Here is a 139374-nt window from a genome sequence, read left to right as displayed (position 1 = left end):
AACACACATGCACATAGCCACACACACTACCCCAAACACATACGCACACAGACACACGCACATAGAAACACTCGCACACTCTCGCACACACACAAATGCACAACATTTAGAACCAAGATGGCCGCTAGGTGAATGGGGCCCATTTAACCCCATTTAAACCACTGCAGAGGGAGAGCGAGGTGGTTACAGTGAGGCTTGGTCGCCCCACCGAGGACCGCCACACAGCGTGGCATGCTACTGTCACATGCCAGGGTTCTCCACAGTGTGATGGGCTGTGACAGCGCCGTTAACTTTGACCCCCTCCGACTGTCACATCGCATCCTCCCCGCCCACCGGGCGTGACGGCTCCTGACTTGACAGCGAGGGGTGAAGGAGGAGGAGGGGGTTAGTCTGCATGGCAACAGTTCAACACGAGGAACCACGCTGTGTCCGCGGGTGGAGCCCACCATGTCCAGGGGTACCAGGAGTAATTCAAATGTTATTACCAAAACTAAATTAATATTTGTTTGATATTTTTTCTATTTTTTTCTATCAAACTATGGAGATTAAGTCTTGGGATATAAAAAACGAATTGCGAAAGTCAAAAGTAAAGACGTGCTGGTAGTCAGCACGCCAGATCATCATAAATCATCCAGCCCTCCAGCAGCTGTGAGGAGCGCGTTGTCAAGGACTGCTGCAGCAGGCCTTGACTGGGGGGGGCATTGAACAACAACTCTGTGATTGAATACAGCAATATGTACAAGGCTGTGTTGTGATATGTAGCCTATATATATATATATATATATATATATATATATATATATATATATATAGATATGTAATCAACTCTAAAATGGTACATTACTCATATCTTTTCGAGGTACAGTAGCTTGTCATAGGGACCGCAGCTTATCATAGAGCTGTGTTTATTCACACACAGCATAGTCTAGCAGGGGCTAGGTTGTTTGACCCCCAGCCTCAAGGTTCCCGGTTTGAATCCCAACATCCACAGCTAACCTATAAAGGGCATCCTTGGGGAAGATGCCTAGCCCCGACGCGCTTCAAAAATATCAACAAAACGAACCATCTGCACAAACAGCGCAAAAGACTGGGTGGATGTGGATGAACCTCACCTCTGCTCCACTGTCCCACACAGAGCTGGGCGAGATCCGCAACGTGACCACGGCCAACCCCACCCTGGAGCTGGACGGGCTGGAGAAGTACACCAACTACAGCATCCAGGTGCTGGCCTTCACCAGGGCGGGCGACGGCGTGCGCAGCGAGCAGATCTACACACGCACCAAGGAGGATGGTAGGTCCAAGGCTAGTCGGTCCGACAGTCAAGTCGATCCAGTGTGGCAAAGTCGAAATAAACGAGGCAGCGTTGTTTAGTGGGACCCAGCGCCAATCCCTAGACCTGATCCCCGAAACTGCAGCATACCTCTGGGCCTTTTTGAGTAAGATGCTCACTGTGTACTCGCCGACTGCCACTTATCGTAATTCAATGTAAGACACTTTTAAAAGCATTCAAAATTACTATATCGTAGTACAATATAGCTCATAGTAGCTGCTACTGTTTTTGGAACTGGCTCATATCCCGTATCAGAAATGATTACAAGATAACTAACAACACATGCACATAAAAGACAACTTTTTCTAGTTGAGAATACATGCTTGGCTGTTTACTTTTTTCACTTAATGTACGAGGCAGAAAACCCCTGATCCTCAATCCCTGCTGCTCATAGTCCCAGAGGTTCTCGGCCCCAGGTTCTAAACTGTGGTTCAATCTCCCGGCTCCTCCCAGTTCCTGGACCCCCGGCCGGCGTGAAGGCCGCTGCAGCGTCCAACTCGGTGGTCTTCGTGTCCTGGCTGCCCCCCCTGAAGGTCAACGGCATCATCAGGAAGTACACCGTCTTCTGCTCCAACCCACATCCTACGGTAGGGACCACTGAACAAGACCTCTAGAACCACAAATGGAGCCTAGCTTCAACTGTATTTACATCTAGAACTACAAATAATGAGCCTAGCTTCAACTGTATTACTATCTATTACTACAAAAGGAGCCTAACTTCTACTGCATTTAAATCTAGAAATACAAAGGAGACAGTTCCAGCTGTACCCACTCAATGAAGGCAGTTAATTCCCCTTGTGGTGGCATTTGAAAGTAAACACAGAATAAAAGAAAAAAGTATTTTATTTTACTACACACACATGAATGTGATGAAAACGAGTGCAGTGTCATTCTTTTTTTTTTTCATATTTATTTTAATACTAATTACATTTAGTAGATTGTTTTGGGATTACAATCAATCTCTTTTATTTTATCCTCAGAATAAAATGCACTTCACAATATTTTTCTCTTAAAATCTATTAAAATTCAGATTCAGATTCTTTCTCTGATTTCATCATTTGGTTGACCTCAGTTTGGTGATCACGTTACAAAGTCCTCCCTCCCCCCTCCTCCCTCCTCCCTCCTCGCAGGTGAGCAGTGAGTTCGAGGCCGCGCCCGACATCTTCTTCTACCGCATCCCCAACCTGTCCAGGAACCGGCAGTACAGCATCTGGGTGGTGGCGGTGACGGCCGCGGGCCGCGGGAACGCCAGCGACATCATCACCGTCAAGCCAATGGCAGAGGGTAGGTGGAGAGTCCCGGGAAGCCAGTTAACCCGAGATCAGGCAGGGTTGTGTGGTGGCGAAGTACCTGGAAAGGTTACGGATTTATGCAGGCTATCTTGTTGTAGCTGTTTTTTTTAAAGCCATGTTTTGAGTAGGTCGCTTTGGGTTTAAGTGTCTCCCAAATGGCTGGGCACCGATCATGCAGGTGTTTTCAAACTGGTGCCACCACAGACCTAGCCGTTATCGTCAAAAGTGAACCGGTATTGCTAAGCTGGGGAATAAATGTGTTTATGCCACCTATCTGTAAACTGTGGCAGAGAGCTGAAAATAGAGAGATGGTAATTAGATAAGACCTGCTTGGAACTCATCTCGTTTCACATCTTATCTCAATCCAACACATGTCGTTTCAGAGCACTTTTTTTCGACATGTAGGGTTTTCGGTCCATCATGTGAAAATGGTGAATTATTTACAGCCCCTGTATATTTTAAGCATACCGACGTCATCGGTAATAATTGTGGGATAAAGTCAACGTCAAGATTTTTCTGCAAGAAGGTTTCACAAATGCCTACTAGATTTCCCATAATCCCCAGATACACCAAGGAGATCCCATAGGTGTACAGGTACAGGCACAGGGAATGAAAACCAAACAGGTCACGGGAACGTCAGACAAATGTTAATAAGCCGCCATTTTGACCCTGTCGGCTCTTCACGCGCTCGCTAGGTGCAGATAAGCTGATGGTTAGCGATGATAGCGCCCCCTTCACCACCCCCTCCTCCACCCCCACCACCCCCACCCCGCTCTCCTGGCACCCAGAGATGCGACCCGGAGTCGCTATCTGGACGTCTTTGGCTTCCTGTCTTGTAGTGTGGGTGATGAACGACCTCTCCCCCCCCCGATCCCCCCCCCCCCCCCCACATTACTCCCAGTTCCCCGTTCTGCTCAGAAGAGGAGAGCCAGGAGGATGACTCCTCACACACCCCCTCACCGACCCACATCGATGACCCCTAACCCACCCCTAACCTTGCTATTACTGCAGCAAGACAGAAGATATTCATAATGAATATTCTATTTTCGTCTTTTTCTTTATCATCCATTTATTGCGATGTAGTATTTATTCATTCAGGATACAATCCTCCCTTGCACTTAATTTACCCAGCGTGATTGTATTGGTGGAACATTATAAAGGTAGCAGAGATGTTGAAACAGCTGCAATTGATCGTCACTCGGGCGCCGGCTCTGACCACGTCGACTGTTGTCTGTTTGGGTGCAGCGCCGGCCAGGATCCTGACCTTCAACCGCACGGTGACCACCCCCTGGATGAGGGACATCGTGCTGCCCTGCAAGGCCGTGGGAGACCCCGCCCCCACCATCAAGTGGCTGAAGGACAAGTGAGTAGCCCAGACCCTCAGAGCCTCAGATCAGACGGGGGACGGACGGGCAGACGCCACCTCACTTTTAACTTCATGTTTTAACTTCAATTAATGTTGTAATTAATGTTCAATTAACGTCCATCCAAGGCTTGCCCTTTCGAGTATGTCCCCGTGTTTTCAATTTCCGACCAATCCTGTTTCGTGTTCCAGCAATGGAACCCCAGCGCCTGTTGTGATTGACAGCCGACGCAGCGTCCACGGCAACGGCAGCCTGGTCATACGCACGGTGAAAGCCGAGGATTCTGGGAACTACACCTGCGTGGCCAGTAACAGCTTTGGGCCGGACAAGATCATCCTGAACCTGCAGGTCCAAGGTAAGTCTGAGGAACCGGGTCTCTGTTGTTGCGGCTCTCTGATGATCACGTTGAGGTGGCGTGTGACAGTTTGGTCTGCTTTGCTTGCTTATCCCCCGCCTCCAGTTCCACCTGACCAGCCCCGCCTCACCGTGACCAAGACCACCACCACGTCCATCACCCTCTCCTGGATCCCAGGGGACAACGGAGGCAGCTCCATCAGAGGTCAGGCAGAAAGACCACAGCCGATGTTCTGTTTTCCTTCTAAAGCTGCTGCTGTGTGTGTGTGTGTGTGTGTGTGTGTGTGTGTGTGTGTGTGTGTGTGTGTGTGTGTGTGTGTGTGTGTGTGTGTGTGTGTGTGTGTGTGTGTGTGTGTGTGTGTGTGTGTGTGTGTGTGTGTGTGTGCATGCCTGTACAATATTGCATGTGTGTCAAATTTCTTTAAATAATTGTCCGTCCAGAGATTAGGAACATTCCCCTGTCTAAGGGACTCTACCTTTTATAAAATGATCGTCAGCACATTCCAAACATTTATCACAAAAAATTACATTTTAGAAATTTAGACTTTAAAAAATCTCAAATGACACCAATTGCCGATGTGACCATGGGCATTACAGCTTGATAGATGGCAGAACCCTCACCGTGTGTGTGTGTGGTTTCCCCCCGTGGTCCCAGGCTACATCCTCCAGTACTCGGAGGACAACAGTGAGCAGTGGGGGAACTACGCCATCAGCCCCAGCGAGCGGGCCTACCGCCTGGAGACCCTCAAGTGCGGCACCTGGTACAAGTTCACCCTCACCGCCCAGAATGCAGTGGGGCCAGGGCGCATCAGTGAGATCATCGAGGCCAAGACCCACGGGAAAGGTAAACATCAGCACCTCGGCCATTTTGGACACGCTTGAACACTTTTGTTGTTGTTCTGTTGTGTTGTTGGATGTACTGACCTGGGCTGCGGTCATTACAGAGGTATTCCAGGCTGGAAAACAGCCTTCATATCATTTCTTTCATCATTTCATTTCTTTCTTAACAGTCCCACCTTATAATATTTGTTCATCATTATTCTGCTTTCTCTGGGACTCTTGTCACACACGCTAACTCAAAGTCTTGCGTTGGATATCTCCTAACTTGGTAATACATGGTCAAGAAGAGCAGCCATTAACCCCCTCTCTCTCTCACCCTCTCTCTCTCTCACCCCCCCCCAGAGCCCCAGTACTCCAAGGAGCAGGAGCTGTTCACCAGCATCAACGCCACGCGCGTGCGCCTCAACCTGAACGGCTGGAACAACGGAGGCTGCCCCATCAGCTCCTTCACGCTGGAGTACCGGGCGGTGGACTCGCCCACCTGGACCACGGCGCAGCGCACCTCGCTCACCAAGAGCTACATCCTGTACGACCTGCAGGAGGCCACCTGGTACGAGCTGCAGATGAAGGTGCACAACAGCGCCGGCTACGCCGAGAAGAGGGTCAAGTTCGCCACGCTGAGCTACGACGGCAGTGAGTCCCCCTCGCCCATTCTCTCGGATGTTGAAGTTAGACTCTCGATGGTGATGTCAGGGAGAAGAGAATCGCTGAACTCTGCGGGTTCTCCGATAGATTTGTATCACAAAGCGGCACTTGCGTTGGACCGGTTTCGCCTGCGGACCATCTATGATAAGATGTACTTTAATAATCCCAGACGGGGAATTCCGGTTATGGTAAAGGACATACAGAAGAGTAAAGGCCCTCGGGGACCTTTCAGTTTCTATTAAAGAAAGCTTCTGTTCTTTAATGTTCTTTAATATATATTCATAACGCCGTCCTCTAATGCATTGTTCAGTGTGTAAAAGCGTAGGACTCCCGTGACGCGGTCTCCCTCTGCCCAGGCACCATCGCTCCGCTGGTGAAGGCGCCCAACGTGAGTGCGGGCGTGGCCAGCAGTGGCGACGGGCTGAAGATGATGGTGACCATTTCCTGCGTGCTGGTGGGCATCGTCTTCATCTTCATCGGCCTGCTGGTGCTCCGGCGGCGGAGGAGGGAGCAGAGGCTCAAGAGACTGCGAGGTGAGAACCCGAAGGCCACGGTGGTCGTCGAGGGTGACCCCGGTCGTCATGGTGATTGTGGTGGTCACGGCCGCGGTTGTCAATCGTGGTGATCCCGGTACTCATGGGGATTGACGCTGTGAAGGTTGTCCGGGGTGATGGTGGTGGTCACGGTTGTCATGGTGATTGTGGTTGTTAAGATGGTCGTCACGGTAATCACGGCTGTCACGTTTATCCCAGGGACTTTTATTTAGCTGCACATCGCTTTGTGAAGTCACGTGTTCTGCTTGTTTGCTTTTTCATTCTAGATGCAAAAAGTCTGGCCGAAATGCTGATGAGGTAAGATCCCTGTGCAAAGTCAATTCAGACAATGTTGGAATAAACTCTACTGCAACCATATCTATACATCTGCAGCCATGCATGTACATGTTTCTGCCTCGACGGCGTCCAGTATCTCAAACCCCCCCCTCCTCTGTGCTCCCCCAGTAAAAACACACGTCCCGCCGAGCCAATCAACAAGCAGCAGCAGACCCTGCGAATGCACATCGACATCCCCAGAGCCCAGCTCCTCATCGAGGAGAGGGACACCATGGAGACCGTTGGTCAGTGTCCGCCTCGCTTCCTTTATTCAAACTGAATCTATGTGTCACTTGAGAACACACTCTGTTGGCGGTACCTGCTCACGCCTCTCTCTCTCTCTCTCTCTCCTCTCTGTCCCTCCTCTCTCTCTCTCTCCTCTCTGTCCCTCCTCTCTGTCCCTCCTCTCTCTCTCTCTCCTCTCTGTCCCTCCTCTGTCCCTCCTCTCTCTTCCCTCTGTCCCTCCTCTCTCTCCCTCTTCTCTGTCCCTCCTCTCTCTCCCTCCTCTCTCCCTCGCCTCTGTCCCTCCTCTCTCTCTTCCCTCTGTCCCTCCTCTCTCTCCCTCCTCTCTCTCTTCCCTCTGTCCCTCCTCTCTCTCTTCCCTCTGTCCCTCCTCTCTCTCTTCCCTCTGTCCCTCCTCTCTCTCTTCCCTCTGTCCGTCCTCTCTCTCTTCCCTCTGTCCGTCCTCTCTCTCTTCCCTCTGTCCCTCCTCTCTCCCTCCTCTCTGTCCCTGCTGTGTCCCCACAGACGACCGCTCCACGGTGCTGCTCACAGACAACGACTTCGGGGAGACCCAGAAGCAGAAGTCGTCCACCGTCACCCACACGGTCCACTACCAGTCCCTGTCCCAGGCCACAGGGCCGCTGGTGGATGTGTCTGATGCCAGACCAGGCACCAGTAAGTCCAGTACGGACGTTTCTACTTTACTCCTTCGTTTTTTAAACACAACCCCTGGCAGTTTTTAGAACTTGCTGACCCTTTTCAGAACCTTTATTTACAACGTAACCTATATTTCCTGCTATTTTAATCTGTATCTCTCTTACATTTACATTTAGGGCAGACGCTTTTATGCAAAGCGACTTACAATAAGTACATTTATACTCTCTGTTAATGTACGACATACCAAGCACAACAAAGCTCAAACAACTACATTAAATAGCACATGAGATGCTAATGCTGCACCAACAAGGGTTCAAGGATCATGGGTCACGGGTCAGCTTTGTTTCAGCGAGCAGATGAGTCCGCAGATGATAAAAAACCTTGACGATCACATATACACAGACACAGACACAGACACAGACACATACACAAACACAAACACAAACACAAACACAAACACGTACATGTCACAGCAACATGATATGAATGAATATGACTATATATATATGTTTTCTGTTGCATATCCAGGGTCCAAAATTAACACCTGCCACCAGCCAATGGCAGATAGATTTGACCATTTGGCAGGTAAACAAAAATTCAGGGTTACATGTCAAAACAATTTGCGTGGCCGCAAAAATCGGTCCACTCTGGCGGGTGAAACCACATAAGTGTTAAAGTGAAACTCTGGACACACCTCTCACTCCCCCCCCCCACCCCTTAGACCCCACCGCCCGGCGCACCGCCAAGCCCGGGCCCGCCGCCCGCAACCGCTACGCCAGCCAGTGGACGCTGAACCGGCCCCACCCGCCCGTCTCCGCCCACACCCTCAGCACCGACTGGAGGCTGCCCACCCCCAGGGTGGCGGGCTCCGTGGACAAGGAGAGCGACAGCTACAGCGTCAGCCCCTCCCAGGACACAGGTAAGGGGGGGCGGGGAGGCTGGGGGGACGGGGGGACGGGGGCTGGATGCTGGAGCCTGGACACGGGTGGGGAGCGTGTGCATGGGGGAGGAGGGTGCAGGTGTTGCAAGGCTTGTCTCTGGTCCTTGGATTGGGTTGGATTAGATTGTATTCACTGTGAGATTAGATTGGAATATATTAAATTAGGGTATATAACAGAATATTGTATTTTATTGTGTTGCATTATATTGTACTATATCATGTTATATTTCTTTAGAGTAGATCAGACTGGTTTCTACTAGTTTGATTGCTTGCGATTTGATTATATTAGATACAATTAAATTATACTTAATTGATTGGATTCTACTATATTAGATTACATTGTATTCTATTAGATAGATTGTATTCAATTGTATTCTATGTAATTACATTTCATTAGATTGGATAAAATTTTAATCTTTCTGAACATATTACATTAGATTAGCTACGATTAGATCATATTTGATCATATTCCATTTGATTCAACCCTGCATTACGTAGGAGCTTGAAACAGAAAGCAGGAAACTAAGTTCCATCCTCCCCCCGTCCTAAAACTTAACAGTTTACTATTCTAACTACTAGTCTAACCACTAGTCTAACCACTAGTCTAACCACTAGTATAACCACTAGTCTAACCACGAGTCTAACTACTTCTGCTTCTTGACTGACACACGTGACATGACACACTCGACTCACTCCCACTAACCCTCACCCCCCCTCACCCTCTCTCCCCCACACCCCGCCCCGCCTCCCCCCCTCAGACCGCGCCCGCAGCAGCATGGTGTCCACGGAGAGCGCGTCCTCCACGTACGAGGAGCTGGCGCGCGCCTACGAGCACGCCAAGATGGAGGAGCAGCTGCGGCACGCCAAGTTCACCATCACCGAGTGCTTCATCTCGGACACGTCCTCGGAGCAGATGACGGCGGGCACCAACGACTACACGGACAGCCTCACCTCCAGCACGCCGTCCGAGTCGGGCATCTGCCGCTTCACCGCCTCGCCGCCCAAGCCCCAGGACGTCAGCCGCGTCATGAACATGGCGGCGCCCAAGGCCCACAGACCGGGTGAGGCTGACACCCCTCCCCAGTCCGCATTCCCCCGTTCCCTGGTCCTTTAAAGGCCACCATACACCGCCCCCACCTAGTGCTGCTGTTAACGATGGATTCATAATGAATTCATGGCTCGTTCCTAATCGCAGACCACCAGTGATGATGACGCCGACACTAAAACCGCAACCTTAGTCTGAGGCTCTAACCCTGAGCAATCTCATGTTTGGCATTCAGAAGGGCCGGGGGTTTGGATTGTTTTCAGGGAAATAATCGATTTATTTTGTGGGGTTTTATGTTTGACACTTTTAAGGGTTGGATGAGAGATGGGTTTAACATGTTAATTCACACGGTTCACCTCAAACAGCTGGGAGATTGCAATAGAACGTAAAACATTCAGTGTACATGTGTGAGCAACTGAAAACAGCATTCTGGAAACAGCAGAAGAAGGTACGGCCTAGGATCATATGTTTGTAATCATATTAATTCTGACATCTCCGGGAGAGCCCTGTGTGTTTGTTTGTTTTTTGTGTGTACACGACTATGCGTGTAAGCGTGTTTGTGCCGTGTAGTGTACAGTACATGTCTATTTAATAAAAAAATAAAATAACTTTGATATATCTTTATATTCGGTTATAACTTTAAATGTAGTTATCCCAAAACACGCCCAATTTTCCAGTCGGAAGGTAAAGTAAGCTAATTTGCGTTGGTTATCAGTTCATTCCCTGTCCACTAACCTCCATCCCCTCCCCTGTCCACTAGGTGGCGAGCTGGTGCACTTGCCGCCGTATCTGCGCATGGACTTCTTGCTAAACCGCGGCATGACCTGTTCGGGGTCGTCCAGGGCCACGTCGAGCGGCGAGGGCTCGGCCATGGGCCAGGCGTGCCTGGAGCCCCAGAAGAGCCGCTCGCTGAAGAGGCCCTCCCGCATGGCTCCTCCCACGCCATCGGAGCCGCCGCCGCCGCCGCGGGCTAGCAGCAGGGACCCAGTGGCCCAGTGGCAGCCCGGCGCGGCCGCCACGCTCCCCCACAGGGAGGGCTCGGAGCTGGCCCAGGCCGCCAAGCTCAGCACCTCGCAGGAGTCCCTGCTGGATTCGCGGGGACACCTCAAACAGAGCAACAACCCCTACGCAAAGTCCTACACGCTGGTATAACAGGAGGGGCCGGGGGTTGGGAGTTGGGGAGGTCGGGAGGGCGGGGTTAGGGGGTGAAGGGCGGAGCCAAGGGTGGGGTGGGGGCGTGGCTCTGCACTCTACGCCTGAAAACACTGGACTTTACACTCAAGTGCAGTAAAGTGACTTTTCACCACGCAGGTCCTGTATATATATATGGCCCTCTTCCTCTTCCAGGGGGAGGAGGGATCACTTTTACTAATCTCCTTTTTATTTATTTTTTAGAGCTTTCGTTTTTCGTCTTTCGTTTGTTTTCTTTTTCACTTGAGGGAATTCACTCACGGGAAAACTGACTCCCAAGGGGAGCCCTGCCAAACTAATTGAGTAAACGAGGGGGCGTTATTTATTCTAACTGTTAATTCTTAATAATTAAACAGTGATTAGTCATTGTTAGTTGTCGGCTAGTAATGATTATCAATTATTGATTACCAAATGATTGGTTATTATGACCATTGCTTCGATGTTTTCATAAAAAACAACGGACGTGGTTGATTTTTTTTATTCTTATTATTTTTCTGGAGTGGAAGATGACGATTTGGGAGTAATTTTTTTCCTATGGAATACCTTTTTGAAACACTGAATGAAAGTTGAGAGAACTCTTGGAATGAAAGCAATTGACACCAGTCCAAGCTGCTCTCAAATTGTTACTTTTTTTGAAGAAAAAAAAAATCTATTTCCTATGGATGCATGGGGACTGACCAATTAAAAGACAAAGAGGATTACGACCACGGCTGGGCCAATCCCAGTCGAGCATTTTGTCACACTATGAAATGATCCAATGTGAAGATTTATTATTCTTATTACTATAAATATAAATATATATATATAAAAAGAGAAATCACTTTTATTTGTGGATATTACAGGGAATAATTGATTTGGTTAATAAAGTCCTTAGTCATGTTTGCACATATCTCGTTTTGATTAGGAAATGGAGTCTCTGTTGATCTCTCTCTGTCTCTCTCTCTCTCTCTCTTTGTGTCCCATTCTCCGATGGTGCAATATGAAGAAAAGGAAAAAAAAATATGGAAATATGGAAAAAAGTTATATGGAAAAATTATTTGCTCTATGCTGTACTGTATTGATGAGAAGATAAAAAAAATGAAGAGGTATGTTGTGCGTGTACACACACGGGGCGGGGTGCACTCCGGGCTCTGTATTCAGGTGTCGTGCGTTGAGTTTGTTGCCCAAGGGCAGGGGCAGTGAGCGATGATGACGCTGAGGGCTGACAACAAGGGAGGGTTCGGAGCCGAAAGAGCCTGCATTCCCCGAGACCCCCCCCCCATATCTAGAGCGTGTCCAGATAGAGCCCCCCTACCCCCGCCTGACACCCCCTCCGCTCCCCCAACCCTCCCTAGCTCTCTCCCCCAGTAGTAGGGCATGTCCAGATAGAGACCCCCCACCCTACCAGCCCCCCCCCCCCCTGACTCCCCCTCTGCTCCACCCACCCTCCCTAGCCCCCTCCCCAAGTTCCCCCGTTCCCTCAGTGCACTAGGTAGAGTCCACGTGGCTCTCATTCCTTCTTAGTAGATCTACTGTTGCTGTGAGCGGCAATGCTGCTCTACAGGGAAATAAATAAAACGTGAGACAATCCAACAGAAGCCCCTCCCCCTCCCGCCACCGTTCAAACCAAACCTAAAGTCTAATGGGAGATACCGAAAAAAAAGTGGATATTAAAAAAAGCTGTTTTAGTTTTTATTTTCTCTTATTTTGTTTCGTCTATACCCTGGCCTTTTTATTTTTTGTTCTTTGTGTTTTCTGTTTCTGTTTGGAGTTAGTCCTGATGGGAGACTTTAATCTAAAATGCTGTGAGGTCACTTCTGTCAGTTTCTATGATTACTTCTTCTAAGATTAACTGTCTTCATTATGATTCTACATTTTAACAAAAAAAAATGTCACTTTTTATTTTTAACATGAGTGTTCACTATGGTGGCACTGGAATAAAGAGAAACTAACACACAGTTCGAAAATTTGATTAATAAAATGGCTGTTCCCCAAAAAAAATGTCCTCCACAGTTTGACGTGAATGTGATGAATGCTGGTGGTCTGTTGTCGACAGCCATGTTCTGACCTTGTATGGAAATTTAGAGGTTACTGGTGAGTTAGACATTGATCAATAATTGTAAATATCAAACATAAAAACACCTGACTTTATTTACTTCATATTTACATAAGAATTGGTTAAATGTAATTTGTAGTCAATTTAAGAAAGGGTATCAGTGATTGGTGATTCAGGTTTACTGACTGTCACCTTTACCACCGATATTTATTCTGTCCACAAGAGGGCAATGTTGCTGTTGGACACAATTATTTGGAACGAAATTCTTCTTTCTGAATCTTATCTTGAATTCGATTTCTGCTTCAGGTCCCATAATAAGTAATTAAGATAAAATAATATATACAGATAACCTTTGTTTTACAGAAGTCACGGTATTTAGCCTATTCAGTGTTAGTGTAGTGAGGTTTCTTTCTGCGATCGGGGTACTCATAGAAGGTCACGAACTTGAATTTTGCCCGTGGTGATTGTTGCTTACATTAAGTATAGGACACAACATACACAATTCAAGATGAGCAACTGAAAAAGTGACTTTTTGTAATAGGCCTACTGATGTGATTTTCCGTTGCACACGAAACCGCCCAATTCAATTCTGGCCACATTTCTTTAAATCCATGAGTGCATAGACATGTGGATTAAGAAGTAGGCTAAAACAAACATCGGTAACCTAACATCACAGATCTATTTGGTGCATGCATTGTTTGACAAACGCTGCGTCTAATAGGTTATTGCCCTGGAAATCGGTTATTAATTTAGGCCTGTATATCTAGGCTACATCTGCCGACTATAGCAAATCCTGAAGCATCTAAACAAACATTACACAAAGTGCGACGTGATGTAGACGGTGCTTTAGTCTCCTGGGGGTGGAATCTAGCCAATCGCTGGATAGTGAAACATTAAATATCACCGAAGACAGTGTTTCCTCACGTCGTGGTTGGTGGGGGTCTGATTTACAGATCGAGTCATGCCGTCCTGAATGCTACATTCATCCTAACCAAGAGATGCAGTTCGCCTCGCTTCCACTAGGGGTCCACAAAGGGCAGGATGCAGTTTGCTGTATGTCACTATATAGAATATATCTGAATCTATCTCGACTCGGGATTTTTCATGAGCAAACATTCAATTACTTTTTTGAATACATTTGCATTTTTCTATGCTTGAGAATGGCTGTCACTTATATTTCTTCAAAGATCCTCCTTCTATAATGTCACACAGCTGTGCAATATCATCACAAAGGTAATAGGTAGAATGCCATTAAAATCGGATTACTTATTCAATTCTTGATGTGTTTTTTAAAATTATTTATTAGTTGTTTTGTTAACAGCCACACTGTAATCTGCAGACTGGGAGATTGTTATTATATGAACGTGAACTGAACAAAGTTAAATTCTGATTACAATTATAACATTCATGAACAATAAATCAAAAATGAAAAAGGCAACACAGTCATGAACGGCTGATGTCATTACAGAATATGCCGATGCATTGGTTCGCCAACAGTGAGATTTCCCGGGAGATTGCTTAGTTGGTGGTGAACTGGGGTCAAACACAGCTTGTACTCAACAGGATTGTTTTGACCCCACTCAGTGGAAAATGTCATCATCAATCCCCAATGCAATCCTGACATGATGCTAACTAGAAGCTAACTGGAGAGCACGGTGTTTGGTATTACGTGTGTGGCTATATATTCATCCCGAGCGTGATGGACATCATCGGAATTTCTTCCTCATGGCTTAATAAACACTCAATTTGACATAAATAATATATATATTTGAATTTTAATTACTGCTACCACTGGGTTTTATCAAAGAATTTGAATAAAAAAAATGAAATGGCACAATTTACAAACGGAATAAACATATCTATCTCTAGGTGCATATATTGAATAATCTATCGTCACTGTACACAGCAATCCATTTAATGTAACTACAAATATAATTGCACAGACATGCGGTGGCCAAAGACGTCACCCAACCAACACCCCCCCCCCCCCCCCCCCCCCCAGTTTATGACGGTGCAAGTTTGATTGACATGCAAGATGAGGACTACAGGTGGAGCTGCTGTAGAGCCACGCCCATCAGGTGGTACCGGGAGGCGGGGCCAGGTCGCGGCCGCAGACAGACCCTTTACGACTTCACGTCCTGCTTCTTCTTCTGGAACTTCCTGAACTGCGACTGGATGGCCACGGCGGCCTTCTCTGTCTCTGGATCGCGCATATCGATGTCAAAGTCCTCCGCCGGCACATCCTTCTGCTCACCTGAACGGGAGAGGTGAGAGGGGTCACTGAGTGAGGGAGGTCCACCGCCTCCTGTCCAGGCTCCATGTACGCTTGGGTTTTAATACAGAGAGCCGAGACAGTGTTCTCAAGTCGAAACAAGGAAACGCTATATCAGTGAATGTGTGCCAATTTATCTTTTAATGTAGTGCTGAGAACAGCACTCCATATTTTTGCCTTCAAATACTCTTTTTTTTAAATGCATGAGTAAGCCTCATGCATTTCTTGAGCTTTGTTGGATTGAAGCACTGTACGTCTGCCTGGGAGTAGAAATGGATTTTTAAAATATGTAAGTGGAGGGTTGAATTACGATAAAAAACCTTTGTTAATCCATGAAAGGAACTTCAGGAACATAAACAATTCACCCTTTAGTGTCGGTTGGGACCACTCCAAATAGTGCTGTTATGAGCAAGTTTGTACTTTGTGATCCACATTGTGCATCACAAAGTATGTGGCAAGCAATGTAGCATTTAAAATGATGTTCTTATCATGCAAAAAGCTGAACAAATGAATACCCCCTCTGTCCTTCAATGTGCATCATGTCATGCTATTTCCCTGATGTGAAGCCGTGCAAGCTTTGTTAAACACAGTGAAGTGAACAGTTGGTGACATTGCAAAATTCATTATTTTTGGTGCAGAAACCCCAAGGGGAGACATTTGGAAGGAAGGCTGTGTCAAAGTACATGGATTAAAACAAAAGTATGTGCTTCTCCGTGTGCAGATGTGCTTTAGTTACTGTAAAGCAGGAAGCAGAAAGGCCCCAAACAAACCACTTACATTTAGCCTGAACCTTCTTCGGAGGACCTTGGGAAAAAGGTGAGTGATAAGGCGAGATGTAACTTTAATCAATACAAAATGCCACGCAGAAAACATCAACACAAAAGTCCTTCAATTTGGTTTAAAGTCTAATTATCTCCTGTGTGTGTGTGTGTGTGTGTGTGTGTGTGTGTGTGTGTGTGTGTGTGTGTGTGTGTGTGTGTTGTGTGTGTGTGTTTGTGTGTGTGTGTGTGTGTGTGGTGTGTGTGTGTGTGTGTGTGTGTGTGAGTATGAGCGTGTGCGTGTGTGTGTCTGAGAGAGAGTGGTCCTCATCACAAACTTTAATCTGACTAAGTGCCCCATCTAAAGACGTTACACAAACACCCCTCTACACACAAGGCAATCAAACACAGTTCCATGGTCAATTACTTCCATTGACAGAAATGTGTTAGTGAGAATTGTTATTTTTGCAAAGGATGCAAATTTACACTCTAAAAAAAATATAGTGCTGCTGGCCCACTATCAATCTATCAGCCATTTGCAGCGGAGGATGAGATGCGGGTTATGATTAGGATGTGGTCGTATTTCGGTTGAACCTGAATGTTAGTGTCAGTTAGGTATACCATACCTTGTCCAGATGCTGGCTTGCTGTTGCCAGACATAGGTGCAGATCCTTGTCTCTGCAAAGGGGGCAGAAGATGGGTAGAATATTTTAAGAAATTGTATGGAAATGAGCACGTATTTACCAGTTTTTCCAAAGAACAACTATGCTAAATCTAATTTATGGCTGATGTGTCGAGATGTCTATCACAACCCATTCACGTGACTTCCTCTGACATAAAAATTGGATATAAAGGCTTGAACCGTGTCTTTCTGAAAAGATAGCAAGAAAACTTGCTTTTGCTGCGCTTTCTTTGTAGTGACTCCAATTTCGTAGTCGTACGCCTTGGGTTTTCTCAGATCCCCTGAACGTCGCCTTGGATTAAGGCGTCTGACTGAATGCAAATGTACCGAATCAGCATCCCACTGAGACACAGCACATTTTATGTTCTTTTTTTTTTTTTTTACAAATGAGGAGCCCTAGTTAATTGATGCGCAGTCCTAATATACATAATGCAGTATATCTAAAGAGAAAGAATATAGAGGCCAGTACAGCCACGTTCTGTCTCTGATTTTGTGGTCTTGAAACAAAACCCTTAATATTTTCTCAAATGTGTTTGTTTTTGCACTGCACCACACCGCTGATCTGCTGTCAACGTTACCCGTCAAAGGAAGCCCTCCTAAATACTTGTGTGCTACCTCGATGCTTCGGAAACCAGTAAACTCTAGGTGGGTCTCGTTTACAAAATGAAATGATGTGTTATTCCCTTCAAACATTATATATTCACTGCAGAAGTTGAACATTTGAAAAGCAATTACTATTTATGATGCTGCACTGACACGCGACAGACGCATTCATTTTTAATTTCACTTTAGGTATTCCTTCATCGATACGGTAGAAGGGAATTATAAAATAACGTTATTCATAGACATGCAATGCGTATTTATTGTATTTGCTTTGTTAACCAAGTTTATATCTTCTGCAGGGAATAGCCCTTCCGTCTTTATCTCTAGTCTAACATGAATTATTAAACACAGGCTGTTGTTGACATTCCCAAATGTCAGGGCAATGGGAAGAAAAAAATACATAAACCCTTACTTTATATTACTTGTTATTTCCGCAGCAACAAAGAGAGGTCCAATAACTAGGATTAAACAGAACTAGAAAAAAAAGCATGCGCAGTGGAGCCATCTGTTTCTCTGTTTGCATGGGGAAAGCAACAGGGGAAGCTGCAACTGGGGTTCACAAAACACCATGCTGGCTCTCATCTGCTTGCAGTGTCCCTGTAGCTGTCAGTTGACCAGGGGGGGGGGAGGGAACTGCTACACACACAAGACACCTCCACCAACTGTCAACACAGCAGTGGGAATCCCCTGTGATTGCCATGATATCAGCCAGGTGCCCTTTTGCACAGAGAGAAAATAATGCCAACATGGGTGTGGTTAATGCAACAAAATAAACTATAACAAACACCACTTCTAAAGCAGGCTGTATTTGCTCATTCTTTGGGTGCTTTCATTGAGGCTGACCCACACTGCAATGCTGCGTGCATATATTTCTTTGCCTTTATTTCAGTTCCCAGTGCCTCTAAATCTTTGAGTTCCCCTTTCTGCTCTCCCCCTCCTCTCTCATCCCTCCGTCTTCCAGCAGAATGTATGATACACCGTGCAGCTGGGTCACAGCCTTAAGACCCACAGGGAGAGATGCACGCAAGCTAATCCAACTTCAAAGAGATAGGGACGTTCCTTCATATTATCACACATTTGAGGTATAAAGATTTGGAAAGTTTAATTTACCCGTGCATACCAGTGCGGTTAATAATAATAATAAAAACATCCCATTTGCACGTTCAAGTGTGGGAGCCACGTTATGTGTACTGTTTCGCTACAACTGAATAATATATTGTTGAACTGACAATCCTACAATCTACATCATTGCAAGCAGATATGATGGCAGTCTACAGGCAATTTCCTTGCCTTTTTCCCCCTCTTTCTCCCGTCGATCTGTCTGTCTGTCTGGAGGTCTTTCTGTCTGTGTCTCGCTGTCTTTCTCTCTATCTGTTGGCGTGCCTGTCTGGCTGTTGGGTGGAACATCTGTATGCATGTCTGTCTCTCTGTCGGTTGGCTTGTCTGGTTTGAATTCTGCCTGGATACGGCCTGAGGATCTTACATAACTATAATTAAATACATTGAGGCCGTCTATTTTACAAGCCCTAATTCCCCCTTTCAGCTGCGCTTTCATCTCTTTCACCAAGTAATTTGTACTAGCAATGAAGGAACAATCAGTGGAGGTAGAAGCAGTGGTGGTGGTGATGATGCGGTGGGGTTTTATGGAAAGCCATAAGTGATTTTCAAGTGTGAGATGTTAGTCACGACTCGCACAGCCTGCTTTGATGGGCTTATGGCTGCTAGCCGTTATTTCCAGCCACTTACATTCTTCGACAATACTGCAAACTATCTACCTCAAAGTATTTAACAGCCTCATATTTTTTCCCAACTCTTTGAGGTTATAACATTAGATTTGGATCTGCGGTTAAATGCTGTTAAAGGTGACATATTATACCACCAGGTGTGTGTATGATTAGCCGTTACAAGCAAACAACGGCTCAGTTTTTTCTAAATCTGCCTCTTCTGACATCACAAGTGGGCGTGTCCACTTAGATGTGTGCTGATAGATCAGTCTACCAGCCTATCCAGTGGACTGTAGCAAACGTTGCTCATCTATCCGTCATACATATAGTTGGACACGCCCACTTGTGATTTCAGAAGAGGGAGATTTTCTAAACGGCTTGTAATGGTTAATCACTCTCACACCTGGTGGTGTAATATGTCACCTTTAAAGAACAGGAGAAGGTGCGGAAAGGCAGCCATGTTCCCTGACATCCAGACCTAAGGTATTGACAGTGGCGTTGGAAGATAATTCCTGATTTGCCTGAAGTGAATCAGTACGCGGTCCGACATCCTGTAGTGCGTTGTAGTTGTAGTACTGCCTCCGTCTGCCTGACCATCCGTCCGTCTTTCCCCGTTTGGCTCCTTGACAAGATTCAACCCTCACGATCTCTGGATCACTTTAGGAGTGTCACCAGGCTTTTAGGACCTTCCCGTATCTCACGACCAGTGGCTGTAATGTCGTCGATGATCAGAATTTGTTGTGTACGGAGCATCTTCCCAATATACTGGATTTATTTATTATACTATAGTGAGCGATATTCCATCTGGCAATGCTGCCAATTATTGTTGTAAAAGAAATAACAAATGTGTGATTTTTTGTTTCCATCATATATTGGTTCAAACAATACTTATCAGACTTGCTCTTTATTCACACATCTGACGTTTTTCTGGTGTGAATTACATAAGTCTCTCAATCCAAATCCCGGCTATATACTCACAAAGGTTAGAGGAGGTATATTATACATATTATTATCTTATTGTTATTATATTTTCTTGAATTTCAGTTGTTTCTGTAATTGGCTGCCATAACTCTATATACCAAATAGTTATTGAGCATCTGTTCTGAAAATGCATGTGGAAGCAAAGCAACACAACTACTATGAATGATCTTTACAAAACTAAATCAAACGGGTTCTTTTTTTTTCTCTGGATCTAATTTGCAGATTGTTTCTGCATCAGCATGTGGAGAATCAGCGGCCGTGGGCTGGGGGCCAGAAGCGCCAACTCAGCATCGCCCATAAAGAATGAGGGAACTCATAGTCAGGGATACATTAAAGAAGTGCTTCAATGCAGCGAAAGTATCGATCCTGCATGCTGGCAAGTATACCCCCGACTGAGCTGTGTGCAAATGGGCTGCATGCGTTTTCATTTTTGGCAAATAGACCATTCATCCTTTTTAGTTTCTAGCCTCATATTTGTGTTTTGTGTAGGATTGGGCGGGCCATATCTTAAACTTAGTAACACATTGCAAGTTTTATTAAGCTTTTTTATTTTACCTTTATTTGTATGTTGCCTCTAAGTCACTGATGCAATGCAACACGACAGCCCCTTACTTGTCTAGCAGCAGGATATCCGAAAGTTAGTTGACCAAGTCTAACCAACTGTGCGTGCACAATATCTATCTATTTATCTATCTAACAAATATGCAATTGGGTTGAACGTTCCTATCCACATTAATGCCAAACTCCGGCTCTGGTCGGCCCCCACCCCTGTACAACCAAGGCTATGACATGGCTGCCTCTAAAAGACACGGCTGCCTCCATTGGGCATGTCTGTCATGACTTATTTACGTCCACTAGTGATGGGTAGAAAAGTACTAAATGTCGTTTGTCAGGGATGACAGGGTTCAGACCAGAGGAGGTGCACCAAATAAGCTGCTATGAGGAGGAGGATGGCGTCGTAGCATCCAGTTTGTTTGTGCCAAATTCTGTGTTAATTGCATCGCCACATTTCCAAACAGGCAGCATAATGTTTGCTTAGTCCCAAATTCCCAATCCTGTAGATGTGTATAATCCTCCACCTCATGCAAATGATGTTGGTAATTATGCTGTATGATTATTATGCTCTACCACAGAGTAATGATGTTGGTCTGAAGGACATGACATTAAAACCCAAAACTTAGGTTTGATGAACAGCAAATATATTTGTTTACTCTTTTTATAAGCTGTCCTAGGTTGTTTAAATACAGAAATAGACAGTGTTGGTGACTACATGATTAATATGTAAAAACTATTAATGTTTGTCTAACTGAGTTTGTCAAATACTCTTGTTTTCCAACGGAGGAGAAATGTAAAATAAATAAATAATCATCCCAGGTTGAGTCTAGCAGCTGTGGTTATTTTGGCGGGGTGGGGATGGATCTATACTCTCTCACTTACTATTAAGAATTTACCAAGAGGAGAGATAAAGTAGGTCAGACGAGGCTCGTCCCAGCATGTGGCAAGCCCTTGGAGGCCGTCATACATCAGTACTACAGCAGAAACATCGAACACGCTATCTGCCATAACCAGCTAGATTGAAAGACAACATGCAACTAGAATACCTAATCAGCTTATTATCCCTGAACGGGTAACACATTGGTGTTTGTTCGTTCAAATCAATCAATAGGAGAAAGTTATTCCTTTTTTAAATTAAATCTAAGCAATATTAAACCGTAAATTTGACATTTATAGGGCCTCTGACCATTTCAAAACATCCTAAAAATTATATTAGACTCACTGTTATACATAGCATAATTTTACAAATGATAACAAATAAACTGTAAATGTGTATACATTTCTCCAAAGCCTCCTGGTAACAATTGTTGGGTATCTTCCCCTTTAATACACTCTAAGTTTCTTTAGTATTGTCATGTTAGACAGCAATACATGGATGTTGAGTGTTGGGATATCCTGCTGTTGCTGTTGAAGCAGCACTAATGATAAAGCAGCGTGGCGTTCTCACAGATCTTTAACCTTTTCTGAGAAGCCTGGCTGTCGCAGCAGCATATATACAGTATACAGTATGCGCTATAATGGATGGGATGGATTTACTCGCTCTCTCTCGCACTAAAAGCACTGGTGCTGCGGTGCAAAGTATAATCAATCCAACACTGTCGCAATAATATTGTTTTGTACAGCCTGCCCAACCAAAGTCTAAAGGCTGTCTTTTTTTTTTGGTTTTGTTCGTTTATTTGTCTCGTATGTCTTGCCTTTGTTTTCTGAGATTCTCAGGCCAAAGTTCCCTCTTTCAGCTGCGCTTTCATCTCTTTCAGCAAGTCATTCATCCTAGCAATGAAGGAACGATGAGGAGAGGTGCTGGTATTGGTGGTGGTGATGATGAGGTGGTGTTTTATACATGAAAAGCCTGAAGTGAATTTCAAGTATGAGATGTTATTTGTCTTAAAACATTCAGTCCTCTCAATTAAATACAAAATCTGTCTCGATGATTCATCTACTTTTATTATATTAAGAACAGGCATAGTAAAAAGAGGCTTTTTGCAAAATAAATATATTTGTCAGTTGAAGTGTATGCTAATCACACCGTTGTTTGATGGCCATCCCATTTGTTAGGTTTGAGTGCATTAAAAAATGAAGTCCAATATAGACTGTGTATTTGAGTAAAGTGGGGTTTCTTTCTACTACTTCGAGCCATGTCTATAAGTACCCTTCAAACAAGTCAGTGTGGAAAACATCATAATAAATCGTGCAAGCTTTATGGTATCATAATGTAAATGTTATGTCAGGTTTTTCCACCTAATTTTCAGTAAAAATGCTTTTACTTTGGAGTTCAGATCCTCTCATTAAGACTTTAGATATTCTACACATTAATGTTTGCCTTCTCCAATCACAGACTGCCGGAGTTGGGATTTAGCCAGGTTACACAGAGTTTAGATGGATTACAGATTATTTCTGTGTAATCTCTGCTCTATGTGAAGGCGATTAGGGTCAGTGACCATAGCTCACAACAACAACGTAAACATTAAAAATGGTAGATTATATTTGTAAGGATGTTGCAATGTAAAAACACATTTGAGCTTTTTGAAAGAAACTATTCATTTGGTTGTCAAAGTTAATTCTTTATGAGATGTATCGACCGACAAAATGATTCATAATCCCAAAGCTCTATCTGCTATACCACTTGCGTCAAATCCATCCATTGTGGGTACAAACACAGTCCTCACTACAGATGGCCTCGGTGGAGACCAGCTATGTCTGCAGCATTGGGCACTTTGGGCCAGAATCGAGGCAAGGAGAGGATTTAGCCAGGGGCATGTAGTACAGGGATAGGGTTGAGTGGAGGAAGATGGGAGGTGAGAGGAAAAGCGAGGGAACGGGGATGGAGGTGAAGAGTTGTTTTGCATTGATTCTCATTTAATTATTCATCGCTGGTCCCATCCTCCCCTCTCAGCGCTGCTTCTTTATGGGCATATAAATCCATCACTGGCACCAGGAGTGCTGCTGGATCTCCGGAGGCAAGGGGTTTTCCTTGGCGTAATGTCTTATTTATAACGCGGCTGGGAGGAGCGCTTCAGCGCGTATTAAGCAAGCCTGTGCTGCAGATTTACGGCCACTGCAGGCACAACTTTAGTCTTTACCAGATGACAGAACGCCGAGCTAAAGCGGGCCGAATGCTTAACGTTTTCTAGTCGATGAACAGCGTTGACGTGTGTTTCGCTTTAACACATTTTTGGGATGCGCCCCTGGCGTGGCTCAGCCAGTGCAGCTGTGGAAAAGTGTAGTGATGGGACTACCAAAGCTTCTCCATCTGGCAATGCATGCTGTTTGCCTCTCTAACTCTCCATCTATCTTCCCCTGCCTGTCTGTCTCTCTCCCTGTCTGTCTCACTCTTTCTCTCTGTCTCCCTTTCTCTATCTTTCTCTCTTCCTGTCTCTCTCCCACTCTCTCCCTCTCTATCTGTCTCTCTCTCTCCCTTTCTCTCTCTCTCTCTCTCTCTCTCTCTCTCTCTCTCTCTCTCTCTCTCTCTCTCTCTCTCTCTCTCTCTCTCTCTCTCTCTCTCTATCTTTCTCTCTTCCTATCTCTCTCCATCTCTCTCCCTCTCTATCTGTCTCTCTCTCTCTCTCCCTTTCTCTCTCTCTCTCTCTCTCTCTCTCTCTCTCTCTCTCTCTCTCTTTCTCTCTTCTCCTCTCTCTCTCTCTCTCTCTCTCTCTCTGTCTCTCTCTGTCTACCTCTCTGTCTCTGTCTCCCTCTGTCTACCTCTCTGTCACTCAATATCTCCCTCTATCCTTTTGTCACTCCCCCTACCTCCCCCATTCTTTCACTCACTCTCTTCCTCTACCTCCCTTTATCTTACACTCATATTCTTAATCATCCTACTTCAATATAACTCTCTATCTATCTACTTATCTACATATATATACACCTATATCTATATCTATATCATATCAAAGTATTTATCATAGTATTTATGGGCCAAAGGGTTTGTCATTGTAATTCAGAGCATTGTTATTGAGTTTATAGTGATTAATTGTACCCGACTTCAACCACCACCACCAACCACCAAAAAATTATCAAATAATTAAATATAGCCCAAACCTGTCCCTATGTACCTGTCTTAAGAAGCCCTGCTTGTGCTTGGGGTCTTATCTCGGGTCTCCAAATGCTCTTATTGTTTCCATTACGAAGACGATAGGATCTTAAGGTTTGAGGCTCACCCGTTTTTCAAGCCCAATGTGAAAATGTTCCATTCTCTAGGTCAGCGGCTACCCTTAAATAATTCAGTAACTATAGGATTTGCTCTTTCACGAGTGCAAGCTTGATCACAGATAGGAGGATGGCTCTAGTACGGCCACTGGGAGGATGGGAGACGCTCTCAACAACAGGATGCGAGTTAAAATACGGATTATTCTCTGTGATTTGTTGGGTGCATCTTATCTTCTGTGATTAAGAGGGCCAATGGAAGTCTGTATTGTGTGCCTCCTCATGGATTGAGAAATAGTTCAAATGATGTGAAGCTAGGAATTATTTTGATATCATAATATATACTTCATGCTAGTTGCATAATCATTATATATAACATGATAAGCTTTAAAATACATAATAGGCAAACGTGCATAATAAATAGCTACTTGGCTATTCAGAGTTGCAACTTATTGCAAAAATAATTTAACAACTAATAATACAACATTTACTGTCATTCACTTCTTGCTTCAGAGTTGTTGCATGGAATGAGCAATGTGCAGGACAATTACTGTCGTTAAACCTTAACACTTTTCTATCAAGTTTCATTTGTCGCATAGACTGTAATTCTGTTACCGCTTATAGTTTGGTCGGGAAAGAAACCCTTTTATATCTGCAATAACGTTTTAGTTGAATCATCATCTTCACGTCAATTAAACGTGTAAGCTACCACTAAATTACCGCGTACATACTGTAAGACGCATCCGTGTCGTTTATTTTACGCACTTAATTTTAAAGGAATGGATAACACTCTCGAGTTGAGACTTATCACGTCTATATGCGCATCTCATATGACATACAAAAAAAGGTTTGTATTCAAACAACACGAAATAGCACCTACCTCACTCATGGTTAGGGATCGGTATTTTTGTGGAGCGCGTACGGCGTTTCCAGTGTCTTTACGCGTGAGGCAGTCGAGTGAAAGTAGTCCTGGGGGCTCGTGGCTGGTGTACTGTGCTGGAGGTTTTATAGGCGGGTTGAGCAGAGGCAAAGCATCTTGTCAGCATTTGCAATAAACCAATGGGGGCTGTTTACCCAAATGTGATTCGAACCTCTATTTTATCTTTTATCTATCTTAGATGGGTCTTAGAGGCAATATCATCTATACTACAATATAATGCATATCAGCTATTATCAAAATGTATTTAGGAGCATGGTCTTATAGTGTGGTAGTTTTGTTTCTAATTCCAGAAATAGGTGTACCAGGTTTCTTCATTTGAATGACGTGTTCGATGGGGATGTCAGAATACTATGAATTGCACAAGCAATCATTTTTGGTAATATGAATGAAAAACAGGCTCACAGTCTCAAAATAACTGTGTGTGTGTGTGTGTGTGCGTGTGTGTGTGTGTGCGTGTGTGCGTGTGTGCGTGTGTGCGTGTGTGCGTGTGTGCGTGCGTGGTGTGTGTGTCTGCGTGTGTGTGTGTGTCTGCGTGTGTGTGTGTGTGTGTGGTGTGTGTGTGTGTGGTGTGTGTGTGTGTGTGTGTGTGTGTGTGTGTGTGTGTGTGTGTGTGTGTGTGTGTGAACATTCATCACCGACTACCTCAACGTATTCTCTATCAATCACGGTTTAATCAGAGGACCCCACCTCGCTGCGGGGCCCGATGCCACTCAGGGAGTCCACTCCAAGGGCCAGAACCCTTATCTTTCATTGATCACCACTGGCTTCCAGCATGGATTCTATTGGACGGTGTACTGCCACAGAATACATTAAGTCCAGGGCCCTTTGAATACCAGCATGAGTATCCATCTGTAATCACTGCTGAGGAAACAAACTGCACGCAATGCGCATCATTTATTAATAACGTTCTCTAAATGGTTGAAACGGTATAGGGCCTCTGTCTTTTTTAGGTTTTAAGTTGTTCAATCTCTATCTCAGTGATATATATATAAAAGTGTGTTTCATTTGTTTATTTTCCAAACTTGATCCACATCTCTCATACACCCTTCAGTAGTTTTTGTGTCCTCATTGCCATTTTGCTCACACATTTTAATTGGAGATGCATTTGCATAAAGAGCTCTTAATGACTCATTAGTCCGTTTAAACTCGCAGAAGGGATGATGTCCACGCGATGTGAGATGAATAAATGTCATCGTTTGCGCTGTGCGATGGCTCGGTGATTTACGAGCGCTGCCTGGGCACTGCCATGTTGAATCTGTATTCTAACTGCTCCTCAGGCGCCTGAGCAGAATCACAAGCAAGACATTACTCATTGGTTGGTGGTACCCAGCTTTAAAACTCCACACCTGCCGATGGTATAAATACTTAATGTGTTTTTACCTTCTGTGACTATTTGAGCGACCCAAGGCTTGTTTGTTCAAGATTTATTCCGATTTATTCCTAAATATATCTTTAAAGCTTTGTGGAAATAGTGGTGAAATCCATCTCCCCGATTGCAATATTGAAATCACTTAAGTTTTGGCAGGACAACAACCTAACCCGATGAGTGATATTTAACTTTTATTCAATCATAACTGTTAACAGTTCTCTCCTGTACAAATCAATATGACGATGCTGCTCGGTTCTTCTGCATCTGTACTGCAGAAGCCGAATGCACTATGGGGACACATTACGGACTTTAACCTAAAACTCAACAGCTATGGCTCTTGCAGTTCTCGCCCCCTCTTTAAATTGAGACATAAATTACTGGATGAGTCAAGGCTGGGCTCATCCAACTTGGGACCTTGATATAAAAAGCAGGATGCGTGGTCTGGGAAGATTGTACTAGAGATGAGTCCAAACGAGTACCTGACTCTTTTCACCACATGCACTCATCCAATATCCTCCTAATCATTGACTAAAGGTGCTGAAAACCCAACAGGATACGATTTGCTTTGTTGTTCCCAGATGTTGGTATAGGGGATTGTTCATTTCATATTTGTTTTTTCCTGCACACATTCTCTTTTCCCCTACATTGGCCGTGAATTTGTTGCTCACACTGCAGTATGTGAATTGGAACATGGACAAAATACATTCATTCTAAAAATAAATTATATTTATAATGTATGGGATAATGTTATTTTAAGAGCTTGATAAACACAGATGGCACATTAAAATTGCATTCATCAAAATATTCCACTACGGACATTTTAATGAGAAGATATGAAAGGCTTTTATTCTACATTTTTTCTGATGAATTATTACCAATTCACAGGATTGATTGTAAATGTAAACAAAATGTTTTGTTTTCTGCTGATTGATAATGGCAATAAACATTTTACAGCCCATTCCTTTGATTTGTTAAATGGTCATAATCTTAGTCACACATTTGCATTTGCCTAGACTAGTACAGCAAGTGTTGTGTAGCACAGTTTTTCTGTGCACCATCTCAAGATGTGTGTTGTCAATCTATTTAAAGCAGCGCATTTCGGTTTGCTATTTTTGAAAATGACCTGACAGAAAAACAGTACACTCCCCATTATGAAAAGGGCTGTCAGCGGGCACAGAACAGTGCTTCTCAGTAACGATGCATCCTGGGATCTTAATGTTGTGTACACACCTACAGCCCATAAGAGAGGTGCATAGACTCTGTGGGGCTCTCATAGGCATTGGGATTCTGCTCGTGCCCCTACCTACACCCCCCCCCCCCCCCCTTGAAGCGCCTTGCCAACTACCAGCCAGACGAACCATCCCCAATCCCTTCAGCACCCAAGTCAATTTGATGATTAAAGGCTGCTTTGATGGGATTAATTTGGTGGGCATCCATTATGTCACGGTGAAAGTGCTTACACGGTCAACCTGAGAGGCAGGATAAGGTGAGAGGGGGCCGCATTACAATTGCATTATATTATGACTTATCAATAGCCATCCCCTGCAGCGCCGTTTATTATTTTTTATTGCTTTCTTTCATTAACTCCTTCAGCCGTTCCCTGCTTAAGTTAATTACCTATATCTCACAGGGCCAGGGAGGAGGGCATTACAGCCCTTGTTTTAAATCCACTCCTTGTTCCCTTGCATGTTTTTCAGAGCTATCTAAAAGGAGATGGATGAAGTACGTCCTGAGAGCTGAAAGCGAAACAGAAACCTTGAGCAGGGATTTGCATGTGGCCCAAATGAGAATTAATTTCTAGTTAGTTTGCCTATACTAAAATTTGCACTTTCTGAAAGCTGACTGTGGTGCAAAAAGAGGGTGGCTGAAACGGGCCTGCCCGATTTTCCCATAGAGTAGAAAACAATCATATGAACGAATGGCTAAGAGCTGAAGATTGAATGATTCAGATGCAAGGCGCCCCCACCCCCCTCTCTTCCTTCATGTCAAGCTGATGCAGCAGAGCTCTGTCATTCGTCACTTTCATGATGAGGACAATGGCACGCACGGGTATCTCAAGCGCTACCGCTTGAGATGTCGCCAAGGAACCATAGAGAGATCCTGGTAGCTCTCCCCCTCCTTAATAATCGAACGTGAGGCTGCGTGTATCATCAGCGATGCTACATCTGCTGCCAGTGTCCACAGACTCAACTTATTTATTTTGTGTGTAACTTTAAGTACTGCGAGAAATGTCCTGAATTATTACTGAAAGCTTGCGGCCTCAATGGTGCCCAGAGCCAGGAAAGCTATTAAAAAATGTATATGGGCAACTTAATTAGCTACTTCATCTTTCCTTTTAAATCAAACGTCATTTCAGATGAAGTTAAAGCCTTGCTAGTGAGGAGGGAGCATAACACATGAGTGGTTGCCACACAATATTGTTTTTACATCGCAGCTGTGAATCTAGCATGTTGAGAGTGGGAAGGGGAGATTGCGCATCCTACACTGAAGGTCAGCTCAGTTAGGTTGAGGCTCGCAGCAGTTCCAGCTACAGAGGTCATTCAAGGTGGCTCAGTGCAGTAGATCCTCATTGGTCACACTGAGGTACGTATGTAAAGACTGTTGTGCCATTCAATTGTAGTTAGTAATGATAATAAGAATAAGAATAATAACAGATGTAGCCAGTAATAGCAAATTACGCTTTTCTGGGGATGAGAAAATGCCGTGGAATTCACCGCCAGTGGTCCGGCTATCAGTCTTTTCAGACTTTGACATTGTCAACATGGGAAGCGGGATGCATTTTACTATGTATGGATGTTTTACGTATCCATCTCTGTCAAGTAGGTAATGTATGTTGCTGTCCATTAGATATGTCACAAGACGGATGAATGTAGAATGTGTCTTTTTTCACCAGGCTCGCTGAACTCATGCCACATATGGCGCTATATATAGACGATATATCACATATACAGCGATGTGTTTGTCTATGATGTGTATGTGTTTGCGTGTGTGTGTGTGTGTCTATGTGTGTGTGTTTGTAATTAAATTATTCTGTTCTTCATACAATGGGTGCCGACAGCCTACTGTTCTTTCAACTGATTTGTTTGGTCTCTCTTCCAAAACGTGCATTACACCAAGCATACCACCAACCACCTTTGTATCATGCATGCATACTTCACACAATGAAGAGTTGGCCCGAGGCTATGCTGACCTAAACACACCAAAGCCAGGAGACATCCTGTGCTAACCAGTTAATTATTGAGTCATTCAATGTTCTCTCACGCAATTCATGTTAACTCTCACGCCTCATCCTTTTCATCCCTCCATGAGCACTGTAGCTTCCAGAAGGTCCTGGCTGTTTGTTCGCATTGCAGTGGAGCTACTCTATGGCCTGTACCCTCTGAAGGGGTCAGCCCACCAGACACAGTCTACATGTTCCTATAGGCTCAATTTCAGTCATAAGTCCAGCTTTTATCGTTTTAACCAGAAGTTAAAGGAATACTCAAAATCTTGAATCTCATAAACCGCCCTGTGTCCACTTGTGTGTATTGTTTTTTATACTTTTAGTTCTTCTGATTTTGGTTGTTCTTTGTGATCTCAGCTTGCATTTGGCTTTGATGAAAGTGTCAGCTGAATCACTAACTACTATAGTTAACTACTATAAGTCTATATAACTAGTAGAGTCTTGCATTCTTGCCCCTCATGAATTGCCTACTGTCTAGGGTTATTAAGTAATGTAGGAGAAGTGAAAAAAGAATTCACTCATTTATTAATCATCTAGATATGAAACACTAAGTGTGGCTCAACTTCTGTATTAAAAGTGTCATTAATTCAACACTGTTTGTTGGGAGTGTTTCAAGAGAGAATATGTTAAATGGCAAATATGTTAATGCTTTACCATTAACATTTATTAATGTATTCATCGATTAAGTTTATAAATTAACCTCATCTGAATCCGTCTATTAAAACAGGGATCATTAACCCACCAACGATTGGCTATATAAACTGGAAGCAGCATACAGAGGAACCATAATGTGTAACGCGCTTGATTTCGTCACACGATGCGTGGCTAACGTCATACAAAGCTCAAAATGGGACAAGACTGGAGACAGAATCATTAATTGCATTTTAATTAAAAAGGTTCTGGTTGTGTCTTGACACATGGCAGGCACATTTTAGGAGGCTTACCGTTGAGCAGTATAAACATAATTTCAGCAGAGCAACCCATAAATATATATATTAAAGCTTAAAATATGTCAATCTCGAGGCATTGAGATTCACAAATGTATCCTTATCTACCAGAAAATACAAAATACAATATATAATTTACATGCATGGAGGTAAACTGTGTTTTTTCTCTAGCACCTTGATCACATTTGTGTTTTACATCACAGTGATGGTCCGGTATCACAACTCTGACTGTCTTTTTTTACTTTTGGAGAGAAACATGGTGGCACGTGTAGAGACAGCATCAATATAAAACGCTTAAGTTGAACATCTTCAGACGTGGGTGAGGTGTCTGTGTTTTCGATACTCCATGACATTTTCGCCACCGGGGAAGTCATTGGCTCCGTTCCGGGCTGGGTTATCAACCGGAGGAATCTATAAGTAAAAGTAAAATAAAAAAGGTTGATGTGGATGGATCTCTTTTCCCATATTACATTCCATGTTGTACATTTTTAGCAGACCGTCTGTTTTGGAACCAACCAATGGATTAAATGCAAATGATGTTCTTTAAAATAGAGTGGATAAGTACTACACATACTCATTCCCTATTGTGAATATTTTGTATAGTACAGTTTTATGACAGTAGGAACCGAGGCAAGCACAAAATAAACCTCATGACAATTTGTTATGAGCAATAACAATGTGTAAATAATTCATAGTTTTTTCCCCCCTCCATTGGCCGATGGCATAGCAAGTGTATACTTAGTGTTTAATTTAATGTTTCAATAATATGTTGCAAATAGGGACACATAATTAATATATGTGTCAACGTACAATCCCAACCACACATATCTGCAAATGGAATAGTCATAGTGTAATGCAAACAGCTGTTGCTAACATGCTGTCGACAGTACTATTTATGTTTTCTTGGAAATAACTTTGTTGATTTTGTTACCTGATAAATGCGGGGGTCGTCGTTCTGACTTAGATCCCTTTCAACACTTGGAGTCATGCCTGCAAAAGAGGGGAGAGGAGAGTGTTACAGAATGTGTGTGTGTGTGTGTGTGTGTGTGTGTGTGTGTGTGTGTGTGTGTGTGTGTGTGTGTGTGTGTGTGTGTGTGTGTGTGTGTGTGTGTGTGTGTGTGTGTGTGTGTGTGTGTGTGTGTGTGTGTGTGTGTGTGTGTGTGTGTGTGTGTGTGTGTGTGTGTGTGTGTGTGTGTGTGTGTGTGTGTGTGTGTGCGTGCGTGCGTGCGTGCGTGCGTGCGCGCGCGCGCGTGTGTGTGTGTGTGTGTGTGAGTGAGTGGTGCTCTCCATGGATCGGATACATGCTTTAGTACACACAGACACAGGAACTGTTATTTTCTTCAGGTGTAAACGTTAAATATTTGATGTGTTTGTGTGCATGCATGCGTACGTGCGTGCGTGCGAGCAGGCCCTTGGTCTGTACTTGTTCGATCATCCATTGCAAATCCCAGGTTAATGGTTCCATTTCGGGGGCGTGCTGCAACAGCTCGACCCTGCAGCCTTCCTTCCCTGAGAGCATAGTCAATGGTCACGTAGATTTCAATCATAGAAATGGCATTTCAACAAAAAAGAATTGCCAGTAGCTTCACCTTACCTTAATTCCTTTTCTGAAAAAAGCGTAAATAGATAAAGAACAAGAATTAGAAAAATACATAAAATCAAATGTAATCAATTCAAGTATTATTATTAATGGTAAGGGGCTTGGTTGGCGCTGGATTATCTGATGAGTTATGAAATTTTCCTCCTTAAAATATATTCTATAATTAGTAAAAATATAATTTTTACTAATTTACTAAGAAACAACAAGAATATTGAGCAGATTTTTGCAGATGCCATAGTTGTAGTCCCACTTTATAGTCATTGATTACCTTTTTCCTTCTTCCGTCTGATGCAGAAGAAAATCAGTATGATGAGCAACACCAGTAGTGCAGCGATTGAAAAGGACAAAACCACAGCAATGAGGACGGTCCAGTCGGTTGGCGTAGGGACTGTTAACAAAGGTTACACACACACACACACACACACACACACACACACACACACACACACACACACACACACACACACACACACACACACAAACCTTTGAGCTTATTTTGTTATAATACTACAATCTGTAATATGTAGCGTATTTCAATCAAAATTTATATATGGTTGGATATAGCCCTGGGGGCTTGATTGGGTTCAAACAGAAGTGATGGTTGCAGTGTGTGTGTTTGCATGTGTGTTTGTGTGTGTGCATGCTTGCGTGTGTGTCTGTGAATTTGTGTGTAGAATGCTCTTCAAATGTGTCCCTATTAGAATGAAAGAGTTAGATTCTAGGTAACCCGCCTAGCCCACAATGTAATAATAAAATGGAATGGTTTGGCTCATGCAACTGATGAGGGGGAGTGTAAAATAACTACTAAAGGCCCACTAGTGTGTGTCTATGACACTTGTATGGAAAGTGTCCATTTCAGAGTTCAGCTACATGTCATTGAGGAGCAGGTGCGTAGGCACCATGCCTACAGGTAAACTGTGTGTACATTTGGGGGATCAAACCCAGAGCCTTTCGGCTGGGAGTGGAGTACCCTAGTCACCGCACCCTCCTGACCTTCTACCCCCCCCCGGTTCCCCCACTTTATCACAATAGATTGAAGCACTGATAAGACAGAGAAGCCATAAATCCAATTTCCTGTCATTTCTGTTGTTCAGTGTCAAAAACCCGTAGACAATGCAATTAAAACAGATGCAAACAAATGCAATTGTTTTAATTGCATTGATTATTTTTGTCTGTATTGCTTTGAGATTCCTGAAGCATGAAGTGCAGTCCAATTTTTTTTTGTATTATTAAAAGAAGGAAAGCAAGTAACTCACCAACCGACAGGTAGACGGTTTGCAGGCCGGTGGCTGCCGAGAGGAACGCCCGGCACTGCACCGTTGCGTCCCGGACCGCCTTCATTGTGAGTACGCTGGTGCCGTTGAAGGTTGACCCCTGTTCCTGGAAGGTGGTGTTGTAGAGGCTGGTGCTGGCCGGCTGACCGTCCAGCAGCCAGCTCACCTCAGGAGCGGGGAACCAGCCGGACAGCTCGCACCGGAACTCCGCCTGTTGGTCCTGGTTCACCGTCTGGTTCCCGGACGAAATTGTTATTGTGCCTCGCTCTGGGAGGGAGAGAGAGAGAGAGAGAGAGAGAGAGAGAGAGAGAGAGAGAGAGAGAGAGAGAGAGAGAGAGAGAGAGAGAGAGAGAGAGAGAGACAGAGACAGAGAGAGAGAGACAGAGAGAGAGAGAGAGAGAGAGAGAGAGAGAGAGAGAGAGAGAGAGAGAGAGAGAGAGAGAGAGAGAGAGAGAGAGAGAGACAGAGAGAGACAGAGAGAGAGAGAGAGAGAGAGAGAGAGAGAGAGAGAGAGAGAGAGAGAGAGAGAGAGACAGAGAGACAGACAGACAGACAGACAGACAGACAGACAGACAGACAGACAGACAGACGGACAGACGGACAGACGGACAGACGGACAGAGAGACAGACAGACAGACAGACAGACAGACAGACAGACAGACAGACAGTCAGTCGTCTTCAAGGTAATTGTCATCGAGAGGGGTCAGGTCATTGGCATACAATACTCTGGGGTCCACAAACTTAGAAATGTTCAAAGATCGATACATGATTGATTGGCTAAATCAACCAATCATCCTCCACATCCATCAGCTCCACAAGTTAAGCAATCACCATTATCTGAACACCACCCAAGCTAAAGGGTAAAAACCTGTCCTAATGCTGCATATATTTAATACAACATTGATAGATATACAATGTATTCATCATACATAACATATATCCAATGCATTATTTATGTTCCCATCAATGTATTGCTGCACTGATGACTTTAAGTTGCTGGTGTCATTATATGTTTCAGGAACATCGTTAGGAAAACAACCAATCAGAGACGGCCGTTTTAATGGAAGTGCTACACTCAAGGTAAAGTGTCATCAAACCAAGATCCAACTAATAATAATAACAACCATGATAACACATCCCAGAAGGTTTAAAACCACCACAGGCTTGCCAGACTTGGATGAGCCAGGATAACCTCACCGACCAATAAAAAGAGTAAAGACCTGCAAAACTCTGACTGAGCGAACATCTTCATCAACATCTGACTTAGCAAGAAGGATATGTCAGCCGCCCATCAATAAAGAAAATGGCATCGTTTTAATTTGAGACATAACGTCCCTCATGTAGAATATGCAACATTTTGAGAGCTGCTTCAAGAAAAAGGCCTCACACATTCCCCATGTCGAAGAAGCAGGTGCATACATGATCAAGCACTGCAGTACATGCATTTGTTTCCTTCAGGCACCGCTTACTCTCCTCTATGCTATCATGGAGCCTCACACTACACATCCCTACACATCCCCTGTCACGCCCCGCTGACATGTTTTGTTGCCACTGAAATAGGAAATGTAGCACAGATGTAACATCCATCCCTGCAGAGCAAGGGATGGATGTTTCTCGATCCGTCCTTTGGGAGCGACCCGTGTCTGATTTAAGTACCCCCTGAAAGGTTGATGTCTCAGCGCGTTCTCGAGCTCCTCCTTCAACAGAGCTGATTCAGATAGAATGCTAGTCAGCCGTTTACCACTAAACACACCACACTGAAAGTCAATCAATGTCGACAACATCCACTCAACTCACAGTCCCTCACAGTCAACGTGTCATCTGCATGACATCAGCATGAACCGTTAAATGCAACATAACCTGGCTGGCACTAATGCAACCAAGAAAAGTGTTAATAATAAATAATACAAAATAAATAATAATAAATAATAATAATAATAATAATAATAATAATAATAATAATAATAATAATAATAATAATAATAATAATAATAATTAAAAATTAAAAATAGCAAAGCGAAACTATTTGTGTTCTTATTATAATTGAATAAGAAAAATATTGATATGTTGTGGTTGTTTTGTTGTTGTTGTTGTTGTCGTGTTGTTGTCGTTGTTGGTGGTGGTGGTACCTTGCACCTGAAGCGTTGCTGTCTTGGACCCAATGCGGCCCTGGATGGTGCAGACCACCGGGCCGCTGTCGCTCTTCTGGACGTCAACAATGCTAAACTCCCAGGCGCCCCCTGCGCTGCCGGTGGAGATGTTGCGCGCTACGTAACGCGGCAAGGACTCTATGACGCCGTCGGTGCTGAGGATGGTCAACACCAGCAGTTTGCCGACGTCCCAGGTCATGACCTTCCATTCGGCGGTCACGTTGGCTTTAAAGCTCACGTTGGAGCCCCGCAGTACGGCCGCGCTCAGAGGGTCCAGGGAAAGCTGCGCCCCCACTGTGAGAAAAAAACAGCAACCAAGCCATTGCATTACTATTCAATATTCAGTCATTCAGTCATTCCTTCTCATGCAAAGCGTCTGAACGTTGTTGCTCCGAACGAGAGAATGTTTTCTCATACATTAATGAGAAAATATGGCTAGGCTTATCTTGCTCAAGGAGACCCATAGGCTGCACACATCAATGTTTGAAGACAGAACCCTCCAGCTAAGAGGGTTTGACAACCCTGTCAAAAGTTTGACAATGACTGTCAAAAGGAATTTAATCTGCAACATTTTCTGCGTAATTGGTCTGCCTAAATCAAATCCTGCACCAATTAATATTTGCTTATAAACAACCCCTTTAAAGTTGACATTAGGGTGCACAGGATAAATATATTGGGCATGGGGGCCGGTAGAGGCTAGGATGTAGGCTGACCCCCAGTCGATGGGCAATGGGTTTGATCCCCAATGTCAACAGCCTACTTGCAGGTTTCCGTGACAAATATACCCCAACCCACCTTCCTCCTTATCTGAATTGACTGAAACTCTGGATTAAGGCATCTCATGAACAGTTGACAGCACCAGCTGTAAATAGCTAAACAATGATACCTTTTGTACCAATATGAGGTCAACCTGTTTGGTTAAAGGTATTTCAAATATGTACTGTGTTATGTAACATCTATCATTAGAAATCATAGACAGTACAGAGACACACTGTAGTAAGTAATTATTACTGATGGCATACATATAGTTCACCTCAATTGTCTGTTTCGGTGGTAAATCTTTTAGTTTGAAAAGGGTGAATTGGCCATTGTTACTTCTCGACTAAGATTGACAGTCGAACCATCATCAATCTGGTTTCAGGCTTGGCCTGAACATGAAAAGAATGTTCTTTACTTTTCTTTCAGTTCGGTGAACCTTTGCTAAAGGCCCCCTTTTCTTTACAACTAGTCCAGAAGCAAACACACACACACACACACACACACACACACACACACACACACACACACACACACACACACACACACACACACACACACACACACACACACACACACACACACACACACACACACACACAAACAATTTATACTTATTAACCTCCCTTTCCATTATTCTCTTCAACTTATCATCAGCATTAAAAGCACTTAATACATATGTATGCTGACCTCCAGATCCAAACAGCAGGAGAAAGGCGAGCATGTATTTGTACATAGCGTCCATTTTGAGTCATGCAGTGCTTCAGATTCTGAAATACAAAGCAAAAACACTCCACAAATTTCTTATTTTATACAGACCATGATAAAAAAATCAGTTACGCGCATGCCCATAGCCAGCTATGAGGTCATTGTCTAGAGATAAAACCAAAACGAAGTACAACTGTATACAAAATCAGCGGCTGAGAACTTCTCAGAGATTAGTAAATGATTAATTTAATCGCTTAATAATTCATGAGACCCCTATTTTTCAAACCTGGCTACGGCCCTGGTTATGCATTGTGAAGGAAACTCACATTTAATGACAGATTCAAGCATTAATACTATACTGATTCCCATTACATCAACTCTGTGATGCAACAAGAATGGGGCCTTTTTCAGATGTCAGATGTCAATATGAAGCAAAAATATGAAGCAAAGGAATAAGGAAACATGATATCAATACAAAATACTTACGCACAGATTCAGTTTTTATCTAATGGATGGAAGTAACTATGACATAATGCATCTTATAATAACTACCATCGTTATTTTCTATTGTAACTACCACATTTTTTCTCAATGCCTCATGATTCCTAGCCAGACCTACCTTAGAAGTCCTTTATGAAACAAACCTGTCATGAAACAAACACCACTAAGCACACCTAGTAAACCTCATTGTCTGCCATCCCCACCCATACTTTGAAACCAGTTCTGCCGTCAGTTGTGTGTTTCCCTGGTTCGATTTTGATGATTAACGGTGAAAACGGCAGCAAGTTCAAAGCGGGAAAAAAGCTAACTTTCATCTGCTGTATAATTAAGCTTTCTCAGTCCAAGTTTGTTTCGATTGAGCACGGGGCTCATTTCCAACATGGGCTGTTGGATTCCTTGATCCCGAGCTTCAACACATCATTCATCCCATTATGTATAAATGACAGCCTCGTATTAAGTCAACGGTTCTCCTCAAACCACTTATTATATTTAAAGAAAATAAGGACATAAAATACTCTATACCACATGCACAAGCACAGACAATCAGCCCCCTAGTAATTGACCCACTTTCACTCACCTCAGGACAGACCTCTCCGTGGGATCGCGACATCGATCATGACTTCGCTTCCTGAAACACTTGCTGGGCTGAAGGGACTTAACCCTGCCCTCACACACGCACGCAGCGAACAAAGTCCTTCCCTGCAGCTCTATTATGACTTGTATCTGCTTTGCATACCTGGGAGTCACCTGGTTGACGTAGCACCGCAGTGGTTGGCTGACTAATTTAAGTGTGTGTGTGTGTGTGTGTGTGTGTGTGTGTGTGTGTGTGTGTGTGTGTGTGTGTGTGTGTGTGTGTGTGTGTGTGTGTGTGTGTGTGTGTGTGTGTGTGTGTGTGTGTGTGTGTGTGTGTGTGTGTGTGTGTGTGTGTGTGTGTGTGTGTGTGTGTGTGTGTGTGTGTGTGGAGGGAGGGCTTACCCATCTTCAGAGAGGGTTCATAAATATTTGGCCTGTTCAGCCCTTTGAGAATGTAATGGTGATTAAGGGCTATACAAATAAAATGGAATTTAATGACGACCTCTTTTCTTTTCATATTTGGTCACACACAAATACTACTTATTATTATTTATTTATTTCAAAATATAAATATTTTATTTATTATGATTATTAGATGGAAACGGTTGTAGACTGTAACTTTCAAATGTATATCAATATATGTCATTGCTATAGTAAGCAAAGGATATGTGTTATAACACATAGCCTACATATATTTTAACTGACAAATGAAAAACAGGATCATTTTGTATTGTAAACTTACTGTATCCCTCCCTGATTACTCATATATTTTGGTTAGATTAAATACCTTAGCCTCGACCACACCTACATACAAAAATAAAATGTATTTGAAGGATGATAAATTGACCGACAGGGGGTGTTGTTGGATCATACTGCCTTTCATTTACGTCGTTTAAACCGGAATAATCCTAAACTTAAAGTCATCCAAAAACTTTAGACAAAGAAAGCGTTTCAAACAAATAGACAATAGATCTTTAAGTAATCAACATTTTTTGTCATCGTTTACGTCACGTTTCTGATTATATCACTGTGTAATCTCTTACCGGGATGCTCCAAATGTGCGTTGTAGGCGAGAGAGAGGGCGGGACTTTCCGTTCTATTGTTTTCGCAGCGAGAGAGGGGGAGGGACTTTTGATATAGGGACATTTGCCACCCGTTGGACAGAAAGGCGCTAGGGAGTCAGGTGACAAATTATAAATGTCAACAAAGTACATACATGGATGAGGTCGTGGTAGATGAATAGGTCAAATAAGAGACTTTCACCCTGGGAACCAGTGTTTTTAACCCGTGTTATTTTTAGGTTAGGATGAGCCAGAACGCCCTGAAGGCAATGGTGTCCCATTTGCTCCAAATGTACGTTATGCCCAGGGAGTGGGCGGGACTTTCCGTGACATTAGTTTAGCGTCGAGAGAGGGATATCTGTTTCCGTAATATGTTTCGGACATTACTTTATCTCAGTTAAGAAAATGTTTACTCCTCAGACTGTGTAAATCTCAGTATGTAAGATTCCGGAAGTTGTGTTGCAGTAGACCGGGGTAACGCTACATTTCTGGACCCCCTCTCAGCCTCGTATCAGACTCATGCTCCCGGCTTGAAAAGGCATTTGGTCAGGAGCTATGACAGACTATGACTTTTGGTAGAGGAGGTGGCTAATGAATGAATCACCTCTGCGTCAAAGTCAAACAGCAAATTGATAAGCCTGTGATAAAAACAGTTGTTTTTGTCTAGCGGTGTAGAGATAACGGTTGTGGAACAATAGTTCACAACCTCGAGCAGATCTCTCAGTCAACTATTATCATTGAGGATTGTAGTTAGGCATTTTTACCACTAGAGGACTCTAGAGGATTATCGTACACACAAATGGTAAAGCGCCATAAATGTTCTCATCCACGGTGCTTTCACCTTGGACGGGAAATACATAATAAAGAGATCATGTTGCTCAATGCCTTTATACGTAGGAGTACGAAGATACGTACGTTTCTATGTAAAGCGATGACGCTTTGCATTGAAACAACAGTATTTTCTGTGGTTTCTTCTGGTACATTCATTAACCTTGAATTTTCATTAGTTAATTAGCATTATTATATATAATTAGCATAAGGGTTAGGGTGTGCTTATGTTGTAAGCATGGCATTCGGCCTAAGCCCAAATAACAGCTGTGCTAATATTCTGCACAGATCTCCCTCTCTTGTGATGTTGCAAGGCTACACATTAGTTAACTGTTAATTAACTGTTGATAATGCTCATTACGTCATTAACAAATGGTAGTTATTGGTTAATGAATTTACCAAAATTGTAAAGTGTTCCCTAACATCTAAACATACGACTACAGATGGACAGGCAACACTAAGGAGAACTGGCCAAATCTCTTTTTTTGTTATGAGAGCAGGGGCCGACAATTGCGGCCGGGATGTTTTAACCCAGTCCAGACACAGCTGGTATTATGCAGGGAGCAGAAAGTAAGCTTCCATGAAACACAGGAAACACATCAGGGGTGATTGGGCCAGCCATGGAACCCCTCAAGTCTGTCCTGGAGCAGTGGGGTGTCCGACATGTGATCCTGGAGATCATAAGTCAAGGCCTAATGTTTATGGCTTGTTACATTTTCCTGACTTGGTAGCCGAAACCATCCGGTTGTTTCTCACCGCAGCTAGGTTTCACTATATTGTCTCTCCATAGCAGAGACAAGACAGTGAGTGTTTCCACCTCCACGGACCGATGTTGTGACCTTGAGGAAGACCTATGTTGTTAAGAACGTGATGTTCAAGACGCAAGCGTTTTCTTTCTTTTCAGATTGTTACATCGTCCCTTTGTTCTTAGCCATTATTTAAGTTAAGCATTAAAGAGTTAAGATTTAACACGACGTAGCAGATGTTTCCGTAAGCTCTGTGTTAATATCACTGATTTCAAGTGTACGTGCTGTTGCAACATGTTTCTTCCTGTTAGCTCACGCTGAGGCAAAACACTTACATCATGTCCCAAAACACTTGGTCATTAGTTATTATAATGCTTAAGAAGCATCCACAAACTGGTGACTCTGAAAACAAGTTCTACATTTCATGTTGACCAAAACAATTTTCCAAGTCTCAAAGTCTAACCCGACACCTGCAAATCTAAACAGAGACTTAACATAAAAAATAACCCTAACTCCATTCATAATGGAGGGCATAAACCTTTCTAAGACCATTCTTAATGCGTCGGTGTGTTGTGCATCCTATGAATCATAGGAAGTGTCCTGCTGGTGCCCCCGCCCCCTCTCCTTCACCCAGCTATAGAGTAATCTGGCTTACTTGCCACCCCAGATGGGAAGGCCACCGTCCACTCCTGAGTAAAAAATCCACTTAACTATGCCGAGTGCCATGACCTGGTCAGTGGTTCCACATCGGGTTTGCATATCGTTTCATCTACCCCACTTTTCTCTCCTGAAGTGAGAAGGGACAAATAAGTTGCAGAGCGTGTGTGGAGGTCCACTGCATAGAGGTGGACTCTCCCTCTCCCAGAGCCCAGCCTCTACTGTACGAATGCACGGAAGAGGCTGAGACTGCTCTCCCTCCAACCTTGTGTCACACATTCCTGTCGGCCCCAGTCCCACCCTTCCCATCCATGGGCTTCTGTGTGTGTTCGCCTGTAGAACTCACTCATAAATTGGAGAGGCAAACATTTGTTTTGTAGGCAGCTCAACCTGTCCAACGAGTACCGCAGGGTCACTCGCTGAAGGGGAATTAGCATTAACGTCCAAGTGGCTTTGTTCATGGCTAATACTCATCACAGCTGTGCACACACCTCCCACCTGTTGTTGGACAGCAAGACCAACCAACACACTGTGACACTTGCGAGAGAGAGAGAGAGAGAGAGAGAGAGAGAGAGAGAGAGAGAGAGAGAGAGAGAGAGAGAGAGAGAGAGAGAGAGAGAGAGAGAGAGATTTCATCAATGGAGGATTTATCTAAGGTCACCTTTACTTTCATCCTTCTGGTCCTCCTCTAAGGATTAGGAGGTCTCTATTTCAGTAGGCCTACTCACCGATCAAATGGTTAATTTCATTGCAAATATAAATATTTTGTGCTTCCAAAAAGATATAGCAAGGCCTATGTATGCACTTTATGCAAGTTGGTAGGAAATAATTTACCATTGAGATATCCTTAAACGTTTAGACGTCCTTAAAGATTGTGAGATAGGAAGTGGGAGAGGGGGTTCGCTTGCTTCCCCTCATATGGCGGCATGTCGTTATGAGAGGTCTGCCATTTTCTCTTCTTATCTTTTCTCCTTAACCTCCTTTCCATACCTGATGAAGACAGGATCAAATATGGACCCACTAAAACAACAATAACCACCTTTCCCTTTGATCAGAATCTGTAATGCCACGGGATCTTTGCTTAGTAATTAGGTCTACTTTGTAACGAGGTTGCAAGTATTGGTTACTATTATTGCCCAACTTTCATGATGCGGCCATTCACAGAGATTCCACAAGGAGGCTGGTTTGATATAAGATATTTAGTTTAATTGTTCTGTTACGTTTGGCGTAGCCGTAGCAAAAACAAAGGAGATCCTGCCTTCGTAACCCTTCTGCAAACACGGCGATTACTATATGGTAGAATACAGAAGTCATCGAAGATCGCGGATAGTATTCAGCGGACCTGTGAAATGTAACCGTACTTCCCCACGTTATTTTTTCGGAATAGTATATATGGTAACATTAGGCGAGATACATAATGCATAAGACGGGAGCAAATTTAACCGGGAGCATTTCATATTAGAAGGGTTTTTTAGTAAGAATGGCTGCGACACGAGAAATGACTCGGATATCGGCAGGCGTGTTCCCGTCTGCTCAAGGACATGCCCCTTGCCATCGGGGAACTAACGTCGCCATACTTCATCAGGAGCTCTGCCACGATTCGTATTAAATAAATCGACAGAAAGACTGTTTAATTGTTGTCTAAATGATTGAATGATCCTTTAAGAGCAAGTAATTGATGTAAACACTATGTGCAAAGGAGAAGAGCGGGTCCAAGACCTAATATACGGATAATATGTCGCCATTTCCCCCAGCTTGTGTAGGCTTTAAAGCTCTGGCTTGACGAGCACACGCCCCTCTTAAGGGCTGATGCCAATATACGTAATGCTAAGGTAATCTTTTGTAAAATGATGATTATAATAAAATGATGAAAGACTGAAGCCTTTTATTGCATTTATTTTTGGAGGGAAAACCCAGGCAACTCAGTATTTTAGATTCCTAAAGTCGAAGCGCCAAAGTCTGTTTTCTAATTTCTAACAGCCACCCATTTTGACTTGGCGGCATATGATGGAGGAAAGACAAATAACCTACATATTTTTGATTGGCATTGAAATTTGCCCACACAGGTAATGGCTAAGATTTGAAATCGTGTTGTTGACGACCGTTTAAGCCAATCAATTGCCACCAGGGGCGGGGAGTGTCCTGTCCATCAGGTCGGCTCTGTAATGATTTGAATAGGGAGGGAGGGGGAGAATCCAATCCGGTTTGAGCTAGTTTTTGTTCCAATGGAACATTATCGTCTCGCTTCGCTGTAATAGACCTTAGTTAGAATCCTAAACAGTATTTCCTACTCTATCTTCGGCTGTATCTAAATACATTTCGCCGCTTTTTCCCGCTCCAAACCACAACAAATCAACCATGCCGAAAAGGAGGATGAAAGTGAGTAAAATTATATTTTCTTTCATGCATGCACTGAATAACATTTATGAACAGTTTCTCAAATTGCGTTTAACTGTTTGCCTGGTGTTGTGCATGAATCCATTCGTGTGCATTGTTTTCTACTGCGAGAATGGCAACGTCTTGGCGCTTGCAGCAAGTAGTTTTGAACGTATCCACTGGTTTGGTTTTTAAAGTGGCAGGATCGAGTTTTATATTTCCGTGCAGTGATTAAATCTGTTGAAATGTTTCTTAAGGTTCAGCTGTATTTATTTGGGTTCAACATCATGATTGCAACGAGCATATTTCAATGGGGAAAAAACATTTCCCCCCCAATGCCAGAGTTTTTTTCTTTGTCGTTTGGTCGTAAATGTGCAGAGAAAGTTAAGACGTATCGACCGTTGCATTTTTATCTGTTGTTTCCGCCATTCTGAAGTTTACTGGTGAAAATTTGATCGAAAGCGTGATTAAGATCGTACTGAGATACGGTAACGTCGGGCTATGAATCATGGCATTTCGGAAGATTGCCATGGCTTATTCGAACTGGCCATGTCTCTTTATGTCTTCCCGCTTAGAAAGAGACGCCCTCGGACGATATTCCTACTTCCGTAATGCCACACTTAGAAATAAACAATGAGACGCAATTATTTCGCAATCGTGATTAAATGCACGTTTCTCATAGCATTGGTGGAATGTGTTTATTATAGCATTCGCCGTCTTCCTTATTGTCTTCTCGATTTATTCTTGGCTCATGCCTGCCAGTTGCAGGTTATGCAATGGCGATCGTTCAACATCACAGCGCCACTCTTGTTGCTGGGGGTTGTCGTGTTTTCTGCTATCCATTCGGGGGCATCTCGGAGTTTACAATTTCAAATGGATGGCGGGAACATGTATTATTCTAGCTGACTCGGTGGGGGTGGGGGCGGACTGTGGATGTTTGGAGATCCTCGTAATGCCAGCGAATGGGCCGCAAGGAGGCGTGGTAGACGCTTGCCACGCCTCATTCAATGTTACAATGCTCTTCTAAATAACCACGGACACATTATTTCATTAATGGATAATTTGATTAAATGACTTCGATGCATATTGGAGTTAACCCAAATGCGTTTACGCCCATTGCTAATACTCTTATTCTCTTTACAGAATGATGAAGCTGAAGCCGGTGATTCGGTAAGTTTCATTTCGTTGTGTTGGTTGGTTGTTTTATTTTTGTCAAATTTCACATATTTTTGTGTATCCCCTCCAGGGGGAGCTATACTCACCATTTTTATTTCAAATCTATTTGTTTCTCTGTAGGCCAGGAGGACGTCGTCAAGACTAAAGGACGTGAGTACAAATCTCTGTACCCAATTATTTATATATGCTGCTCTATATTCGTCTTGAAGTGAAAGGTAACCTTGTATTTATTTATTTTAGAGAGCTGCCCCAGCACCCGTTGTAACAGCAGAGCCCAAGCAAAAGATAAAGGTAAGATCTTCACCGGACATCTCAATTCATTGTATTTCATATCAACAACCAAACCGCATTTGCTATGAGTTTCCCTGAACCAACCGGTTCCATATCGTCACCATGTTGTTTTAACTACCTGCAGAAGGCCCCCGCCAAGCCCAAAAAGGCCAAGGAGGTGGAGAAGCCCAAGCCAGAGGAGGAAGCAGAGGCCCCCGCGGAAAATGGCGAGGCCAAGGATGAGGTGAGGCCCAGAGGTCACATAGCTGTGGCGCTAACGCTAGGTGTTCACCAAACGACCACAATGGAACTCTAAAATTAGAGACGTTTTCACTATAAATGTGATAGTGACAATGCGACCATTCTGCCATGTTGGGCGTTGACGCTGATATTCATCCCTTTCCTTTTTCGGTCCAGGCTCCATCTACAGACGAGGACAAAAAGAAGGAAGATGCAGAGTAGCGGTTCGCCGTCACCGGACTTGTTTGACCCAGCGCTCCCTGTTCCTCCTTTTATTTCTTTTCTTGTACAATTCAGGGGAATATTTTTACCAACTATTTTCTAAATACTGTTTTTTTTAGTAGTGTGATTTGTAGAAACGGGTGGGAAGGGGGGGGAGGGGAGAGACACAAGCTTTTCAGTTGTTGTTTTTTTTAGATGACGAGAATACAAGTTTCAAGATCAACATCCACAAATTGGACGCCGTGGGATGACTTGTACAAATAATTTGACACCATTGGTTTTCTTTGGGTGGGATGGGATGGGGGGTTAGTTGTGTGGGGCAAGTTACCGTCTGAAAAACGTATATAATTTCCAGGGTGAGCTTAATTGTTAACTCGGGAGCGCTTACCTGAGTGGATAACATTCCATTAGATGCTTTTTTTAATGGTCAGTATACTGTAAGTATCGAGGGCAGTAGGGCTGATACTCACAGCAGGGCAACACGCTTCGTGTCAATATTGTTTTATGAGGAGAAAATACAGTGTTTTAGGGCGTTTCTAAGCTTTTTATCCCTATTCCTTATCTCTTGTACACGTGCAGTTTTCTTAACCCATCCGTACAATGGACCCCCCTCCACCCCAATAAAACCCTTACTTTTACCGAGGACTTCTCAGAGTAGTTAAGCTAATGAGGTACATGCTCATGGCCAATAATGGCTTCGTTAATGCCGAGAAACAAAAGTACACTCTTGAGCGGTTTAATGCATACCAGCACTAGCGATATTAATGTGGGTTTTTAGGTATCTGTATCATGGATATGCGAACGTTTTCTTTAATTTCTTGTTTATAGATGTATCTTCTGTGTGATTGTTATAAATAAACAAAAAAAATGTCGTCAGTCTATGCTTTTTTGCAATCCATTGCGGAAAATTAAATGCAAACTAGAGTAAATGGACTATATAAAGGTGTGCAATTGTATGTTTTTATTTTACATTGCATTTTATACCTGTCCCATTTTTATGTGTTGTGAGTGAAATGAATGCATTACAATGGAAAATTGGTTATGATAGACCATGGTAGCGAAATCATTTTGAAATTGCTTAAGAGCACAATGTTTCCGCATGGCTGACGTGAATATATAGCGCTTCTTGACATTCCAAATCATCCATCTACTAAATTGTTACAAAGGAAGGGTCAAAACATAGATTCTGTTGACTTTTGTTTTTAATACAATACGGTGCTGTACAAAAATAACTTATTTTCAGATTTCTTTTTTAAAGAATGAATGACATGTGTATGTATGGAGTGTCTTATACTCAAACATCCATCAACCCATGTATGTAGATGTTATAAAAAAAAGTTAAGTCTCCAGTAAACATTCTGTAACTTCAAGAAAATGTATCACTGAAAGCGTACTAAGCAATGAATGGCATACATTCAGTGAATTAAGTCCACCAAATAAGCTTCTGTTTGGTGTTTACATCTTTTTTTTTTAATAAAGTGATCAAACAACCAGCAACTGGTACAACAGTGGAACCTGCAGTTGCTATATTGGTTATAAATTGTAAGTTGTTTCACGTGGCTATTGCAACTGTTATTTAACATCTAGAACTGAATAGTTTGTCAACATAATGAATACAAGGTCTGTTGATACAAAGATAAGATCTGAAATGGTTTCTTGGGATGAGTCGTCCAAAGATACAGTGGTTGGTTCTTCCGGATTAGTTTTGCAGTCAGCAGTCCAAGCTTCTGCTTTCAGAGTGGGGAGTCGAAAACATTGCACCCAGGAAAAATATCAGTCCATTTTCTCTGCAATCCGTCCCATTTTGGTACGCATGTTGCGCATAAGGAAGAAACAGACAGTGGCTGCGGCCATCGCCACCTCAGCTACCCAGAAGGCCATGTCCCAGCTGTGATTTTTGGCAATGGTACTGAACGGGAGTCCGGCCACAAAAGCACCAACTGTGGAACAAAGCAAATGTAGAATATATTAGTAGAATTAACTATAACTGGGAAGTCTTCATCATAAACTGAGTGTTCGGCCCCTGGCTGAAAACCACCCCAATGTCCCCAAACTACCGTTGAGCATCCTTGAGCAACAAGCCCAGGCCCTACCTGCTCGTCGTGAATTGCCGTCATCAGCATGCCATGTACCGTAATTCACCTTTAGTTAAAGGCTCCCCGGGATGATTGGTGAAATAGGACGGCTTACCGTTAGCCATTAGAGCTACCACAGCATGGGACGTTCCACAGAAGTTTGACGGAGCACTCTCACTGGCTATTACGCCGAAGAGAGCTATTGGTCCATAAGAAGAGAATCCGAACAAAGCACCCAGGAACAGGATCCATATCTGTTAGGGATTCAATCAATTACAACAAAGGGGTCAATTGTCGCTCATAATTTCCAAGATAAGTATACTGGTGGTTAACTGTACTGTACTGTACTTTTAACCAGGGGAGCTCACAAGCATACCTCCTTCTCCGACAGGCCAATCAAAACTGAGATAGGGTGAAGGGCTTGGAGCCAAAGAGGGGCCTCCTGAAAAACAACACCAAACACTTGCGGTCATTCATTGACCCCCCACGAATAATGGTGATGGGGATTTTAACGTAAATCTGATGGTATGAATTGGAGTGCTGAAATTACTGTACCTCAGGGACCTCGGCTGTGACGGTGACCCTAAAGAGGTACATGGACACGAACATGCCAGACATCATGCAGAGGAGCAGGCCATGGCGGGGGTTTCCGTGGGTGCCCAGACCTTGCTGTCAGGCAGGGCGAGATGGAATTAAAATTTGAGGAAAGTTGAGATTGTGCAGGAGAAGACATTTCTCAATTATCGCAGTTCCTATTTGCACCGAAGACACAGTTAATACAGAGTGTGAGTGAAGATAAGAGACAGGTACTAAGCAGTCCCCCCAGATGGGGAAGTACTGCCATGACTTGACAAGGTTCATGATGTCAATCAAATTAAGTGCAAACATTTATAGTGATGCATGATATCCAACCGAATGCCACGCTTTGAATTACCCGAAAATGTGTAAGCCATTTAAAAGTTTGAAGGCCAATTTGTAGGGACGAGGCGGAGCTCCAATTGATTCGTTGGTAGAACCCTTTAGGATCTAGTGCTGTGTGCGATACAGAGACTAACAGCCGTCTGTGTGGACGGTCGGCCAAGCCCTGTACGGTACACTCACCCGGGCCACGGCTCGGTCAGAGAGGAGCCCCGAAGCCAGGCTGCCAACGAAGCCCCCAACCTCAAGGGCACTCATGTAGGAACTGCCTGTTGGCAAACCAGTCAACAGTCTCAGAGACGTAGAGAACCAACACCCGGCCAGCCTACACAAACACCAGTAAGAAGCTTTTCCTATTTTAATGTTTTAACCGGCACATATTCTTACTTTAACGATAAAGATAATGATATTTCAAATTGTACCGATGTTTAGCTATTTTATAGAGTCTATGTTACATTTCTTTGAGTAGCTCGAAAAGAAAATTGTCAATATAGAATATAGAAAAATAAACGAAACAACGATAAGAACGAAAGAACAAACACACTGATTAAAATATAAATAACGGCGTGACCAATAAGATATGAGCTAAAATAACTGACCCATGAGCACTGATTGGCCCTTCTCCTGTATGAGGAACAGCTGTCCCCAGTCTGTGGCAGCCGTCTTCACCCCAAACACCACCATGTAGCCCAGGGACAGCACCCACAGGAATGGGGACGTCAGGAACTCCCGCAGTGTGCTTTCGTTGTTTCCTTTTCAAAATGGAGAACAGAAAGAATTATGGTGACGACCGGCAACGCATGTCATACCCCACTTATACGTTGTTTTATTAAACAGTGAAATGCAATAATCTGAAGAAATAGATTGTGTAAGCTATAGTAAGCTAACGATAGGTCAACTGTTACCCAATTCATACGTTTTTCCAAATTACCAATGACACAGCAACTGTCTCCATGTTATGAAGTTAGATATTGCATAGTAAAATGAGCGCAATGGCCTTCCTCGTATCCCTACCTCCCTTCGCTCCCTTTTTCTTCGCTGCTTCGACGGCGGGCAGGCCCACATCTGTGGGCTCATTCTTGACGAACACGATGCACACGAGCGAGAAGGCGGCGCAGACGACGCCGGAGGCAGACAGTATGGTCCTCCAGTCGTAGTACTGCAGCAGCACGGTGGCCATGAGCGGGCCCAGGCTGCCGGCCAGGTTCATGCTGCAGGACAGCACCGCCCAATACGTACCGAACTGGGACGGCTCAAACCACTGGGACGCAAACCACACATGGAGAGGGGTTGGTTGTTATGGCAATTTTTTGTTGGGGCAATTTTTTTTGTGGCAACCCTTTGTTAGAAAAAAAAATGGTTTACAACCAAGTTTTGTTAGGTGGCAGTAAGGCTACAGTAATCAGATATCATTATTTTTCATTTGGCATGTGCGTTTATCCAAAGCGACTTAGAATGAATTCAGATACAGGGTAGGGGTTGGGACATCCTAGCAACCCTTTTTAAAGCAATCTTATGATCTTTTTATATATACACATTGAATTGTAATTCACTCAATAAAATGTTTATAATAGTTGGACCCTTAAGAATAACAAAGTCGGTAGATTAATATTGACTCCAAACTCAAGTGTTCAGGTCACCATTAGGAGAATTGCAACACATTAGGTCATTAGGAGACGTTTATGAGGCACCTAGTGTGCTTGTGGTCAGGTTTATGGTGGTGACTTTATGCTGAGTTGGTTGCATGCCTGAGAATAGTGTCGATATAATTCTGGCCTTTGACAACCCTCTGGCACCAGTAACGTGAGACTACTCTGAGCTTGGCATTCAGGCTGCTGACCACACGCTGGTTGAATCACCTGCTATGGGTGGCTGACCCTGGCCTGATTATCATCCTGAATATCTATTGCGTTTCATTGCATAATGCAGTCTGAAGTTTCTTCCGTCTAAGTTTTTTTTTTTTTTTCATCGGAGACTGGGCCCGGGGTCGCTTCAACCCAACTGAACACCAAGAAGATAACGATTGCGCAAGTAACATTTTTCTCCGTTTTTGATTTCAGAACCAATATTTCAGTTTGTTTTTTAAAACATCCTCAACAGCAAAATCCGAACCCTTCGCTTCTAGACGAGCCGTGTTGTCATTATGGTGACACGGATTCCATCAGCAAATGTTCTTCAAGTCCTGCCTACAAGATGCTGGTTATCCGAGCTGATGTGACCTGAAGATAGCTCAAGCAAATGACACCATACTCTGAATTGCAGACATTTTATTCAAAGGGGGTAGGGATTCAGGTGCTGGAACCAGGCAAGCTTGACCTCAAATGATGGGGGCCACGGTGGCTAGATAGACTCAACGATTGCTACCATCTGCCACAGAGAGGGAAACTTTTGATTTAAGTTGTTCTGGCTGAAGATGCTATAACCAGAAGTGTCCTCCTGTAATCTGATCCTCATTGCTTGTAGGCTACACTCTGGCCCACAGGTCACATGCCAAGGCCTATTTTTGTTCCCCCAAACTTAAACTTTAACGCTTTGACAGCCTCTCTAGGGGCCCCCTGCAAGGTGTAGTGCTAGAGAAGGACGATTAGAAATATGTGTCACTAGAGTAAAAAGACTAAATGTAGCTTTTTGAAAATTAACACCATGACATATGCTAGCTTGATATTTATTTTTACACCACATAGAGCCACACATTTGTTTAAGTATATTATGTAAAGTATCAAGACAATAGACTTCAAAACAATTCCAAAAGCAAATAAAAAAGTTACACTAGAAAATGTCTACCTATACACCTATACACAGCCACTATTATATCAGTGTTTGTTAATCCATTGCGACCATAAAATGACATTGTACTGGGAAAAATCAATGCATTTTGTTTTGCCATCCATGCCCATCATCTGCTCTGGACCTCCTCCAGGCCAAAAAGTTGTCTCAGGACAGTCCTACCACCTGTCTGAGAACAGGGGGTAGGATTCTCCCCTCCCATTTTTGAACCGTATCCAAAACCAACTGATGGAATGTGTACCCTTCCTCCGACACCTAAGACAATGCCAACACATAGTAGTGGAGTATCATAAACAACATACGCATGTGTGTAGCACATTTCCTCTGACTGATGACGGCTGCAGACGGTTAGAGATCTCTCAGTCTTTTCCCTTTACTCCTTGTCCTTTTGGGCTGAACCAGGCCAGGCACGTTCTCACACTGGAAGTGTCTACACAGAGACAGTGTTGCTCTACGAACTCGGGGGAAGATAGCGTAGTGGTTAAGGTGTTTGACTCCCAGCCCAAAGTTACTGGGTTCGATCCCCCATATCTGCATGCCTGCATGCAATCATCCTAGTGCATGATGCGCATAATGCTAACCCCACTCTGCACATGCATCTGAATTCAAAGTGTGACTTTGGATAAAAACGTCTGCTAAAGGACTTAATAAATAATAAGTGCTAATGGCGCTAGAGGGGCACTTTTCTTTAGCCAGCTGATTTTGCTCATCTTGCGTGTTGTTGAATATAACCAGAGTTTTCTGAGGCCTACCTTGCGGAGGACCTTCCCACAGGGGGGCCAGCCACAGCCCTGTCCCAGGCCATTGATGAACCACAGCAGGGAGAACATGGCCACTGTGGAGGACCAGGAGAACACCACATTGATGCCCCCCACCACAAAGAGGCCAATGGAGAAGAGCCAGCGGGCACTGATCCGGTCCGACAGGACGCCACTGATGAACTTACTGATGGCGTAGGCCATTGTCTGGCTGCTAGTGATCAGGCCTGCACGTGCACAGACACACAAAGAAAACATGAACCATGTAACACCATAGCCAATTGGATGCATGATCTCAGATATCAACCTAAAATCATATTGAGAAACAACAAGGAAATAAGCACTGACGAACCTTAACATACCACAATTTTTTTTTTGTTATTTTAAGAAGAAGAAAAACAACAACGTCATACCCAGGTCATCCTTGTCAAGTTCGATTTCCTCCATCACAGAAGGCATGACAAAGGAAAAGGTCTTCCTGTTGAAGAAGTATAGCGAGTATCCAATAAACATGCAGATAAAGATAGTGACTCTGTAGTAGCCATATCCAGTGGCCCCCATGATTCCAGTTGTATTGCTTGTTTAGGTTTAGAGAAAAGCTGGTACTGCCACTGTGTACCAGAACAATTATTAAAATCCCCTCCTCAGTTCAGTGTGGGACTCGAGTCCGTCGGCATCTGCAAGGGGAGGCAGGGAGAGAAAGGGAGAGGGAGAGAAAGGGAGAGGGAGAGAAAGGGAGAGGGAGAGAGTGAGTGAGAGAGAGAAATGAGTGCAACACACTGTTCTTGACTCTGTCAAGTGTAGAAGTCCTTGACTTTATCAACAGTGTGACAAACTGCGTTTAGTAGAACAGGTCGAGTAGATTGGTCGACAGTGAAGGGTTTAATTATCACCCGAGTGAAACATCCAAAGTTAGAAAGATTGAATTAAATTTGATCTGGACTTTACTTGCTTTAACTAAATGTGTGTTACCCAAGCCTCTTTGATTGGCTTTTAATTTATCTGGCTGTCTGATCAACTGAATAATGTGGCAGTTAAACATCTTAAATTAACCACTAAAAAAGTACAGACTACGTTTCTAGAGAAAACAACACAGATTTGGCCTACCCGATAACGAAGCATAATTACGAAGTTTCTTAGATGCACATCTATGTAAACATCTCCATTCACTGCATACAGTAACTCATCATGTGTTCCACGTATGACGAAGTGATTTGTGGGCGCTGCGCCAGTTTGCGACTTTTCAAGGATACACTTTAGTACACCAATAACACCTACAGATCGGAGGCATATCCGACCCCTAAACTAGGCCTACATCGATACATACATTTGCAACATGTCTATAACTACCACTGATATGAATCGTTACAAGTCCTGTAGCCTAAGCTCGTACCTTTCATTCAAATCTCTACTGCTGCAGTTCTGTGGCGCTATTTCCCATTCGTCTGTGGCGACGCGGCTTTGCGTGTGATCGTCACGCCGTAGGCCTACACCATTGTGACCTCAGCACGTTGTTAAACGCTTCAACCTAAGGGCTCACATATTTTATTGTTTCTCTCTGATACTTTAAGTACATTTGAAAACACATGGGTAGGCTAATAAACGTGCTCAGTGAGCAATTTGTCAACCTTTCTGGATTGCGTCAGTATAAACCCAATTGTTTTATTGTTCCCCGTTTATTTGGTGGTAGCTTTACAGGGTTATGTAGGCATACAAATCTTGGTATCGGTTTGTATTATCCATCTCAATTCAGGGTTTATTTCGAAGGAACTCGGTTGGCTTTAAACGTTAACGGGTGTTGCACTTACATGTGCGTCCTATCGGATTTTTGGCAGCAGTAGGTCGAGATCAATTATTTTATAAATAGCCTTACACATCAAGGATTTTTTTAATGTTTCAATAACCAAGTGGTTTATAAAGTTGACCGTTTGTGTGGTTATTCTGATTTGTTTTGATGTGTAAACGTATTACGTCCTAATATCGCCAAGAGATGGCACTAAAGGAACGCAATCTTTATCTCTACCTCAAGCTTAAGCAAGACTACAGCGCCATCCGATGGAAAGTCATCTATTGCGCACGCACATATTTCTGATTCCCTCAAACTATTGGGATTTCGTCCAAATCGTAAAAAATCTCACCATCCATTTCGGAAGCATAGGAATTGTATTGCTAATAATGGAGTTTTTGTCAATGTTTAGCATTTAATCGTGAAGTTATTTGTACATTATACATTGTCGACGTGTTTGAAACTGCCATAGCGTTTCTCATGCGAGACTTGGCAAAACAACACTTTCATTTGCCTAGGTCACGGTCAATTAACGTTTGATTGGGATTTTACATTCTACACTCTGTCGATGCATGCAATAAAACAATTATATGATGCATTCTTATGTATAAGCCCTTTAGACAAAATGCATACTGTACTGTCCAGCATGTTTTCCAAACCAGTGACACTATTTAATTAAAGATTTGATTAAAATAATTGAATTCATGTGTCCCCAGTGTCTGCAATCTACCAGTAGCCATCCCTGGACAATGTGTACTGCATATCTACTCTATTCACTTTGGATAAAAGCATCTGGCATCTGAATAGAGAGCCTAATTTAGATTCAGGACTCTCTCTCAGAAACACCACAATACGACTGTGAGGGGATATTTATGTCGGGAAGGGTCTAGTGTGACACCAAAGCCTGACAGGGAGTGGTCTACTGCGCCACATAGGCAGGGAAGGGTCTCGTGGCCCACCAAGGTCTCACAGGGAAGGGTCTAGTGGGCTACCAAGTTCTCACAGGGAAGGCTCTAGAGGGCCATTAAGGCCTCAAAGGGAACAGTCTAGAGGGCCACTAAGGCAGAGAAGGGTAGGGGGTGAATGAAGAGTAGACCTGAAGTTGATGATGGTAGGCCGATCTGGCCTTGAAGATATCGGGCTAGAAGACCGACAAGCCCCCATTATGTTACAGTCGGCCTAGGGGAACCGGTCAGCAACAAGGATGATGTCCCTTCCCTTATCTGCCTCCCACGAATGCAGACATACTAATGGATGCTGAACCCAGAGGACAAAGCAGTCATTTATACGACTGAAATGAAACAAACTGGAACTGAACGATTGTTGCTGAGTAGGGAGAGTGAAGCTACCAACTAGCCAGCCAATCACAAGGAGGGACATTAATACCAACCCTGATAACTTACAACGACGACCAAGGGTTAAAACCACTTGGGTAAAACAGGGATATGCTTTTCCCCCAAAGGTGAATAGGTTTTTAAAAATTGCTTATGGCCAGTAGGCAATTTTAACAATGCATTATTTATCAAATGAACAGGCAGTGCACTCATTTATTGTGTCCAGAGAGCAGTGTTTTATCAATATTGCAGAGACTTTAACTCATGTACCTTTATTTGCATTATGCACCATTGGCTAAAAACTCCCTGTTCCATAAAATATAGCAAATTAAATTTTGATGGATGATTTTTTCTTCATTGCTATTGTACTGATAATGATGAAAGCTTATTTGTTTGTGATATAAGAAACATAGTCAAAATGATGATGCTTTATTTTTCTATTATATCTGCAGACAAATCTCCAAAAAATTCAAGCTAAATGGAATTTAATACAGTAACCTCTTATTCTAACAATATAAAATATAGCTGGGCTGCCTAAAGTAACTAGCAGATGAATGGGCAGTTAAAATGGGGGATGTGCTTAATCAAAATGTGTGTGTGTGTGTGTGTGTGTGTGTGTGTGTGTGTGTGTGTGTGTGTGTGTGTGTGTGTGTGTGTGTGTGTGTGTGTGTGTGTGTGTGTGTGTGTGTGTGTGTGTGTGTGTGTGTGTGCGTGTGCATGCGTGTGCGTGTGCGTGTGTGTGTGTGTGTGTGTGTGTGTGTGTGTGTATGCCATTATTATATCTATATGTCATAGTTGTATCTCATTCTTACCTCAATCTTCTCTGTTCAACCCCTCCATCCCCTGCATAACTCTGCACCCTCAAATAATACAACAGACAAAAGGGTGCGGCAACCATGACTCCGCCCACCAAGAAAACTTCCCACTCTGACAGTTTATTCATTCTCTTTACTCTCACACCCCAGTGGGGATGGTGGCAGAGTGAGGCAGAATAAAATGAACGCTGTATCCAGTAAATGCATCAGAAATGCATCAGAATATGTATATATATATATATTATATATATATATATATAATATATATATATAGATATACGGTAGATATATTGTTAACCCTGCCTCCGGTCCGGAGACATAGCAGATGATTAAAGTTCCTTCTGATTCAGCCCTGTTCTAAGTATCTATGTAACTTATCTCTACGTTTCTTTTGAATGGAGTAGACTGCCCTCTGGGGTGGAATATATATTTCCTGTTGGAACCAACTTCACCTGTGGGCATGCAGCACTATGATCACAATTCCAGAAAAAAAATATATTTCCCATCCCCTTTTCTCCCCAAACAGGGAATAGAGTGAGGGCACAGTGTGTCAATAATCTGTGGGATGGTTGTAATCTCAGCTGTTTGGCTTCCTTACCCAAGGTGTGCTAACGTATCACACTCTGATAGGGCCAGAGAATGCCGATGGGGATTGAAGAAGCACAAATACTCAAATACAACACAGCAAATACAGTAAATATGCTAATGGCCTACACGAACTCGGAAAGCCCTCTGAGAATTCCCAGGTCTAAAAATAACGTTCTTGTTGATATATTATGATCATGTCTTTAATTGAATGGCGGCATGGGGAAGCAAGGGCCAGCCTCTGGTCTCTTCAGCTATTCCACTCAGGTGCATGGACAGCTGCCAAATTGTGGAATCACGGAATCACCTCCAGCATACAGGGATGAACGATCACATCAGCAAGTCGACCACTCCCATTAACCATATGTAGCCAAGCATTCACTCAAAGGTTGTAAGGATTCAAGAAGGCCAACACTGTACCATGGATTATTAAAATAACATTCAGGGTTGCCATGATGACCTCCAAAATGTTCTAACTATAGGAACACTATCTCCTTAACATATCATGACGCATGGCTGTTTCTTTGAACATTTGGATGGTTGCGATTCGGTTGCGCGGCTAATGTCAATGTGGATACAAACAAAGGCAGGTTCACATCATTATTTCACCATAAACCCCTAATAAAAACAAAAATGATGGTTGCTTTATAACCTACTGCGGAAGCAACGGGCGTCATATCTCTGTAGATCTTCTGGAAACTACAGGGACACAATAATATGGGAGGGGCCCTAGGCCAAGTTTCGTTGCTTGTAGCAACAGAAGGGAGGGAGGACTAGACGGGTCTGTTAACCTGACTCATCTAATACACAGAGGTTCCCTGTGTAAGCTGTCGGATCAATATTATCATTATTCATTAATTACCCAGCCATCATGATTTATAAGAGTCTCTCTCTCTCTCTCTCTCTCTCTCTCTCTCTCTCTCTCTCTCTCTCTCTCTCTCTCTCTCTCTCTCTCTCTCTCTCTCTCTCTCTCTCTCTCTCTCTCTCTCTCTCTCTCTCTCTCTCTCTCTCTCTCTCTCTCTCTCTCTCTTTCTCTCTCTCTCTCTCTCTGTGTCTACCATGGGTGTAGTATTAGAACATAGAAGAAAGACTCCATTGGTCGTGACTCGTGTCTCTTTATTAAAGCCACAGTGTCGTTGTGGTGTGTTATTGTGATGTGTGGGGGTATGGACGATTAGTTGAGGAAACATGTTCGACCAACGTCGAACATGTGGTGTTGGACCTCTATGCATCCTCATGTCAGATGGTCCCTGATATTTGTACATCAAACACACCCACACCCATAACAAATGCTGATGCCTGATCTCTAGGAACTCTGCGAACATAGATGTTTTGGCAGATTATTTCATTGAAAGTGTAATAGCCAAGGCCTGAAGATTGAAGATCCTCTTGAATTTGTGAATGACCTTTTTGCCTCCAACAGCTGATTACTACACAGAAGAACAGGGAGTACTCCAGTTGAAACAGAAGTTTAAATTATGGACCATAGAGGACTGGGGGTGGGGGGGTGTTCCCAGAAAGGCTGAACCCCTTGTTCTTTTCCCACATGCTGTTTGACACAAGCGCCCCATATTGTCCCTGTTTTGCTCAACAGTAGAGGATCTGGTGGTAACAATTATGTGTAGGGCGGAGGTTTTTATGGCACAAATTACGGCCCTTGATACCCATAGCAGAACATGTGTAATGAGCAAATCTCCAATCCTCTCACTCTGGTATCCTAAAGGAATGAGATTTTTCGTTAAAAACCTCACATCGTCATCAACCCTCACCCACCAACGCACCCCACCCAACACCAACATGGCTGATCATGAATAATAAACCATTGGCCATTTGGTCGGTGAATAATTTAGGCCTCGACATACAAATTACATCGGCCGAAAAAAATAGATAAGGGCGCAATTACGAACGAAAGCAATTTTTTTAAAGGCGGAAAGCAATACCTGAAGGTGTAGTTCTAAGCCATAATCACATGCATGGATACTGATAAGAGGCCCGGTGCAATTATTTTCGCAATTAAATAACTGTTTTGTCTTGCAAAGCATTGATTTATTTTACTCCAGTAGGTGCTTGAATCCTGCACGTTCACATGTATTCCGTAGGAATCCAATCATTGTTTGTGGGAGGTTTAATGTGAAATTATGAGTACTTTCAGCTCATAGGCTAAATGCTTTAATCAGGAGAGACAAGTATTTAAAATTAACAATAAATACTAGGCTAGCGATTAGACAAGAGATTAGATCAAATTATTCTTTATGGGGGACGATGGATCCATGAAGTATGTCGGGTATGAGTTCCCCCTGATGCCTACGCGCTGCAGGTGGCGGCGGACTATGGATGGAGTGCTTCGGCCCTAGGGGATGTTATGTCTTTTGCCGTAGACAGGCGGAGCCTAGTTCCGGAGGTGAAGGGGATGGCGGAGGGTTGCAACGAGTCACTGACAACAACAGACAAGCGACGAACACGATTGAGAGACGTTTATATACGTTTATATATACTTAGATACAATTTTAATCTTGTGAATACATGAGTTCCTGATTGGTTTAGAGTTGAAGGGGAGCGGCCTGCAATGACAGACGGGATATTAGAACCGAACATGGATCGATGATAAACAAAGGGGAACGTAATTCCGTTGAGAAAATGATAACATTTTCTCATCTACTGGGCAGCCGTTTGCATTTGTTGAGCTGTCAAACCTTAAATTGTCTTTCTTCTGCAGCATTTTGTGTTGAGCCCAGCTGAACCTGTTTGGGTGGAGTGCATGTCAGAATATCTTTGTCAGATATGTGCAGGTTTTTGTGTAGGCCTACTCTTTTTACTTTTCATGTGTTTGTGTGAATGTGCTTGAAATCATGTTATCATGCTAATTTAAGTAAGTATTGTATTATGTATTTCCACATTCAGCAGAATACTGATGGAGAAGTCTACTCTATTTATTTGCTTGGGTAAAAAACTATTGAGTATATGTTTTGGTGATAGTTGATAGATTTACCCAGGCCAAGCTATTCTATGTTCTTTCACCACTTCATTGCCACTTCCTGTTGTCTTGTTCTTTCCCGTCTGCCGTTCATGTTCACCTTAATGTCTACCCTGTTAGTTCTCTCAGGTTTCCCATGGTAACAGCCCATGGGTTCTAGGTGTGCGATGCTAGGTGTGTGAGGATTGCTATTTTTGGTGGAAGAACTTCATTTGTATGCTGAATCACTTTTTGTGCTCCTTTGTGTATAGGGCCCCTCAACTTATTTGTGCAGGCGTACAAGCTCACACAACCTCTGCTTAAATGCGTCCATCTCTAATAAACCAAAACAACAGCAGCAGAAGAATATAGTAGTAGTAGAAACAGCATGCGATACGGCAGCTGAAATCCTCCAGTCACATTCATATTTTGAGCGCGCAGTTCGCCACGGAGCTTCAACCTTTCAGACACTGCTCGGAGTCTAACTGACGAATCCACACCGACCACACGCTTGTATAGGCAATTCCAGGACGGAATGGTGTGTGTGTGTGTGTGTGTGTGTGTGTGTGTGTGTGTGTGTGTGTGTGTGTGTGTGTGTGTGTGTGTGTGTGTGTGTGTGTGTGTGTGTGTGTGTGTGTGTGTGTGTGTGTGTGTGTGTGTGTGTGTAAGCGGGACGCAGCGTCGGTGGGCATTTGGTGACATGTTGTGAAGAAAGTGAAGGACCTTTTGTCTCTCTTCGCTTACGGGGTTTATTTACAATCGAGTGGGGGGGATTTATAGGAGTGGGAGGGATGCTACGACGCAAATCCAGGTATGTAGCCTAATCTTTGCTTTCTCGGCCAATTTTTTCTTCATTCCGCTATTCCATATTTCTTGGATAATGGAATGCGTGCGAAATTGGGGGTGTTTGAGACCCCTCGATCGGTATAGCCTACGTTTGCTGTGACTAAATGGCGATAGAGCTGCTGTGCATAAAGTGAAAAGTTATTCAGCAAAACGAGCGTGCGTGTATCCGTGCGTTTCCTGAGAGAGAGATTTGAGACTTAGGCTATTGTTATTAACTATGTAGTTCTTCATTTGTGTGGAGTGGTGAGTGTTTCGCCGAAAAATTAAATTTCCTCATTGAGATTCGTGATTTTCCCATTTCACTGCATGATCAGGTAGGCTCCGGTTCACTTTGTTAGATTGTTGTTTGGTGATCGAATTTGATATCGACCCGTCATGGGCTTAGAAACGAATGGTGTTCTTCATTTCTGCGGCGCTGTCCAGAGCCCTGAAACCAAGCAGGGGAAATCGATGCAGAAGTTTCTGAACTAAATCTTATATGTTGCGTATTGAGTCTGTGTATGCCTTCAAACACTGGATCACTAGGTAGCAAGGTAATTTGAAATGGTTCATAATTGACCTAGGCTCTCTCCAACTCTCTTTCTCTCTCGCTCTCTTGCTCACTCTCGCTCTCTCTCGCTCTCTAAACGTCTGCTACATTTGATAGATTCTTCATCATTCTTTAATTTGTGGAAATAGTAGTTTTTGTAGGTGAATCTAGAACACATTGCTGGCTCATTCACTTTTAAAAATTCTCCTTAAATTTTTTGAGAGGAGTAACATATCCAAAAGCATAAGATGCACGACAGATAATACTGACAGACAGTGGATAATGTTGTCTTGGTTTTCAATGACAATCAGTTTTAACATCTGATCAACTTAGTGGATGTTAAAAAAATTATGTTTCTCATTGAAAGAGAAAGATTTCCACCCAGCCTATGATACATTTTGATACAATTATCAATATTCTGCACATTTACACAGCATATTTTGAGCTTCTGTGTTTTGAATTTCTTGTATTTTTTTAGTAAATCAAATCAATTTTTAATGACGTTGATAGGACTACCACTGATACTGTTAAAATCACAACAGCTAATAATAATAATCATCATGTCCCTAGCTTATGAATCTGTTAAATATTTGGATGGGGCATTTTTCAAAAATGTTGTTGACAAGAATGAGCCTTTCTTCCTGGTAGAATGTGATGAATACTCCCAACTCAGTTCTTGGAATTCACACTGTTGGAGGCAAAGTCACACCTTCTTCTACTGACAACTCTCTTTTGAAGTCAGTAGAGGAAGCAAAAGTGGGAATAGAAAGACAATGAAACAAAACATATAAAATATTAATTAAAGTTGAAAGAAAAGAAAAAATATGGAGGACTATGTATAAATAAATATGTACATGAATTAACACAATTGACTATAAAAAGGATATTGGCCATATTTCATGTAAAGTTTGGGAGACACTGCATGTTAAATGTGGCTGTCGTGGTCGCTAAGCAGACAAGGGATAAGAAATGTAGTCAGAAAAGGGGAAGACAGAATGGTAAGAATGTGGACAGTAAAGATCTTTAGCTTGCAATGAAGAATCAGTAAGTGAATTATACCCATACACATAGGTTGACAATTGAAATAATCAGATTATTCTTCAAATGCTATGATTTCAGTCACTGAATGAATGAAGAGGCTGGAAAGTGTTGTGTAAGCCTACTTAGGCTAGTTTGTGTGACAGCTATAGCTCTGGATGAGTAACAATTCAGCAATATCACACGAGAGAGAGTGCTGGTGTACCGAATATCAGCACGGCTGTGATTCGGTCAAAGGTACGAGGCCGTATACTGCATGCCGAAGATAATCACAGCCGTGCTGATATTCAGTACAACAGCAAGACTTCGAGTGTGGTATTGCTTTTATACAAAGTTCTACAAGCACAGTAATAAGCAACAACAGATTATGATTTGTTTGTTAATTTCATGATTTATTTGGCTCCGCCAACAAAAATAGATCCGCAACTGGAATGGGACTGAACTGTTACCAAGCAACACATAAACACAGTAGCTACCTTGTAACGCCTCTCCAAACCTACCACCCCCTTTACTTGAGGATGTTTTTCAATAGAAAACAATGTGTCGTAAATTTCCTGTATACGTCTATTTGGCTGAGTGGAAACACTGATACTGCCCGAGAGGTGTGCCTGTAGGGGTCATGTTCCAACACAGCAAGTATAAATAGCAGTTGGCTGAGTGGGAGGAAAGGTGGGATGACCAAGTATTATTGATGCTTTATCAGCGTTGACAACGAGGTTGACTGATTCAGGTATTCACCTCCACGTGCCTCAGTTTAGGCTCCAATACACCATACACCACGCAAATTAAACATTTATGTCATCATTTAAAAAACACAGAGGCAAACATGCATGCACACGCACACGCGCACACACACACACACACACACACACACACACACACACACACACACACACACACACACACACACACACACACACACACAGACACACACATACAAACACACACATGCAAACACATGCACACATGAAAACATGCAAATGCACACACGCACATACACACACACACACACACACCTTTATAACTGTGTTTTTGAGGGTCGGTGTGTTACTGCAATGTGAAATATGATGAAGAACAATTGCATGACTATGTTATGGAGGCAGTTGAGTTACAGAGACATGCACTACCGCTCAAACAATGTCTAGCTGTGAGTTTGCTGAATGGAAAGGTGTAGGCATTAAGCTTGTATACCGTTGCCAGGCTCACAAACACTATCCCCAATGAGAAACATGCTGTTCTTGTTTGCTGACTGTTATTGGGTGGTATGAAATAATTCATGTCATCCTCGATCCTGCTATCATTGTCATGTCGTAAAACTCTTTCTTATTCATAAAGTCTTTCTCATGGTGAATGAGAAATGAGAAAACAATCAGAGGCTTTTCTTTGAGATGCATGTCCAGCACATCATGTGGTCACTTTTTATCGGTATGCAAGAATAAAGCATAATCCAGAAAACGATCTGCACACTTTACTTGTGATAATCCCCCTCAGATAATTCCCCATCCATATGTTGAATGTAATTCCTCCTTGGGTCCAAACTTTAAGCTCCCATGAAACCAAGTCTTATTTATAACCGTGTGTGTGTGTGTGTGTGTGTGTGTGTGTGTGTGTGTGTGTGTGTGTGTGTGTGTGTGTGTGTGTGTGTGTGTGTGTGTGTGTGTGTGTGTGTGTGTGTGTGTGTGTGTGTGTGTGTGTGTGTGTGTGTGTGTGTGTGTGTGTGTGTGTGTGCGTGCATGCATGCATGTGTGCGGATTAGGCGTTTGAAGATCTACCTTTTGCTTGAGCCTGTGGCACGGCCCTGTCGAGGAGACTCCCTCACGTTAGGCACCTGCTCTTAGCCCATGCACCACGCTGGCCGCTCAGCAGAGCAGCCTACATGCTCCACTGAGGCATCCCTCTTGCTAGATTGGGTAATTTATTTCTGTGTATAATAGAATAGGTACAGCCAGGGAAACGCAGCCACACCGGCCGATCTTTTGGCCGATCAATTTCACCAAATCCCGCTCGAAGGGATTCCACAAATATGTTATGTCTGTGTTGCGACGTTAACAAAACAAAAAAAAGAATTATGCAATCTATTAAATTGTCCGGAATCCCCCAGCTATGGTGCTCCGTCTCGCTCCCCTCTTGCCCCGTCAGCTGTGACAATCCCAGCCTTTGTTTTGCCGATGAGAAGCCACATTCTTCCGAGGGTTTGACCTCCTGTGTGCGTCTCTCACCACAGGGCCGGCAGTGAGGACGCGACCCGACCCATGGGATTGGTTAGCGGATACGGCCGCTAGACACTTGGACCACACTGTTTGTCACCCGATTGCTCCGGCGCTGATCTGAGGGCAAGAAACAACCGTTTTTAATGGAAGTGTTTTTTTAACCAGCGTGATGGATGTAGCTGGATAGCGATAACCGGGGAACCACCACATTTGGCCACATTTGGGATCCTACTCTGTGGCAAAAGGGCATCTTTTTATTTGTGAATCAGTGAGTATGACTTCTTGGATGCGTTGTTTCTGGTGTTTGTTGGAGCTCATCCGTTGGACAGCAAATCCTTATCATCCTTATATTGAGTGTTTCGAATGTTTTTTGAATGATTTTTCTCCCTCCATGCAATTCATGGGAATTCCTGCGGCTGTCAAGGAAGAAAATGAACTATAAACAACTTCAGAATACCTTCAGCCTGAGAAGCACTCAATAATTGGGTCTCAGAAGTATTTCAATTGTTACAATTCCAACATAGGGGAGTCATTAAGATAGACATAACCTCTAGGAAGTGAGTATCGAGAAGGAAACTTAACTCCACACATAAGGCTTCAAGTTGTCAAGATCTCTGGTAGTTTTGTTTATTTGAACAAAAAACCTGAGGGCACTGAAGTATACAACAGTGTTTGGAGCATAATAACACACCAACGTGGAACTGTGATGCTTTGTGACTTGGCCTGAGACTGAAAAGGTGACACTTTGAAAATGTGAAAAACCGAATTGTAAAGAGAATCCTACAGGAATAGATTGCCCAATGTTATCAACAGTTATGTAGTGTTGATGTGAAAGTGTTGATGAAAGACACACAGTAATTAAAGAAAAAAACACTTTTACCTGATGGCACACCGTACATAATGGTCCCCCAAAGGTGTTATCCATCAAATACAAGCCAACATCTGATTTCGTTCCATGCATGTGTGTTCCCCGAACCCAAGTCCATTTGTTTAAATTGTGTTAATGCAGACAACATTATAATTGATTTGACACTTGGAATATTTCTCAGGAAACTCAGATCCGATATAGCATATAATATTGATTCATGCAGCTGGTATTTGTAATCAAGGGGAGAACAAACACTAAACAAAATAAGGATAATGACAGAACACAGACAATACCATAATCATACTGCAATATCAAACACCTTTCATAAGACTTTCTGTAGAAAAAGGATTTTCAAATGAGAGACTATAAGGACCAAGCATATTCTTATTCTGGGCCCTATTTATAGTGTGCATTAAGCTGAAGTGGCCCAAAACTACGTTCCTCACACACAACTGAAGGTACCTGCGGCTGATGTTTTAATGGAGTGCTTATAGCCTGCGGTACATTAGAATACAAGTCACAAGGTGTCTCAGTGATAGCCCATTAGATCAGGGAACCAGACTTCCTTGGCCATGAGAGCAACAATACTATTCTATACTGCCCCCTATTTTGTTGGAGTGTGGAGGACTGACTCTAGCCTTTATCTCTTGACCATTCTAACAGTAACCACTGTCCAAACCAAAACAAACTTGCTTCAGCCAGCCGTGAGATGGTGACCAATCGAGACTTTGTGACTCTGTTGCTGATCGCCCTGCCCTGGTCGCTCCTCATCTGGCACCTAAGCAACGGCAACCATACGGACCTCTACTGGAAAGGAACGCCGGGTAAATATCACCCCTCTTTATCCTTGAGCCAGCTGCTTTCACCCAAAGCCTCTCATCATTAACTGAGACCCTTTAAAGAAGGGTTATGGCCCTTGGGTGATGAAACCCCGGTGCCTGGAGGCTGGGAGGGGGACCACCCTAGCTACGACTCTAGTTATGAAAGTTATCAATATATAAAGGAGCATGTTCTATACAGATCCCCAATGAGGGAGTTTTTCTATAACTAAGAAATGCATAACGTATGGAGCCTAAATGTCCTGAAGCTAAAAAAGAGTATCTGGAGCAAATACCAGAACACGAATATGAATCAGATCGGCGTAATTTAGTGTTGGCTGCTACTACTGCCCTACTTTTGCTTTGCGGAAGTCTGCACGAGGGTCTACCAAACAGTGGATGGTCCATTGCTTTATATTCTATTTCATGTTACACAATATATGATGCATCTTGCAGCTTGAACTGCTCTCGCTTTATTTGATTGATCAATATTTAATATCTACAATACAATGGCTCTAGCATGCAATGTGCAAGGAAAGCGCCCACACTTTTAGCCAAGCAATAGGTGGGCCTCAAATGAAGACGGGTATGCACGTTTTCCCGCTAACAAGGTTTAGCTCCTTCATCACATTTGTTTGGCATTGGAATCATGGTTTTGTAAAGCCTCATAGCATAATTACCAAAGTCATATTTTAAGGTTCATCATTTATTTAGCGTAAAATATGCTAGATGACTTAGGCAGATAGTGAAAATGGAATGCAGAAAGCATTCTGATTGGCTTAGGATATAGCCAATGCGGCACAGTGAATCAGCAATGAAGGAGAGTAGAGTAGGGTAAGATATAACACTTTGGCCGAAACATGACTGCCCCCTCGGTGTCCTGAATGCCCACCCCCCCCCCCCCCTTCCCCACAGACAGAAGGAACGGCAGCCGCCCTGCCTCGGGGGACCCCTCCTCCCCCAGGGAGGGCTGTGCTCCGTGGGGGAGGGCGGCGGCGGGGGCGGGCGGCGGCATCGTGGAGGCAGTGCGCACCGAGTACGTCTACAGCCGGCCCCCGCCCTGGTCTGCCGCGCTGGCGCCCCTCTACGTGATCACCGCCACCTTCCAGCGGGCGGTGCAGAAGGCGGAGCTGACGCGGATGGCCAACACCTTCCTCCACGTGGCCAACCTGCACTGGGTCGTGATCGAGGACGCCCGCAACACCACCGCGCTGGTGCGCCGCCTGCTGAAGGCCACGGGCCTCAACTACACCCACCTCCACCTGGAGACGCCCAGGGTCCTGAGGACGACTGGGTCCTACCCGCGGGGGGGCATCCAGAAGAACTTGGGGCTGCGCTGGCTGCGCCTGACCATGGGCGAGGCGCCCCCCGGGGTGGTGTACTTTGCGGACGATGACAACGTGTACAGCCTGCAGCTGTTTGAGGAGGTGACGACAGACATGCTTTTTTTCCCCGAGGAGGGGGGGGGCGGGGGTCTTTGAGATGATAACCTAGAGAATTGAAATGTTACACTGAATTGTGTCGATTCTCTTTTGATCTCCAATTTATTCTAAATCTGCCTTTTTGTTCCAACAAATAGTCTGATTTTCATGGATAGGAGTGTGAACATGGCCCCGGTTGAATAGCTACTTATTTGAAATGCATGTAGAACAAACATGGACTTTAGAATCGTTAATTGCTACGGGTCAGGTTAGCAGTAAGTGCTCGTCTGCCTTTTTCCATTCCGCACAATTTGGTATTGCGTGTACGGGTGACCCCAAGCACATGATGGTTCTTCCTCCCTGCTCTCTCGCTCTATCCCCACGCCGCCCAGATGCGCTCCACCACGATGGTGTCGGTGTGGCCCGTGGGCTTCATCGCAGGCCGGAAATACGAGTCGCCCAAGATCAACGCCCAGGGCAAGGTGTGCGGCTGGGTGACGGGGTTCGCACCGAATCGGCCGTTCGCCATCGACATGGCTGGCTTCGCCATTAACCTGAAGCTCCTCATCCGAAAGTCTGAGGTCGTCTTCAAGCTGCGCGACGTCAAGTCGGGTTACCAGGAGACCAACCTGCTCAGTGCGCTGGTTTCCCTCAGCGACCTGGAGCCCAAGGCGGATAACTGCACCAAGGTAAGCCCAGGGAAGGGTCCCCCCCTTCTCTGGGGGGCTGGGTTGGAAACAAGGACATTGGAGTGAAGGATGTCAATGATTTATGCGTCACCAATCGGTGTCATCCGCCGGAGATTAGAAGCTGTTGAAATTGTGTGTTTAGTCGAATTGTCTGTCACTCGCAGGCTTAGCCTCCTAGACTATTTTCAAATATATGCTCCCATGTTTCTTGAATGGGGCCGTGTTTCAACATTGTCATGGTTTATCGATTGTGTGAAGTCATCCTCTCTCTGCTCGGATGTGCGAGTGCATAGCCCATGTGTGTGCATGAGACATCTTTGAAGACTTTTAAAGAAAATATATAACGTCATGTGTCCTCATCCATCTCATGTGCTCTCCTCCCTGTGTTGAAACCAGGTGCTGGTGTGGCATACCAGGACAGAGAGGCCCACACTGGTGAATGAGGGCCAGCGAGGTTTCTCAAATCCCGAGGTTGAAGTATGACGACATGTACCGGGCAACCCAGGTAACCACACTGATATGGTGCATTTCCACAGGCGGTACGCTTTGGCCCGGCACGCCTTGGCTCAGTAGTGAAGGTGCGGTATAGCCCAACTCAGTTACGGCTTGCGTTTCCACCGCCGACAGTACCCTGCGATTAAGCCGTATGTCGATTGCCGCGGCAGCTATGTAAGCATTGTGGCCTCATAGCATCCTGACACAGTGTAGCCTGCTAATAAATCCAAGGAAAAAGAAGAACGTGACACAATGAACAAAGAGCAACAATGTAGGATGTCGAAGAAGGACATCAAACTTTTGAGTGACATTTTCTTCAATCGACGAAGCTTTCGCTGTTTTTACCCTTGCGGGTATTGTGTTTGTTTGTTATTATCCCCATTGCACGGAAGAGACGGTTCTGTCGACTAATTAACGGACGGCGTGTGTAGCTCGAACATGCCGGCATCCTTTCAGGCGTCTTAGTACCCCAACGGAGGATTACTGCGAGACGAGTACGGCTCAATACGGCTCAGTCCGGATCATGCCCACTTTTGCACGCGAACCATGCCACACCTTTGCATACAGAACCGACCCGCACCCTCCGGTGGAAATGCCCCAAGATAGTCTTATTCTTGTCCTGATTCTTATCCTAGCTAGCTTTGTTGAATACAGTGAATGGGGTAAACCTAGCGATTGTAAGTGCTTGGCACTTGGTTCTATGAACATCTTTACTGTACCGACAATGATATATTGTTTCTCTTTCTTCTGACAAATGTACTTATAGTAAGTCGCTTCGGATAACAGCGTCTGCTAAACGCCCTAAATGTTAATGTAAAATCATGTTACGTGCGTTGAAAAGTTTAAATAATAATAATAATTTAATGATAATAACCTTTCATCGCTTGTTACATTTTATTATATTTTAAGCATTGAGACAAAGGGACACCACACCATCAGTCTGGAAGGCGTGAAGAGGGGGTTCAGCCACACCATAAAGAGCTCTCTCAGCGACCTACAGCAGCAGCCCGGGCCCCTGCTCGGCAGAACATAGGGGCCCTTTTTGTTGTCGCGGCTCCTAACTAGTTGTTTGGGGCACAGGGCGGCCATGCAGGGAAGTAATTGGGCCCTTGTCTTGTGACAAGGCAGCAGCAAATGACAATCAGAGACATGATGGAGGGCATTTCTGCAATATTCCTGTTTTTTATGTTATGGGGTATATGGATTTGTGTGTGTAACTGAATGTTAACTGTAGTTTGATAGTAGATGGAGATGGATAGATTGTGTGTATATGCAGACTTTGTGCTGCTTTGTCATCTGCGTTCTCTCGAACGCTTAAGGGAGATTATAAAGGCTAATCCAATCACACACACACTAGTGGTTTGGTAATGTCGGGAGATGGAGTATAGGTATCCATATTTGGACAGTTGATTGGGTTTGATTGACATGTTGCAATATCTTGCGAGCCGAGGGAAATCAATTCATATTGTCTTTACATGTTCCAGCACAGTTTAGAGAGAGGTGTGTTTCAAAGGTTCCTCACAAAGAAACCTACCTTACCTGCCATGTCCTTCCAAAGTATGAATGGGACTTTTTCTCCAGTATGGATTGGATTTGGATGTGGTGCTGGTTCGTTTTGTGTTTCTTTTCCTTCCACTATTTATATGATCGTCTGCCTAAGGGTTTCCTCCATCGGTCATTGAGTTCATTGAGGTTACTTAATACTATTCCAAACTTTTGTAACTACTGCTGTTGTTCTGACAGCACTTGGGTCAACATAAGTCAGGGTATTTTCATTTTTTCAGAGAAATGTGCCAACTTTGCCTTTCTTTTAGAGACTTTGTAGTTGTTATGTGCAGTACTGTGCAGTATATTCACAAATGACGATGGTAACACTTTACATACATTAATTAACCATTAATTAACATTTGTTAGTGCAGTAATACGCCTTAGTGAATAGCATTAGCATAGGCGTTAGTGTTTACAAGTGATTATGAGGAGGGGGCTAGGGTTAGCCCTAGCCATATTAAATAATGTATCAATTGACACCATCAGTAAACGATGACCCCATTAGTTGATTACTAGACCATTACTTTACTGTTAGTTAATGCTTATAACTGCATTATCTTATGTTTATTAAATGAACATATGTTGTTAATGTTCCCAATGGATGTGTCTCATGCTGATCATGTTTTAGCATTCCAGGAGGCATTCCACAGACCGATGGTGAAGCATTTATTTGGTTATTTTTGGTCCATGTTTAAAAGGGCTGGCATAACAAAGAGGTACGGTTATACATGTTATAAAAATCCCTCTCAATGTAAACCTGTGTCTAAAATCTTTTTATTTTATATTAAATGGGCATTTGATTACCTATATATGCGAATGTCTAAGCAAATACCCTAGTCTGTATGGTCATTTCATCGTCCAGTAATGGTAGGCAGGGACAAAACCAAAAACGTTCAAACATACAAATAAATAATGTGGCAACACATTCACTTGATGTCGGCGGTCATGCCCAGGTCGTGCGTATCTTCCAGCTGGATCTTGTAGTCTGCTTCTTGCTCCTCGAATGCGATGATCTTCAAACACAGTAAACAACACCTCAGAGAGGGAGAGGGAGAGAGGGAGAGGGAGAGGGAGAGGGAGAGAGAGAGAGAGAGAGAGAGAGAGAGAGAGAGAGAGAGAGAGAGAGAGAGAGAGAGAGAGAGAGAGAGAGAGAGAGAGAGAGAGAGAGAGAGAGAGCGCAAAAACAAGACCAAGTGGACAAAATGATTGCGACTGATTTATATTTCAGACCTGATTCATTCCACTGTTGAGAAAGGATCCCGGCAGATAGAGGGCCTGCTGGGGCCCACTGGACCAGTAGCGGCCAAGGTTCAGCCCGTTAATAAACACAACTCCTCTGCCCCATCCCTGCGGTTTCATAAAAGAAAAAGGCAAGAAAAATGGACTTGTGCTCAACAAAACACATAATTACGTTGCCAACGTTTCTGGGGAAAACAACATGAACAGAAGGCGTCAAAGCCAGTGTATCATCACTTTGGCATTCACTCACAGGAAGCTTCACAAATGTGTCACTGGGGTAGCCGTAGGCAAACAGCGCTCCCATGAGAAAGGCAGGGTAGAGGGGTACCTCGGGCCGAGCTTTCCACGGCGCCCGGTAAAGACTAGGACAAAGCATCTGTCACTGTTTTATGCACACAGAAATCCTTTGACGAAGTATTTTTACATTTTTTGCCGTTCGCATATAGGAAGTATTATCTCAACAAACCTATCGATGAAGCTGGGTTTCATATCAAGGCTGTAGATCGTGAAATCTCGCAGAGGCGTTCCGTTTAATAAAACGTCTCCCACCAAGCCTGCAACAAAGCATAATGAATGAACACGAGCGTGCAGGCGACGGATGCGCGTTCAACGAGGGAGTGGTTTGATGGGAGGAAAGGCGGTGGAGTGGAACTACAACCTTTGCGTTGCTTGTCAAGGTCTTTGCCACGGTGTACCCGGCCACAGTTCTCCACCAAAAGGCTCAAAGTCCGCTTTCCCTTTTGGGGGTGAAATGATTTTTTGTTTGGTTTTTGGTCAGTGAGTCACCAGTCACGATACATCAGCCCACCCAGGCAGGCAATGTTAATCAAGAATGGCAGAGTGTTGATAGATAGATAGCCTACCTCGCCATCAGGGACTGCCATCTCTAGAGTGTTGCGCTTAAAAAACCCAATATACCTTCTGTCCACAAAGACCTGAAGAAGAAAAAACACATTTATTAAGGCAGACTGAAAATGAAACGAAATACAGTCAAGCTATTGTTAATATGGGATAAGTCTGTCAAGCACATCACTCTAACAAGCATTTAAGTTTGATAAAAAAGTTGAATCCAAACTAATTTTTCATTTGTTGTTGAAGACCACTCAATAAACAAACTGTCAATAATTCATATTAAAGGCAATGCTGTATGCATCTGTGTGTGTTAATGTTTTTATCTGCGTGCGTGCATGTGGATGTGTGAGTGTGTGTGTGCATGGGTGTGTGTGCGTGCACCAACGTTTGTTTTTGTGAATGTGTCTGTAGTGTGTGTGAGTGTGTGTCCATGCATTTGTCTATGGTGTGTTGGTGTGTGTGTGTGTGTGAGTTTGCACAAGTGTGTGCATGTGCATGTGTGTTAGGATTTGTGCACATGCGTGTGCATGCGATGGTGCATGTGTATGCGTGAGCATAAAGAACGTGTCTTGTAAAGGGATTCCATGGTAACCAGACTATAGCATTCCATGGCGGCTGTTGAAAGGTCACTCACCAGGGCACGGTCGCGAACATTGTCCCCAGACTTCAGTAAGCCCCCGCTAGTGATGGTTGTCTCATACAGTGTGTATCCTTGCGACTGGCCGTTTTTATTATTCACTGGTAGGTTCTCCATATTGACCGGTGTGGCGGATTTAAACGGCTAAGATAGGGAAATTATATTTTAGTCCGATTTTAAGTTTGCTCCAAATACGATTTGTCATAAAAAATAGATCCCAGCAAATCTACAGACACATATGTAAATACATAGGTCTACATACACAGACACACACACGCGCGCGCGTGCGCACACACACACACACACACACACACACACACACACACACACACACACACACACACACACACACACACACACACACACACACACACACACACACACACACACACACACACACACACACAATAACTTTGCACTTACTTCTTCAGTGAAGCTCAGAGCATCCCACAGGGACAGGTGGTTATACATGATAGCTGGCTCATAGGGCTCTCTATAACGCAGTGCAGGCATATCAGGCACAGACTCATCACCCATAAATAAAGATACAAACAGGTAATCAGGCAACGACGTCTTCAACTGTTTCTGTGTAGTAATCAGGTCGTAAAACAATTATAATACATAGACACAAGACACAAAATAAGAGTCATGGTGTGCATATGAAGTGTTTTGTTGTAGCTTTGTTCTGACTCACTGTTGTATCGACTGAAAAGATCTCTAAGAAGATGGTACTTCGGTGTGTACTCTCCTGCCTCAGACAAGGGAGCGTCATAATCTGGAAGACACCAAAATAAAGAAGTGGTCAAACAATTACCCTGCACTGCCATCTAGTTCACACGATGAATAGTGCGGCTTTGAAATAAAGGCAAATATGCTTTCTATAGGACATAAGACGGACAGAAGCAGACATTATGCAAATGGTTTAAGGCTAAGGCAAAATATCACATAGCAACCAACCATAGCTTGGAACTATTGCTTTGTATGAAGGGATTCCAAGTGCACCACTCATAAAGCCAAAACTGGTGCCTCCGTGGAACATGTAGAGATTGATGGACATTCCTCTTCTCAGAATCTCCCTCACAGTGGACACCATGTCTACAACAAAACAAAGGTCAGGTTATGATGCAACTCATCTTTGGCCCTCGCTGCCACCAGCCAGGAGCGCTGGAGGCAGTTAATGTTTTTATTCATGTAAAAAAAAACATTAGTTTAAATGTGTTTACTCTGATATTCCATTTCATAGTAAACGTAACCTTAGCCCAATAGTGCTGCCTTTTCTGAATCAAATCAGTAGCACCTTTCAAAGATGTCCGTCACAAAGGTCCTTCTTACCTTCGGGAGCAAGCACATGGTGAAGATCACCCCAGGCGTCGGCCATGCCGCTCCAGATGTCCGTTACCATGGCGGGGCTGTTGGGCTAACACACAGCACAACGGAGGAGCTATACAGTGATCACTTCTACAGTGATCCCCACACTATGGCAGGACTCCGGGCGTCGGACAATCAGTACTGATACCTGGACAGAGTTCAGCTCCTGCATGTCCTTCGTACGGAGCTTCCAAAGCTTCATCGTTCTGATGGCTGCCAGAGAAGGGTTATACATTACGGTCTGTATGTGTGTGTGTGTTTGTGCGTGTGTGCGTCCTAGTGTGTGTGTGTGTGTGTGTGTTTGTGCGTCCTAGTGTGTGTGTGTGTGTGTGTGCGTCCTGCTGTGTGTGTGTGTGTCTGCCTGTTTGTGTTATTTACATTTAATTGTTTAATGTAATTGTGTGCGAAGGTGCATGATTCCATGTATGTGTATGTGTGCTTGAGTAAGCGTCTTTGTGTGTGTATTTGTGTGTGTGCTTGAATTGATGTGTATGCCTGTGTCCTTGAGTGTATAATTTAAATGAACATCTAATTGTTTAATGTCATTTTGTGCGAACGTGCATGATACCATTTATGTGTATGTGTGCTAGAGAATGGGTCTGTGTGTGTGTGTGTGCTTGAATCTATGCCTGTGTGTCCTTGAGTGTGTAACTTAAAATTAGCTGTAATTTTTTGTGTGTGCCTGCGTTAGTGCCTCCATGTGTGCCTGCGTGACTACATGACTCTGTGCATGTGTATGCTTGCTTGAACTTTACCCATGTGTAATATGTGTACAATGAATGTCTTAGTGAAGTATACCTCCATTAACACCGCCTGCCTTCAGTCCATTGGAAAGGTCTGATGTGAGCAGCATTTCACTGACACCCCTGGACGTCAAGGCCTTTGAGAAAACAATACAGTCACACAACACACCCGCATTGCCTGTACCTATGTGTGAGGTCACATGGCTCGCTACCTCCTTGATGAAAGCCATATAGCGGTTGTCCTTGGCATAGGACCCATAGCTATCGTCCAACTGTACTGCAATAATTGGGCCTCCCTTCTTGAACTGAAATCAAAACCGTAACAGGCGGTTATGCAAAAGAAAATCCAAAACAACCACATATTTCTGTGAAGCTTGTTGCCTGCAGTGACCTGAAGTGGAACTATTTTTGGGATGAGCTTATCAAAGAAGACGTTGACGGCGTCCGTGAAGCCCGGGTATGTTGTCCTCAGCCGCATGTTCTCATCTTGAAGAAGCCAGCTGCATACAAATTTAGTGTAAGGCAATCAATCTCTAACGCAGAACAATGTGCACTTTGTGCGGCTGGGTCAATTGGCTTCTGTGTGTGCAAATTTCTAAAGTTTATAAAGTTGATAGCTTCATTAATATTTTTTTCCGCAAAAATTTTTCAGGAAATTGCTGATTCGTTAACCGATTTATTTCGTTTTTATTGTTCACCAGTTGATTATCGTGTACACAGAGTAGATAGCACCACATGTTTTCCACACTCGCTGAAAGATGAGTCATAGTATGTATCACAATAGATATTAGAACCTGAAGAAGCTATAGAAACTATAGAGGTTGTATATGAAAACATTAGACCAACCTTGGAAGTCCGCCCAGGTCCAGCTCAGCAGAGATATAAGGCCCTGGTCGCAGGATTACCCAGAGTCCCAGCTCAGCCACTAGACTGATGTAAGACCTGCCATCAAGACCACAGAACACTATCAGAGAAAGAGTTCAAACTCAATGAATACCAAAGAGAGAGATAGAAGGAGAGAGGGCACACATTCCCACTCCGGAAATGTATTAATTGTGACATCCCAAACACAAGTAACCAAACACATTATCCCTGTCATCTGGGACCATCTAGGGGGGAACAAAAACAAGTTATCGAAAGACCCCTTCTCTAATTGGCTGAAATTGTGTGTCATGTGATGTCATTTGCCATACAAACACTTACATCAGCACTAATAATAGTTTTTATATTCAACTTTAAGATGCATATAGGGCATTGGCCACACAGCCGCATATCTCCAGGGTTGGAAGTCTGAAAGCCTGGGCACTGAGTTTGCGGCCACAACACTAGCTGATACAGCATCCCTTGGCTGCTCCTTACTCTCCAATAGCGCTAATTGCCCTGCTACGCGTTGCTGTTGTTGTGGAAATGCTGCATCGGTTGTCAGGTGGCTTCGTCCCCTACCTGGTCTCCCCTGGGCCCGGCGGCTTACGGGCGGTAATGGTGAGGACGATGATGATATGAACGTGACACCAGACGCAATGTGGGGCATTCCCCAAACACACCAGAGCTATTGATAACTCAGCACCCTAATGGCTGTAAGGTAAGTCTGGGGTGAGCTGGATGGCTGGATGGCTCACAGATTCCATGCAACTTGGAGCTTGTGTGAGGGTCGATTGTGCGGACAGACAGACAAACAAGGAACAGATTTCGGCGCTCACTCTAAGTCCAGCTGAGTCTGAAAGTTGAAGACGTCTCTCTCCGGCTGATGCAGACTCCACGGCACATATCTGCAGGGATTCAAACCAACACAGCCCAGAATCCCCCCCCCCCCCGCTCTATGTTAGTATGCTAGTACTCATTCCATCAAGCGACCCCAGATCCCCCTGTGAATATGACAGCCACACAAAGAGGTTGTTTACAGATGTCTGCCTTACGTGGTGATGGTGTTGATGCCACAGGCCTTGGCCTTCATCAGACGGTCCCTCCAGTACGCGCTGGGGACCCGGAAGTAGTGCACGGACCCCCCTAGGATGCGGAAGGGCTCCCCGGCTAGGGTGAACTGAGAGTTGTTGGCGTGCAGGCCCAGTTTCCTGCTCAACCTCCTCCCCCCCACTGGTGTCCTGGAGAAGAATTGGGGCATTTGTGTCTCGTTGCGTTATCCGCCCATTATGCTTTTGTGTTTTGAATAGGGCACTGATGACATGAGCGAAAGGAATTTGCATGGGACAAGTAAAAGGACAAGAATCTTGTCTAAACAAGTAAATGGGCAGTATGCGTATTTACAACAAGGCATAGGACAAGGCATATGCAAAAAGATTTCAAAAAATGCAAATGAGTGTAAAAAAAAAGAAATCAAGTCTTAACAATCAACTTGATTTATCTTCTTTATGCTTTTTTTTATTTGGAATGCCTACAGTTTTTCCAATGCAAAGACAGTACCATAGAAAAAACAGCAAAACAGCAAAACCAGTCTCATGAAAAAGTTTAGCAGCATAATGTTGTAGTAATGTAGCAAATAAGATGCAACCCTCGTTGTTCGTGTAATATGTACTCACCCTAAATATCGGTACATGATGAATCCAAAGATGCTCAAACAGATAAAAGCATATTTCCTTTTGTGGGAATTTCTTATTCTCAAAACAACCATTGATAAACTTTAAGATGCTTTCCAATAAACGTCCGCTGAAATAAATTTAGTTGGGAAAGCAACAGACCCAGGAACAGAGATGGAGAGAGTGTGTTGTCTGTGTGAGGTATGTGTGTGGGTAAGAGAAAGAGAGGGAAAGAGAGAGAGTACAAGTTGTGAAGAGAGAGAGAGAGAGAGAGAGAGAGAGAGAGAGAGAGAGAGAGAGAGAGAGAGAGAGAGAGAGAGAGAGAGAGAGAGAGAGAGAGGGTTGGGGGTGGGGGGAGGGAGTTATGTCTATGTTGAGGGCTTTTCAATGTGTTTAGGGCCTCATAAACATTGTAAGATACCCTCAATATAGTTTATTTTATAGTATTATATTGTTACATTAATACAACTGTATATGAACATATTTGTATATTAATACAATCAAATATGATTTATATATTATATTATTTTATAACCTTAGCTTCCTTGTAATAAATGACCGGGGTAGCTAAGGTTATATATGAACTCCAACCAGATCGACTTAACCAATTAAATGTTAACTCAATATGATAGTAGGCTATTTACTGTCCATCCATACGGGTCTGAAAAACCTACATTTACTACACTTCCCATGGTACTTTGAGGTCGGAGCTTGCGCAATACCCACGGGCCTGGCACCCAGCGTTTGTTTGGTTTTGTTTTTGTCACTTACTGGGTTGAAAAACACGAATTGCTGAAGTTCATATACGTTGAGCTTGTCGCATGAGGTAAGTTCAGATCATCATTACACGTACTCATGTTCTTTGACATCACTCGCGTGTTAAGAGTGTTGTCTTTACGAAAAAACATCAGTCGCGAAGCATAATGCACACATAACGTAAGGCGTAGCTGACAGTGAACAAAACATAAGGAGTCATGCAGTCTTAACATCCTGAGAGCCCAGATAACACGATCTCTGGCATTATGGTGCAGGAAACAACAACAAAATGTGCTTATGCGTCTTTGTAGGCCGAAAGGAGCCGTCTAACGTTACATTTGAGCTACCATCTAAGCTATGTGGTTGAGCTCACTAACCAAGCACCAGCCAGCTAATGTTACAGATTTAAGGAGCCATTGCCTAACGCGTATGGACGATTCTAAGAAGATCAGGGTCGAATATGCTCCTGATTATGTACATAATGTTTGGGTATTAGTTCAAACATGTAGACTTCATGCAACCACCCTTTTGTAAAACAAATGGTCGTCTGCTAAATGTGGTCTGAAATAAATCTCAAATTGTGTGTTAGATTGTATTTCTGCTTTACTGTAATGTAGTCTATTGGACAATGTAGTTATGGATCATTACGCAGCACAAAGTGATCTGACGTAACGATCCATAAGCTCTTACAGCATTCCGTATTATAAATATATAGCCCTATGTCATCAAAATAAAACGCGAAGAAACAACATCGGCCAGGTCTGGTCCACGACGCAAACCCAGATATTAACGTTAGTAAAATTATCATTGTTTTGACATGGACTGTTTACTCGACATGTATTTCAAAAAAGAATTCCCAGAGACAGGAGGGAGGCAGTCTACATTGTTCTGTCTTACATCCGACTATCGGGGGGATACTAGTAATTATTCAGTAATATACTTGTTCAGTAAAATGTATTTGGTATAGGCTATGGTACAAAACTACCACTACTACAAAAACACTGAATATGGGTTTAAAAACAGGATTATAAATAAACAGTCTCACAGACACTACAGAGACCATATTGACAGCTGACAGGCATATCATAAATAAGGGGAAATTCTGTTTAATGATAACTTGTGATTACTCATACTATTAAACATTAAAACCTGCTGTTGTGTGGCCTCGCCCCAATTTTCCTCTGTTGTCCCAGGTTACTGGGAAAGCTCCTCCCTGCCATGAGAACTGACCACCAGGTCGCAAACCCCCCCTCCTTTAGCAGTTGATGGATCTGCAGCTGGTCCAGAGATGACAGACAGCGCCCGGGCCTTCCTCCGCAATGTTGCGACGGTAAGCTGGTCAACATACTCCTCCTCATCATCACGATCATCATCATTACCATCATGCTAAACACATACGCTTCACATGTTCCTCCTCAACTATTGTGAAATGTTTATACGAATTCTTAATTTAACCAAAATTAAAGTAAAATACTACTCGGTTCCCCTGAACAGTTTGATAAGATGACAGATTATAAACACTATATGAATGATCTTGTCATATTCCACATTGTGGTGTGAAGACAAACATATCTATCTATTAATAATTAGTTGCATTATTGCAAGTCATTTGGCAAATATTTTCTCTCCCTAGTGGTAATGATAATTGGTTCAATTTAACATCAGCATTATATATTGAAGAAGGCCTTGCTGTTGTCTCCCTTCCTAAAGATCCCATTTCAGAAATAAAGTAATGATATGGATTCTCATATGGCTTTTATTTCCGTATCTGCACAACTTTAATTGTGTAACTAACAACCTGCATACACATGCGCTTATTTTCCCCTAGGGAATCAAGGACTCCATTTTGGGGATTGGAACCATCTCAAAGCTGGACGCTCGCATCCAGCAGAAGAGGGAGGAGCAGAGAAGGAGGAGGGCCAGCGGGGCCCTGGCACAGAGACGGGCACAGAGCGAGGAGCGCAAACCTGACAAGTAGGTCCCGGCCTCCAAGTGAAATCACACACCCCACCCTTCTTCTCTTGGGTGACCCTCCATAAAAGGTGATGGTCTTGACTGATGGTGACGGATTGTTAACTCATATTCCCCTTTCCACTTCTCTGCTTCCAGTGAACCCAAGTTAGCCAGTAGGATTTTTCAATGCTGTGCCTGGAATGGAGGTGTATTCTGGGTAATTACGAGTGTATACCTAATACCAATCGCGTGTCTCTTTATTCTTTAAGCAAACATGATGAGATATTTTTTAACATGATGACCTCATCTACATTTCTGACTGAACCAATCAAATCCCCCTTGATTCAATCATACTAGTTCTTAAAATAAAAAAAAGTATGATGTACAATTACTTTAGCTCCAAGAATAATACTAAGCAGTCTTTGTTTCCAATACAATTCTAATAGTCTTTAAACCTATCCTCCTCAGCTCAGTCTGTTTCTCTTCTATCGGCTGTTCATCCCGCTGCTGCAGATGATTACAGCCCGAATCATCGGTATGTACCCCTACCAATAGCAACTCCAAACACAGCCTATGCACGACTAGGTGTTGTGTTTTGCAACAGTATGTACAAACAGAATTACCAGATGGCTTACGCCACACCTTTGATAATCATCCCATTGACTTTATCTTCCTACACACCAGTGGTTAAAACTACTACCTGACATCCAGAGCTTATGTCTACATTGGACCATGTGTCCCCCTCAGGTGACCCGTCCCTCCACGGCAGTGTGTGGTCCTGGCTAGAGTTTATCCTCACCTCCGTCTTCAGCGCCCTCTGGGTGCTCCCCCTGTTTGTGCTCAGCAAGATCGTCAACGCCATCTGGTTCCAGGTGAGGCCTCACAAGGACTAGGCCCTAAATCACAATGCTTGTTGTCGTCCCGGTAGTTTATCAATGAAGTAGGGCCGATGGATCTACTCAAGTATCTCCCTCGAGTATATGCTCGGGTAGGGTTTCCCTTCGTCTTAAGAATCCCTGTTGAGTCTAAAGCTAGGTTGGCTGGATCACAACCCAAGAAAGTATCTTGGATATTGATTAGGTGTCGGATTACCATCGGCCATAAAATAACGATACAAGAGAGCTTCACACAGTGGTCAAAATAAGAGACTTTATGTGCAAACAACTGAAAAATTCTTTGACCCTTTGAGGGGGATTTTGGTCAATCGCTGTCCTGTTTTTTTTTTTAGGACATAGCTGACCTGGCGTTTGAGGTGTCCGGCAGAAAGGCCCAGTCGTTTCCCAGCGTCAGCAAGATCATCGCAGACATGCTGTTTAACCTCCTGCTTCAGGCTCTATTCCTCATCCAGGTACACACCTTGTACCTTTTACAGGGTCAAAGCGGCTTCAAGGTTGCTTGCCGTAACCAACTCATGTATTTGCCAAAAACTGCAATAAATGGGCATTATGTAAGCTGAACTAGTGTTGTGACACTCAGTGTTTATGTGACACTCAAGGTTGAAATTGAAAGAAATATCATGACTTGACACTTTCCTGGTGTTGGCTAACCTTCAATGTATTGTCTGTTAGCTAAACTTAAAGTAAGTAATTTTACTTTTCTGATAAACTTGACGAGTCTGATTTGTTTTATTGGATTTACAGTATGTCTTCAGCATATGTAGCACATGCAATTGTGGAAATGGCAAAACCACCTCTGGCCAATCAACGTTGGTATAACCTTGCACTATGCTACCTAACGAGATTGTTTCCCCATCAGTGTAATGGGGATTGAAGGTGCTCTGTGTAACTCTGTGTAACTGTGTGCTTGACGGCGTGCCGCACCAGGGTATGGTGGTCAGCCTCTTCCCCATCGATGCCATCGGACAGATGGTCAGCCTGCTGCACATGTCCCTGCTGTACTCCCTCTACTGCTTCGAGTACCGCTGGTTCAACCACGGTGGGACACCGCGTCCGTTCCTACACGCATACATCACCAACGATTTACTCTTCCACGCTTTCTTTCTAACATTGCTACGGTTTGTAACTTGTACGGTTTTCAGGCGTTGAGATGCACCAGCGGCTGTCCAACATCGAGAGGAACTGGCCCTACTACTTTGGCTTCGGGTTGCCCATGGCTCTTCTGACCGCTCTGCCCTCTTCCTATATAATCAGGTATTCCACACTCTTGTCCCAGATGTCTTTTGGAATAAAAATATCTGCAGTCCTTTAATCACACATATATTTCCATATGGTCTCCAATCAGTCGCTCCAGTTTTCATTACATAAATGATTTTTCTTGAGTGTTTTAAATCTTGGTTTTCGTGTTTTGGATTGCAGCGGCTGCCTGTTCTCTATCCTCTTCCCTCTGTTCATCATCAGCGCTAATGAGGCCCAGACGCCCACAAAGCTATAGTGAGTATACAGTGTTTCCCACAGAAATTTTGGAGACTATGGGGGGGGGGGGGGGGAAGGGGGCTGGTATGGGGCGATTGTTGATTGTTGACGGGGTACGGGGGGTATGGAGCGATTGTTGACCGGGGGGGGGGGGTATGGAGCGATTGTTGACGGGGGGGGGGGGGGGGGGTATGGAGCGATTGTTGACGGGGGGGGGGGGGTATGGAGCGATTGTTGACGGGGGGGGGGGGGGGGGGGGGGTGTGTATGTCTTCAAACTTCGCCTGAGCAAAAAAAAAGAAAATTTTTTTTTTTTTTTTTTTTTTAATAATAATAATTCATGTGCACGCAGAGACTATGGCGGCCGAAATTAGACTATGGCGGGCCGCCATAGTCTCGTCAATGTGTGGGAAACACTGGTATAGATAGAGGTGTGTGTGTGTGTGTGTGTGTGTGTGTGTGTGTGTGTGTGTGTGTGTGTGTGTGTGTGTGTGTGTGTGTGTGTGTGTGTGTGTGTGTGTGTGTGTGTGTGTGTGTGTGTGTGTGTGTGCTTGTGTGTCGGCGTGTGTCGGCGTGTGCGTGTGTGTCAGCTATGATGATAAATCATTCAAAAAGAGCCCATGTAGCTTGCCCAGCATCGTCCCGTCTCTAACCCACGCGACCGTGTCTCCTCCTGGGTCTCCCACAGCCACTTCCAGCTGCGCCTCTTCTCCCTGGTGGTGATGATCAGCAACAAGCTCTTCCACAAGACCGTCCACCTGCAGACCTCGCTCACGCCCTCCCCCTCCGTCGAGAGGCTGCCATCGCCCCACACATCGCCCGCGCGCCACAAACCGCCGCCCGCCAGCCACTGAAGGATGGTCACTCGGAGGACGGGACCCGGAGGACAGTCCCCGGAGGACGGGCCCCGGAGGACAGGCCCCGGAGGACGGGCCCCGGAAGACGGGCCCCGGACGAGGCTCGGCAGCTGAGGCGTGGGGACAAGAGGAAAAGGATTCTGGGAGATGGATTTGTATTTGGGCTGAGGGTGGTGGTGAGGATGCTGACATTTGATTAAGGACAATGGGTCTACGATTTAATTTTTGTAATTTTTTTTTACTAATCTGCGGCCCTTTTTAATGTGGATTTGGCATGCCCATCACTTTTCTTTTTTTTAACAAGACTGGATAATCGAACTGACTTGCCTGTGCCTCTCACTTAAATCCCATTTTAATTATTTATTCATTTTCCGGTTATGTGCCATTTTGAATGTCCCTCTGTTAATTACCTACAGCACAAGATTTTATCCATGGTGTTCAGAAAAGGTTAAAGAAATGGAGTGATGTACCCTGAAAGAGGGAGTCTTTGTGTTCTCTTTTAAGGGACATGTTTGCCTGTAAAGAAAGTAAGCACACTTGTAGTTGAGCTTCATTAGTAGAGATGGAAGAACTTCAACAGATGTCAAATGCAAAGTAGCAGGAGAACAGTGTCTATGATTCCTTCAGAGTAGCAATGCTTTGGGGTCCAGTGGAGCACCTTTCTATGGTATTTTTATTATTAAGTGCTTTGTTTTTAGCTGAATTTATTTTAAAACCGCAAGGATGCTGGCAAAATGTCAGTAAAAAAAACCTTGTATGCCCCGAAAAATTAGATTTGTTAATTGCATAAAGTAGATTGTGTTGATTTGTACCTCATTCTTCATCCCAAAGTACCATTTCACTCCCCTCTGGGCACCGCGATTCAGGGATGATATGACCTGTATGAGATGATAATGATGTTTCCGTCTTTCCTAGGTAGTTTAAGTAAAACGACTCTACTGGAGTCAGACGACACTGCCAAACTTTTTATTCATGTTTATTTTTATTTTTTTCCATTTATCGAAGTTGATAAAACAACTGAGGGGAGTAGTGGAGTTAGCTTCTATTCAAGGATCAGGAGGAGACTTTACTAGTCCATGCAGACAGACCATGGGCCTCTGGTTGCTAGTGCTGCCGATGATGACTGTGTGTTATGAAGGTGTAACTTGAAATCCACAATAAGTCAATCACCATAACTGACTATAATTGTAAGGGATTTGGAGGTGGCCATCTTTTGGAAGAGGTGACATACAAGTGATGGATGGCGTTTGTGGAGACTGATATTTGTCAGTGAGGTTTTGTAAAAGTAACATGTCTAATTTCAATAAAATTGGTCAGTATTCTACAATTGCTGTTTCCCTTATTACACGTCGTATTTTTAAATTCTCGGAATATAATATTTAGAGGATCAATGTTTGCTTTAATAAAAAAACATATAAAATAGCCAGTTAAACAATTCAGAGTGGCTTATTTTTTTGCAGTAGTGGTGGCCTTTTTACTTTATTACAGTTAGTTCAAAAAGGTCAAAATCGGATACTTAAACTAATTCAATGTGTGATCGTGTTCGCCGCCTGGAGGACAACAACCTTCTCCTGAAGACTGCTTAAAAGAAAAGGACCGGCTGGAGTCAAAATGCTAAGGACACGTCACTAGACTACAGCATCAAGTTTTCCGCCCAGGTTCCGTTTCTACAGCACAGGAACGACCGCGGATAAACGAATCACAGACGTGCGAGTTTGCACTTTAAGGAGCCGCAGCCAATAAACACACTCATGTAGTTGGTGGAGGCGGGATTATTGTACACCGAGGTTGTGTGTGAAACGTGAATGAGATACTGGAGTGGAGAGGAGTGGGTGAGTGAACATACAATTTCAAACCACCTTATTGAATGAATTCAATATTCTACAAATATTTCTTGGCATCCTATTTCTGTAGACGGACTTGCTGTTTTGATAGCAATAAAAGCGGAAAAGAGCATCGCTTTCCTTTTCAGTGCACATCAGCTAGCTAGCTTGCCTTGCTAGTCGTATAGTTATAGCATGCATTCATTTATTGATTGAAATTATCATTGATATGAACCCATCCGTTTGGTAGAAGACACAGACTATTAATCTAAAATATCAGCAGAAGCTAAATACTCGTAATGTGCACATATATAATGTTGTAACTACAGATGCAACGGATCTTTGTTGGTTTGTTCTTTGGTCAAATATTTTTAGGGGTTAGTGAGACGAAACTTTAAATAGTGAGCTCATCTGATATTTTTGGGAATATCTTTCTCTATTTTGGATTCTATTATCTTATTGTGTGTGCGATGCAGATGTGGAATTCCTGCAGAAAAGTCAATATGAGCTTGGCCGCTTCCTGGTTCCAGACGCCACATCAACCTATGCGTGGCCTTATCTGGTTGGGCTGGACATAAAGCGTTGGGAAAAATATGCTCGCATTGATTTATTTAATATATCTCAACTTTTAAAAAGTGCTGTATTGGACAGAGAATCTAGACCCTTTTCCATGCTGTAAACGTTATAATATTCTCACACTCCTGGACCGGGATAAGAGTTTCAACCCTGGTTTAAATATAATGTGCATTACCTGTGTTCCCCAGGTAATACGGTAAGCTGTCCCCAACCTCATCCAAAATGACTAAGTTGGGCTTCCTGCGCCTCTCTTATGAGAAACAGGACACGCTGCTCAAGTTGCTCATTCTGTCTATGGCAGCTATTCTTTGTAAGTAATCTAAAGACGACACATTATTGACATTTGCAGTTGTAGTTTTCATACCTAGTTTGTGGTTATGACTTTTTTTCTTTTCTTCTGTACAGCATTTTCTACCAGACTGTTTTCTGTGTTGCGGTTTGAAAGTGTCATCCATGAGTTTGATCCGTAAGTCCCTGTTTGTTTAGTTGTTTGGATATTTCCTCAACTTTTGTCATATGCCAGCATTCATGACTTCATCAGTCATTATACCCGTTGCTTGTCCTCCCAAGGTACTTCAACTACCGCACAACCCGTTTCCTGACAGAGGAAGGATTCTACAAGTTCCATAACTGGTTTGATGACCGGGCATGGTATCCCTTGGGCAGAATCATCGGAGGAACCATTTACCCAGGTAGGAATTGGGACTAGTGTAAAGTGCAACCTAGGATGCGAAATACATGGTGTATTATTTGTATGTATATGCAAGACATTGTCGTCTATGCCTTTTTTGATCCTGTATCAATTCGGCAACATTTCTTCTTTTCTTCCTCAAGGGTTGATGGTCACATCTGCAGCCCTGTATCACACCCTCCACTTTTTCCACATCACGATTGACATCCGCAACGTGTGCGTCTTCCTGGCCCCCCTCTTCTCTTCCTTCACCACCATCGTCACCTACCACTTCACCAAGGAGCTCAAGGTACAGACTCCAATGAATGCCTATAAGCCTACACATTCCGTCGTTTTTTTGATCCAAAACGCAATTCTAAACCATTGACAAAAGTGAAGGCTTATGGCCCCGTAAAAAATGAGCACAGTGAATGATTCTCCGCTCTTTTCTCTGACGCTTGCTCCCTCCACAGGATGCGGGCGCTGGGCTCCTGGCTGCAGCCATGATTGCCATCGTGCCCGGCTACATCTCTCGCTCTGTAGCCGGCTCCTATGATAACGAAGGTAGGGCAGCTCAGACGGGGTATGCCGAAAAAAGGCACGGTTTTTCCTTCAGGAATATGGGGAGGTTCTGCTCACATTGAATTGAATCTAACGCCACTGCTGCCTCCAACCCAGGCATCGCCATCTTCTGCATGCTGTTGACCTACTACATGTGGATCAAGGCTGTCAACACCGGCTCGGTGTACTGGTCTTCCATCTGTGCCTTGGCTTACTTCTACATGGTAAGCGGCAGCTAGAGGCGGCCAGCGAACAAACAGCACTCACCAGCTCCCGAGACGGCGGTGCCATTTAGCTCTCTTAGTCATTCATTGATATCCAAAAGTGTACCTGTTTATTAGATGCAGATTTAAAGTGTGTGTGTGTGTGTGTGTGTGTGTGTGTGTGTGTGTGTGTGTGTGTGTGTGTGTGTGTGTGTGTGTGTGTGTGTGTGTGTGTGTGTGTGTGTGTGTGTGTGTGTGTGTGTGTGTGTGTTGGGGGTTTTCTCTACACACAGGTGTCCTCCTGGGGTGGCTACGTGTTCCTTATCAACCTGATCCCCCTCCACGTGCTGGTCTTGATGCTCACGGGCCGCTTCTCTCACCGCATCTACGTGGCCTACTGCACCGTGTACTGCCTGGGCACCATCCTCTCCATGCAGATCTCCTTTGTTGGCTTCCAGGTAACCCGCCTTTCACCCTCCACTTCCCCTCCTTGACCTGGGAGAGGTTGCAATAAATTATTGCTGCATATATATATTCGATGTCATGTGCCGATTTTGTTACGGGGCTGATCATAATGACCCAGGTCTAATTGCGGTGTGAATTTCCCGTACCATCTTATGTTTAGTTTTTGTTAAGCACATACGATTGCATGTTACGGCTACAGAAGTGGTCACAGCAAGCTGCATAGTAAATGTTCTGCAGAGCCTTTTCCTCGTGTTGCTAACCAACTCCTCCCCGGGTCCGTGCAACCAGCCCGTGCAGTCCTCGGAACACATGGCGGCCTTCGGCGTGTTCGGCCTGTGCCAGATCCACGCCTTTGTGGACTACCTGCGCAGCAAGCTCAACACCCAGCAGTTTGAGGTGCTCTTCAAGAGCGTCATCTCCCTGGTGGGCTTCGTCATCCTCTCCGCCGGAACCGTCCTCATGCTGACTGGTAAGGGGCGGTGTGTGTGTGTGTGTGTGTGTGTGTGTGTGTGTGTGTGTGTGTGTGTGTGTGTGTGTGTGTGTGTGTGTGTGTGTGTGTGTGTGTGTGTGTGTGTGTGTGTGTGTGTGTGTGTGTGTGTGTGTGTGCGGGTAAGGATCTGTGATGTATATCATTCTAGAATGTCTGGCGAAACGGCACAAACCACGTCATAATTCCGTGTCTTGTTTTAATATTGCCTATGATCGGAACGTTTAGATTCCCCACAACTAGTCGTCATTTAATCTTCGATCATAATTGATTATTTCTTTAATGCAATTCCTGCTGTGCATTTTTAAACTTTGGCTTGATGAGAGGCCTTTAAGGGGGGGGTATCTGAGTTGTGGGTCCTGGTGTCTTACTGTATGCGTGTGTCTTGTTGTCATCAGGTAAGATCTCTCCCTGGACGGGTCGCTTCTACTCGCTGCTGGACCCCTCCTACGCCAAGAACAACATCCCCATCATCGCCTCCGTCTCTGAGCACCAGCCCACCACCTGGTCCTCCTACTACTTTGACCTGCAGCTGCTGGTCTTCATGTTCCCCGGTACGTAGAGAGACACCCATGCACACAGACACACACCCCACATGTGGATCACCACGATAAATAAGGGCCTGGGAAATCTAGTGGTTAGGGCAGTTTGACCCCAGCTCTGGGTTCGATCCCCATGGTCAATGTTATACCTGTACGCATCCTTGAGCAAGCGACCCGGGCCCCTACCTGCTCCTCAATGACGTAGATCTGAACTCACTGCAAGTCATTTGGGTCAAAATTTGCTAAATGGTTCAATAGTTCATAGTTGTAGTCGGGCCATTCCTAGACGGTGTGCTTTTACAATTCATGAAGAATAATAGTTTATTATTGTGTAAGATATACTGTAGTGTAGTCCATGTGGATGCCTCAGAATGGACTTTGAATTTACTAGTTCAACATCTTAAAGGCTTTAGTACTTTAATTGCTGTATAAATGACCCTCTCTTATTTCCCTGAACTTCCAGTGGGTCTATACTACTGCTTCAACAACCTTTCCGATGCCCGCATCTTCATCATCATGTATGGAGTCACCAGCATGTACTTCTCCGCCGTCATGGTAAGGCCTTAACGTGTATACTCAATCTCCTCGAACCTAACACTGCTTACCTCCAGTCCTTAGTGGTTTTGGATCCCAACTCATAACCCCTTTTTAGTTTGATGTCAATGGAAAGTGCATATATTTTAAACCCTCAGGCGATTTTTAGTATTGTATAAATACTCAAATGTATATTAATTTAGATTTAAGTCAATAATTAAAGGTACAATGTGTAACATTGACACAGAGCGTTTAAAATTGTTACAGCCTGTATTCAAAAATATTGGAGAAAGTTGTCTCGGGGATACTCGGAGAGTAGTGAATCATAACGCATGATATACCAGTACAGTGCACGTTTTACACATAGCTCTAACTACCTTTAAATAATTATGGCTTGTTGAATAAATGACAACATGGCTTGGAACCAGCCACCCCACCATTCTTCCCCTTTGCAGTGGAGGCAGGGGAAAATTTCAGCCTCGGACATCAGTCATGCGTCTAAAAAAAGGGTGGAAGCCATGTTTGTAGTCCTTGACGCCCCACATTCTCCATCCTTCCAGGTGCGTCTGATGCTGGTGCTGGCCCCAGTCATGTGCATCCTGTCGGGCATCGGCGTGTCGCAGGTGCTGACCACCTACATGAAGAACCTGGACGTGAGCCGGCCGGACAAGAAGAGCAAGAAGCAGCAGGACGCCACCTACCCCATCAAGAACGAGGTAGGCAGAGCCCGGCTGCCACCAGATGGCACCAGCGTTCACTTCTGCATGGCTTTTGGTTTATTTGCAGAATAATAATTTTCTGGACCCTAAAGCACACAACAGAAGAGTTGTTGACACAGTTTGTGTACATTGGTAGCAAAGTGTAATTCCTTTTAAAAAGTTGTGCTTTTTTAATAATTCAAGGTTTATTTTAATCGGCTTCTCCCTTAAGTAAACAATGTTGGCAAATTGTTCTGTGACATGTCAAGTGAGAATTTGCCAACATTGTTTACTTAAGGGAGAAGCCTCACAGTAGCAGACCTCTCGCTAGGTGCATAGTCGCATTGCGTGTTATCGGCGCATGTCAATATTTGAGCGGCTCGGAGTTGAACCACCACCTTGGTGTAGATGTGGAAGGTGTGGTAGCAGAAATCCTCATGGAACCTAACATGCATTTACATTCCTGCTGTGCCGACATTTAACGACGCGTTTTATGTTTTTATGAATGATTTAGGACCCTTTTTTGAAAACGATCAAAAACCCACATTATCATAAAGTTTTTATTGTAGTAGTCACAGTGTAATGCTAATAAGTAATTGAAAGCGTAACATAATTGTAAAAAAAATGTAACTGGTAATAAACCACACTTTATTTAATTGCCTTAACTCAACAAAAGGACAATAAAACTTATAGAGTTAAATTCATATGAATATAAATCCATCAAGTCAGATCTTTCATATTGTGCTCCTGCTCCAACAGATGGCATCACATCCGTTAAAGGTCATTTTGTTAACCCCTCCTTCACGTCCCCGCCCTTCCCTCCCTCTCCACTAGGTGGCCAGTGGGATGATTCTGGTCATGGCCTTCTTCCTGATCACTTACACCTTCCACTCCACCTGGGTGACCAGCGAGGCGTACTCCTCCCCCTCCATCGTGCTGTCAGCCCGCGGTGGCGACGGCAGCCGCATCATCTTCGACGACTTCAGAGAGGCATACTACTGGCTGCGCCACAACACCCCCGAGGTGAGCCCCCGTGCGGGCAGTCCCGGGCAGGCAGCCCCGTGCCGTCAGAGAGTGCCTGTGCAGCTAACAAGTTCAAGTTCAGCGAATGAATGGGTGTTTATCAAGGGCAGAGTTTTAATGGTTGCCATGGATGGTTATCGCTAGATGGCGTAACAGAATACTATTATAACTTTTTAATGGGACTGGGTAATTATCGTCTGTATGTTCCTTCTAGTGTTGTTTAGGCCTTTGTTCAGAAAAAGCAAACCAAGCACCAGGGTTTTAGCAATAATCCAATACAAAAGAGGCCTAGCGTCTGACAGGTGAATAGTTCACCATTCAGCAACTCTCTCTGGTGCCTTAATGGTTATGGAATGAAATGGAATATTGATGCATTTCACAAATTGGTCAAATATTGTTGTATTTAGACTTATTGGACATTGATGTTGAAGAGGATATATTTTACTGAACTTTGCGGTTTCCTCCTCTGTCTCCAGGATGCCAAGGTCATGTCCTGGTGGGATTACGGCTATCAGATTACGGCCATGGCTAATCGAACGATTTTAGTCGACAACAACACGTGGAACAACACTCACATCTCCCGCGTGGGACAGGTGAGCTGCCCTGCTCCGGGTCTCAATCCCAAACTGTTAACCGCATCCGCTCTCAAGGGAGTATGCCTCACCTTGCCCACTTCTTGTCCACGTGAAGGCCATGGCGTCGACGGAGGAGAAGGCCTATGATATCATGAGGGAGCTGGACGTCAGCTACGTCCTGGTCATCTTCGGCGGACTCACAGGCTACTCCTCAGACGGTAGGTCGGGATGAAGCAGCCACTGCCTGGTTGATTGGCTGGTTTGAATTTCTGGGTTAAGCGTGAGTGGTTGGATTTGAATTGTTTTTGATGTGACATCACAGCTGGTGTCTGGAGTCTCACTTGCACATTCTACTGACATGTCAAGTCAAAGAGGCGTTTTCACATCAGTGAAAATGCCATCGCAGGCAGCAACACACCTGCCAAAACCGGTTTTCTATCGCATGACAAGAAAACGACACAGCCTTGTTCCAACTGCTGCCTTGTCTTTCTCTATTCCTCTTCCTCTCGCCTTAAGGGGGGCTGAAAAAATACCAGTTTTATTACCTGTAACTACATCGCTCTGTAGAACCCCTGTCTTTTCTCCAACCAGGGCGGCAGTAGCTCAGGAGGTAGAGCGGGTTGGCTGGTAACCGCTAAAGTTTGCTAGTTCGATCCCTGGCGCCTCCTACCTTTAGTGTTGAGGTGTCCCTGAGCAAGGCACCACATCCTTACTGCTCCCGACCATGCAAGGCTGTCACCTTGCATGGCTGACTCCACCGTCAGTGTGTGAATGTTAGGCAATATTGTGAGGCGCTTTGGTTGGCCTGGTTACAAAAAAGCGCTATATAAATGCAGTCCATGTACCATGTCGGCCCCCCCTCCAGACATCAACAAGTTCCTGTGGATGGTGCGAATCGGAGGCAGCACGGACACGGGAAAGCACATCAAAGAGCACGACTACTACACGCCCACCGGGGAGTTCCGGGTGGACCGCGAGGGCTCCCCTGTGCTGCTCAACTGCCTCATGTACAAGATGTGCTACTACCGCTTCGGACAGGTCTACACCGAAGCCAGTGAGTCACAAAAAACCAAACTCAAGGATCCAGGCTCCTACCCTTACGTGCTCTCACGGCTTCCTTTTGTTTAAATGCTCTAGTTGGGATGCAGGGGAGACTTATTTTTGGATCCCCTATTCTCGTTGCTGGTGCTAGGAACATATGCGCTTATGAACATATGCGATATGACCTCAATATTTACTGTCTTTCGATAATTGAATGCTGTTCTATTCATGGGCATTGTGGCTAATGCTAAGATGTTAAGTTTGACCCCAGTGTAATGCCTTGTATCTGCAGAGCGCCCACCAGGTTACGACAGGGTGAGGAATGCAGAGATCGGGAACAAAGACTTTGAGCTGGACGTGTTGGAGGAGGCCTACACGACAGAACACTGGCTAGTTAGGATATACAAGGTAAACACTTTGCTTTCCCATCTGGTCATCCCCATTGTTGACATGCATGCACGCACGCACACTACTTTACTTTTTGCTTGAAAATATAAAAATGGTTATATTTTCAAAATAAATGGTTATATGCTATCCTTGATAACCAGTGATCTGTTTATTTTTGCCAGGTGAAAGACCTGGACAACCGAGGTCTCTCCAGGACATAATGCCTTCAGTTCCGTCCTCAATCACTCAGCCCCTTCTAGCGAAAAGCACTGAACAGCCTTCCCCTGTGGCCAGACGAATTGGGGGGGAAAACAAGAACTTTTTATACTTTGGTTGGGGAGGGCAAGATGCAGTAAAGAGATTTTGGTTTTGTGGTTGAGCTTCTTTTTTTTTTTTGGGAGGGGGGTGGTTTATTTTGTTATGTCATCTGGTCTCAGAGAGCTTGTGTTTAAAAGTATGAAACAATTCAAGAAATATGGAGCAGTGAAGTCTGCCATCATGTGGCCAAAATAAAGTGTTTGAGAGGGTTTTGGATTAAAATTTGGAATAAATGTGACCTTTTGTCCTTTTTTTCACTAAATGGAGCCCATATTTGGAACTTTTATGTTCCTTCCTTTTGGTGGTCCATAAATAAATCCCCTCCTCCCCCCTAATTATATTAGTTCTGATTTTGTAGGATTCAGGTTATGGTCCAAATACAGCTTTGAATTAAACACAAGATCCGGCTAAAGACCTAACCAACTCAGTTAAATATTCAAGAATTTGAATTACACTAAGGTCTGCACGGAATTTTTGTTTTAATGGCATGCTCTGACTGCCTACTCAACTCTAGTCTATGAAAGCAACCTGGTACGGTACATTTTTTAAAATGAGTTTTTTCCCGAAAGTAGAGTACAGGGTTGTTTCACTGACCTAAGTGTCGGTACAGATCAGAAGCAATTTTACCAAAATTGCACTGATTCGTCCTTTTGCATTTCAAGACTTGGTCGAAAAGTTGATCAGTGCTTAGATCAGAAATTGGTAACAGGATGAAGGATCTGGGCAATTTGTTGAATTGAAACAAACCTGATTGTATACTAGGATTTATTTTCCAATCAATGGTCATGCAATAGTCATGGTGTGAAAAGTACAAGGCTTGCAACCATTATTAAATATATAATTCAGGTTTTATTGAGTGTAGTGTATCCCGTTACACACGTCTGTTTTATACATCACAAGTTGGTGGCATGTATCAGTTTGCACATTTAAGGTGTCATTCCGACAAATTGAACCCAGGGTCTTTTTCGGCATGAAACCATAAAATAAGCCCCAGAACACTTTTTTTCCATTGATAATCGGGTATAGAGCTTGCCCAAAGTTCCCCCGAGCAAGGCAACAGCCCAAATGACTTCCATGTTATTGGCTAGGGACACTGCCAACGCTTCAAAATCTTCATTTCTTTAACCACTAATATTGCTCAAAATGGCACCAAACCTTCACAGTAGCACACGTTAAACGAAGCATCAACAACTTAGTTAGCTTATAAGACTTGGAAAACACTTTAATATACTCCGGTATGCTATTTAAGTTGTTGATGCTTTGTTTTATGTGCAGGGACCCTAATCATGCTACTGCAGAGATTTAGTTCTATTTTGAGCAAGATTAGTGGTTAAAAGCGTTCGCTGTGCCCCTAGCCAATAACATGGAAGCCATTTGGGAGGTCAAATTGCTCCGGGCAACTTTGGGCAAGCTCTATACTCGACTTATTTTATGGGTTTTCATGCCGAAAAAGACTCGGGGCTCAACTTTCGCTGGATTTCACTTTAAGGCAAACCAAACCTAACCCTACTAATATTAGTATCATTGACATTTTTACATAAAGAACTTATCTGTAGCTTGGTTATTTTAGTGTATAACATTGATATAATCATCGCTTTAAAACTACTGGAACTACTCTGCCGAGTAGTTCCAGTAACTGAAACCCCCCCACCCCAATACAGTCAACTCATTTAAAAATACTCTGAATCATTTAAAAGTTCTTTCTCGGGATCCGGCGAGTCCTTGAGCAAGGCAGGGTTTTTCCTGTAAATGTAGGCGTTGGAGTCGTCGTCGCCGTCCAGCTGGACAAGCTCAGCCAGCGAGGTCACGCAGGGGTCGTGGTCCAGCACCAGGGGAGGCAGCCGGCAGGAGTTGCGGTGGATGCGGCTGGAGCGACGCACCGGGGTGAGGAACTTGAGGTCCTTGATGCCCGGCCTCTTCCTGGAGCCGGCGCACGCGCTGCGGACCTCGCCCTGCAGGCCCTTCTTCACACTGAAGCACAGACAAAAAAAGGTGTCAATAATATATGAATTATATGCATTGCACACACACATGATGGCTTCCACATTCAAGGTTTGTTTCGATTTTGTAAAAAGGATGAAACACTGAACTCCGCTTTCTGTCTACGTTTATGGAAATTTCATAAGTAATGTAATTCACTCCCATCTCCACCACGCCGTCACCCACAATATGTTTGCAACCATTCAAAATTGAGGAAGACGGGTGTGTCATGGTCCTAGATAATGAACTTCTCAGGACCTCTGAACTCACCTTTGCAGGTAGGGGGTGGTTTTAACGTTGTACTTCACCGACGACGCATCCTCCATCATCGGTGTCGCCTCAGTCTTCTTCATTTCACTCTCCTCTTCATCAATTTCATATTCCTTGCAGTCATCTTCCTCCTCTGAATCACTTTCTGTCTCTTCTTCCTCCTTAACCTCCACCTCTTCATCCTCCTTCACCTCCTTGCAATCAGCGACATTCTCAGACAGTTCCTTTTCCTCTTGGTTTGCCATGCCGTCAGCCATTTCACAATCGTCAGACTGATCCTTCTGTTGAAGTTCTAAAAAGGAATACACAGGTTAGATAAACTATAAAGTGTGACCCATTTCATCCTTAACAATGTAAATAAATAGTTATAATATTCCAGGGAGGTCTGGAGAGTATGAGTCGTACATGCTGCACATTCTCACAAATGCCTGATTTAACCCGAGACACTTACCATCTTCATCTGTTGCCAGGGCTGACAGGGCCTCGCACAGGTTCACCACAATCTGCGTTGAGCACAACAGAAAGGGCAGAGTCAGGGACAGCTCTCAAATGAGGAAGAAAAAACTAAAATTACAAATAACTATTATTTATTAGAAAATAGCAGTTCAAACTATCCCCTTACGTCATTCACTCCGGCTTCCGGGTAAACGGGTAGATCCAAATCAGAGTTATCCAGCAGGTCCAGGGTGGCGTTCATGGTGAGGGGCGACGATGCATCTCTGGCTGGGTCTTCACCCCTCGCGGCCTCTCCAGGCTGGCTAGCACTGGGAACAGGAACCACAGCCGTAGCAGTGGGGACCTGGCTGGGCTCAGGCTCGACACGACTCGTTTTGGCTGGCAGTGTTTTGGCTGTTAATGTTGCAGACATTACTGGTCTCTTCGGAACCTTGCCCTTGGACGCAAGCCAGTCGGCCAATTTTGCCCTGGGGGGGGGGGGGGGGGGGGGGGTGAAATGGGAAATGCATGTTATTGCGAATGCCATATGTATAACCCAAATAATGAAATTGTAATATTTTAAGTAACTATTAACCTTCTTTCTGCGGCAGACTCCATGGGCACCCTATACTGACTGAGGCTGCTAGAAACCGAAGGCTGGTAGACCTTCTTGTCTCTTACATTCCTATTCTCCATTTCTTTGGTCATCACACTGGTCTTAGCAGAGATGGGGGGCGCTGGCCTTGTGCTACGGTGGGGAGGGGGAGCAGTGCGCAATGCAGTTGTGGGCCGGCCAGTGACCGGCCGCTTGGGGACTGGCAATGGCCCGTCCGACACAGACTTAGATCTTGTAGATTTGGGCTTGTGGTCAGCTCGGCATGGCAAGTCTGCGACAGACATGGTCAACCTCTTCGATAAGTTGTCAACCCTTCGGCTTTCTACTTTTGCGGTTGAAGGCCTGGCAGTAGGTTTCTTATCCCCCTCATTAGCTACAACACTTGTCTTCCAAATAGATCCAATTTTGGACTGGATCACTTTGCCCTTATACAGTCCCGGGGCTGGTTTGGTGTGGGGCTGAGGTGGCTTGGCAGACTCAATGATTTTCTTCTGTTTGACTGCCTGTTCTGTGAGAAAAGCCTTACTGAGAGTCTGTCTTTTATTGGCGTTTCCGGCAGGCATTGCTTTGGCATTTTTCTGCACGGTATTGATGACAGTTTTTATTAACTGCATGTCACCCTGCGTGGAATCACCATCTTGGTTCGGTTGCGTTTCAATCCTTTTGAAGGGTCGAGGGGCCACCGGATCCGTTCTTGTTTTGGAAGGCTTGGGCTCATGCGCTGGTTCCGCATTTTCCTTATTTCCCTAATGCAAAAACGAGACATTTTCATAGATCCATTTTCCTTTTTTAGGGCCATTGAGATCGAAACAAATATTAAATTAGCAAGTTTCTTACTTTTTTGGTTGGATTTCGTCGTGAAACATCCATGTTGTTTGTAGTCAAACAGCTATAGTGAAAATACGAAATAAAATGATCGTTCAAATGAGATTGGATCCTCACAACGGTTACTATTAACTTTTTCAAAACACATAACATTAATCCCATGTAAATGCAGTAACTGTTAATAGTAACAATACAAATATCATAAATCGAATATTAATCAACGTTCGTTAAAACGTTAGCCTAGCCACGTTCTTGTTCATGACTGGTATTTCGGTTTTGGCATGCAGTAGACTAGTCACGAACTGAACTGCCAATACACTGAAGTAAACGTGCGTTAGAAAATATAAACTCACTATTTGTACGATCAATATCAGACATGCAAAACAAAACCTATGGTTAACTTACCCTTCTACTGCCTCTGACCTTTCTGGAACACACAGTACGACTGTCTGTAGGAAAATGACAACACGTCTTTTTGACTTTGGCGGTTATACGTTGGCATTGGTCAATGTGTTATCGCGAGAATGGACATCCAACCAATTCAAACTGTGTTTCAGGCAGGCGGAGGCGGTCCTTAGAGGTCTCCTTTTTGAATGTTTGAAACTAAATAGAATTCCTATGTTACTGGTCTACAGCAACACAAAACGCCCAAAGCGTAATTATGTTCACATGGTGAAGGAAAAAAAGATGGGAGATGTTAAGAAACATTTTCAAACATGTTGAAACATGTCCTTACTGGGGCTAAACGGCATTATTTTATTAATAATAATGTAATCTTATAATTCACATTATTTGTATTATTTCATTTTCACTTAAAATTATACGGTTGAGATTAATAATTTATTATTAATTAATATTTACATTTTTGGGTTACATTTAAATAAACAATGTTACGTCCTTGTGTTGAAGATAATTATTCCTACCCACCTTTTGTTTTAGGTGGAACAGGTAAGTGGGCAAATAAGTTGAAGAGTGACCGATGCAGGTGTACTATGTGTTTGTTATTATAATTAAAGAAGATATAAACGCAGAGAACAACTGTATTTACTTATTTATTGTAACTCGAATGTTCCCAAGATCAAGAAGTAACCGGAGGATACCACACCAAAAATAAGGGTTACAATAATATCAACATTAAGAACAGAGCCAATATGTAATTTAAAGCAGGCCAGCCAATAACATAACTGATAACCAGGGCTTTGTAGCCCTAAATACAAATGAAATAACCCACTATTTACGTCTAAAGATTTTAATAAGCAAAATATTCATCATATGCCTGTAATGTGATGAATAAGTGTAGTGAGAACTGTATGGATTACTGCAGGGGAATTAGCCATTTCTTCAGCGCTTCTGCAAGAAGCGCTGAAGAAATGTACAAATTTACAAATTATGTACAAATATACAAATTATTCATAATTTGTATATTGCCGAAGATATATTGAATCATGGTTTACATATAGGGCTTGTAAATCCCAGGATACATTTTGCTGTATTTTATATGCATTTCAATTTACACACATTATCTATTAAAATTGTGGCTGTGATATAAAATATATTAAGATAGTGGTATAATAAATAAAGGTAACAGGATCGCATAATGTTTTGAAAGAAAGCGGAAATCCATTCATTCGTCCATTCATTTCTAAGCATTATGGGTAAATAAGATTCGCGCGTCATTCACTGCGCGCCCCCTAGTTTCCGTAGCACGCCTGCTGTGTTTGGATCGAGTTATGGGATTGAGATTCCACGTCCGCTATTAAATTGCTTTTCTTGAATCGTAACAGGGGATCATGCAGTATTTCTGCGCTGCTCCTAACTGTGCGACCAAGAAATCGAACCAGCATCCCCTCTTCAGATTTCCAAAGGACGCTGAAAGGTAAAGATAGCAAAATAGCGCGTGGATTTACGTTGTAAGATAGAATTGGCTAACACAAACACAAATCTTTTTATGTAAATACAAAATAATGATCGCTTTGCTTTTTTTTCTGCTTAGATGCAAACAGTGGGTTGACAAATGCAATCACGAGGACCTCAACGACAAATCGCCAGAACAGTTGTACAGATACTACAGACTTTGTGTCAAACACTTCGATCCTTCCTCTTATGAGAGTAACGCTACTGTAAGTAACACGAACATGCTGCATTACACTTGAATATGCGTGTATAGTCATTCTATTCCACATACCCTATACCCTATGTGGAAGAACTATTATTTGCAAAAGGATGCCGTTCGAGATCCCTAACCTAATCTCTGATCACTAACGTCTAGCAATCATGCAGAGATGAGAAGCATGATTCTTTGATTGATAGATGATAAGCAGTCATCTTAATGTCCTTGTCAAAACCTTTACTGCCTAGCTCTTTAACCTTTGAATGTAGTGTTATCCTTTTTTTTCCTATTTCAGGAGTATCTCAGTACAGTACTGAAGGACGATGCCATACCATCTATTTTTGATGTGCCAAGCCAACCTAATTCTACACAGCTGAAGCGCAATAAAGCAATGGTAAATATATCGGACTGCCATTGTTTTAAGTAAGCGTCTTAACTGTACATAAATATTCATTTGAATCTAACGTTTGACCTTTTTTTCTCTCATTGTATAGGCTGAAATTGCTGAAAGGGACATACAAATGAGGAAAAGTGGGTATTATTCAATCTTTATTCTCTACGTTTTATGTTATTTTGCCTTGATTCAATTAATTAATCACTTATTAAACTCTTGAATATCTCAGTGTTAGTGTGATAATGGAAACTACATCAACAAGGTATGCATCATGAGTTTGTTTGTGTGGATTTCCTCTGCAGAAGTCAAAAAGTCCCAAACGGAGACGACCACAGATCCTCCGGAGCCCTCTGAGGAGGAGGGGTACAAAGAGTACCTCAAAGCTTTGTTTGAATTACTCGTTCTGTTGGGGGAGCAAAACATTCCTGTCGGAGGATCTCTCGATACCAAAGAGGAGAGCATGACTTCGAGCAACTTTGTGGAGTTGCTTGACTACCGCATGAATGCCGGAGAGGAAGCCTTGAAGAAGAGATGGGCAGAGGATAAAGACGGCAATCTTCCTACTAGATTGACTGAGCTGATCGACGTGTGTGAGAAATGCGTTCGAAGTGAGCTTCTGGAAGAAGTTGGGCAAAATGGCTTCTTCTCATTAATCACGGACGAGGTGGTGGTTATTTCAGACGAGTGGCACTTGCCCGTCTTCCTGCGTTATGTGGACAAAAAAAACAGCCAGCAGGAAACCTTTTTGGGTTTTCTGAATTTTGAGGATGAGGGAGACAGTGTGGCAGGAAAACTGCTCTCCGAGCTGACTGAAAAATGGGGTGTGAAAATGGAACAATGCAGAGCTCAGTCCCATTCCTGTTCCGCTACTCATTTTAGCCAAGTTAAAGATGTTGTTGCTAAGCTAAAGGAGCAGTACCCAAAGGCAGTCATCACACCAAGATCAACCTGCCCCTTAAACATCTCACTGGCCAACACTTTGGGTTTGACAGGAGTTCAGCTTGTCATGTCTACCTTCAAGAAAATTCATTCATTTTTCACCGATTCAACAGCTCTGCAATTAGAGTTGGAGAACGCCATTGCTATTTTCTATCCGTACAAGGAAGAGAAAGCCAATGAACTCAAAGAGCTCTGTCACACCGCTTGGACTACAAGCGGTGAGGCATTTGAGGTGGCAGTCGACATCATAGAGTCTCTCCTACTCTGTGTGGACAGCGTGCATGACAACGAAGACATGCGATGGAACGATCAGGTGATCCAGGATGCTCTGGAGATCTCCAAAGCGCTAGCTGACTTTGAGTTCATCATGAGCTTGGTGGTGCTGAAAAGCACCCTCTCGCTCACGCGCGCCTTCGGTGCCAACCTGCAGGGGTCAGCGGAGGAAGCTCATTTCGCGGCCGACAACTTCGAGTCGGTGCTGCAGTCGGTCCTCGAGGTGGCCGCCAACATCGACGTGTACCACGAGTTCTGGTACGACGAAGCGGTCAACCTGGCCAACGCCATGGAGGTCCCCATCAGGGCGCCGCGCTGCTTCACAAAGAGGCAGGGTTTGGCGCCCGGCGTGACCGTCCTGCCCGACCACTACTACAAGGAGCACGTCTCGGCCCCCGTGTTGAGGCACGTCGTGGACGAGCTGAAGGAGCTCTTCGGCGACGAGCACCTGAAGGCGCTGGGCAGCCAGTCGCTCATCCCCGGCCTTCGGAGCAAGAAGGCCGGGGAGGAAACCGAAGAGGGGAACCTGCAGATGTACAAGGACGACATCCCGAACGCTGGAACCCTCTCGGCCGAGCTGCACTGCTGGTGGGTCAAGTGGAAGGGCCCGAGGGGCAAGGGCGAGGCCCTCCCAGAGAGTCTCGGGGAGACGCTGGGCCTGGCCGACTTGAAGTTCTTCCCGAACGTGCTGGCCGTGCTGAGGTTGCTCGGGATACTGCCCACACTCCCTCTTGAGGAAGACTGTGGTCTGGCCTACAGGCGCTACCGGAGATACATCAAGAACACACCGGACCACTGCAGGTCCAAAAGCCTTGCTCTCCTAAATGTCAACATTGACGTTAATCATGACTTGGACGCCATGGTCCAGGCTTACATGAAGGCGTACCCGGAGAAGAAGGAGAAGGAGAAGAACAAAGAACCAGAGAAGAGCACGGAACCAGAGACTGAGAAGCTTTAGGCCGGATTCTCTGGTGTTGCTCAACATTGATACTGGATTCTGTTCTAATAGTGCAAAAGTATATTGAAGCTGGCTTTTTAATCTGTAAATTTTTTTTTTTACTCAAGGTCATACATTGTTGTTTTTTTCCTACTGACCAGTTGCTATTCCTTCCAACTCTTTTGTAGGCCAACCCATCCCTTATACAAATACCCCACCAGAAGGTCACCAAACTTGAACATCATGCAAATAACCATTAGAAATTAACGTTTGGGGAAAAAAAAATACAACTAATTGTTCAGAAGATCTACGATTAATATGCAGTAGTGCTTTTATACAAGCTATCAGAATAATTGTTCCCCGAGATCCTTTATATAGCAGTGACTCTTTATTTGAAAAGTAGTGTGTACAGCTGTGATGTTTGACATGTTTGTTAAGATGTCGAGTTCAATAATAAAAAAAATCTGATCATTGTTATGATTGAGTTACCACAGTGAGTGAAGCAGAAAAAAATTATCTTCTCGTACACATTCAACAATATATTTTACTGTTGAGATCAAGACTATCTTTGACTGTTTAGATCAAGACCATTCTTTCCCATGGAAAGTATGGTAAAACAACCGCACACCGATCTGGACCCCACAGGGTGGAACAAACGGGCTATGGTTTAGTGATTTAATTTAGTTAAATTTAGTAGATATATTGTTTTTCTTAGCTGATGCTATGCAAGCGTCAGCATGTATCTGGTTCCTCCACAGCCAACGTATAATATGTTGAATCTGCTGCATCAATATGATTACAACGGTCCTCTGAGGTTCATTCATTGATAGATTCAGTGTTATTCAATTTCCGGCAACACTAGTGATCAGGCTTTCTTTGTTCAGTGATGGCCTGCTAATTGTCTTGGACTGGGGAAACCCCTGTAACTTGACATTTAATAGACCGTTGCCAGACCGATCTAATCTCAAACGTTTCCTGAGAGGCATAACATGTTATTTATTTTATAACCGTTTTCATTTGCCACCCCAAACCTTTTACCAGCCACTCGACACACCCCATCCAAATGTTGCTTTCTTCGGTCTTGGTAAACCCAATACCTAATAATTAACGCATCTCGAGTTCTTACACCAACTTTATAGTTCCAACATATGCAGAAACGGTGCAACGGAAATATCCTTGCACCTATGCATTATCCTCGATAAAAGGTGGGTGTTTGGAAATGGCTCTAAAATGAACGGTTTAATTACGGTTAAATAAACCTAGATTTAAGAATGCAAGCATCCCCTCATGTGGACGGATTCACGACTCAGCACAGCACACCAATCACAGCAGTGAATCCGTTGGAGGAAGACACAAGGTACAAAGCCGAAGAACGCGACTCCATTCCGCGCTCTAGTGGCGAAATAATGTATTGTACATCTTAGTTCCTGGTTTATGTGTAGGTACATGCTCTCGGCACACCGCGCACCATCAACTTTTTAAAAGAATGGAATAAGTCCATTCTCTATTCCGCGTAGATACGTCCCGTGAGCGTTGCAATAAACTCGACGTGTTGGTCGCAAATACCGCACCAGGCATGACTTTGTAGGCTACTCTGCAGGCTTTTCTCCAGAGTAGGCTTGTCAGCTTGCAACCGCCAGCGAGCTAACTTGCTAGCCATATACATGCAGTCCAAGATGACTGACTGCTGTGCTGCGACGAACTGTGGGTCTGACCAGGGGAAAACGGATTCAGATGTAACCCTTTTCAGTTTTCCTTCGGACCCTGACCGGTAAGTTCTTTCCTATTTAATTTGGATTCGATTTAAAAAATAAAATCCTGGAGAGTGAGTACTGTAGCCATCCACCATTAGCCGGAACATGATGTTAGCTAATAGAAACACCAACTCCATTGAAAATGGCGCAGACTAGTGTTGAAAGAAAAGTCCCACATAAAATGGGTTCTATTTTTTTTTTTTACTTTATGATCTAAACTCATTTATATGACCTGCTATCAATGCCCTCTTGGCCGATCAGTCTAACCATGACAAATAAACAGCCCGTAAACTTCAGTTATGTAAATAGCCGTTTGAGAGAGAGAGAGAGAGAGTGTGTGCAGGGGTGGTTGTGTTAGGTTAGGTCAGCTAGCAAAGATCATTTCTCAATAACTCTATAATGTCCTTTTCAATGATAGATTTGCAAGCAGGATTAAATCGGACTGACAACGGCTATCACATCTCAGTAAATTGCAGATCATAATAATTTGAATGGGGATACACTATTACTACTATACTATAATTAATCCAAGCATACGGCTATCCACGGCCACAATACTGAGTGTAGGATGTACTAAAAGTCACTATCTGCAATCTGGCGCCTCCACAAGCTGCGCTGTTCAAATCAGCTTGCTTTTATTTTGAGACCACATATATCCAACCTATATTCTTATACATGGACGAAAAGAAAAATAAGATAGAAAAATCAACAAGCATACTATTTATCATTTAGAACTGGCACTGGCGTTGATGGCCATTGAGTTAGGAATATACAATTATTAACTATTTTAAATCATACAAATTTGGCTACCCTTATTAGTTGATGATACCTGTCATATATATTCGTAATGTATTATTGTAGACCCCATTTTGGTACCTCTATACATTTATATTTTCACTGTATAAAATCAATTATTAAATCAATGCATAGGGAGAGAAATTCTTCAAATCTACCAATTGAGTGAAATTGTTTAAAGGCCGACCAATTTGTAAGAATAAGCTTACTGTAGCTAGTTTAACATTATGCCAAAATAACAACCCTATAATTGGAGACCCGTACTACATTTTTATATATTCTCCTCTTTGCAGCTGTAAACAATGGCTGGACAACTGCCATCGTCCAGACTTGGCATCAAAAGGTCCTGAAGAGTTGCATAAACTCTACAAACTTTGTGCCAAACACTTTGAGCCCTCCTTAATTTCCCATGAGGTAAGAGCCCGAATTGATCATTTTGGTAATTGGTTGGTATTTTTTATTTATACATCTAATGTAATCCCAATGCTAATGCAACACTACAATGCAAGCACACAATCAATAATTCCATGTTATTTCTTATCAGGCCAACTGAAGAATCCCCATTAGATAGTTGATTTAATTGATTAACCTAAATAAATTTGTTTTGTAAATAATTGTAAGTTAATTACTTACTTAATTGGATGCCAAAGGGTAAAATACTATAAAGACTTTTATACTAAATGACTTTTAGTGTCACAATGTGTAAGATTGAGCCCCTCCCAGTTGGCATATATCCTTCAGAATTCGAAAGACTCAATAACGGCATTCTGTCCACTATAGCTCTCTGTGCAGCTGTGTGACACGATGTAGCGTTGCTTAGCTTTCGGGATGTGTCGGAGGGGTTTTGGGAGTGTCGTTGTTTATAAGTACGATTCTTATAAGTAAAGGGGGTAAAGGGCTGGCAAGCATTTTTTAATTGATAGAATATATCAGGTAAAGAATGTGATTTTTGTTGACAATTAATTAAATCACCATCGATCATTATTGACTACAGATATGTCCAGATTATTTTAAGCAACAGCCAGTGGAAATAGACATCGCAACTTTAAAGTGGTGATCTCGAAGATCTCAGTTTCGTTGTCTTTGTTGGCACCTATGATGAAAATAAATGGTACGCCGCTACACACTCAAGGGAATTTAAGAGCAGGGCTGTTGCCCTAGCTCCTCCAAGCCCTCTCTGGACCACCACTGCTGGGTGATGGAAATTGCAGCTTGTGATTTGAATGCATGCCCAGAATGACGCCACTAGCACTCAGTTTGAAACATTCGTACTGCTACAAATTAAAGGGCTTTCATCAGTGGGCCATAGGCTCAATCACCATTGTGATACCTCATTTTGCAAAAGATAGTAACTGATATCTAGTTACATCTAAATCTTAACTAGCCAATACTTTAAATTAGCATTTATTGTGTTGATGCAATATGTCACATTTCATCTAAAATGTAGTGGAAATTACCTTAATATATCTGTAGTCCATGCTGATCCATGGTGATTTAAATAATATAAACACATCCTATAACGGGATTTATTTACAATTATCTTACTATCAACACTCTCAAAATCCCTCCAAGTCAATCCGCCGACACAAGCTATGTTAGTTAGCTAACAGTTGCAGTAGAGTGTAACTGAGAACAGTGATTCAGGTTTCTGAATCCTTAAAGCCTCCCGCCTACTTACTGTGGGCTCTCAATATTTCACATTTCATCTATAATACTTTCCTCTAACATTAGTATTGCTGGTTCCATTGATATCTGACAGTGACTTTGATGATTGTATTGTATTTTTTAATCATCCTTTCTCTGTGAAGTTACTTCTCTAGTATATGTATTTTGTCATGTTGTTTGTACCAATCTCTTGTGTTTTCTATTTTAGGGGACTTCCGATTTTGTGTTGAAGGAAGATGCAGTTCCGACAGTGTTTGAAGACACAGAACCATCAACCATTCCAACAACCACCGATAGAAAACGAGCTGGTGATCCTGTAAGTGTTTCATATAACTTCAGTAGGATTTTTATATTTTAGTAATATTGTACAATAAATGCATGTCAACAAACCTAATCTCCTCTTATCATGACCTTAGCTTGAGGAGGAACCTGCTTCTGTCAAGAAATCAAAAGGTAGACCGACCGCCTTACCTAAAGCCTCAATGTATACAAGCACAAATATTACATCAAAATATGATTGGACATGACAATTTGTAATTAGTTATGCTTAAAAAATGTTCTATCGATATGTCTTTTTGTAATATAATTTTTTCAACGTTATTTTTGTTTGTCAGAAAATACCGAATCCCATGAGGTCCATGAAGAGTCTGAGGTATCCGGACAAAACAGCACAACGTGTGTATCCCTACCACGAGATGATCCGATGCAAGAGGACACGGCGGGCTCCAAAGCCCGAGAGTCTCTCAAAGTCTATTTCAAGGAAGTCCTTGCTCTAACCGGGTTCAGCATCAATGGCACGAATATAGATGAACCGATGATGCAGCTGGGAGAATCCCGGGGCAGGCCGGAACTCAATCCGATCTGTGTGGAGAAAATCGACCAGAAAGAGATCCTCCAGTTCAGCGAGGACCTCATGCGTGACGAGATCCAGAACAGCCTGCAAATGGCGCGCTTCTTCTCCATCCTGCTGCAGGACGCCACCAACATGGAGGGCAAGGAGCAGATCCCGGTGTTTGTACGCTCCGTCACGGTCGAGGGCTTCCCCCAGAAGCACCTCATCGGCTTCCTCCCCTGCGAGTTGGACACAGAGAACCTGTTTTACACTCTTCTCACGGAGCTGCGGAACAAGTGGGGCCTGAGGATGGAGCATTGCCGCGGGCTCTCCTACCTGGTGACCGGCGGCATGTGCCAGAAGATCAGGGACCTCACCTGCAGGATCCTCCAGGAGTTCCCACAGGTGGTGCTCTCTCCCAGCGACCCCTACGTCTTCAACATCTGGATCATCCGCTGCATGCCGGTCCCCTTCATCCAGAGTGTCACGGACGCCGTCGAGGAGGTGGCCGGGCTCATCAGGAGAACGCCGGAGCTCAGCCAGAGGCTTGAGGGCAAGATCCAGATGACGTACGGGCACGTGAAGGGCCGGGTGGACGGCATCAAGGAGGCCTGCCGGGGGAACTGGGAGTACCGCACGGACGCCTTCCAGACCATGCTGGACATCCTGGAGCCGTTCCTCAACGTCATCAACGAAGTGATCTCCAAGGTGGACGAGGACACCGCCGAGCAACTGGCCAAGCTCCGGCCCACGCTGAAGAACTTCAACTTCATCGTCACCCTGGTGGTCCTGAAGAACACCCTTTGTTGCGTGAGCATACTGAACTCGAGTCTCAGGGGCATCATCAGCATCAGCAGCACATTGCAGTACACCATCTCCAACGCCTTAAAGCTGGTCACCAAGTACCAGCAGGAGATCGCCATTTTCCACCGGAAGTGGTTTGGCGACGCGATGGGCCGGGCCAAGAAGCTCGGCGTGGAGGTCACGGTGCCCGAGCCCTCGCTTGCCGCGCTGGCGGCGGACAGCGCGACCGCCACCGACACCCCCCTGGAGGACATGTTCCGCGAGAACCTGAGCCGGCCCATCCTGCAGTATCTGGTGGCGGAGGTCAAGCGGGTGTTCAGCGTGGAGATGGTGCGCATCCTCCGGTGGCTGTCTCTGGTGCCGTCGTACATGGCGGACCACAACTTCAGCATCCGCCGGGACAAGGTGGCGGACGCCAACCTGAACAACCTCGCCCGGCCGGACACCTTCTACGAGGAGCTGGGCTGCTGGGAGCTCAAGTGGAGACACGCCAGCAAGCGTCGGATCCTGCCCACCACCGTGTTTGCCACTCTGAAGATCCAAGACATCGGCTTCTACCCCAACGTGCAGAGTCTGCTGAGGGTCTTGGGCACCGTCCCCTGCGTGAACGCCGAGGCCGACGTCTACGGCCAGTACAACATGGTCCTGGAGAGATGTCAATTCTACCTCAAAGGCACACCGCCGGAGCTGAGACGATGCCATTTGGCATACGTGTTTGTGAACCAAGACGTGCACTTCAACGTGGAGCAGATGGTCGAGACCTATGCGAAAACCCATCCGGAAATCATGCAGTTGTTACAAACGGTAAGTGTGATTCTTCAGATGTCTGCCAGTTGCCTCATGTATTTTGCATGTCTGATCTCTGTTTGTTCCTTTGTCACAGGAAAATGCAGTTAAAGCAAAGCAACCCAAAGGTAAGAAAAGCTAGTTTCACTTTCATTTTTGATACATCTTTTATCAATAATAACACTTTTCTGGAATGTATATAAAAAAGTATCGTTTTTTTTTTACTTTTGACAGTTTGGTTACTGTACCTTTATTAAGCAGACGTTTTTTCTTCTTAAATAATAAAAATGGTAAATTAAAAAAAATGTATATATCATTATGGTAATCATTTGTTTTGAATGAATGAAACGACCTGACCCGTGTAACAATTTTAGCAGTTGCAAATGATGGAAACCATGTGGAAAAGGACAACGAAGACGAGTCGAAACCGATGACCATAGAAATGGAGGGCGAAAAACTGGTCGAGCTGAAGTGTGCCGAGACCGACCGAGAGGCGCTCAAGTCCGCCCTTCAGGCAGCGGTGACCGCCGCATACAACAGCCAGAGCCGGCAAAACACCGAAGTCTCCGCCGAACAAGAAAGCGAGGTGTCCAAGTACGTGTCCAAGTCGGAGATGAAGGAGGTCCTGAACGTTTGCGAGAACACGGTCCGGGACGGCATCCTACTGGAGGTGGGGAGCTCCTTCTTCTCCCTGTTCATCGACCGCGTGGTGACGCTCGGGGAGAAGGACTACCTCCCGCTCTTCCTGAGGTTCGTGGACAGCTTTGACGTCATGCGCTTGGAGCTGATGGGGTTCGCCGAGGCCGACCTCGAGTGCGACGCCATGGTCGAGCGCCTGTTGGAGATCCTCACCGTGGAGTGGCGCCTGGATCTGAAGTACTGCCGGGGCCAGGCCTACCTGGGCTCCGGGGACATATCCTACAAGCTGAAGGCCTTTGCGTGCAAGGTCCAAGAGAAGTCCCCGCTGGCGATAAGCACACACAGCTCCTGCTACTCCTTCAACACGTGGTGGTCCAAGACGATCCCGGTGCCGGCCATCACCAAAGCCCTCGAGGTGTTTGAGGAGGTGCTCGTGTTTTTCGGTAGCAGCTCGCTGCTTGAGAAGCAGGTCGACCACGTCATCGCCTACGGCCTCAGGGAAAGCTACGAGAAGGTCCAAGAGTTGCAAGGGAAGTTCTGCTCCCTGTGGCAAGAGAAGCACGACTCTTATGAAGTCTTTGTCCAAATAATGGAGCCTCTGGTTGAGTGTCTGGAGAAGATCAAAAACAACCCGCAGCGATGGAAGGAATCATTGTCCGAACAAGCGGGCTCGCTGCTCCGGAAGATAATGGACTTTGATTTCATCATCGCCATGGTGATCCTGAAAAACACCTCGTCCTTCACCAAGGAGCTCAGCGCGGGCCTGCAGAAGGACCACTTCAGCGCCGCCTCCCAGCTGTGTCAGATCAGCGGCATCCTGGCTACCCTGAGCCGGGTGAAGACCAACATGAAGGTGTTCCACCAGAACTGGTTTGACGAGGCCTGCGCCGTGGCCCAGAGCCTCCGGGTCCAGGTGGAGGAGCCCGAGTGCCCCGGCCAGCCCCGGGACGCGGCCAGGAAGCCCCTGGGCTACTTCAAGGACGCCCTGAGCGTGCCCCTCATGGACAACCTCATGACGGCCGTGAAGGACCACTTCTCCGAGGACCACAAGGAGGCGCTCAACTTCCTGTCGCTGGTGCCCTGCTCGGTCACCGTCAGCTACATGTTCGAGAGCCTGAAGTCGAAGCCGCCGCTGTACAGCACGGACCTGCCCGACGCCGACAACTTCTTCACAGAGCTGTGCTGCTGGCGGGTGAAGTGGAAGACCAAGGTGACCCTCACCATCCCCGACACCATCTTCCACACGCTGCGGCTGCCCGTCATGCAGTACTTTGGCAACATCAACACCCTTCTGAGGATCATGTCGGTGCTGCCCAGCACGGCGCTGGAGGACTGCGGCGCCAAGATGCGGCACAAGTTGTTCCAGGAGTTCCTGAAGAACACGGAGCCCAAGGACCGCACCCCGTGTCTGGCCATGCTCCAGGTGGGCACCGACTTCAACCGGGACCTGGACCGCATGGTCACCCAGTGCCTGAAGGTCACCCCTCAGACTCTAGAGGGCATCTGTCTGGTACGTTTGGAATATAATTATATTTTGATTTTGATTTTGATTATTTTTTCATACATTTTCACAAAAGGAGAACATGAATAATGTATCCAACATCTAGTGTTCACAATGGTCAGCTGCCTGTCTACTGCAACACTAGTATTTGGACGTACCGGGACTATTGTCATGGCATTACAGTAAATTCATGGAGATAATGTGTGTTTTAATATTGTGTATTACATTTTTTATTTTTTTTATTTGCAGGATAAGGAATCCAAAACGTTAATGAAGAACTCTGAAAATAACATGGAAGGTATTGTACTTGCATCAGATAATAAAACACACAATTGTAAATTTAAATATCATTATACTCAACCAAATGTAATCACAAAGCTTGTTGTAGCTTGTTCTTTATCAGGTAGAAAAGACAAACAATTATTTGCCAAGGTCAGCCTGATTTGGATTGGGAAAGAAAGGACTCGTACAAAGAAATTTACGTTGACGCATGCAAAAAGTATACAACTACAAATATGTGCATAAATTCCATGAAGCAATCTTTCCCAAGAAATAAAATAAACAGAAGACATGACTCTGCAATTTCTGTAGTTGATATTGTATGAGTAACCACTAGCCTAAAATAACACCAGTGGAAAAACCAATGCTGTTGCATCATGCATGCGAGGCCATTCATTATTTCTCTCTTGTTTCTGTCTTTGCACGGTCTTCCTTTGCCGTGTTCAGTTGACCATCTAAAAGATGAGGCCGAGGAGGTTGTGGTCCAGCCACCTGTCGACGCCACGGACGAGCAACCAGCCGAAGAGAACGGCCACACCGGGGACAACCAGCAGAGTCTGGAGACGGTGTTCCGCCTGGCCGCGCAGCTGGCCAAGAAGAACGGCGCCCTGGCCGAGATCACCACAGACGAAACGGAGAGCATCGTCCAGGAGCTGGGCCTGTGTCGCTGGCTCGGTGCCGACGGCCGAGGCAAACTCAACATGGGGGAGACGGAAATAGCCATGCTGTTGACGAAAGGGATCCGCGACGTGATCCGCGACGTGATCCTTCAGGAGATACAGGAGTCCCCCTTCTTCTCCCTCATCACCGACCGGCCCGTCAGAGTCGCCGACGGGAGCCATTTGCCCGTCTTCGTCCGGTACGTCGGCGGATCGGCCCCGAAAGTGGAGCTCCTCGGCTTCCTGCCTTTCGACGAGTCCTCCGTCGACGACGACGGACAAGCGAAGGCCCTCGCTAAGATTCTGACTGAGGACTGGGGCCTGCCGATGTCCCAGTGCCGCGGACAGGCCTATATGCGGTCGGGCTCCGGCTGCCAGAGTCTGAAGATCATGGCTCTGGATTTCCTGAAGAGCTACCCGCTGTCGGTCGTCACGCCAAGCGAGTCCTGCGGCCTGGCCTACTGGCTGGCCGGATGCGTGCCTTGCCCCCCGGTGACCAGGATGCTGGACGTGGCGGAGGACCTGCTGCGCTTCTTCGACAGGTCCCCGGGCCTGGAGGCGCAGCTGGCGCAGGCGGTCGACGGGCTGCTCAACGCCCCCATGGAGGCGCTGGAGGAGAGCCCCGAGACCTGCTGCTCGCGCTGGAAGAGGCGGGACGACTTCTTCGACGCCCTCGCCGACACGCTGGAGGGCGTCCTCAGCTGCCTCGACGCGGTCGGCGCCGCCGCCTCCGTCGGCACCACGGCGCTCTACGCCCAGGTGCTGGCGACGGCGGTGCGCAGCATGGACTTCATCGTGGCCCTGGTGATCCTCAGGAACGCCTGCGCCCCGCTCCGCAACTGCAGCACCGTCTTCCGCTGCGGCAACCCGGCGGACATCATCGGCGAGGCGGAGAAGATCCCCCAGATCATCGAGGCGCTGAGCAAGATGCTGGAGAACATCGGCGCCGTGCACGGGCCCTGGTTCGAGCACGCCTTCCAGCTGGCCTCCAAGTTGGGGCCCGAGCAGGTGTGCTTCCCCGAGGAGGCCAGCAACTACGAGTCGGTGGAGATCTACTATCGGGAGACCCTGAGCATCCCCGTGCTCAAGTGCCTCATCGAGGAGATGAAGCACAGCTTCTCGGAGAGCCACCTGCAGGCCCTCTCGGTGCTCTCCCTGCTGCCCTCGTGCAACCCCCAGTCCAGCCTCGAGTCCACGGACAAGCCCTTCGGCGCGTACCTGACCGACCTCACGGACCCCGACACGGCGGAGATGGAGATCAACGCCTGGGCCGTGGCCTGGAGGGAGAAGTACCAGGAGGCCGCGCCGCCGGCGTCAATATCGGAGACGCTGCTCCACCCGGAGGCCCTGAGCCACCCCACCGTGACCTCCCTGCTGCGGCTGGTGGCGGTGCTGCCCAGCGTCAGCATCGAGTGCGACCTGATGAGGTCCAGCCTCAACGCCATGAGGGACCTGCTGGAGGCCACCGTGTGCAGGGGCAGCAGGACGGAGCGCGTGATGCTGCTCATGCACCAGCAGACGCTGCGGAGGCTGCCCGAGCTCATCCAGAGGTGCATGGAGATGGATCCCGAGAGCAGGCCATGTCTGGCCCAGGTAATCTTTTATTTATTTCTTTTTCTAAAGACTACTGGCTTGGGTTGTATGAAGGTATTAGAGTGTACCTAGGTGTTGAGAAATCCTGAAGGTAGGATTTTCAAAACCAGCAACATCAGAGACGCTCTGCTTTCTATTAAACCGATGCAGAGCTACTGTGTTGATGTAGTGTAGTACACAGCACGGGCCACCAGAGGTCAGGCTATACTCGAAGCTGGGCTGAGAAAGATGGCAGTGGGGGGGATAACTTTCCAGGACTAGGATGCAATATAAATATGTAAATATTAACCCATATCATACCTTTTAACTTCAGATTACCTCTTCCAAAAACCAACTCCTTTTAATTTCCTCACCTAATTTTGTTCAGCCACACATCTCTGTTCAGCCCACTGATGTCTCTGTAACAGGGTCCTCCATCTATTGATGATTTTATGTATTTATCCCGGCAAACTAGTCTGAGCAGGGTTATTGAAGGTAAGAAAGTATTTTAGGCAAGACGATGTCATACATGCTATAATGACTTCCCCAGCAGCTTAGCTTTTATGTTTTTGTTTTTCGGTGGGTGGTAAATCCCATTGTATACCCGGGGAAATGTCAGGAAGGTATGAAGAAATGTTTATCACCAAGGCCTTCTATGCACCATACCATTGATCAAACTTATTGACACAATTTTTTATATTTAATGCAAATGTATTTGTGCTCAATGCAATGTAGGTCCTGGAAACCTTTCGAGGACTAAAGCTGATCAAAGGCAAGTACATTTAAAAAGCCATCACTACAGAACACAAGAGTATAGTCCCTCCTTTTTCTTTGTAAAATAAAAAAGTTGTGCACTGAAAAATACAATATTGGAATCTTAATAATCCTGTAATTTTTGTAATTCTTAACGGAATCATGGATCACAAAGACTTGTCATCATGACTTACCTTTCCTTTCTGAAATCAGGCGCTGCCATCGTTGAATCCATGGAAGAGGAACCGAGCGGCCCCGCAGTAGCGGACCCTCCCGCCGACGCCGTGGCGGCCCCCCAGGAGGGCAACGGCGTGCCGCTGCAGGAGGCCCTCCCGGAGGCCCTCCCGGGACCCCGCGGGCCCGTGTCCTTCTACGGGCCGCAGCTGCGCGAGGAGATGCTGAAGGAGCTGTGGGACTCGCAGTTCTTCACCATCATCATGGAGCAGGCGGCGGAGGTGGACGGCGAGCTCTACGTGCCGCTCTGCCTCCGCTACCTCAACAAGGAGGACATCCAGTGCGAGGAGACGCTGGCCTTCATCCCCTGCCACGCCGACGCCGGCGCCCTAGCGGACGCCGTGGAGACGGCGCTCTCCGAGAAGTGGGGGCTCAACATGGCGTACTGCCGGGGCCTGGCCCTGCTCAGCGTGGGCCAGGCGGGCGCCCAGATGCGGGCGGTGTGCGCGTCGCTCGCCGCCAAGTACCCGCAGGCGGTGCGCGCCGTCAGCTCGGCCGTGTCGCTCAACGTGTGGCTGGCGCGCTCCTCGCCGGTGCCGGAGGCGGCGGACGCCGCCGCGCTGACGGAGAACCTGCTGACGTGGTTCACGGCGGACGCGCGCCGGCAGAACAGGCTGGAGGACGCCATCCTCGGCGCCTTCCCCCGCGACGAGGCGCGGGGCCACGAGCTGCGGGACAAGCTGGTGAAGAGCTGGGAGCGGAGCCACGACATGCAGGAGCTGACGGCGGAGCTCCTAGAGCCTCTGATGCTCTGCCTGAACGACCTCAAGGACGAGGGCGAGGGCGGCGGCGCTGCCGAGCGGCGGCAGGCCGGCGAGTTCTTCGACGCCGTGCGCCGCTTCGAGTTCCTCTTCGCCACGGTGGTGGGCAAGCACGTGCTGGCCGCCACGGGCAAGCTGAGCGCGTCGCTGCAGGGCAAGCCCCTGGACATGCTGCTCGCCGTGGACACGCTGCCCGACCTCACCGAGGCCCTCGGCAAGCTGCGCTGCGACGTGGACGTCCTCCACAAGGCCTGGTTCCAGGAGGCCGTGGCCCTGGCCGCCCGGCTCCAGGTGCCCACGCTGCACCCCGTGCTGCTGGAGCCCCTGAGCGACTTTTACGCCGAGTCGGTCAGCGGCAGGGCGATCGAGCACTCGGTCGCCGAGGTGGCCGACCTGTTCGCCGAGAAGGTCCTGGACACCCTGCGGGCGCTGGAGATAGTGCCTTACGCCATGTCCCGGGTGGAGACGCCAACCCTCGGCGGCCTTCTGTTCCGCCTGTACAGCGAGGACCTGCCGGACAAAGTGTCTCTGTTTCAGGAGATCAAGTCGTGGAAGGAGAAGTGGCTGGACCCCTTGGCGGGGTACCTGCCCACCACCGTCCTGGACACGCTGAAGACGTCGCAGATCCGCAGCTTCAGCAACATCGAGACGCTGCTCAGACTGCAGGTGGTGCTGCCCTTCTCTCGCAAGGAGAGCTCCTTCAGGGTGGGCAAGAGGAGCCTGCAGGCGTTCATGCAGCAGCAGAAGAGGTCGCTGGCCGAGCTGCATCCTCTGTGAAAATGTTGATGGTGTTGAAGCCCCTCCCCCAGCCCCGCCCAACACAAGATCATGTAAACTAGCAAAGCTCTTGAGAGGTTGTTGACAGCGCCACACCTCTGATTCAATGTTCCTTAGCCCCCCCCCCCCTCTAACTTTTGAACTTGACCAGATAATTGAGTGGGTACAATATTAATCAAGATACTTTTGAACTCTTTTGTTTTCCTGTGTGCAGAGGGAAGACCTTTTTGTAATTTTATTTTTCTCCTGTAGTTTGAACGGTTGTACTGCCCCTTGGGACCAATGTCTTGCCAAAAAAAAAAGAGTAATGCTCAACGGAGGGTTATCGAAGCTTGTGTGCCTTTATGCAATTCTACCCAACCATCGGCTGCACCCTACAGATGCAGGAAGTGACACAACCCCATTAGGCATTTGTTTTTAGCATTACCAAAAATGACTAGACTGTAAAGATCACATTATGAAATTGTTACAAAGTAATTTCAAATTGTTAAATTGCACCATTGTTTTCCTTTTTAGGCACACATAGGTTAGATTAGATTAATCATTTAATGTTTTTTTGATTCCCCCTGTCATCATGTCCATATACAGGGGTCTATTTGCTGTAACTGTATCTTTGAAAGAATGTTTCCATGATAGGAAATCCCTCATATATATATTTGTCAAAAAAAGTAATAAAATGCTTCTAAAAGATGTCCTTCTCAGATGATCTTTACGTCCGTTTTTTGGTCTGTACTGTGTTAGACTACGTTACCACAAGGGGGCGCCAGGTGACCTTTATAAGTCTACTCCCAATCAATGCATGCAGTCCCAAAAGTGAGCTTTTTTTATGTATATATATCTCCAAAGAAATAAGGCATCTTATATTTATATTTTACAGAGTAAATAAAATAATGTGTAGACTTGACAGACTTCTTCAAACTAGGTATATGATATATATTTGAAATGATTCTTTTTAATATTACTGTAATTTCTTAACCCAGTTTGTCTTGAATATGTGCTCATTGTTAGATTTAATCAGTTGCTGAAGGGTTAAATTGAGGTAAGCGAAAACGGCTTCTTGCACTTAAGTTAGTCATCCTTCAAAAACGAAGTCAATCTTTGTTTAATTAGACTTAAGAGCCTAAATTCTGGAACTAACACTATCCATGCAAATGTTCTTAAATAATTCAAAAAAATGTTTGCTCTTGGATTAACTCAAATCATCCTTTCGTAGCCAGAGTTGTTTCAGTCAGAAATGTCCAACATCCTCAACTGGTGTTTTAATGTCGTCTTGAGTTCTTCTATTCTTCACCGACTGTTCCGGCCATTGTATAATTATGGTTAACAATTAATCTCCCCAGACAAATGAGCCACGGTACCGGTGTCTCTTAGCTGTCAATCATTTGCCAGTGACAATGGTGGGCCTTTGCACCAGACCGCCAACTCACAGAGAATCATAGTTCATGTTGATAGAAACCCTGAGGTCTGAAGTCAAATATTCCCATTTATTCTCATGTTTTAAATAGGAGGGGCGGGAAATGCTTTAGGAACGGCTTGGCTATAATAGTCATAACACCCTTACTCGTTTTACTACATCATCAGCCCACCCAAACCTCTTTGAATTTTTTGTTATTATTATATATTGAATGTTAGGTTATTTATAATAACCTAACATTAAAATAGCATTCTACAATGATGAACTCAAGTTTTCTCTTGGTATGAGTTTCTCAAGGGGATTATGGTAAGTTTAATTTATGAGCGTCCCTCGACCTGCCTATCTGAAAGAGACGAGCGTGGGGGCTCTCTGTAGATGACCCCTCATCCCAGGTCCTAGTGGTCAGGTAGGCCTACCTCGTGTTTGTATTTACCAGCTCTATACATCAAGTTGGGCACTATTAACCTCACCCATAGCGACTTGATATGAGCAGACATGTACTGAATTCCTCCTGCGAGTTGTGACAACAGACAAAGCCTGATCGCGTGTGTCTAGCTCAGTGTGAAACGGGGATCAACACGTCTCTCTCTCCCTCTCTGTGTCTCTCTGTGTCTCTTCAAACAGATCCGTCTCAGCTGCTGTGGACCACCAACAGCCCATGGTCCCTATGCTGGCTGTATGGGGCCGGTCTGAGAGCCCCACGACAGGGTTTACCGCAGGAACATCCTCCACTTTATAACACCCCTCGTCCCCTTTTAATAAGACAAGTAGGCCTTACTGACTCTCCACGCAGTAGCTGCTGTGCTCTGATCTCACTTTAATGGGGAGGGGGGGGTCATGAAGGTCTTAACGTCTTGATGGATGGAAGGGTGGTTTGGCCGGGGATACATGACACACAGACAGTGCTACGGTGGAGACAATCTGTAAACACATTCATCGTACTTGCACAGAAAACAAGCTTTATTTTCATCAGTGACGCATGTGCTGGAATGCTGCTGGAAGTCCAAGTTTTTTGGGGGGGCTAAGGTTGTGGCTATGGATCCGCCAGCATGGATTTAGCTCCAACATGGGGGACGACAGGAGGTTTTAAGTGGGGTTCGGTTCAATGTTCCCCTTCAAAAGGAACAGAAAAAATGCGCTGGCATTTAGGGGAAGATTTCAAAGGCTGCTGTAAACACACCATTTGGTTTGTTTTGGGGTGTTGCTGATTTGACTCTAAACACCATTTTTTTGGTGTTCTGCTCATCTAAACTTTCTACATAAAAACCATTATGTTTATTGGACTATAGACAAGATACCATTTTTAGTTTGATAGGGTGTGTTTTTGGTTTGTTCGTTTTTTCACCTTGGCATTCAGGGCATATATTATGTACTCAGAATGTGTGTTTACACAGTAGAGTTTAACCATTAAATTGCAGTTAATCTTTTCCTCATTTTATTTGTTTGTTAGCTTTCAGTACTTTTGCCGACCCATTTTCTCTAAAGAATAGTACAAATTTAGCAGGCAAAATGTATTTAATTTGTAGTAAAATATAATATAAAATATGTTAAAATATAAATTCTCTTAAAATGAATCCTTGAGCCGTTTCCAGAATAAAAATTATGAAATCTTGAACCTCAAAGATTAAACCTCTATACTGTTAACCACAACCTGTGAGGCAGTTCAATATTCTGTCATATCCCAAAGACAGGGACCGACTACTTGAAAAAGAAGAAAAAAACAAACCATGTATCTGTTGTGTTTACAGCGAGGGCACCTCGCTGTAAACACATGTCTGTGTGTCTGTGTGTGTCTGTGTGTCACATGTCTATGTGTGCTTTTTGACATACAGACACACATGTCTGTATGTGTGTGTGTGTGTGTGTGTGTGTGTGTGTTTGTGTGTGTGTGTGTAGAGCGTAGGTGGGGGATGGGGAAGCGTCTCTGCTCAGGTCATCATTCATCAGCCACACAGTAAGACCCAGATCTCCTCCACCACCCACCCTCCATCCCACCCATCACCTGGCTGCAGATCCAGCTCGTCTTTCCCCAACACCTCATCACTGGGCCCTAGGATGGGGTACCACAACCCCCACCAGCACCAGCACCAGCGGGTGTCGTGATGGGAGGACTGGTGGGAGTTCTGCATGGGTGGAAGTGATTGGGTTTCCTATTTTTAAAGATTTATTCTTGAAGGTTTTATCCTTTTTATTGTAGAGCCAGACAGGTGTGGGAGAGAGAGGGGAAGACATGCAGCAAAGGACCGTGGGCAGGCATTGAACCCTGGGCCGCTGCGGTAAGGACTGAGTGTTAATGGTATGCTCTCTTCCTCTTTTTAAACACGTGTCCGGCACGGGGGCTCCTCCACGCTAGGGCCCAGAATGAAGTGGTGGATGAGTAGGAGTAGCCTTCTCTTTACTTTCATCGTTTTTTGGGGAGCTTACAGACATGGAGGTTCAAGTATATTATTTTTGTTAACGTTTTTACAATGTGTTAAGTTTAAATAAAAGCATATATATAATTTGGTTGAACTTTGTGCAGAAGATCATACCTGAGACGAGGGTGGGGTATGGTCTTTGTAGGGGTTAAAGGTCAACGTTTTGAGGCGGTCCCCTGTTTTTTACATACTTATTCATTACCCGAGACAATAATAATAATAATAATAATAATAATAATAATAATATCAAGAGACCTACGCAGTTTTGACTGTATTAACAAACTGGGGTCTTTAGTGGTGTCCTCCCTCGCTGGCCTGGTGAACAGATAGTAAACAAACAGGCCCACATGGTAGGTACATGTGGACGGGGCCGCTCTGAAGTCTCCTGGAAGACCACATGACGTGTTCAAAAGTGCCCCCCATCTGTCACTTGAAAGAAGGGCAGTCCTCAAAGCACAAAAGAGAGAGAGGCAGTAAACAAATGGTGCACAAAAGACACTTGGGTCCAATCTCGTCCCGCTGGATAGAGATTGTTGTTTCTGCAGCAAATCCCTACTGTGAGCCCCGGAAGCTCCTCAGAAGAGCGGGGGGGGCACCGCCGGAGAATGTTGCTGAGTGCATGATTGAATTTTCACATGGTCCCCCCCCCCCCCCCCCCAGCCCCTTACACACACACACACATACACACACACCCCTGCTCCAAAGCACTTTGTCGGGTTGGGGGGGTGTTCTCAAGGGATGAAGAGCGCTCTTCTTTGTTCAGAGAAGATCGCCCAGGTACTTGTCAAGTTTGGTGTAGGACTGACTAAAGTTTTTTCAGTTATTGTAATTCTGAATCCTAATTTTTATCCTAAACCTGTCCAAACCACTTTAAAATCTATGATCTGTCTATAGTTTGAAATAATCGTTTATTTAAGTCTTTTTTTTTAATGCAGGAATATAAAAATTCAAATGAATAGCATATCATTGAAATATTCTCAGATTTTTTGTGAGTTTACTATTACTGGTATTACAAATTAAGTTTATTTATTCATCTCTAAAGAATTTTTTATAAAAGTTAAAAGAAAATAGATTCATTCAATGTCTGGGTTTTCTAATTCTCCGATGTTCTTCCCTACTCCCCATGCCAGCCCTGGTGGCGGTCTGCTGGACCTCCGTCTTGGTGTCGGGAACATACTCCAGAATTCTCCATCTCCATCGAGGGGGACTATTGTGGCTTCTAGACCATTCAGGTTCAAATCTCCTGGGTGAAAGTTGAACGCCGCTATCTCCCGGTGTAAGGCCTCTGGACTCTTGGTATAACCCTGATCCTCTTCCGATAGAGGGACAATGGCAAAACATTGTGTGCCATAGGGGCCTTTCCTCCCACACCAACGCTGCTGAATTCCTAGCTTGACTGCCTGCCATTCACGCTCTCCTCTGAGTCGGGCCACCAAGCTCTTACCCCTGCAGATTGTACATGTGGAAAATCCCTTATTTATTTGAATTGATCTTATATTCAATTCATTCGAGCCTCCTTGAAAGATTGTAATACCTACCAAAATACGGCTCTATGGTTTATGATTTTCATTGTGGTTGCAATTTCCACATGAGTATGTGATGTGTCATCTGTAATAAATTAACTACAGATTTATACAAATAATATGAAATAAAATAATGAGAGCAGGCGTAACCGCACACACCAGTCATTGTGTTTGGGGTGAATACAGTTTTTATATTACAAACAAAAAGTATTTGAATTCAATAACATGTACCTATATATTGTGAACTGGCGAACTTTGAAGGATAATTACATTCCAAAAGTTCCAATCTTAACATTTCCCGATAAACCTTTCTTAAGATCACCTTCAGGTAATCGTTACCATATAATGACTGCTTTGATTTCCTCCACAGAAAACCTTGGTCCACGGCCAACTGATTCTGCTGCAGCACAGTTCTGATGAAATAAAATAAAAGTCTAACTAGGATATTAATCATCACAACCATCTCTTGTCTGAGAAAACAAGGCTTCGTCTTCGAAATGTGTGTCGGCCCTGGGTGAGTGGGGAACGGAGAGAGGCGAGAGAGCCTGGCTCTCTGATGTTGTCTCCACTGTCAGTGACGCCCACGCACCACAGAACGGTGCCATTCACAGTGCGCCGACATGCAGCACGGAGAGTCACCCTGGATCAAGGATCACTGGCACCGGGCTAGAGAAGCCAACAGAGAGAGACACTTGCTCCAGATGTTATGTTTTAATTGGTGCCATTTAGTCAGCATGTCAGGTAAAAGGTCTGTGAATGTTATTTATTTGGAATAGAATAGAGTTATAGGGGATGCTGTACCAATAGTATCACATTAAAATATATAGTAATATTTTTTATATTGTCATGCATGTATGAGATATATTATGAAGTATTTATGTGTATTTGTTGATAATGCATAACACTGCATTATAACAATAAAAGCAGTCATGGCATTGATTTTATGCAATGACAATTGTTAACTGACGTGGTTTGAAATACTGTATCGTTTGGAAATAGAACATAGACCTTGTTCCATGTATTTCGTGGAAATTATTATCACTTCATAAAAGTGTGTAATTGTTTTAAAGGAATGAATAAAAGACAATATACCTACATGTCTTATCATTGTGAATGATTTATATTTTTGCCTCTACGACTTAACTGGTTTTATACTCAAGAAGCCGTGGTAATGTGACATTTTTACGTTCAGTTTTTGTGTGTTATTTCCGCTGTGCATTGGTATAGATAGCTATAGGCTCAGCTCTTGTATCACAAGTTAATTTAACCACCAGTAGGTCACTTTTACCCTCAAAAAATGGAGGTTCCTGGAAAGCCTCAAATTTTAAGAAAGAAAAAATTGGGACAGAGATGGGAAGTCTTGAACTCAATATCAAACCAAACGGTACTGCTAGTATTTCGGGTTCCTCTGGCAAGTCTCCGCGCTATCCGCTTTCTTATGCTAATCGCAGCTGACGTCACCAATGAGTTCAAAGCCCCGCAGGAGTACATATTAGTGGAGGCTGCCCCTCCGTCCCACAGTCCCACACACACTCCGCTCTTTGCAGGACCTACGAGACACAACGCTGCTGGTGACAACTAAATGATGCTTTCCTGCTTGGAGTTATTCTGTTGCGTTTGTGGATTTACATATATCTCTGGCTGATACCTCAGGAAAAGGATATTTCGCTTGTCTTTTTTTGATTCACCCCAAAGTTTGAGCACTCCTATAAAAGGTGAGTGCCTGTTTTATAGCATAATGATGAAATGATCGTGGTGTAATGTGTGGCTTATTAAACCCATTTATTATTATTATTGTACATTTTAACGGATTTGCAACAGACGTATTTAGTCTGTACAGATGATATTAGTAGGCTATTGTCCGGAAATTTTAAATAAAATTTTAAATAAAAGGCCAATCTATATCCAATGTGTAAGGAAAAATACATTCTTCTTTTATTGCCTTAGCTGAATATTTAGTTTTATTTCAAGTCAGATTAAAGTAACATTTTGGCTAAATTATGCATTGGATTTCTATTGGCTACTGGAGACCGTGTTGCAAAAACAAAGAAAAACAATAACGAATGTAAAGTTACGGTTGCTTCAACTTTTCCAAAGTTACACATATCCAAGCAATGCATATCGCTAGGAATGGGAAAGTTATAAATAGGCGCAGTTTACGTGATATGTTAATCAGTAGCTCGGTAGATCTCCAGCGAGAGATCGCTGATAAACTGTCAGTGTGTCAGTACTATCTTCTGGTGGGAAACAGATCTGCATTCTGAGAGCCAAGTGGGCTATCCGTAGGCACATCATAGTCGATCGGGGCGTTTTAACGCACACATTTTTAACGCTGTTCAAAGAGATCTCTTATCAACACACAACAAAAGCCCCATCAGATACTGCACCTGAGATGCTCTGCTACTGTCCACTGGAGGGTAGTGTGTATACGACTCGCTGAACACGTTCAGCTTTAAAATCTCGCTCCTTGGTTGTTTAAGTTATATATACTGTATATAAAAAAGGAAATTAGCCCTCAAAGTTGATATTAATCCTTCCTATATTTATTATGGTTAGGCCTACTTTAAAAAAAAAGCAGGCTATGCATCAAAGTGCAGTCATATTTATATGTTTTAAGCCTAAACCGAAGAATGTATTCGACCCTTGAAACGTGTACCTATATCGTATAATATTGTTAACGTCTATTATACTGCTATAAACTCCAAAATAACAAGTGGATTTTTTTAGGCCACGGATAGTTTCTCGTTAAGTAGGCTATAACGTTTCCTTACTATTAACCCCGGCGCACATAACCGGATAGGCCTGCTCCATTCAGTTTTTACCGTGGTGACAAACCATAAGTTAAGAGATAGGCCTCTTACTCACTGACCAGGGCATCTAATAACATGCTGAATGCTATGACTTCACCCGTGATAGGTGCTCACCACCGAAGAAAGAGAGACAGACACAGGGGGAGAGACACAGAGAGAGAGAGCGAGAAAGAGATGCGTACCACGGCCGCTGCCTTTTGAGTTCAACCCTCTGAAGCTGAGCAGAGAAGCCAGACGGTCTGCTGTAGGCCTACTCTTCTTGTACCTTCCCTGGATCTTCCCTGGGACCTCCATTGTGATCATGAGGAAGGCCTCCCGCACCCTGCCTCTCGGAGTCCTCACCGTGTTGCTGCTTTCCCAGGTCTGCTCTGGCATCAAATGGCTGTAAGTACACCCATTATCACCTCTACAATAAAAAATAAATACAAATTGCAAAAAAAACAAAAAAATAAGGATTTTAAAATTTGTGTAGCCTAATTAGTACCAGGTGATTCTTTGTTGAGAATGAAATATCAAGCGCCGGTAGAGTAGGCCTGCAGGAGTCCAATTGTCGTCAAAAAGGGGTCGCAAGAGCTTCTTCACGCATTGTGATGCAAACGCGCGGTGTTGAGCGGGAACCCAGATAGGACAATCAGGAAGGCTTAATATACTGTTTGAAGCGCTGAAAGGGGGATTACGACACTTTCTTAAAGTCTTTGACGGGTACTAATGTCACAACGTGTCACAAGTCCGCATTTACATGTGGATGTGATGTGAGTGACAGTGGAGTGTCTGGCAAATCCGAATGGTTAAGAATGGGAGAATAGCCTTTAATTGTTTAAGGATGAAATAAAATAATAATAAGAAAAAAACGGTGTAAAAACACTCCTAAGCACTGAGCTGTATTTCTCTATGTTCTGACACTGTATGACAATACATGGAGGGCTCGGGGGAATCAATGATTGGCCAGTTCTCGTTGCTGACGTTATGCATTATGCATTTTGTCTAGCCTTGTGAGGTGTTTTGTCATGTATCGTCTCCCATTATACAATACAGTTTTCTTTTTGTGAAATAGCGTATCTTTAAGCCTCAGAATTTTGTTGAGGGATCAAGGATTGCCTTTTTTTGGTTTATCGTTGAAAAAGGTGTGTGATGGGTTTTAATTGCAAGGGTATTTTAATTGTGAAGAACTTTATGATTTCAGTATTTTTTGTTTTCTTCAAAAGTAAACTAAAGTAAACATATTGACCTATCAGCCTGCAGACTCCCACAGACCCCATGCCATTGGAGCAGATGTGTTTGGCATGTACTAAATCGTAGGTCGATCTCCAGCTATAATCCTCGATAAAGCGCAGCGTTGCGATCCAAAACAGATGGGGCCGTAAACACCTGTGAGTGCTGGGTTACCACAGACACAAGGGGGTGGGGTGTGTGTGTGTGTGGGGGGGGGGCAGTTTATCACCGGGCACCCTACGACCATCCCCACCACCGGCCCCTAACCCCACCACCAACACCACCCTCTCCTGCTAGGCCCCTAATGTGAAACAGGCCAAGACGCAGGGCCAGTGCTGTGTGCTTCACATGAGCTCCCGGGCAGAGACCCGGCCATGGAGAATGGAGATCAGTGCTCCGGTCCCCCCACCCCCGGCCAACCACCCCCCGCCCACCCGTCCATGTTTCTATAATGTTAATCCTCCATGCTTTTAAATGGCTTCAGATGAAATGTCCCCCTGAAATGAGTGTGACCCCCCACCCCCCACCTTATAAATGCTTGTAAACAGACGAGCCACGTCCACAGATGAGCCATGTGAACTTCAGGACACAGTGCGCTGTATAGGTCATTCGGGGTCTCGTATAGGAGCAGTTGTTTAGTTTGAAACTAGCCCCCCCCCCCCCCTCTCCCTGTTTCTCCATCAGAATCCTGGAGCCAAGAAGGTTTGTATCTGATCAAAGCCACACAGTGACTTTCCTTTGGCATGGGCTCTAGAATAAGATGGGCTTTTTTCTTTCTGTGTGATGCCGGCCAACATTCTTCCCCATTGACAGTTTTATCCGGTTTAATGTTTTCTTTTGTTTGCCAGTAGCTGATAAAAAGAGTCAAACAATTAAAAAAAAAAAAAAAAAAAAAAACGTCCAGCATGCAACCGGAACGAAACGGTCAAAAACCGGAATGGAACAGACCCTATCCCAGGGAGACAAGCAAACGTAGAGGCAGCCAGGCCGGTTTACTTTTCTCGACCCCCCCCCTCATTCATTTTCCTCCCCGTGTCTCCTCCATCAGAGCGCTGTCCCACACTCCGGCCTCGCTGCACATCAACCAGACCCTGCACTGTAAGCAGCTGGCGGGCATGGTGTCGTCACAGGCCCAGCTGTGCCGCAGCAACCTGGAGCTCATGCAGACCATCATCCAGGCGGCCCGCGAGGTCAAGAAGACCTGCCAGAAGACGTTCGCCGACATGCGCTGGAACTGCTCCTCCATCGACATCCCCGCCGACTCGACCAAGTACAGCCCCGACCTGGAGCGAGGTATGTGGCCCCGCTGAGTTGGGTCAGAGTAGGCCCAGAGCGGTGAGGGTTAGGGCTGGGGGGTTTCTTATTCCAAGCGAATTGTCCCGGGATTCGTCTGTGTTCACTGTGAGCCCGCTAGTTGGTAAATAGTTCTTAAAATCTCTTTGGACGTGGTTGGATGTAAAGATGTGAGCAAGTGTTTCGTTTCTTTGTTTAGTAGGAGTTTAAAACAATGGATTCGGTGTCCAGAATGGAAGTCGAGTTTTTTTGGAGGAAATAATGTGGAGCACATTGCAATAGTTATGGCTCTGTTTCAAGAGCCCGTCTGTGTGGTTTATTTTCGGTGTCCTTGGTGTTCATAACTCTGAACCAATACCCCAAGCCAAGGTTATTGCTCTCTTCCGCGTGCTACACATGTTTCCAGTTCAGTGTTTCACTATTTACAATAATGACTCGCATCATCTTAATGATTTCTATTGCTTGCTCGTCTCAGCCAATTTTACTCAAGCATTTGAAAGCAAAACCATTGGGGGAAAGACTTTGTTTTTAATTAGCTACGTTGTGTCCCGTTTCACATTCGGAGAGGCCAACCAACACAAAGAATCATCAACTGTATTTTTCTCGAGCCCGCAATATGCATCTCGGATAACATTTTAATTGGAGAATACTTCTCCATAGAACATGTGCATGTTGTGGAATTAACTTCCTAATTGTCTCATTATTTTCCAATTCTACTTTGTTACGTGCTGCAATGATGACTCCGTAGTCCGTTGCAATTGTTTTTCATCACCAAAATATTATCGAGGTCGATCGCAGAGAGAAAGACGTCCACCGTGTCGTGAGCCAAAGTTTGGAAATAACTATTTAGTACTATTGATAAAAAGGGAAGTTGTATTTCTACGATGTAGCCCTGAGGAAGACAAGAGTAGTTGCCCCTCTGCGAATAGATTCCTCCAAACCTCCTGAAGACAGGAGACAGTTTATCTCTTCATGTTGCTCTTTGATCTAGCTGCTCTTTGCTCAGACATGATTTCTTCTTTATCTCCATGCGCTCCTCAGCCCTAAACATCTGTGCCCTCATATGTGCGCACGTCTGCACCAATTGCACCGGAGAGCCGTCTCTTCTCGTGTACGGTCGGCCAGACTGTTTTCCGTTAGAGCCTTTTGCTTTGTGTATGGGCCGAACGGCCCGACAGTATTTCTTGTCTCCACGGGGGCTGCGTCATGACATGGCAGAGTACAGAGATGGACAGGCGTAAGAGGTTCCAGGGGGCTCTAAAGGCCCTGAAGGGACTCAACACATCGTGACGATCGCTTGAAATCCACTTTGCCTCGGTTCTACACTGTCTAGCTAATAAACGGTTCTAAACTGTGACGCTAGAACCACTCGCCACTAACCGAGTGGTTCTAAACAGTTTAGCTAACAAAACGAGTGTTTCGAAACTATATCTCTACAAAATAAAATTGTTCGCTTCTTAAGAAGGTTGTTCAAAACTGTTTCGCTGCTAAATGAATAGTTTCAAACAGTTACGTTGCGAACCGATAGGATTCAACCTGTTTTGCTAGTAAATGCTTGGTTCTGAACTCTTCCGCTGCTAAACGAGCTGTTGTGAATCGTTGAAGGGAAAACCCGCCGACAACATCGGCCGTGCAGTCGAAGACGTCCGTAGTGCTCGTCACGTTGAGTCATTCTGTCCGTTGTCACCACCAGGCACGAGGGAGTCGGCGTTTGTCTACGCCCTGTCGGCCGCGGCCATCAGCCACACCATCGCGCGGGCGTGCACCTCGGGCGACCTGCGGCTGTGCTCCTGCGGCCCCATCCCCGGGGAGATCCCCGAGCCGGGCTACCGCTGGGGGGGCTGCGCGGACAACCTGCACTACGGTCTGATCATGGGCTCCAAGTTCTCCGACGCGCCCATGAAGATGAAGAAGGCGGGCTCCCACGCTAATAAACTGATGCACCTCCACAACAGCGAGGTCGGCAGACAGGTGAGAACGCCGGGGTCTTCGTTGCACATCGTAAATGCCTCCTGTTGTTATGAATTATATTGTTTTGTTCCTAAACTTCCTAAAAAATATAAAAATCTTTACCGTAGATTTTCTTGATATAACCTGTGCAATTATATGTTGAAATGTGTTGCGTTATTAAGCGCCGTATCTAACCTGACTTTCCCTCTTTCCCCCCTAAAGGCCCTGCGCGACGCGGTGGTGATGAAGTGCAAGTGCCACGGCGTGTCGGGCTCCTGCTCCATCAGGACCTGCTGGAGGGGCCTGCAGGACCTGAGGGACATCGCCATGGACCTGAAGACCAAGTACCTGTCCGCCACCAAGGTGGTCCACCGACCCATGGGCACGCGCAAGCAGCTGGTGCCCAAAGACATCGACATCCGGCCGGTCAGGGAGAACGAGCTGGTGTACCTGCAGAGCTCCCCGGACTTCTGCGCCAAGAACGACAAAATGGGCTCCGTCGGCACACAGGACAGGTGAGGGGCACCGTGGGACACATGGAACAGTCTAACCTCTCCTCTTCTTCTCGCTTCTGGAACTCTTTCTCTGGAAATGTCCAAGGAAATTTTGAGTCGAGAAGCCCGATCAGCCTGGCAGTGGCTTATTCGTTTTGACTGCGGTGCTGGGGGATTTGTTGACTTAACTGAACTGCTGGCCTGCCTGGTGGCACCGTTTAGTTTGTGGAGCGGCTGATAAGGACCAGAGGTCCCTGAGACTGGCTCGCCTGTGGCATGTCTAAGCACGTGTCACTGACGAGGCCATTGTGACTGGGGCCCCTGTGCCACTATCAGAACCGGTGACTAATGCAGTTATTCTTAGGACCAGAGTGCACTCAGCCCATATCCTTTGGAGAGCACCACACATAGAGGGAAATTGGCAATGTTTTTTTTTCTGGAGATAAGAGAAAGAGTCGCTCCATTCACAGGGCTGGTGTTTGATTTGGGACTTGTTTGGTCCTGTAGCGCGCGGCTCTGGATGGAGTGGTGGGGAGCAGGGAGCCTTTTTGTTTGAGGGTCCACAAAGACAAAGATGCTCTGATGCAACCACTGTCTATTCAAATAGGATGGACGTCTGCTTACCTTTACCTACACCGACAAGATTGTCCCTACATTTTGTGTGATGTTTCTAGTAAATCATGCATCCAATCATACATCATCCGAGGCATCAGAAATCTTTTTTTTTTTCTGTCAGGTTATTTCAGTTAAAGGGTTGTAACTAGCCCTCTAATCAGGTAATCTAATTGCTTGCTTGATTTGCTGTCTGCTAGACTAAAGGTCAACGTCTGATGATTGAGTCATGCCATAGTTTACCAGCCCTCGGCGCCTCTCAGGCTAACCAAAAAGAGATGCTTCAGGTCAAGTTCACCATATGTGAACATGCAACGTCTGTTTCCCAGTTAGATAACACACAGTCACATTTTTCTCTTCTACAGCATAACTATCCTTTCATGTCAGGTCACAAGGGAGCCAATGTCTGTGTATGTTGCTTAGGCATGTCACAGAAATTAAATGTGTGTGTATGTGTGTGTGTGTGTGTGTGTGTGTGTGTGTGTGTGTGTGTGTGTGTGTGTGTGTGTGTGTGTGTGTGTGTGTGTGTGTGTGTGTGTGTGTGTTGCCACACACACACACACACACACACACACACACACACACATATATACATCCCACCCACCATCTGATAGCAAAATGCATCTCGTGCCTACCCACAATCCTCCAGCGGCCCATCAGAAGCAGCTGGGACCGGCTCATTGATGGCCACATTAGTATGGTGCTGTCTAGCCTTAGCCCCTGACTGACTCCTAATCTGACTCACTCATCAACATTGATAGCCTTGGGCCCATGATGAGAACTATAAACGGGGTTAGTTGACAGAGGCCAAAACAAAATCACACTTCAGCTACACTTATTTTGGCAAATTGTTGAATTGAGATGAAGGTAAACAACTTCTTACCAACATTTCTATTTTGACCATTTAATACCTTGTCTAAAGTGCTAGCACAGTAAAACAAAGAATTGCACTGCACAGCATTTTTGGTATCAAATTCCAAATTCCCGCCTCCCCAGTAAACCCACAGCTTTGCACCAGAGAACACACTGGTCTGCCTGCATATTATGCTTACAGCATCAAGCGGTGAAACAGGATAGATTCTAATGTCCGACAAACTCTAGTACTTAATGTCTATTCCCTCGTGACTACTACCCAACCCCCCCCCCCCCCCCCCCCCGCCCCTCCTCCTACTACACCTCCTCCTCCTCCACCTTCTCCTCCCTGTACTCCTAAACCAGCGGCCCACTTCCAAGTGCCTCTCTCAGCACAGCGCTCATTAACACTGTGCTATTATATAACAGTGCAATTAGGTGGAGAGGGCAAGCTAAACAGTGGGAGGGCTCCTCTGTGTATTCAATGTGATTTATGGCGGGGGCCATTCCCAGCTCCCTAAAATAAAAAAGGCCCTGGGCATCTCAAATGAAAGACTCCCGCAAGGCAAAGTCCACCGGCTCGAAGAGGGGAGGGAAAAAAAAGAAGAAAATGTTTAAAGTGAACGAAAAGCACAAAAGCACAAGCATTATTAAATGAGACTAATGTTAAATTGTCGTAGATTTTTGTTAAGGGCAGCTAGACTTTGTTTATTGGAATGTGATGTATGCTAAATTGCCCCCGAGCAAGGAATAAGAAAGGAATTTTGTTTCCAACTTGATCCTAAACGCCCTAAAAAAAACCACTTGTTTTCAATGGAAGAAAAATGTACACAAAATGCATTACTGCTTTTACCATTATTGCATTAGAACGACTATTAAAACACGAATGATAACAGAGATAACATGATAACATCAGTTGTGTTTTCGGTATCTCCGTGGCCATTGTTCCTAACCCCGAACTCCCTCTCTCTCCGCGGCTCCCAGGCAGTGCAACAAGACGTCGATGGGCAGCGACAGCTGTGAGCTGATGTGCTGTGGGCGAGGCTACAACCCCTACACCGAGAAACTGGTGGAGCGCTGCCACTGCAAGTACCACTGGTGCTGCTACGTCACCTGCAAGAAGTGCGAAAGGATAGTCGAGAGATACATCTGCAAATAAGCCCTCTGGACGGACGTCGACCGCCCCCCCCCCCTGCGAGCCAAGCTACGAACCCCCCCAAGCTCAAAAGCCTTAGACTAGCTACGTACCCCAATCTCCATACCACCACCACCTACACAACCCCGCCTCCATGCCCCACTATCCAAACCCCAAGCTTGAAAGCCCTAGTCCAGCCTCGAAAGAACCCCCTCACTCCTCTCCCTCCGACCCCTCCAACCAGCGTCTAGAGGGCTACAGATAACCAAAGCACTACCATACCGACCAGGCTCAGTTTGGCCTCAGGCTTCAGCATGTCATTATTTGTTTTACATTTTTACTGCGTCTCCAGACCGCCGATTTCTGAAAAAAAAACTTTCGGGAAGGGGGTTTCGTTCATGTCAAAAAACCACCGTCCTTCTGCTGTTTTGGTTTTTTTTTTTTTTTCTCTCTGCAAGGATTCCAAAAGTCAATTTTTATTATTACATATCGTTATTAAAAGAAATAGCTCCGGAGACGAGGGGATCTCCCTCCAGGTGCAGTCTGTGCGCCAGGCTGAGACTGATGTGTGCAGGATGCCAAAGTTCTCTGGAATTCATAAAGGCTTCCGATGGACGGTCGAGGCTCAAGCGGCCCTCACTATTCTTGGTACGAGATGGTACGTTCTGCTCTTTTTTCCCCTCCCTGGGACAATGGATGGAAGGGAACCCTCCGGTACGTCTATTTTTAGAATATGGACCGTTTTCTTCTTGGTTGACATCTGGGACTCTTACCAATTAACTTCTAAGTTCGACCACGGTGGTCTTTTATTTTTTTATTTTATTATTTTGTCTGCACCTCTGTGGATCCGGGGAGACGAGAAAGGAAGAAAAGTATAAATCATATTGAGATACGGCATTGTTTGATGTATTGTCAGAAACCCACAAAATCGTCTATTCTCTTCTGGGGATGTGAAACTCTGCTCTGGGTTCACGTTCGATGCCATTTTGATACCACTGTCGTGTGGATGTACATACTGTCTTTTTGTATACTGAAATAAAGAAAGAAATATTTATAAGCTAATTAAATAATCTTCTCCAAGCTCAATCTGATGGATGCAGCCTTTTTCTTTCCTTTTCCGGTACTTACATTATATCCCCATTGGATAATAGCCGACACAGCCCAGAACGGCACGGACTAATCCATAAACCCAGAGGCTAAGTGTTGCTGACCTAAACCAGAGTTAAGTGTAATATAACACTCCGATTGTTATAAAATACCTATTTAACATAGGCTGTAGCACACTGGTAATGATAAATCAAAGCAACCCGCTTGGTAATGAGTTGTAGGGCGGAGCCAAGAGAGCTTCGGATCCTCCAACCCTGGGAAAGGGTTTGTTTGGACATTCCTCCTTCTCACAAAAGCCATTGTAAATGGCTTTTCATCAGTTCTTTTCGTGGCTTTAAACACACTCAAACACTCGCCTCGAGTTAGCGGCCAGAGACCTCCACTGGCCATACATCAAGTCTCAAAGAAAGCTCCGGAGAAAATTCAGCGGGATCGGGATCACACACACACACACACACGCACGCACGCGCGCGCTGCGCACTCACTAGCGCACACACACACGCACACACACACACACCACACACACACACACACACACACACACACACACACACACACACACACACACACACACACACACACACACACACAGCCAGACGCCTATTGGAGGGAATCAACCTAACAGGCAGGGTCAACAGGCAGACATATAGCGGGCCCCCCAGCCCCATACCTGACCTACACCCCGTGCTGCATGGGCTCAAGGGCTTCTCATGATTCTTCATGAACAGAAATAGCCTAAAGTTAAAGCATGGCTCACACACTTCACACGTTCACATGACACATTGCAGCCGTGGCCAACGCTGTCTGCTCTTGGCCAGCGCGGCAGCAGCACCCATTGACCGCAGTCTGCGAGCCGCGGGGACACTGCCAACACGACACGGTCCTCTGCAGCAGTATCCAACGCCGACAACCTGTTTGGTTTACCATGCCTTCTGCGGCCCAGTGTGTTTAACCACTACTCAATCAAAAAAGAAATTCAAATACAACTGACAAAGAATCAAATCAACCGGAATAGATATATCCCCCGAGAACAATGTTAATAATGAAATCAGTCCGCGTAGCACCGATAGAAGAGGATGAGTCTTTATATAGGACTCGTATCAAAGATGCTCTTGTGTATCTTCTGTCTGCCCGTGGCCCAGGATGGGGAAGCATCCACCGCCGTTGAGAGAACGCTATTGTCTTTCCTTTTTTCGTTTGTGGGTAAATAAAGGTTGGGAAGAGCTGGTGTGAATAGAAGGTTATGTGTGCATGTGTGTTTGTGTTGTTAGGGTGTTTATGTGTCTGTGTGTGTGTGTGTGTGTAGCTTGGTGTGGTGTGGTGTCGTAGATGTGTTGGGTGTGTGTGTGTGTGTGTGTGGTGTGTGTGTGTGTGTGTGTGTGTTGTGTGTGTGTGTGTGTGTGTGTTGTTGGTGTGATGTTAGTAGGGATGTGTGTGTGTGGTGTGTTTGTGCGTGTGTGGTGTGTGTGTTGTGTGTGTGCGTGTGTGCCTGTGGGTGTGTGTGTGTGTGTGTGCATGTGTGTGTAGTGTGTGTGTGTGTGTGTGTGCATGTGTGTGTTTGTGTTGGTAGTGTGTTTATGTGTCTGTGTATGCGTGTGTGTGTTGGTAGGGTGTGTGTGCGTGTGTGTGTGTGTGTGGTGTTGTGTGTGTGTGTGGTGTGTGTGTGCTGTGGTGTGTGTGTGTGTGTGTGTGTGCGTTGGTAGGGTGGGTGGCAGCAGTGTCTCCACACAGTCATCTGTCCGTCGACAAGCTCAGGAACCGTCGGCCACTAGCATTCCTCTGCCCAGCTGGAGTGAATACAGTGTGTGTGTGTGTGTGTGTCTGTGTGTGTTTCACTTTGTGTGTGAGCTTTTGCGTGACTGTGTGTGTCTGTGTGTGTGTGTGTGTCTGTGGTGTGTGTGTTGTGTGTGTGTTTGTGTGTGTGTGTTGTGTGTGTGTGTGTGTGTGTGTGTGTGTGTGTGTGCGCAGAAATTGTGTGATTGTGTGGGTGGTAAATGGTATGCATACATGCAAGCATGCGCATGTGCATGACAGTCTGGTGTGTGTTGCCGGGGTCAGCGCAGAATAAACTTTAGCCCAACAATTGACTGAGGACAACAGAATGTCAGCATCACAGCTATACCAAGCCTACAACTACAATGACTGGGCTGAGGCTTAAAAATACACGCTGCGTAGGCTTCTCAATGCATGAACGACCAAGTCCTGGGGAGTCGTTCCTTAAGAACCTCGTGTATTAACTTTTAAAGGACGTCCAAACCACTGCTGGTTTCTCTGTCACTTTTTTCCTTTCTTACTTGGGAGAGGGAGGGGGTAGATAAGTGAACTCTTGACCCGGCCCCCGAAACAGAAGCTAGCTACTCACACTAATCGCCCTTCACTGCAAACGATCTCATCTTAGCAATGAATGTACAAAAGTGTAATTATTTACATCGCAGTCAATGTCTAATCCTGCTTGATAGATTCTTTATTTAATTATTTTTCTTTTTGATCCGTGCCGTGAAACGTAAAACCTGGTTGTGGCTTGGTGTATCGTAGCGAGATTAGATTTTCAATCTCAATGGAGGGACTTTCCTCGATATATAAACACACAAGATGGGCGCTTTTCTTACTGGAAACCCTTTAAAAGCGTTGTTATCAAGAGGCCACAGAACTATGTAAGGTAACTCCCTCCCACCCCCAGTGGATATACCTCTCTGCTGTATACATTCCACCCAGCCATATATCCACGTCATGGACTTAAAACTGAATGAGAATAAACTGCGTTTCGTAACGTTAATCTCCTTGCGCAATCGGCCGGTTTTGTTCTCTCTGTATCAACAACACGGTGCATCGGCACGGCGGAAGAGGAGCTTTGCGGTGAACAGGACCTGAATGGGAGTATTTCACCTAGGACCACGTGCAAAAAAAACACTTTCAGTCACTCCTCATCCGGGGAGGCTGTTCAGGGCTTTTGTTCGGCCCCCAGCGAGGACAAAACCAAAGTTGGAGAAAACAAAAAACACAGAACTAATTATCAGTGATTTTTATATTTATTTTCTTCCTTCTTTCCACTTTCCTTTTTTTTACGCTCTCGGAAAAAAGTAACTCGGGGCCCATCCTCCAAACCAGCGGTTGCCATGACGACCAGTCGCCCCCAACGGCCGAACCCCCCTCCCCAACCCGTCGCTATGGTAATGAGCTGGTAATGGGGAAGGATAAGAAGAGTTTAATGGAGAGCAGTGAAATTATCAGGGGTTAATTTCAGACCAAACAATATAACCGCAATTGGCTTTGTGTGCCCGCTGGTCTAGATAACACGCCGTGAACGGGAGAGACAAAGAATTTGACTGGAGGGGAAAAGCCTTTCAGGTGTATTGACCCGCACTGTGAGTGGACTTTGTGGGCGGCGCCCTCCACCCCGGCCTTTAAATAGGACCCGAGCGGGATGTGCTGTTAAATGCTGTTTTTTTGTTCTGTTCGCGGCGGTCGTTTGTTTGTGCATTTGTGTGTGTGTGTGTATGTGTGTGGGTGGGTGCGTGTGTATGTGTGTGTCCGGGTGTCTGTATTTGTGTAGGTGTGAGTGAGAGAAAGAAAGAAATGAGAGAGGATGTGTGTGTGTGTGTGTGTGTGTGTGTGTGTGTGTGTTTGTGTGTGTGGTGTGTGTGTGTGTGTGTGTGTGTGTGTGTGGGTGTGTGTGGGTGTGTTTGTGTGTGTGTGTGTGTGTGTGTGTGTGTGTGTGTGTGTGTGTGTGTGTGTATGTGTGTGTGTTGGTATGTGTGGGTGTGTGGGTGTGGGTGTGCGTGTATTTGTGAGGGAGAGAGGGAAAAAGTGTGTATATTTGTGTGTGTGTGTGTGTGTGTATGGTGTTTTAAAACACGCTCCCATCAAGATAAAAACGAATCCTTGGATTGGTGAGGAGGAGATAGTGAGGGAAAGATAGGCAGAGAAATTTAGGAAGCGATAGTCAAGGGCCTGATAACTTATCACTGTAACCAAATAACTTTGTCCAAGGACCGTGGCCTTGTGTGCTATTTGTTAAACAGCGTGCGGTCTCAACATTTTAAATACCTTTTCAAGAATTTGACGTTATTCCCCAGAAATGTGCAAAGCGCTAACTGTATTCATCATTCACCCGGTGGATATTTAACCATTAACTTACAGTGGGCTGCAGATTTCCCATTCCAACGATGAAAAGGAGCGAAAACCAACCAAGCAGATCCTCTTTGTGCCGACACAATACCTTTGTATTTTCTTACCTTGCCTTTTTGACCCTTCTGCGCTCAAATGGTTTGAAGTACTCGGTTACAGATGGATTCTTTATTCATTCATTTAGCTGAGTACCGATACTGATACAATATACCCTGAAACACAAAATCAGCTAGAAGCGATCATCTCTTAAGCCTTTCCGAACCACCACTGTTCAACTCAAGAAACTAGAATAAAATGCTGTTCCCTAAACTTTAAATGTGATTAAAATAACATCTGAACTGTAGTTCATTGTTTTCAGATTAAAAACACATTGTCTTGTTTGCAAACGTAAGTCATTTAAAAAATACTGGATTCAATTAATTTTAACCAGATATACCAGATATAGATATATATTTATAGTGCGTCTGTTACTCTCAGAATTCTCTCGGCATGGTGGCCATTTTAATGTTGTTATTCTATACAGGATAAAAGGAGCATTGGATATGTATAAATATATATGTATTATATATATATATATATAGAGAGAGAGAGAGAGAGAGAGAGAGAGAGAGAGAGAGAGAGAGAGAGAGAGGGAGAGAGAGAGAGAGAGAGAGAGAGGGAAAACAACCCAGAAGGACAGAATATGAATAAAAGAAATGGGGGGCTAAGTACTCTGGGAAAAGTAAACATTGGCCGTCATAATCGCCGTAAATCTGGCCTGACTCGGAACGGCAGAGGGCCGATGGGTGGAGGGGTGGAGGGGTGCAGGGGAGGGGTGCAGGGGTGGAGGGGTGGAGGGGTGGAGGAGCAAGAGAGCAAGAGTCTCCCTGAGATGGGGTGTCAACAAACCCACGGGTGTAGGTAGAAGAAGGGCGAGGAAGCGGCAGCCGCTGAGAGGGGTGAAGCGAGGCCGGAGAGCAACGATAAAACATCCCTGTGTTTACCCCACGTCTGGCCCGCGGCAGGGCCACCACATTCACTGCACGATTCAAATGCAAATGCGGGGAATTAGCGTGTGTGTTTGTGTGTGTGACTATCTTTATGTGTGTGGGAATATATTTGTGTTTGCTTGTGTGTGTGTGTGTGTGGGAGTGTGTGTCTGTGTTTGTCTCTGTTTTTATGTGTGTGTTCGAGTGTGTGCCTAAATGTGTGTGTACCAGTGTGTATCTAGATGTGTGTTTGTCTCCATGGGTTCAATATCGGTGGGAATGAGGGTGTGTGTGTGTGTGTGTGTGTGTGTGTGTGTGTGTGTGTGTGTGTGTGTGTGTGTGTGTGTGTGTGTGTGTGTGTGTGTCTTCCAATCTGAAGAGCAAGCCCTGCCAAATCCACTAAAAGCACTATCTGAAGCAGAGAAGAGAGTGCAGCCCGGTGCAGGTCCAGAGAGAGTTAAGAGAGTCAACAATGAGAACCATCAGCTATGAAGGATCTGATAAGCCCCGGCGCCCACACTGACCACGGATCAGTTCAGAGTGTGAAGCACATTGACCCACCGCTTTATCACCATGCGTCAAGTCCCCCCTTTTCTGCTTTTAATATCCTAATCAAACACACACACACACCCACCCACCCACATACACACACACACACACACACATGCAATGCTTTGTGTTGCCAAACTGATGGATGATAAGGTATTATATGTAACATGTGTGAGTGTGTGTGTGTGTGTGTGTGTGTGTGTGTGTGTGTGTGTGTGTGTGTGTGTGTGTGTGTGTGTGTGGTGTGTGTGTGTGTGTGTGGTGTGTTGTGTGGGTGTGTGTGTGTGTGGTTGTGTGTGTGTGTGTGTGTGTGTGTGGTGTGTGTGTGTGTGTGTGGTGTGTGTGTGTGTGTGTGTGTGTGTGTGTGTGGTGTGTGTGTGTGTGTGTGTGTGTGTGCGTGTGGTATAATAACAGATTTGTGCTGTTTTGCAATTAATGGCAGGAAGTTCAAGAAATTATTATCATCAAAGAGTACATTTAACAAAGTCCAATATCAACTACAGCGGTTGGGTAGA

The 139374-nt window shown here is 44.7% G+C and overlaps 13 protein-coding genes and 1 long non-coding RNA gene across 17 annotated transcripts in view; 9 read left to right on the top strand and 5 right to left on the bottom strand.

The window, feature by feature from the left end:
- The window catches only part of dscama (Down syndrome cell adhesion molecule a), a 12530-nt gene extending 1820 nt beyond the window's left edge, over window positions 1–10710 (top strand). The window contains exons 4-18 of the mRNA XM_056594830.1: window positions 1136–1291; window positions 1784–1917; window positions 2461–2614; window positions 3868–3985; window positions 4178–4341; window positions 4447–4545; window positions 4996–5184; window positions 5523–5813; window positions 6182–6358; window positions 6646–6676; window positions 6824–6939; window positions 7442–7591; window positions 8295–8492; window positions 9272–9574; window positions 10319–10710. Of these exons, the coding sequence (XP_056450805.1) occupies window positions 1136–1291; window positions 1784–1917; window positions 2461–2614; window positions 3868–3985; window positions 4178–4341; window positions 4447–4545; window positions 4996–5184; window positions 5523–5813; window positions 6182–6358; window positions 6646–6676; window positions 6824–6939; window positions 7442–7591; window positions 8295–8492; window positions 9272–9574; window positions 10319–10710 (2672 nt within the window). The remainder of the gene's footprint in view (window positions 1–1135; window positions 1292–1783; window positions 1918–2460; window positions 2615–3867; window positions 3986–4177; window positions 4342–4446; window positions 4546–4995; window positions 5185–5522; window positions 5814–6181; window positions 6359–6645; window positions 6677–6823; window positions 6940–7441; window positions 7592–8294; window positions 8493–9271; window positions 9575–10318) is intronic.
- Window positions 10711–14799: 4089 nt separating this feature from the next.
- pcp4a (Purkinje cell protein 4a) lies at window positions 14800–25468 on the bottom strand. Of its 2 annotated transcripts, XM_056595387.1 has the most exons (4): window positions 25383–25468; window positions 16441–16492; window positions 15834–15860; window positions 14800–15038 (listed from the first exon to the last, which is right to left on the bottom strand). In XM_056595387.1, exons 1-4 carry the CDS (start codon window positions 25389–25391, stop codon window positions 14908–14910), a joined length of 219 nt encoding a protein of 72 aa, XP_056451362.1. In that variant the 5' UTR covers window positions 25392–25468; the 3' UTR covers window positions 14800–14907. The 2 variants fall into 2 exon arrangements, with proteins under 2 accessions (XP_056451362.1, XP_056451363.1); XM_056595388.1 differs by lacking the exon at window positions 15834–15860.
- Window positions 25469–30380: 4912 nt separating this feature from the next.
- igsf5a (immunoglobulin superfamily, member 5a) lies at window positions 30381–38636 on the bottom strand. 2 transcript variants are annotated; one of them, XM_056594968.1, is made up of 9 exons: window positions 38548–38636; window positions 37452–37531; window positions 35985–36299; window positions 33838–34122; window positions 32850–32969; window positions 32576–32588; window positions 32372–32490; window positions 31913–31971; window positions 30381–31392 (listed from the first exon to the last, which is right to left on the bottom strand). In XM_056594968.1, exons 2-9 carry the CDS (start codon window positions 37504–37506, stop codon window positions 31291–31293), a joined length of 1068 nt encoding a protein of 355 aa, XP_056450943.1. In that variant the 5' UTR covers window positions 37507–37531; window positions 38548–38636; the 3' UTR covers window positions 30381–31290. The 2 variants fall into 2 exon arrangements, with proteins under 2 accessions (XP_056450943.1, XP_056450944.1); XM_056594969.1 differs by having other exon boundaries at window positions 32405–32490.
- A 5374-nt stretch (window positions 38637–44010) lies between these two features.
- Window positions 44011–46575, top strand: hmgn1b (high mobility group nucleosome binding domain 1b). Its single transcript, XM_056594461.1, has 6 exons — window positions 44011–44214; window positions 45355–45381; window positions 45508–45537; window positions 45628–45678; window positions 45803–45901; window positions 46075–46575. The coding sequence occupies exons 1-6, from the start codon at window positions 44194–44196 to the stop codon at window positions 46117–46119; spliced, it is 273 nt and encodes a 90-aa protein (XP_056450436.1). The 5' UTR covers window positions 44011–44193; the 3' UTR covers window positions 46120–46575.
- Window positions 46532–54157, bottom strand: slc37a4b (solute carrier family 37 member 4b). 2 transcript variants are annotated; one of them, XM_056594459.1, is made up of 10 exons: window positions 54051–54157; window positions 53071–53334; window positions 52652–52884; window positions 50127–50373; window positions 49712–49864; window positions 49296–49381; window positions 48750–48863; window positions 48571–48636; window positions 48310–48448; window positions 46532–48059 (listed from the first exon to the last, which is right to left on the bottom strand). In XM_056594459.1, exons 2-10 carry the CDS (start codon window positions 53216–53218, stop codon window positions 47893–47895), a joined length of 1353 nt encoding a protein of 450 aa, XP_056450434.1. In that variant the 5' UTR covers window positions 53219–53334; window positions 54051–54157; the 3' UTR covers window positions 46532–47892. The 2 variants fall into 2 exon arrangements, with proteins under 2 accessions (XP_056450434.1, XP_056450435.1); XM_056594460.1 differs by having other exon boundaries at window positions 53765–54066.
- Window positions 54158–64593: 10436 nt separating this feature from the next.
- Window positions 64594–67445, top strand: LOC130386450 (uncharacterized). The gene is made up of 3 exons (XR_008896126.1): window positions 64594–65021; window positions 66285–66445; window positions 67355–67445. It is a non-coding gene; the product is annotated as an uncharacterized LOC130386450 (long non-coding RNA).
- A 1-nt stretch (window position 67446) lies between these two features.
- On the top strand, window positions 67447–72971 carry b3gat1b (beta-1,3-glucuronyltransferase 1 (glucuronosyltransferase P) b; the record flags this gene model as incomplete). Its single annotated transcript, XM_056594829.1, has 4 exons — window positions 67447–67866; window positions 68253–68549; window positions 68946–69054; window positions 69954–72971. Coding segments are annotated over 3 exons (804 nt in total), but the record flags the coding sequence as incomplete, so codon positions are not given.
- LOC130386449 (beta-galactosidase-1-like protein 2) lies at window positions 71187–78149 on the bottom strand. Its single transcript, XM_056595382.1, has 19 exons — window positions 77969–78149; window positions 77348–77533; window positions 77132–77200; window positions 76278–76373; window positions 75823–75931; window positions 75644–75736; window positions 75487–75568; window positions 74837–74901; window positions 74653–74737; window positions 74278–74415; window positions 74015–74095; window positions 73744–73853; window positions 73318–73464; window positions 72695–72766; window positions 72490–72568; window positions 72298–72385; window positions 72082–72193; window positions 71823–71939; window positions 71187–71605 (listed from the first exon to the last, which is right to left on the bottom strand). The coding sequence occupies exons 1-19, from the start codon at window positions 78058–78060 to the stop codon at window positions 71519–71521; spliced, it is 1908 nt and encodes a 635-aa protein (XP_056451357.1). The 5' UTR covers window positions 78061–78149; the 3' UTR covers window positions 71187–71518.
- A 508-nt stretch (window positions 78150–78657) lies between these two features.
- On the top strand, window positions 78658–85256 carry ei24 (EI24 autophagy associated transmembrane protein). The gene is made up of 11 exons (XM_056595271.1): window positions 78658–78791; window positions 79915–80051; window positions 80550–80695; window positions 80831–80891; window positions 81143–81209; window positions 81422–81546; window positions 81903–82022; window positions 82498–82609; window positions 82713–82824; window positions 82990–83064; window positions 83734–85256. The coding sequence occupies exons 2-11, from the start codon at window positions 80010–80012 to the stop codon at window positions 83897–83899; spliced, it is 1026 nt and encodes a 341-aa protein (XP_056451246.1). The 5' UTR covers window positions 78658–78791; window positions 79915–80009; the 3' UTR covers window positions 83900–85256.
- A 394-nt stretch (window positions 85257–85650) lies between these two features.
- stt3a (STT3 oligosaccharyltransferase complex catalytic subunit A) lies at window positions 85651–93859 on the top strand. Its single transcript, XM_056594464.1, has 18 exons — window positions 85651–85734; window positions 86490–86611; window positions 86707–86767; window positions 86872–86993; window positions 87136–87281; window positions 87445–87535; window positions 87650–87756; window positions 88029–88193; window positions 88489–88669; window positions 89086–89241; window positions 89693–89784; window positions 90324–90479; window positions 91296–91484; window positions 91961–92077; window positions 92175–92277; window positions 92925–93113; window positions 93393–93508; window positions 93670–93859. Exons 2-18 carry the CDS (start codon window positions 86524–86526, stop codon window positions 93706–93708), a joined length of 2118 nt encoding a protein of 705 aa, XP_056450439.1. The 5' UTR covers window positions 85651–85734; window positions 86490–86523; the 3' UTR covers window positions 93709–93859.
- A 684-nt stretch (window positions 93860–94543) lies between these two features.
- On the bottom strand, window positions 94544–98452 carry si:ch211-266i6.3 (nucleolar protein dao-5). The gene is made up of 7 exons (XM_056594465.1): window positions 98337–98452; window positions 97944–97995; window positions 97086–97852; window positions 96678–96978; window positions 96507–96558; window positions 96056–96347; window positions 94544–95776 (listed from the first exon to the last, which is right to left on the bottom strand). Exons 2-7 carry the CDS (start codon window positions 97974–97976, stop codon window positions 95476–95478), a joined length of 1746 nt encoding a protein of 581 aa, XP_056450440.1. The 5' UTR covers window positions 97977–97995; window positions 98337–98452; the 3' UTR covers window positions 94544–95475.
- A 1145-nt stretch (window positions 98453–99597) lies between these two features.
- On the top strand, window positions 99598–103398 carry thap12a (THAP domain containing 12a). Its single transcript, XM_056594018.1, has 5 exons — window positions 99598–99807; window positions 99925–100051; window positions 100337–100435; window positions 100536–100572; window positions 100738–103398. Exons 1-5 carry the CDS (start codon window positions 99722–99724, stop codon window positions 102603–102605), a joined length of 2217 nt encoding a protein of 738 aa, XP_056449993.1. The 5' UTR covers window positions 99598–99721; the 3' UTR covers window positions 102606–103398.
- Window positions 103399–103961: 563 nt separating this feature from the next.
- Window positions 103962–117258, top strand: si:dkey-250d21.1 (uncharacterized). The gene is made up of 11 exons (XM_056594017.1): window positions 103962–104355; window positions 105427–105547; window positions 107007–107114; window positions 107215–107251; window positions 107413–109238; window positions 109318–109348; window positions 109595–111369; window positions 111610–111658; window positions 112087–113891; window positions 114606–114642; window positions 114837–117258. The coding sequence occupies exons 1-11, from the start codon at window positions 104249–104251 to the stop codon at window positions 116393–116395; spliced, it is 7455 nt and encodes a 2484-aa protein (XP_056449992.1). The 5' UTR covers window positions 103962–104248; the 3' UTR covers window positions 116396–117258.
- Window positions 117259–123280: 6022 nt separating this feature from the next.
- On the top strand, window positions 123281–133318 carry wnt11 (wingless-type MMTV integration site family, member 11). The gene is made up of 6 exons (XM_056595599.1): window positions 123281–123464; window positions 124666–124943; window positions 126820–127064; window positions 128758–129035; window positions 129237–129529; window positions 131957–133318. Exons 2-6 carry the CDS (start codon window positions 124861–124863, stop codon window positions 132129–132131), a joined length of 1074 nt encoding a protein of 357 aa, XP_056451574.1. The 5' UTR covers window positions 123281–123464; window positions 124666–124860; the 3' UTR covers window positions 132132–133318.
- The last annotated feature ends 6056 nt before the right edge of the window (window positions 133319–139374 follow it).

This window comes from Gadus chalcogrammus, chromosome 7 (genome assembly GCF_026213295.1).
Source record: "Gadus chalcogrammus isolate NIFS_2021 chromosome 7, NIFS_Gcha_1.0, whole genome shotgun sequence".
NCBI classification, from domain to species: domain Eukaryota; kingdom Metazoa; phylum Chordata; class Actinopteri; order Gadiformes; family Gadidae; genus Gadus; species Gadus chalcogrammus.
Note: the sequence above shows the minus strand (reverse complement) of the source record. Positions and strands in the feature narration are given on the sequence as shown.

Excerpts from the sequence above, each read along its gene's own strand:
- wnt11 (XM_056595599.1), top strand. The coding sequence starts at position 124,861 with ATGAGGAAGGCCTCCCGCACCCTGCCTCTCGGAGTCCTCACCGTGTTG. Across the intron at positions 124,944-126,819 it reads TGCTCTGGCATCAAATGGCT|AGCGCTGTCCCACACTCCGG; the intron begins GTAAGTACACCC and ends CTCCTCCATCAG. Across the intron at positions 129,036-129,236 it reads ACAGCGAGGTCGGCAGACAG|GCCCTGCGCGACGCGGTGGT; the intron begins GTGAGAACGCCG and ends TCCCCCCTAAAG.
- slc37a4b (XM_056594459.1), bottom strand. The coding sequence starts at position 53,218 with ATGGGGGCCACTGGATATGGCTACTACAGAGTCACTATCTTTATCTGC. Across the intron at positions 49,865-50,126 it reads GAAAAAGGGAGCGAAGGGAG|GAAACAACGAAAGCACACTG; the intron begins GTAGGGATACGA and ends CATTTTGAAAAG. Across the intron at positions 48,060-48,309 it reads GGTAGCTCTAATGGCTAACG|TTGGTGCTTTTGTGGCCGGA; the intron begins GTAAGCCGTCCT and ends TTTGTTCCACAG.
- stt3a (XM_056594464.1), top strand. The coding sequence starts at position 86,524 with ATGACTAAGTTGGGCTTCCTGCGCCTCTCTTATGAGAAACAGGACACG. Across the intron at positions 89,242-89,692 it reads GCTGGTCTTCATGTTCCCCG|TGGGTCTATACTACTGCTTC; the intron begins GTACGTAGAGAG and ends CTGAACTTCCAG. Across the intron at positions 92,078-92,174 it reads ACATCTCCCGCGTGGGACAG|GCCATGGCGTCGACGGAGGA; the intron begins GTGAGCTGCCCT and ends GTCCACGTGAAG.
- igsf5a (XM_056594968.1), bottom strand. The coding sequence starts at position 37,506 with ATGGACGCTATGTACAAATACATGCTCGCCTTTCTCCTGCTGTTTGGA. Across the intron at positions 34,123-35,984 it reads AGCAACGCTTCAGGTGCAAG|AGCGAGGCACAATAACAATT; the intron begins GTACCACCACCA and ends TCTCCCTCCCAG. Across the intron at positions 31,972-32,371 it reads GCCTGCTCGCACGCACGCAC|GCATGACTCCAAGTGTTGAA; the intron begins GTACGCATGCAT and ends CCTCTTTTGCAG.
- si:ch211-266i6.3 (XM_056594465.1), bottom strand. The coding sequence starts at position 97,976 with ATGGATGTTTCACGACGAAATCCAACCAAAAAA. Across the intron at positions 96,979-97,085 it reads GAGTCTGCCGCAGAAAGAAG|GGCAAAATTGGCCGACTGGC; the intron begins GTTAATAGTTAC and ends CCCCCCCCCCAG. Across the intron at positions 96,348-96,506 it reads CCTGGCAACAGATGAAGATG|AACTTCAACAGAAGGATCAG; the intron begins GTAAGTGTCTCG and ends ATTCCTTTTTAG.
- pcp4a (XM_056595387.1), bottom strand. Across the intron at positions 15,861-16,440 it reads CAAGCCAGCATCTGGACAAG|GTCCTCCGAAGAAGGTTCAG; the intron begins GTATGGTATACC and ends CTTTTTCCCAAG. Across the intron at positions 15,039-15,833 it reads GAAGAAGGTTCAGGCTAAAT|GTGAGCAGAAGGATGTGCCG; the intron begins GTAAGTGGTTTG and ends TCTCCCGTTCAG.
- ei24 (XM_056595271.1), top strand. The coding sequence starts at position 80,010 with ATGACAGACAGCGCCCGGGCCTTCCTCCGCAATGTTGCGACG. Across the intron at positions 80,696-80,830 it reads GAGGAGCGCAAACCTGACAA|TGAACCCAAGTTAGCCAGTA; the intron begins GTAGGTCCCGGC and ends CTCTGCTTCCAG. Across the intron at positions 82,825-82,989 it reads CCCTCTTCCTATATAATCAG|CGGCTGCCTGTTCTCTATCC; the intron begins GTATTCCACACT and ends TTTGGATTGCAG.
- LOC130386449 (XM_056595382.1), bottom strand. The coding sequence starts at position 78,060 with ATGGTTGTTTTGAGAATAAGAAATTCCCACAAAAGGAAATATGCTTTT. Across the intron at positions 76,374-77,131 it reads CAGACTCAGCTGGACTTAGA|GTCTTACATCAGTCTAGTGG; the intron begins GTGAGCGCCGAA and ends TCTTGATGGCAG. Across the intron at positions 75,569-75,643 it reads ATATGGCTTTCATCAAGGAG|GCCTTGACGTCCAGGGGTGT; the intron begins GTAGCGAGCCAT and ends GTTTTCTCAAAG.
- si:dkey-250d21.1 (XM_056594017.1), top strand. The coding sequence starts at position 104,249 with ATGCAGTCCAAGATGACTGACTGCTGTGCTGCGACGAACTGTGGGTCT. Across the intron at positions 109,239-109,317 it reads TCATGCAGTTGTTACAAACG|GAAAATGCAGTTAAAGCAAA; the intron begins GTAAGTGTGATT and ends CCTTTGTCACAG. Across the intron at positions 111,659-112,086 it reads CTCTGAAAATAACATGGAAG|TTGACCATCTAAAAGATGAG; the intron begins GTATTGTACTTG and ends TGCCGTGTTCAG.
- thap12a (XM_056594018.1), top strand. The coding sequence starts at position 99,722 with ATGCAGTATTTCTGCGCTGCTCCTAACTGTGCGACCAAGAAATCGAAC. Across the intron at positions 99,808-99,924 it reads TTTCCAAAGGACGCTGAAAG|ATGCAAACAGTGGGTTGACA; the intron begins GTAAAGATAGCA and ends TTTTCTGCTTAG. Across the intron at positions 100,573-100,737 it reads GGACATACAAATGAGGAAAA|AAGTCAAAAAGTCCCAAACG; the intron begins GTGGGTATTATT and ends TTTCCTCTGCAG.
- hmgn1b (XM_056594461.1), top strand. The coding sequence starts at position 44,194 with ATGCCGAAAAGGAGGATGAAA. Across the intron at positions 45,382-45,507 it reads AAGCTGAAGCCGGTGATTCG|GCCAGGAGGACGTCGTCAAG; the intron begins GTAAGTTTCATT and ends GTTTCTCTGTAG. Across the intron at positions 45,538-45,627 it reads CGTCGTCAAGACTAAAGGAC|AGAGCTGCCCCAGCACCCGT; the intron begins GTGAGTACAAAT and ends TATTTATTTTAG.